Here is a 144,179-nt window from a genome sequence, read left to right on the forward strand (position 1 = left end):
GGTTTCTGTGGAGTGAAGGGAATGGAAGCCAGATTAGAAAGGGTCAAGGAGAGAATTGGAGGAGAGCAAGTGGAAAGAGTTAGTCTAGACAACTCGCTCAAGGGGTTTGGAGAGGAATGTTAGGCGGGAGATGAGGTGATAACTGGAAGGAACCATGGGGTCAAGCGAGGGTTTTTTTTTAAGACATGGGCATGTTTAAAAGAGGTAGAGAAGAGGTCATCGGATAGTGAAAAGTTGAAGATGGCATTTAGGGAGGAATCAAGGGAGGGGGCAAGTGTTTTGATAAAATGCATTTCTGAGAACTAAACAGAAAGTGTTGATTTTGGCTCTCTCCCACGGCTGGGTCCTTGCCAGTGATGAAACAGGAAAAGAGGAAGAGGTCCAGGCTGAGGAGCTGGGGAGCCTGGGCCTCCCCAGACAGTGGCCCCATGTCAGGAACAGCCCTGAAGAGGGACAAGTCTGTGGCGTGGATCCTGCCCAGAGACAGGGGGATAATCCAGATGGGCTCTTAGCGAGGTGGGGAGTGGATGGTTTGTTTCACCCAGCTCAGTTGCCCCAGTTCTCTAAGCTTGTGGCAGGGTCTAGGCAGGACCGGAGATGTGGAGGCAGATAATCACCTGGGTTTTGGGGGGCAAGGAGGCCCTGTCTGGCAAGCCACATGGCACCCTCTTTCCCCATGATGGTGGCAGCCAACCCTCCCCACCTTTGTGGGTCGTGAGAATGAGCAAGAGAAATTCCAGAGGGGGCTCAGAGCCCTCTATCCGTCTGTCTGGGACAGTGGGGAAACCCACCAGTTCCCTCCCGGCTCCCCACTGATTCACAGTGGGCTCTCCTCTGGGCCTTCTCAGCCGGCTGGGCAGAGGAAGACCTTGAAATCCCTCCTCAACTTCCCCACTTGAGCTTGGCTTTGTAGCCACTTCTAGAGGAACCCAGAGCTGAGCTAAAAGGGAAGAGATATCAGGGTCATGGGGGGAGCTTTCATTCATTCGTATTTATTGAGTGCATACTGTGTGCAGAGCACTGTACTAAGCGCTTGGAAAGTACAGTTCAGCAATAAATAGAGACAATCCCTACCCAACAATGGGCTCACAGTCTAGAAGGGGGGGAAAGTTGTTTCCGCTTGGTTTTGAACCGGGGACCTTTCGCGTATGAGGTGAACGTGATAGCCACTACACTACAGAAATCGCCTATAATGATGGTATTTTTAAGCGCTTACTATGTGCCAAGCACTGTTCTAAGCGCTGGGGTAGATATAAGGCAATCAGGTTGTCCTACGTGGGGCTCACAGTCTTAATCCCCATTTTACAGATGAGGTAACTGAGGCACAGAGAAGTTAAATGACTTGCCCAAAGTCACACAGCTGATAAGTGGCAGAGACGGGATTAGAACCCACGACCTCTGACTCCCAAGCCCGGGCTCTTTCCACCGAGCGGAGCAGAAGGGTTGGAAAGAAGTGGGGAGGGGGCTGGGGGTGTAGAGCACAGCTAGGACATACACACAAACTCATCTGCAAACCCATGTGTTGCCGGGAAGCAGAGTAGCCTAATGGAAAGGGCAAAGGCATGGGAGTGAGGAGACCCAGATTTTAGTCCAGCCTTTGCCACGGCTTGCGGTGTGACTTTGGGCACATTGCTAACCTCTCGGAGCCTTGGTTTTCTCAGGGCTTGTATGGATGCTGAGGACTAATTTTCCCAGAGCAGAGTGAAGTGGCTGACTCCAGAGCCTGTTTGGCAGTTCCTGTTTGGATTGCAGCTTTGAAAGGGGGAATACAGCCAGCTCCAGAAGTATCCCCTTTGCCTCTCGGTCCAAGAGCTTCTGGGAAAACCGAGGGTTTGAACGATCACTTCGGGGAGCTGTGGGAAATTCCTCAAAAAGCATTTTGCAACACTCGGGGAGGGAGGGGTAGGACTGGTCCTCAGTCCCATATGCTAGTTGAGCTGAACGGGGGCTGGAGAGGCTTTTAATCCACCCCCACCGAACTCCAGACAAAGGCCTGCCTAAGTCAGCCCAGGCTGAAGAGATCATCAATGGTATTTACTGAGCATTAACTGTGTACTATTTACTAAGTGCTTCAGAGAGTACAACAGAGTTGGTAATAATAATAATAATAATGATGATGGCATTTATTAAGCACTTACTTTGTGCAAAGCACTGTTCTAAGTGCCAGGGAGGTTACAAGGTGATGAGGTTGTCCCACTGGGGGCTCACTGTCTTAATCCCCATTTTACAGATGAGGTAACTGAGGCCCAGAGAAGTGAAGTGACTTGCCCAGAGTCACACAGCTGACAAGTGGCGGAGCTGGGATTTGAACCCATGACCTCTGACTCTAAAGCCCAGGCTCTTTCCACTGAGCCATGCTGCTTCTCATGCAGACATGTTTCCTGCCCAGAGGGATCTTATAATCTAGAGGGGGAGACAGACTTTCATGATTAAAAGTCTCTGGAGAAGTGGGGGCTTAAGGTCTCCCTCTGCTTTGATGTTTAATAAACAGTGGTATTTATTGAGTGCTTACTGTGCGCAGAGCAATGCACTAAGCATTTGGGAGAATACAGTACCACGGAGTTGGTAGACATAGTCCCTGCCCATGATCTTTTGGTTTAGAGTCCAATACCTGCCCAGGTCAGAAAATTCTCTCATCCTACCTCTTTCACGCTGTAGCCTTTGCCAATGTCCTCTCTCTGTCAGACAACAGACATGAAAAAGGGATTCAGGGGCTGATAGCTCATTCCACTCTTGAGCACAGAGTTCTCTCTTAGAAAGAGTTAGGTTGACTTCACTGTGTTCTGAACTTAAGATTTGCCAGTGGTCCAAACTGTGATGAGGCCGTCTGTGTTGAGACCAGAGTTCCCAGCTTGGGAAGCCAATTAGCAGCCAGAACAGACTCTTGGAGAAATGAGGTCATTTGAGGTCGAATGAGGAAAACTGTCCCTCCTGCTCCCTATCCAATGTCCCCCTCCCCTGTTGTCTCACTGGGTGGTGGGAATTATAATTGTGGTATTTGTTAAGCATTTACTATGTGCCAGGCACTGTCCTAAGCACTGGGGTAGATACAGGATAATAGAGTTGCCAACTTATACTTCCCAAGCACTTAGTACAGTGCTCTGCACACAGTAAGTGCTCAATAAATACGATTGATTGATTGATTGATTGATCGAGTTGAAGGGGTGGATGAAGGAGGGCTTCTTAGCCAAGAAGTATTAGAAGCCAGGTTGGGGGGAGGACAGGGGAAGGGAGACTGACTTGGGAGGGGAGGACAAGCTCCGTTTGACCTGCAGTGGCCCTGGGGATGGCCGATCTGGGCTAATGTCAGTTCCTCCTGGAGTGGGGAGGGGTCAGAGGCTCCGAGGGGCTGGGTGGAGAGGAGACAAACCAACCAGACCTGGTGGCGGAGACCCCTCAGGGGCCACTCTGGCTCCAGAGAACTTCCCTACCATACATCTCCTTCATCCACTGCTTAGGGCCCAGAAGATGTCCCAAGGAGCAGATAGTGGTCCCAGGGTTGTGTATTGGAGAGGTTGGTTAAGAAGCTCAGAGTCAGGCATTTGTGGCAGCAGAGATACAGAGATGCTCCTCCATCAATCACAGTGCCACCCCCCCCACCCCCCGAACTACCATGGTTGCCACCCAGCACACCAGGGAGCCAGCTTTGGGGGCAGTGAGGGAAGGTAAAAATTTCTGAAAGTGACTGCTTTCCCATCCTTCCTCTTCCCCTCCCCTTCCCCCTGTCACTGCTGGTGCCACTGCCCGACTGGAAGGGGTGGTAATGAAGCAGGTGGGGTAGGGGGGTGGGAGGGAAGTCACATGAGAAGGACTCACCCATCCACGCTTTGCCCCACCCACTCTAGCAACAGAATAGGGCTTGAGTTTTGGAACCTTGTTTCCAAGGAGCAGGCAATGGGTTCGGACTGTGGCAACACGGCTCACTGACGGGCGGAAATGAGCTGGGGAGCAAGGAAGAGAGTCAGGCCCAGTAGCCTGGGCACTAACTGAGTCATCCCACACCAGGATAATGACAGGAAGGGGCAAGCTGGAGCCTGAGGGAGGCCCAGCCCATAGGGCCATTGTATGGCCCAGCCCCTGTCCCTGCCTCGGCCCCCAGGGGATGGCGGGAGGGATTCAAAGGGCCTCAGATCCAAACGGAGCAGAGCCAAACCCGCCCTGCCCCATCAGCAAACAGTTGGCCAGGTGCTCTGGGCCCCAGCTACTGTGCTTGGCAGGGGAGGGGTGGACCAGCTCCAATCCAAGCAGCCGGAGGAGAGCACTAACAAAAAAAAGAATGTGCAAATGCGAAATCTTCAGAAGGTCTGTGGGCCCTACTGGAGCAAGAGGTTCCAGTCTTGGAGATCACGATCCAGTACTCTGACTATTGACCTCTTGAATGCTCAGCTTGGCTGCAGCCTGCAAGCACTTCTTGAGTAACCTCGGGGAGCTGGCATCAACCAGGCCCATGGAGGTTCAGGGGGAAGACGTCTCTGTCCTGGCTCATAATGGGCAGGGAACATATGACCCCCTGGGAAGGGCAGTGGGAGTGGCTGGGTAAATCCTTTGGATCCCTGAAGGCTCCAGGGAGGCCCCCAAAGCAGGGATGGATGTGGTTGATGCTTAGCAAGCATATACTCCCAGCTGTGGCAAAATTGCAGCTCAGTAAGAGGGGGTCACCCTGACCCTGAGGGAGTCTCTTCTATGGGGCCTAGGAAAGGGTATGGAAGAAATCATTTTTATCCGGGGGAATCTCAGGCAGCGTCAGCTACCTTCCACCTAGTAGGCCGGGTAAATTCCTGAGGAAGTCAAGCGTGGGGCAGGGGCAGGGGTTCTGGGGATTGGTGGCATCATTTATGACATCAAAAGGGGTGGAGGCAGAGGTTTTGCTCCACAGCCACTGGGGAAAGAAAGTGCAGCTTGTGAGCTTCTCCCACTGGCCAATTCCAGAATCTCCTCCAGGATGGCCTGACTCCAGGTCCGTGTTTGTTTGTTCATTTGTTTTATGGTATTTGTCAAGCACTTATTATGTGTCAAGCAGTGTTCTAGGCACTGGGGTAGATACAAGTTTATCCAGCTGGACACAGGCCCTGTTCCACCTGGGGCTCACAGTCCACTTAGGAAAAAGTAGGATTTAATCCTCATTTTACAGCTGAGGAAACCGAGGTACAGAGCAGTTAAGTGAATTGTCCAAGGTCACATACAAGCAAGGGGCAGAGCTGGGGTTAGAAACCAGGTCCTCTGATTCCCAGGCCTGTCAAGCTTTGGACAGGGGCAGGTGCAGGGTTTCTGGGGATTGGTGGCATCATCTGTGATATCAAAAGGGGTGGAGGCAGAGGTTTTGCTCCACAGCCACTGGGGAAAGAAAATGCAGCTTGTGAGCTTCTCCCTAGTGCGGCCATTGGGCCACACTGCTGTGGGCAGGCTATTTCCCCCACCCCCTGGCCCATGGCAACCTGTTCTCACTTCTTCCCCCTGCCTTACCCCTCCATGCTTTCTCCTATCCTCACCCTCCTAGCACCCCAGGGAAATTACCACCACATTTGCTACCCCCTGTTGACCAGCACCTTCACAGGGCAATTCTATTGCTCTGGCTTAAGTTGGTCTGCCTTGTCTCCTTAGTCAATCAATTAATCAATCAGTGGTAATTATCGAGTGCTACTATCGTCCCTTGGCAGAGTACAATACAACAGAATTAGCAGACACGTTCCCTGCCTAAAATAAGCCAGGGCAGAGACGCCTTCCCTTTGAATTTCCATGGAGCTAGTTGGGTGCCAGCTCCCTGAGGTCACTCAGGAAATGCCCACTGGCTGACTGCAGCTAGGCCGGGCCTTCAGGAGGTCAATAATCAGAGTCCTGGATCGTGGCCTCCAAGGCTGGCACATCTTGTTCCAGGAAGGCTCCCGGGACCAGACGACAGTCCTCTGTAAATAGGTGTCTTCATATGTGACTTTTGCATTTTCACTGTTTTTTCGTTTGCGGTTTTTTTAATGGCATTTGTTCAGTGTTTACTATGTGTCAAACACTGTTCTGAGCAGGGGGGTAAGTACAAGTTAATTAGGTTGGACACAATCCTTGTGCTGCCTGGCACTCACAGTCTAAGTAGGAGGGAGAACAGGTATTTAATCCCCATTTTATACTTAAGGGAACTGAGGCACAGAGAAGTGAAGTGACTTGCCCTAGGTCACCCAGCAAGCAATTGGCAGAGCTGGAATTGGAACCCAGGGCTTCTGATTCCCAGGCCTGTGGTTTTTCCACAAGTCCATGCTGCATTCTTCTTTGGCTGCTTGGAATAGACCTGTTGGAGACCTGACTCACGAGAGCAAGGCCAATTTCCCTTTTTCCCCAGCTGGGGGGGGCAGGGGGAGAGAGAGAGAGAGAGAGAGAGAGTGTGTGTGTGTGTGTGTGTGTGTGTGTGTGTGTGTGTGTGTGTGTGTGTGCGCGCGCGCGCGTCCTGAGCAATAGTAATAATCATAATGATGGTATTTGTCAAGAGCTAACTATGTACCAAGCACCATACTAAGCACTGGAGTAGATCTAATGTAATCAGGTCAGACAAGGTCCCTGTCCCACTTGAGGCTCAGTCTAAATAGGAATCCCCATTTCACAGATGAGAAAATTGAGGCACAGAGAAGTTAAGTGATTTGCCCAAGGTCACCCAGCCAGTAAGTTGCAGAGCCGAGATTAGAATCCAAGTCTTCTTTCACCCATGCCTGTTCTCTTTCCTTCAGGATAAACTGACTTCCAAGGGGTTTGCCTGCTTTGGTGGAGACTGGTGGGTAATTTAGCCAAATCCCAGGGACCTTTGGGGAGGGGCAGTCTACCTCCAATCCAGCATCCTGTCGGCGATGATGATGACAGTCTCCTGTCAAGGGCACCAAATGAACCTTGGTGCTGAGACTTCAGAGCTGAGATCTTAGACCTAAGACTTGACTATAGCGAAAATGGTTTGTGTGGTGCTACTAGCACTCTCACCCTGCCTGTCATGTTAATCAATCAACCAATCAATCATATTTATTGAGCGCTCCCTGAGTGCAGAGCACTGTACCAATCACTTGGAAGAGTGCAATATAACAGAGTTGGTTGACATGTTCCCTTCCCACAATGAGCTTACAGTCTAGCAGGGGAGACAGACATTAAAATGAATAAATTATGGATATGTACATAAGTGCTGTGGGGCTGATGGAGGAGTGAATAAAAGGTACAAATAATAATAATAATAATGATAGCATTTATTAAGCGCTTACTATGTGCAAATCCAGCGCAAGGGTGCTGCAGAAGGGAGTGGGAGAGGAAGAAATGAGGGCTTAATCGGAGAAGTCTGCTTGGAGGAGATGTGTCTTCAATAAGGCTTCGAAGGTGGGGAGAGTGATCGACTGTTGGATATGAAGAGGAAGAGCATTCCAGGGCCAGGGGCGAGAGGTCGACAGCTAGATAGGTGAGATCAAGGAACAGTGAGTGGGTTGACATTAGAAGAGGGAAGTGTGAAGGCTGGGTTATAGTAGGAGGGTAGCGAGATGAGGTATGAGGAGATGACAACAATAATAATAATAATGGCATTTGTTAAGTGCTTACTGTGTGCAAAGCACTGTTCTAAGCACTGGGGGGGATACAAGGTGATCAGGTTGTCCCCCGTGGGGCTCACAGTCTTCACCCCCAATTTACAGATGAGGTAACTGAAGCTCAGATTTATTACTCTATTTATTTTACTTGTACATATTTACTATTCTATTTATTTTATTTTGTTAATATGTTTTGTTGTGTTGCCTGTCTCCCCCTTCTAGTCACTTAACTTCTCTGAGCCTCAGTTACCTCATCTGTAAAATGGGGATGGAGACTGTGAGCCCCACGTGGGTCGACTTGCCCAAGGTCACACAGTAGACATATGGCAGAGCTGGGATTAGAACCCATGACCTCTGGCTCCCAAGCCCGGGCTTTTTCCACTGAGCCACGCTGCTTCTCTATAGCCACACTCCTTCTCTAGTCATTCATTCATTCATTCAATCGTATTTATTGAGCGCTTACTGTGTGCAGAGCACTGTACTAAGCGCTTGGGAAGTACAAGTTGGCAACATATAGAGACGGTCCCTACCCTACAACGGGCTCACAGTCTAGAAGGGGGAGACAGACAACAAAGCATATTAACAAAATAAAATAAACAGAATAGTAAATATGTACAAGTAAAATAAGTAGAATAATAAATCTGTACAAACATATATACAGGTGCTGTGGGGAGGGGAAGGATATATATCTATAAGATAAGGTGACTGAGTGCCTATAAGCCAATGGTGAGGAGTTTTTGTTTGATGCGGAGGTGGATGGACAACCACTCTCCCCCTTCTAGACTGTGAGCCCACTGTTGGGTAGGGACCGTCTCTATATGTTGCCAACTTGGACTTCCCAAGCGCTTAGTACAGTGCTCTGCACATAGTAAGTGCTCAATAAATGAGATTGAATGAATGAATGAATGGAGGTTCCTGAGGAGTGGAGGAACATGCACTGAGTGTTTTTGTAGAAAAATGACCCAGGCATAGAGGGAGGTATGAACTGAAATGGGGAGAGGCAGGAGGCTGGGAGGTCAGCAAATGGAGATCAGGTGGGCAGGGGTTCAGTATGGGGAGAAGCAGAGTGTTTGACTGGCAGTCGTGACCTGGTGGAGCCTGCCTGGAGTCGGGGGACCAGACAGGACAGCAGCAAGGTTGGGGTAAAGCCAGAGGGAGAGTAATAATAATAACAATTATAATAATAATAATGGTATTTGTTAAGCGTTTACTATGTGCCAAGCACTGTTCTAAGGGCTGGGGTAGATACAAGGTAATCACATTGACACACATGGGGGTCATAGTCTTAATCCCCATTTTACAGATGAGGTAACTGAGGCACAGAGAAGTGACTTATAATAATAATGATGGCATTTGTTAAGTGCTTCCTATGTGTGAAGCACTGTTCTAAGCGCTGAGGGGGGATACAAGGTGATCAGGTTGTCCCACAGGGGGCTCACAGTTTTAATCTCCATTACAGGTAAGGGAACTGAGGCACAGAGAATGTAAGTGAATTGCCCAAAGTCACACAGCTGACAAGCGGCGGAGCCGGGATTAGAACCCACAACCGCTGACTCCTAAGCCCGTGCTCTTTCCATTGAGCCACACTGCTTCGCAGGAAACACAGACTGTCAATCGGGAGGATGGCCGGGTCCTAGAGACCCCAGCAAGCTCTGAGGCAGAACAGTGACAAGCAGCCCCTGAAACACAGGTCTCTCCCTCACTCATGTTAGGATAGCCCTTCCTGCTGAGCTTTTTCCTTGCAAATTTGGGCTCTGAATAAATTGCTCTTCTGGACATTAGCTTGCCCGGAGACATCACTGTTGTACTGTACTCTCCCAAACACGGTAAGTGCTCAATCAATCAATCAATCATATTTATTGAGCGCTTACTGTGTGTAGAGCACTGTACTAAGCGCTTGGGAAGTACAAGTTGGCAACATATAGAGACAGTCCCTACCCAACAGTGGGCTCACAGCCTAAAATAATAGACTCAATAAATGCTATTGAATGAATGAAGGAACTGGGACTCTAGCAAGGAACATTGGGAAGGCCTGGTTGAAGAGGCAGGGTTCCTCAACCCTATGGATCCTTCTGAGATGAGGAATTGGTCACATGAAGAGGACTGGGGCCAGGAAGAGAAGCAGTGTGGCCTAATGTATAGAGCACGGGCCTGTGTTCTAATCCCGGTTCTGCCACTTGGCTGCCTCGGGACCTTGGGCAAGTCACTTCACTTCTCTGTGCCTCAGTTCCCTCATTTGAGAAAAGGGATTAGGGCTGGGAGCCCCATGTGGGACAGCAACTGTGCCTAACCTGATTATCTTGTATCTACCCCAAGTACTTAGTAAGTACAGTGCCTGGCACATAGGAAGCACTTAACAGATATTATTATTGTCATTACTATTATTGTGAGAAGGAGGAGGAGGAAGAGGAGGGAAGCAGTGTCAGGGCTGGAGAGTGGGACGGACTTCACTGTAACAAGCAGGAGAGTGGAGAGCTTAGACCTAAGCCTTCCGGGAAATGCAGGATTTAGAGCATGTGCAGGGGAAGCTACCTCAGTGCACACTCCGGACCTCAAAAAAAGCTCTAGAATATGGAAGTTTGTGGCTTTTCTCTTGACTAGGGCCTTGTGACTACTGCTCTGGTGACCCTTCTGCCTCCTCCCACTTCCCTCAGCAGCCAGTCCCCATTATCACCCACCACAGAGAAGCGGAGGAGCTTCCTGATCCCTGTGGGGGGTGGATAGACTGTAGCTGGCCACACTCTCTTTCTCACTCTGCTCCCTCCCTTTCTCTTTTCTTTCCTGGAGGACTGAGGAAATTTTATTTTTCTGAAATCCTCAACTAAATATCTTCATGTACTCCTGTGCTGACCTCCCTGCTTCCTGTCTCTTTCCACTCCAGTCCATACTTCACTCGGCTAACTGGATTACTTTTTCTAAAAACAACTCAGTCCGTGTTTCCTCATTCCTCAAGAACCTCTAGTCATTGTCCATCCTCAGAGTAGTACTAATAATAATGGTGTTTGTTAAGCATTTACTACGTGTTACGCACTGTTCTGAAAGCCTGAGGTAGATATAAGTTAATTAGGTTAGACAGAGTCCCTTGTCCCACATGGGGTTCACAGTCTAAGTAGGAGGGGGAATAGGTATTAAATCCCCATTTTTACAGTTGAGGAAACTGAAGCATAGAGAAGTTGTGATAGCACGCAAGTGGCAGATCCGGGGTTAGAATCCAGATCCTCTGACGGCCAGGCCTGTGTTTTTTCCACGCTACTTCCCCCATCAAACAGAAACTCCTTACCACTGGCTTTAAAGCTCTCGATCACCCTGGCCCCTCTTACTTTACCTCTCTGATTTCCTTCTTTAACCCAGCATTCTCGCTTCATTCCTCCAATGCCAACCTACTCACTGTACCTCAATCTCATCTATTTCGCCTCTGACCTCCTGCCTACGTCCTGCCTTTGGCCTGGAACTCCCTCCCCACTTTATATTCAACATACCACCACACTCCCCACCTTCAAAGCCTTATCAAGCGCTTAGTACAGTGCTCTGCACACAGTAGGTGCTCAGTAAATACGATTGAATGAATTAAAATTGCATCTCCTCCAAGGCCTTTCCTAAGCCCTCATTTCCTCTACTCCCTCTCCTTTCTGTGTCCCCTTTACTCCCTCCACCTTCAGCCCCACAGCACTTACATGCATATCCTTAATTCATTTTACTATCTATCTCCCACACTAGACTGTAAGCTCCTTGTGGGCAGGGAACATGTCTACCCACTGTGGTATATTGTACTCTCCTAAGTGCTTGGTATGGTGCTGATACTGTATTAAGTGTTCCATAAATACAGTTTGTTGATAGATTCCTCTGCCCCTGCTTCTGTCAACTGGGAAGATGGTAGGAAGGAGTGAAGGAGCATCAGAAGATTAGGACTCACCTCCACCCAGTCTTGATGTCCTCTTAGACCCAGTGACTTCTGCCCAGAAACCTCTAGGAACCTTATAGGGCAGGGGCACTTAGAAGTCAGTCTGACCAGAGGCCAAGAGACATCAGGATCCCTCCTCAGGGGTCCCAGGGAGTCTCTCCCCATTATTCTGCAGCCCCTCAGGGGTCATTCAGACACAAACTGGGTGGCGAGATTCCCCAAGCTCCCTAAGTGGGAGTCAATGGAGCGAGCAGGGTGACCCTGATCAAGCCAGGGGCCTGGATAGGAGTGATCATCATGCAGGTGCCATGGGGAATTAAGGATGAAGTAACAATAATGATGGCATTTGTTATGCGCTTACTATGTGCAAATCAATCAATCAATCAATCAATCGTATTTATTGAGCGCTTACTGTGTGCAGAGCACTGTACTAAGCGCTTGGGAAGTACAAGTTGGCAACATGTAGAGACAGTCCCTACCCAACAGTGGGCTCACAGTCTAGAAGGGGGAGACAAAGCAAAGCACTGTTCTAGGTGCTGGGGAGGATACAAGGTAATCAGGTTGTCCAACGTGGGGCTCACAGTCTTCATCCCCATTTTACAGATGAGGTAACTGAGGCACAGAGAATCTAAGTGACTTGCCCAATGTCACACAACTGACAATTGGCAGAGCCGGGATTTGAACCCGTGGCCTCTGACTCGCAAGCCCGTGCTCTCTCCATTGAGCCACGCTGCTAGTGGGGGTGAGCGAGAAAATGTCACCTCCGCCTGTCTGAGCTCGTATTCCCGCTCTCCTCACCACCTGGCGTGTAATAGGGGCTGAGGTCTCAGCCCCTCGGTTCTGTCAGGACCCTTGACCCAGCACAAAGGCCTACATCTTCTCTTGGAAAGCAGGTGGCATTTTCCCCGCCCGCCTCCCCCCCCCCCCCCCCCCGGATGAGCCCCTCTACAGAGACACAGCCCTGAGCAGTGGGTTCACTCTCACAGCCCCCGCACCTCACCTCGAAGCTGAGCCCCTCTGCCCAAGTGGTGTGTTTTCCCCCTCCGGTGCCAAGTCCAATAGGTATTTCCCTGACTGTGACAAGTGACGTCCTATGCAAATCAACTGTCTGGTTTTCCAGCAGCTATGACTCACCTCCGGGAAGTCCTGCATCCAGGACCTACAGGTATGGCTTTGTAGTCTGTGCCCAATGTCTGGAGCGGAGGAAACTGGGGGTCAGAGGTCAGAGAGAGGATTTCAGCCAACTTCCCCCAAGGATTGAGTGGGAATAGCGAAGAAAGGCATATTCCATCCTGTGCAGGCACTGTCTTTTTTTTTTTAATGGTATTTGTTAAGTGCTTACTATGTGCCAGGCTCTGTACTAAGTGCTGGGGTATATAGGAGCTAATTCAGTGGGACACAGTCCATATGCCACATGGTGTTCACAGTCTTAATCCCCATTTTTTAGATGAGATAACTGAGGCACAGAGAAGTGAAGTGACTTTCCCGAGGTCTCACAGCAGACAAGTGGCAGAGCTAGGATTAGAACTCAAAGGCCCCTCCTCTATCGTCTAGGCAACGCTGCTTCTCTTCACCCCCACTTTGTTGTGTACACTTTGCCCAGACATACAGTGACCCGCCCATGCTTTATATTGCACACAAGTGTCCCCAAACACAGCTTTCCCAAATTAACACTCTGGCCTGACCTTACTATGTTTGTACAGATTTATTACTCTATTTATTTTACTTGTACATATTTGCTATTCTATTTATTTTGTTTAATGATGTGCATCTAGCTTTATTTCTATTTATTCTGATGACTTAACACCTGTCCACACGTTTTGTTTTATTGTCTGTCTCCCCCTTCTAGACTGTGAGCCCGTTGTTGGGTAGGGACCGCCTCTTTATGTTGCCAACTTGTACTTCCCAAGCACTTGGTACAGTGCTCTGCACACTGTAAGGACTCAATAAATACGACAATGAATGAATGAACTGGTTGGATCAGGGCCCAGGTTGCAGTTGTGAACCGTGAGATTCTCCAGAGCCACGCTTTGAATCTTAAAGAGTCCTAGAGAAGATGAAATATTCCCCTCCGCTCAATTAATCACGAGAAGCAGCATGGCCTAGTGGATAGAGCATAGGCCCCTTCAGACAGAAGGACCTAGATTCTAATTCCTGCTGCACCACTTGTCTGCTAGGGGATCTTGGACAAGTCACTTCGCTTCTCTGTACCTCATTTCCCTCATCTGTAAAATAGGAATTAAGACCGTGAGCCCCATGTGGGACATGGACTATGCCCAATCTGATAACCTTGTATCTACCCCGGTGCTTAGAACAGTCCCTGGCATGTAGTAAGTGCTCGTGAGTTTGCGTTATGCACTCAGCTTCTGTTTGAGAGTAATCACAGCTCAGTCGGGAAACAGAACAGGCTGAATCATGCACAGATGGTGGTGTCCAACCTGTGAGCACAGTTTCCTAGGGCTCTGTACTCACCACTTGGCAGAAATAGCTACCACCTTTGGGTGAGCGAATAAGCAGCTCCTGAGAAGTTCAGCTTCAGGGAACTGAAGCCTTTCTCTCTCAGAGCTGTCTTGCAGGAAAGGATATAAGATAGCAAGTGATCAGTCATATTTATTGAACGTTTGCTGTGGGCAGAGAACTGTACTAAGCGTTTGGGTGAATACAATGCAACAGAGTTAATAATAATTAATAATTGTGGTGTTTGTTCAGCACTTACTATTTGCCAAGCACTGTATTAAGCTCTGGGGTAGATATAAGGTAGTCTGGTCAGACATAGTCCCTACCCCACGTGGGGTTCACAGTCTAAGTAGGAAAGAAAGCAGACGTTGAATCCCCATTTTACAGAGGAGGAAACTGAGGCACAGAGAAGTTAAGTGACTTGTCCATGGTCACAAAGCAGGCACCTGGCAGAGCTGGGATTAGGACCCAGGTCTTCCGAGCCCCAGGCCTGTGCACTTTCCCTAGGTCACGCTGCTTCTCAAGTCAGTAGACATATGACATGTCTACATGACATGACATGTCATCTGACATGTGAGCAGACATAGGGCTACCCACAAGGAGCTTATCGTATATCCCTGTTCTCACAGCCTCTTCTCCTCGGACATTGAAATAAATAAAACTGGGTCAAAGCAATTTGATCCTGACCCCCGGAGCACTAGGTTAGAGGATTCTCTGGTTTCAAACTGACAGTAGATATGCAGCGAGCGGTTGTCCCATGCAGTGTGTTCTGAATACGTATTAGTAAATTATTTGCTTATATTCATGTCCACCTCCCCCTCTAGGCTGTGAACTACCTTGGGCAGGGAATGTGTCGACCAACTCTATTGTATTTTAGTCTCCCAAGCGCTTAGTACAGTGCTCTTCACACAGTAAGTGCTCACTAATACCACTGATCAATCATTTCTTAATAAAGTGCAGTTACGTTCAAGGACCCTCTCTCAGAATAGCAAGACTGGTCCCTAGCAGGTGGGAAACTGGGGCCATCAGACAGGTTGAGTGACTTCTCTGAGGTCACACAGCTTGTCCCTGGCAGGGCTGGATCAAAACCCTCCCAGACCCTGGGCTGAGTCCCACAGAGTCCCAGGGCTTCTCAAGCCGGAAGATAAGAGGGCAGAGGGATAATGAGTCAGCCCAATTAGGCTCTGCTCCTGTACATGGCAAGTTCACCTTGGAGAGACAATTGTGAAGTGGGTGTTCAGTGCATTGAGAACTTCTCAACTCTTCAGTTAGGTCTTTCAGGCCCTTGGAGAATCCTTCGCTGTGACTCCACTTCATAGCGCAGGAGGTGACCCATGACCCGAATGCTTGCTACATTACGTGGACCATCAGGTACCCAAAACCAAACTATTTCAGATAATCCAAAAAGAAAAATAAAAAAACCCCACCAAAAAACAAAACCACAAACCAATTGGTTTGGATCCAATCCCCATCAGTTTCCAGACTCCAACTGGGAGCCTTCTGATTCCCTGGACTAACCCCTGTCTTAGTTAATTCAGTTCCTTTAGCTTTCCCCATTTTTTTCACTGTATTTGTACAGCATTTGCCAGGACTGTACTAAGCACGGGAGCAGATACAAAGTAATCGGGTTGGATACAGTCCAGATCCCACATAGGGCTCACAGCTTTAATCCCCATTTTACAGATGAGGGAACTGAGGCACAAAGGAGTTAAGTGACTTGCCCAGGGTCACGCAGCAGTCAATTAGCAGAGCTGGGATTAGAACCCAGGTCCTTTGACTCCCAACCCGTGTTCTATCCACTCAACCGCTAAACCCTACTTGCTCCCCGTGGCTACAAAATTAGCCACAAGAGTCAGGTCACATTCAAAGGGATCTATCTGTGTGGGGTTTTGGCCCCTCCCTAACTGCCAGGAACAGCCAACTGTCTTAAAGGAAGGAAATGGGGAGCAGGAGGGAAGATGGGGTGGAGAAGGAATCCAGGGGATTCCTGGATAATCTCCACCCAGGATCATCAGGCTCTGGAAAACCAGATACTGGCTCCATTGTTCAGCCAGTGCTGGAGTTCAGTTCTCTTTCCCAGTGGGGTTACAGGCCACAGGATACGCTAATTGACTGGTGGGCAGAATCTCTTATGAAAAGATTATTCTCGCGGATGGGGTGGAATTGTCAGAGAACCAGGTGGAGGGAAATGGAACTTTCTGCCGACCAGCAGAATGGAATTCTCTACCAAACAGGGGCAGAGCCGGGGAAACCAGGGAGAGGTAGGGACCTGCTTCTCCAATTAACCTTTTCATCATCTGTCTACCCCAGTGCCTCCCCCAGCCTAGCCTCAGTCCAGGAGTTTGATGATCCCTGGTGGGGAGTGGAGGGAGGAAGGGGGTAGAAGGACCAGGAAGGGGAAGGATGAGAGCCATCTTAAACTTGTGGGCGGGGAACATGTTACACTGTCCACTCCCAAGCACTTATTTCAGTGCTCTGCACGTGGTAAATGCTTAATAATTATGATTTATTGATTGATTGACAGCTCCCCGCTAATATCCCTTTCCATTCCCTACAGTTCCCTGTACTCACTGCAACCTGGAGGTTGGGGGAGTTTAGACCAGCGGACAGCAGGGACTGTGCATCTCAGCCAGGACTCCAAAGCGTCTAGGACAGGGCCCTGCTTCCTTCCGTTTCCATCACCCCAAGAGCTTCGAACCACTTGTTGGATTCTCAAGAGCCTTTGACGTGGAGGAAGAGGGGCTGCTCTGAGTTCTGTGCCTGGGAGGACAAAGGACTCATGATTCCCTGCCTCTCCCCCAACCCCCACACACCCCCTGGCCACGCCCAGGGTGGGGCAGGGAATCCACAGGGATGGTGCAGGCCCTTACTGGATCCAGAGAAACCCTGAAGCTGAAGGGGCAGATGGCAGAGACGGTGGAGGGGAACTGTCGGGTGAGGGGGGCCTCTAATCCTACAATCTTGAGGGATTTAGCACCCCGGGACTCCCTTCCCAAGCCCATCTGTGGTCCCCGGACTCGTGTCTTCTGACAATTCAGCCTTGATACAGGGCCATGAGGACACAGGCAGGCATGGACACCCCTGGGCCTGCGACTGGGCCCCTTGGCGCCTTGCAGGCCTGCGCATGCTCTTTCTGAAGGAGCCCATGAAGGAGGGGATCCTGATCTCCGCAAACAGCATCCGGTCCTGGGCCTCGGCCTCTCTTGCGGCGGCCTGGGAGGCCCTCATCAGCCCCTCAGCGTGCTGCAGGATGGCCTGCTTTCGCCTCAGCCCCAGCTTCCGTAGAGAGAGGATGGCGACCAGATGCTCCCTCCTGCGGAGACGACACATCATACACAGGGATTAACCTGGTTATCCACCTCCCTCCTCCCTGGCCTTCCAATTTGCCCAGAAGGAGCTGGGAAGGAGGCTGCAGGGAGAATCAGAGCTTGGGGAGCGAATGACATCCCACCACCCTGAGTCTGCACCCGGCAGACAGCTCCATGGGGTGCCCTGTCATGCTAGGCTGGGCTGGCTCCTGGGACTAATTATAATAATAATAATAACAATAATAATGGCATTTATTAAGCACTTACTATGTGCAAAGCACTGTTCTAAGCACTGGGGAGGATACAAAGTGATCAGGTTGTCCCACGGGGGGCTCACAGTCTTAACCCCCATTTTACAGATGAGGGGACTGAGGCACAGAGAAGTTAAGTGACTTGCCCAAAGTCACACAGCTGACAATTGGCGGATCCGGGATTTGAACCCGTGACCTCTGACTCTTTCCACTGAGCCATGCTGACTATTCATTCATTCATTCATACATTCACTCAATAGTATTTATTGACCCCTTACTGTGTGCAGAGCACTGTACTAAGCACTTGGGAGAGTACAATATAACAATAACCAGACACTTTCCCCGACGACAATGAGCTTACAGCCTAGACGGGGGTTACAGTCTAGAGGGGCTAGGGATGAGGAGCTCAGGGGCAGCAGGGAGGGGAAGTATGATTGGATCCCCCCAGGAGGTGGGAGAAGGGAGGATGGGGGGGATTTCCCCAGATTCTCCTCCAGGAAGGTTTCCTGCTTTAGAAAGATTTCCCCTTTCCCTTCCCCGCTCCTACCCCCAACAGGCCTTCCCCTCCCACTCCTCCTCCTCCTCCTCCCAATTGCCCCCGGCTCAAATCCTACTTCCAGAAAGCCATCCCTGCCAGCCCAGGCCCAGTGCGCTGAGATGAGCTAAGGAGGAACAGCAGCCCTGGGTTTCAGGATGCCATCACACGGGAAAGGGATGGTAAGGTAGGAGGCCCCCTCCCCCAGATAAAGTCTGAAAGGCCCAACTCAGTCCCTGCCGGGCTCCCCTTGGAAGCAGAGCCTTGGGCTGGGTACCAAGCAGGGGGGACAGAGGGAGGAGGAGGAGACACCATCCCTGCCCTTGAGGACTTGTCAATCCAATGTGGGGAAGACAAGAAGAGCTCACACACACACACACTGCTGAGATGCAGCATGGCCTTGTAGAAAGAGTGTGAGTCTGGGAGTCAGAGGACCTGGGTTCTAATCCTGGCTCTGCCATTTCACTAATGCAAAACGTTGGACAAGCCACTTAAACTTTCTGCACCGAGTTCCCTCATCTGTAAAAATGGAGATAAAAATACCTGTTCATCCTGCCTCTTAGAATGCGAGCCCCCCATGGGACAAGGACTGTGTCCGATCGGCTTATATTCATCATCAATCGTATTTATTGAGCGCTTACTATGTGCAGAGCACTGTACTAAGCGCTTGGGAAGTACAAATTGGCAACATATACAGTCCCTACCCAACAGTGGGCTCACAGTCTAAAAGGGGGAGACAGAGAACAAAACCAAACATACTAACAAAATAAAATAAATAGAATAGATATGTACAAATAAAATAAATAAATAAATAGAGTAAAAAAAATATGTACAAACATATATACATATATACAGGTGCTGTGGGGAAGGGAGGGAGGTAAGATGGGGGGATGGAGAGGGGGACGAGGGGGAGAGGAAGGAAGGGGCTCAGTCTGGGAAGGCCTCCTGGAGGAGGTGAGCTCTCAGCAGGGCCTTGAAGGGAGGAAGAGAGCTAGCTTGACGGATGGGCAGAGGGAGGGCATTCCAGGCCCGGGGGATGACGTGGGCCGGGGGACGATGGCGGGACAGGCAAGAGCGAGGTACGGTGAGGAGATCAGCGGTGGAGGAGCGGAGGGTGATGTACCGCAGAGATTAGTACAGTTCTTGGCACAGAGTAAGCACTAAATACCACAGTTCCTGTTTTCACATAGGCAGACAGAAAACCAGGACAGTTCCATATACCTAGCTCCCTTTCCACCCCTGACAGAAACACACACTGGGAAGCAGCGTGGCTCAGTGGAAAGAGCCCGGGCTTTGGAGTCAGTGGTCAGGGGTTCAAATTCCGGCTCCGCCAATTGTCAGCTGTGTGACTCTGGGCAAGTCACTTCACTTCTCTTTGCCTCAGTTACCTCATCTGTAAAATGGGGATTAAGACTGTGAGACCCCCGTGGGACAACCTGATCACCTTGTAACCTCCGCAGCACTTAGAACAGTGCTTTGCACATAGTAAGCGCTTAATAAATGCCATTATTATTATTTATTATTATTACACATAATGGGCCATAGGACCCCAGAGACTCAGACTCAGAGAAGCCATCCCAGCCCTGGTTTTCCCTGGAGGGAATGAGCCGAGGTGACTTTGTCTTCTTCTTGAGGGGACCGGAGGACCAGGGAGATCTAGGAGGAGTTGCCCCATGGACTGATGGCCTCAAGGCCACCAGAAGGAGCTGGCCATACAGATCCCCTTTGAATTCCATTCAATGCTCTCCTCTTCCCCCTCCTTCCCTTTCCTGGTAATGCTCATGTCTCATCAGGGTTCAGAACCACCTCTGAAAATGACCCATGGAGTCAAAGCACAAAAGTCCTCTCAGCAAAAAGGAGCCCAAAGTTCTCATTGCTCCCCACTTGTATCTGGCCTGAACCCCCATCTCCTCACAGAGTTAGCCCTGCACTCTTCCTGGTCCCGGGTGGCCCAGTCCTGCCTGGAGCAGGGGGTGGTCAGAGGCAGCCTTGCCGGGCCACATGCCCCTGCTGGGGTCCCAGGCGGCTGGGAGGATATAATCCTGGAGGATGCAGTCTCATCTCCGCTTCAGCTGGCAGGGACCCGGTGGGGTCGGAGATCAGAGCCGTGGCAATGGGATGGTTTCCGGGCTCAGGGGTGGGGCCCGGACAAGACTTTCCCATGACCTCAGATGCCAGAGCACCCAAGCCAGGGAAGATTTAGGGTTTTCCTGAAGACTGCTGGATTTGGTTTCATTCTTGTAAGCTGCCCTTCCAAAATAAGCCATTCTTCTTTAGTTATAGAGGATGCAGTGAGTGCCACACATTGGGTTCCATTTTCAGCCACCTCTCATTGCCTCCTGCCACCTGGGAATGAACCCCCTGCATCCCCAACAGTGGGGCAGCTGTCCCTTCCGTTCTCACTGCTAATGGTCCGGTGAGCTTTGTAAACCCCCGGTTCCCTATGAGTCTAGTGGTTTCTCCCCACTCTGCCCCTGGTTCCCTTCGCCAGGGAGAAGGGTGGGAATGGCTCTCTTTACAGAGGGAAAAACTGAATCTCAGCAGAACTAGTGACTCACTTCCAGTCACACAATGTGCCACTGGTGGCGCAGGGGCTGGGATTCAGATCTCCTGACTCCTGGGCTGCTGCTCAGGCCACGAGGATAAGCGGCTTTGGGGACGGCTCAGGGAGTAGGGGGGCGGAGGGGAGTGAGGTAGTTGAGTGGGGGTTGATGGAAGGTGTGTGGGGGGGGTCATGGCTTGGAGACCAGGATGTGGCAGGAGAAGGCCAGTCCAGGAAGGAACCCCAGTTTCCCTGCTCTGGTTCTCTCTCTGCAGGGGATCCTTCTCAGCTCCTAACACCCAGAGAAACTGGAGCAAAATTCTGCTCTCCCTAAACCTTCAGCTCCCAGGGTCGATAGGATCTTGGGAAACAGCATCTGGTCTATCTCCCCAGAGTGAAATTGTCCCAGAAAGGCAGACACAGACCCTTTGTTTACAAACCAATTGCATCCTCAGGAAGTCCTGACCACATGCCAAATGCCTGTCTATTGCCCGATGATGAAACTGACCAGTCACATCCATTTTGCATGTTTATACCCCTTCCCGTTCAAGTATAAGCTCCTTGAGGGCAGGGAACAGACCACTTAAGCATTCTTATTTTCCCAAGCATCTAATACAGGGCACAGTGACCGAGTGGTTGCTCAATAAACACTTTGTCTCCCCCTTCTAGACTGTGAGTCTCTTGTTGAGTAGGGACCGTCTCTATATGTTGCCGACTTGTACTTCCCAAGCGCTTAGTACAGTGCTCTGCACACAGTAAGCGCTCCATAAATATGATTGATTGAATGAATGAATGAATGAATAAATAAATAAATACTACTACTACCACTGCTACTACTAGAGTTCTTACCCACAGACTTCAAACTTCACATACACACCCACCCACCACACATACAAACACCTGCAAGTGCATTCCCCCTCCCCTACTCCCACTCCCTCACACACACACGTGCACAAGCACATGTGATTGGAGTCCGTCCCCTTAATTTTTTTAATGGTATTTGTTAAGTGCTTACTATGTGCCAGGCACTGTACTAAGTGCTGGGGTAGATACAAGCTAATCAGGTGGGACACACTCCATGTCCCACAAAGGGCTCACTGTCTTAATCCCCATTTTACAGATGACGTAATTGAGGCACGGCGAAGTTAAGTGACTCACCCAAAGTCACACAACAGACAAATGACAGAGGCAGGAATAGAACCCAGGTCCTTCCGACTCCCAAGCCCTAGTTCTATCCACTAGGTCATGTTGCTTCTCAACCCAAGTCCCCTTCCAAAGGCTCTGCAGTTGCCCACCTGATATCCGGATAATTCCCAACCAGCATTTCGATGTGTTTCTTAATGTTGTCTTTCTTTTTCTCCCCAAGGATTTCGGAGAGGCACGGGATGGCCGAGTCAATCCAGCTGGCGTCGGAGCCCTGGAGGCAAGAAGTTCCAGGCCTATCAGAATCCTACGGTTTGGGTGAGGGGGAGATGAGGGCCTCTATTCCCGTAACCCTGAAAGACTCAGGGCTGCTCACGATGACCCTGAGGACGGTGAGGAGGCCGGGCCAGCCTTAGGAAACAGATGGAACAGATTTTGCCTGATGCATTGTGTTGGGATGTTAGGCAACTGGGGAACTGTAGGTTTACATTTAGTCAAGTGGAGTAAACTGGACCCCTGCTACCCGCTCAGAGCCACAGCCAAGCTCCACCCTCTCAGAGCTCCACTCTTGGGGGTTCCACCCATTCCCCCCCCACTCAGGGCTCCACCCCACTGGACCCCCACCCAAGCCCCATCTTCTCAGCGCTCCACGGGGCGACGCACCAAAGCCCTACCCACTCAGAGCTTCACACCTTTTGGGCCCTGCCCCTTGTCCAAGGTCAAGGACAAGCAGTCCTGCCTTCCTCTCTAGGGCATTACCCTCTCCTGGGCCTGGTGTTGTGGGCACTAGCTGGAGCAGAGGCCAACCCGCTTCCTGCCCTGAGCCCCAGGCCTTGCTTTAGGGGTTCCTGAAAGCTCACAAATGCCCTATTCTGAGCTGGTTCACTTTGGTGGTGCAGAACTACTTTTCCCCAGATACCATGGCATGCCCATGTTTGTCTTCACAGCTTACCCAAACCGCAGAGAAACTGCAGGAAGGCCTGTAATTACCCAACCCATCCTTGACCTGGCAATATGACAAAAATATCATATTGATGCTGGCTGTCAGCAAACCCTCTCCCGGCCTTCCTGTTTCTCTGTCTCCCTCCTGCCTCTGCCAAGTCTCCCTTTTCTGTCCTTCCGTCTCTCTCCCTTTTGGTATCTCTCTGCCTGTCTCTCCCATTGGCCTGTCTGTCTGTCTGACTCTTGCCCCTCTGTTTTTCTGCCTAACTCTATCTGTCCCTATCTGGGCATCCTGTTTCTAGTCCTCTTTCTCTGCCTGACTCTCTGCCTCTATCTAGCCAAAAGGACAAATGATTGTGAGGGTAACCCCCTCTCTCCTCCTCCCCTCTTCTTCACCAGCCTAGCTTCCCTGTCTCCAAGACCCCAGTGCAACACCGCATCCATCTACTAGGGAGGAGTACTAATTCAACTCCTGCAGAATGAATCAATTAATGGTATTTATTGAGTGCTAATTTTGTATAGAGCATTGTATTAAGCGCTTGGGGGAGTGCAATACAACAGAATTAACAAACAGGTTCCCTGCAGAACTCCAGGATTTGTCTCAGTCCCATGAAACATTTTAAATCCCTAAGTTACAACCCATTCCCAGCCCTTCCGGTCAGCCCCACCTCTAGCAGGAGCACCAAGATGCTTGGAGGATCTAGACTGAGAAGCAGCGTGGCTCACTGGAAAGCACCCGGGCTTTGGAGTCAGAGGTCATGGGTTTGAATCCTGGCTCCGCCACATGTCTGCTCTGTGACCTTGGGCAAGTCACTTAACTTCTCGGAGCTTCAGTTACCTCATCTGTAAAATGGGGATGATGACTGTGAGCCCCACGCGGGACAACCTGATCATCTTGTATCCCCCCCAGCGCTTAGAACAGTGCTTTGCACATAGTAAGTGCTTAACAAATGCCATTATTATTATTATTAGACTGTTGACTGTAAGCTTGCTGTGTTCAGGAAATGTGTCTGTTGTATTGTACTTTCTCAAGTGCTTAGTACAGTGCTCTGCACACAGTTAGAACTCAGTACAATTGATTGACATCCCCCCATCTTACCTCCTTCCCTTCCCCACAGCACCTGTATATATGTATATATGTTTGTACATATTTATTACTCTATTTATTTATTTTACTTGTACATATCTATTCTATTTATTTTATTTTGTTAGTATGTTTGGTTTTGTTCTCTGTCTCCCCCTTTTAGACTGTGAGCCCACTGTTGGGTAGGGACTGTCTCTATATGTTGCCAACTTGTACTTCCCAAGTGCTTAGTACAGTGCTCTGCACACAGTAAGCGCTCAATAAATACGATTGATTGATTGATCGATCGATTGATTGTTGCCCTTTTGGACCCCAGTCTTCATATTTTGGGATGGAACATCCAACTTCCCTGATGCTACCTCCAAGCTTTCTAGGTGCTCTCATGGGATTGACCTTCTTGGACTTACCAGGCCTTCAAAGGTGGCACGGATGGCTTGGGATTCCTGACTCATTTTGACTGCAGTGTCCAACCGATCACTCCCACTCATCCTCTCCTTTGGATTTAGGATCTGCGCAATGTACTTTCTCACCACACACCTGTGGACATCTTGCAGGCTCTCCTGTGGGGAAGAGAGATCAGCTCTACTAGCCCACCAGTGGCTCCTTCGGTGAAGCTTCTCTTTACAGCCCTCCTCCTAGTAAATGTTTCTTTTAGTGTTCAAAAGAACCGAGGCAATATTGTCTAATGAGACCTCAATCTTGGAATTACCCATGACTCATCATTACTCTCTTTCGGCTCCCATATTCGGGCAGTCACTAATCACTTTGAGTTTATCTCCTCAACGTCTCCACAATTCACTCCTTTTCCTCCACTCAAACAGCTCCACACTGTTTCAAACACTTGTAATATCCCGTCGCAACTGCTGGATCTCCAGTCTCTCTTTTCTCCAGTCCATACTGGACTGGACTGGACTCTGCTGCCTGGAGCATTTTTGTCAAGAAGTATTTCTTTGCACATCTCCCCAGTCCTCAAGTACTTCTAATGGTTGCCCCTCCATCTCCTTATCAAGCAGAAATTCCCCACTATTGGCTTTTAGGCATCCAGAGCTCTCCCTGCTTTGCATCCTTGCTCTTCTCCCACTACAACCCAGCTCACACGTTTTTTTAAAGGTATTTGTTAAGTGTTTACTATGTGCCAGGAACAGCACTAAGCTCAGGGGTAGATACAAACAAATCAGACTGAACACGGTCCATGGCCCACATGGGGCCTCACAGTCTTAATCCCCATTTTACAGATGAGGTAACTGAGGCCCAGAGAAGTTAAGTGACTTGCCCAAGGTCAAACAGCACGTACACTTGGTTTCTTCCCTTACCTGTATTTTATTTTGGTGTCTGATTTCCTCACCAGAATATAAGGTCCTTGAGGACAGGGATTGTATGTACTCTACTGTACTTTCTCAAGTGCTTAATACAGGGTTCCATCTATTCTTATCAATGTCCTTCTCCTACTTTAGACTGTATGCACACTGTGGGCAGGGAACATGTCTGCTAATTCTGTTGTAGTGTACTTTCCGAAGTGCTTAGTACAGTGCTCTGCCTTCATTCAATCATATTTATTGAGCGCTTACTGTGTGCAAAGCACTGTACTAAGTACTTGGGAGGGTATGATATAACAATAAACAGACACATTCCCTGCCCAGAATGAGTTCACAGGCTCTGCACACGGTAAATGCTCAATAAATGTGATTTATTGATTGCTCTGTACACAGTAAGCCCTCAGTAAATACCAGTGATTGACTGATTGATTGATTGAGTCATCCCACCTTGGATAGTCAAGGATTGGGTGTATCTAGTTTGGGGGAGAGTTGTGGTCGCAGAGAGGAATCCTAATGTCACTAGGTTCCCACGCAAGGGCCAGCTACTGCAGAAAAGACAGTGCCTGGAGGTGCCTCCCTCCCTCTCACCCCCATGCTGTCCTTTCATTCATTTATTTATTCAATGATATTTATTGAGCGCTTTGTATTTACCAAGCACTGTACTAAGAACTTGGGAGAGTACAATACAACTCCCACCCGGGCTTCGACTGCGCATGCGCCGCGCTCTCTAGGGCTGAAGATATAGCTTTGGGGACTATATCGTTCATTTATTCAATCGTATTTTTTATTGAGCGCTTACGCTGTGTAGAGCACTGTGGTAAGCGCTTGGGAATGGGATAGTATGTCGTATATTACAGTATAGTATAGTACAGTACAGAGAAGCAGTGTGGTTCAGTGGCAAGAGCCCGGGCTTTGGAGTCAGAGGTCAGGCGTTCAAATCCCGACTCCACCGCTTGTCAGCTGTGTGACCTTGGGCAAGTCACTTCACTTCTCTGGGCCTCAGTTCCATCTGTAAAATGGGGATGAAGACTGTGAGCCCCGCGGCGGGCAACCTGATCACCTTGTAACCCCCCAGCTCTTAGAACAGTGCTTTGCACATAGTAAGCGCTTAATAAATGCCATTATTATTATTATTATTATTATTACAACAAAAAACAGGACAATTCCCTTCCCACAATGAGCTCATAGTCTAGAGGGGGAGACAGACATTAATATACATAAATAAATAAATAAATTACAGGTATGTACATAAGTGTCGTGGGGCTGGGAGGGGGGATGAATGAAGGGAGCAAGTCAGGGCGATGCAGAAGGGAGTGGGAGAGTCAGGGAAGGCTTCTTGTAGGAGACGTGCTTTCAGTAAGGCTTTGAAGTAGAGGAGAGAAATTGTCTGCCTGATTGAGGAAGGAGGGCGTTCCAGGCCAGAGGCAGGATGTGGGTGAAAGGTTCAGTGAGGTTCAGGGAGAAGGTTGGCATTAAAGGAATGAAGTGTGTGGGCTGGCTTGTATAGGAGAGTAGCGAGGTGAGGTAGGAGGGGTCAAGGTGATTCAGTGCTTTAAAGCCAATGGTGAGGAGTTTTTGTCTGATGCAGAGGTGGAGGGGCAACCACTGGAGTTTCTTGAAGAGTGAGGAAACACGGTCTGAGCATTTTTGAAGGAAAATGGTCCGAACAGCTCAGTGGAGTAGGGACTGGAGTGGGGAGAGACAGGAGGCAGGGAGGTTAGCAAGGAGGTTGATACAACAATCAAGGTGGGTTAGGATAAGTGCTTGTATTAAAGTGGTAGCAGTTTGGATGGAGAGGAAGGGGTGGATTTTAGAGAGGTTGTGACGGTTGAACTGCCAGGATTCAGTGATGGATTGAATATGTGGATTGAATGAGAGAGAGGAGTCAAGAGTAACACCAAGATTTACAGGCTTGTGAGACAGGAAGGATGGTGGTGCCGTCCTGTCCTCCGGGAGGCCGGATGCCTGCTGCATAACTATCCCACTGGTTCTTTCAGAGGCTACTCTGGGATTAGAGGCTCGGTGCTCGCCTTTTCCATATCTGTGGGCACTCCGTGGGTGAGACTGATGATGGGTTCGGGAGATGCACTGGGCCCAGCTTGGGCCTGAGGAGCCCAGGCACTTATGCCTCTGACACATTAGCTACTTTTGATCCTGCAGTGAGATGATGCGAAGGAGTCTGTGGGAACACCCCATCACCTATAATTTGTCTTTCATGAGACCCCTGCCCCCACCACTGAAGGGGCCGGGGAGCTTCCTCAAAAGAGGCTTTATTATAGGGAGATTTTGCAACAGTGGTTGAGGCCTTTTTAAAAAAATATAGTATTTGTTAAGCGATTATTATGTGCCAGACACTGTTCTAAACAAAGGGGTAGATACAAAATGATGGGGTTGGATACAGTCCCTGCCCCACTTGGGGCTCATAGTCTTAATCCCCATTTTACAGGTGAGGTAACAGAGGCACAGAGAAATCGAGTGAGCTGCACAAAGTTGCACAGCAGACAAGTGGTGGAGCCAGGATGAGAACTCAGGTCCTCGGACTTCCAGGCCTGTATTCTATCGTTTAGGCCATGATGCTTCTTTTTCATGACATGCTTCCTTTTCATGACGAGGTAAGGAGGCAAACGCTGGGAAGCAAGCTGGACCCATACGCTAGGTGGTGAGAGCCATGTCCAACCCAGTTTTACTTGTATCCACCCCAGCATTTAGTACAGTGCCTGGAACATAGTAAGCGCTTAACAAATGTCACAATTAATATTGTACTTATTATTATTAATGATGATGATAATAATGATAATTATTATGGAAATAGGGATATTTATTAAGTGCTTACTATGTGCTATGCACTGTACTAACATAATCAGGTCAGACACAGTCCCTGTCCCCCATGGGGCTCACAGCTTAGGTAGGATGGAGAACAGGAGTTTGACCCTCATTTTACAGGAGGGTAGCATTGTGGCTTAGTGGAAAGAGTAGAAGGACCTGGGTTCTGATCCCAGCTCTGTCACTTGTCTGCTGTGTGACCTTGGGCAAGTTACTTAATTCTCTGTTCTCAGTTACCTCATCTGTAAAATGAAGATCAACACTGTGAGACCCATGTGGGACATGGACCGACTAGCTTATATCTACCCCAGAGCTTAGTAGAGTGTCTGATATACGCTAGTAATAGGGATTACATCCTACTCTCTCCTCCTTGTGAGCCCTGAGTGGTAGAGGGACTGTGTCCAACCTCATAAACCAGTATCTACCCTGGCGCTTAGAACAGCACTTGACACATAGTAAATGCTTAATAATAATAATAATAATAATTAGGGTATTTGTTAAGCGCTTACTATGTGCCAGGCACTGTAAAATACCTTAAAACAAACCAGCAGGCACTGAACAAATACCTTAAAAACAAAAAGGATGAGGGAACTGAGGCACAGCGGTGAGTGACTTGCCTGAGGTCACACAAAAGCACGTGGCAGCGCTGAGTAGAAGAAGCATGGCTTAATGGAAAGAGCCCAGTCTTGGGTCAGAGGATGTGGGTTCTAATCCCACCTCCACCACTTGTCTGCTGTGTGGACTTGGGCAAGCCACTAAACTTCTCTGTGCTTCAGTCACCTCATCTGTAAAAGGGGGATTAAGACTGTGAGCCCCAAGTGGGACAACCTGATTATCTTGTATCTACCCCAGTGCTTATAACAGCGTTTGGCACATAGTAAGCACTTAACAAATACCTTTACAAAAAAAAAAAAACCCAGGTCCTCCGATCCTCAGGCCCGTGATCTTTCCAGTAGGCTACACTGCCTGGGGGACAGCTCCTACTGCAACAGAGACCCACCTTCTTAAGAGGATGGCTCAGGTGTTTCAAGTGTTTGTCAAACTTCACGACCTTCTCCATGATGGGCTCCAGCGTGTCTGAGGAGATCCAGGCCTTGGTGACCACGTTCTTGAACAGGGGCTGCGGGACAGCACGGCAGAGGAGTCAGGCAGGCAGGGGGCCGAACCGGGTCAGGCCTCAGTAGCAGGGACCCCGGGAGGGTGCGAGGGGGTGTGTGCGGGATGGAGGGGGGGGGCGGGGGGGAGAGTGGGAAGGAAGGAGCTGTAGAGTCTTTCGTCACCCAAAGCTCGTCTCACAGGCCTGACTGGGCTGGCTGCTTGGTGCAGTGACGGGGGGAGGTGGCAGTTGCGGAAGTCTGATGGGGAAGACACAAACATACACACACACGCAAACGCTCACCCATTCACCCACACATACACGAGCAGGCACATGTATGTACCCCACATATACAAGTACCTCGGCACACACACACACACACACACACACACACACACACACACACACACACACACACACACACACACACACACTCAAGTGCCATGGGGAGGGACAGAGGGAAGAGGCAGTCTGACACACACACAAATATCCAAACTGTACCCTCACTGTACCTCGTTCTCGCCTGTCCCGCCGTCGACCCCCGGCCCACGTCCTCCCCCTGGCCTGGAATGCCCTCCCTCTGCACATCTGCCAAGCTAGCTCTCTTCCTCCCTTCAAAGCCCTACTGAGAGCTCACCTCCTCCAGGAGGCCTTCCCAGACTGAGCTCCCTTTTTCCTCTCCTCCTCCCCATCCCCCTTCCTTACCTCCTTCCCCTCCCCACAGCACTTGTGTATATTTGTATAGATTTATTACTCTATTTTTCTTGTACATATTTATTATTCTATTTATTTTGTTGATGGTGTGTATATAGCTATAATTCTATTTATTCTGGTGGTATTGACACCTAATTGTTTTGTTTTGTTGTTTGTCTCCCCCTTCTAGACTGTGAGCCTGTTGTTGGGTAGGGACCGTCTCTACATAATAATAATAATAATGATGGCATTTATTAAGCGCTTACTATGTGCAAAACACTGTTCTAAGTGCTGGGGAGGTTACAAGGTGATCAGGTTGTCCCACGGGGGGCTCCCAGTCTTTATCCCCATTTTAAAGATGAGGGAACTGAGGCCCAGAGAAGTGAAATGACTTGCCCAAAGTCACACAGCTGACAATTGGTGGAGCTGGGATTTGAACCCATGACCTCTGATTCCCAAGCCCGCGATCTTTCCACTGAGCCATGCTGCTTCCATATCATCATCATCAATTGTATTTATTGAGCGCTTACTATGTGCAGAGCACTGTACTAAGCGCTTGGGAGGTACAAATTGGCAACATATAGAGACAGTCCCTACCCAACAGTGGGCTCACAGTCTAAAAGGGGGAGACAGAGAACAAAACCAAACATACTAACAAAATAAAATAAATAGAATAGATATGTACAAATAAATTAAGTAAATAAATAGAGTAAAAAAATATGTACAAACATATATACATATATACAGGTGCTGTGGGGAAGGGAGGGAGGTAAGATGGGGGGATGGAGAGGGGGATGAGGGGGAGAGGAAGGCTTCTGTATGTTGCCAACTTGTACTTCCCAAGTGCTTAGTACAGTGCTCTGCACACAGTAAGCGCTCAATAAATACGAACGAATGAATGAATGAATGAATGAATGAATCCAAACAGAAAACCATAACCATTCCAAATAAAGGCACAACCCGCTCACCCCACACAGCAGAGAAGGAGCATAAGAGGGCACAAGACCTCTCCCCCTCTGGCATCCTACTGTCTCCTCTCGCCCTCCTTCTCACTAGAGTCAGTGTTTCCCCTGACCTCCGTGACGGTGACACAGAAAGGAACGAACAAGGGCAGACAGAGACTCAGAAAAGTCCCATTTGCCTGATTTCCCTTAGGCCCGCTACCCGATTTTCCTACAGCATGCTGCCTGGTTTTCCTTTAGCCCTGTCGCCTGATTGATTTCAGGGCCCCAGTGAGTGGTCCAGGGCTGCGGAGACGGTGGTAAACAATGAATATTTCCCACACTGTCCTGGGGTCTTGCTCCGTGCCCCAGGGTCGGCACATGTCATAACAAGCTTGACTTATCTGCTTCCTCTCCTAGATTTCATTTCCCCTAAACAAAAGTCCTGTGCACCCTGAGTCCATCAGAACCAAAGAAGAAAGAAGGCAGAGCACGAAGACCAAAGTCTGAGACTAGGGACGCCCTGGTGCCAAGCCTCTCCACCCTGGCAGTTCTCCTGGGGCTGTTATCTGGGCTTCTCCTCCTCCTCTTCCTCCTCCTCCTTCCCCTTTCCCTTGACATCCCTCCCCAGGGATTGATTAGGGAGAGGTCAAACTCAAGAGTCACGTTGGTGAGAGTGGCGGCTGGGGGTTATTTGGGGATTTTAAGACCTTGCCAACACAGGGAACTGAGATCCGTCCAGATTATGTCACAGCGAACAATGCTGGGAGGAAGGGAATAAGAACAAACTTAAACTCAACTCTTCCCCATGGTGAGGCTACCCTCCCCCACCTCTGCCCCTTCATTCATTCAGTCATTCAGTCGTATTTACTGAGCGCTTACTGTGTGCAGAGCACTGTACAAAGCGCTTGGGAAGTACAAGTTGGTAACATATAGAGACGGTCCCTACCCAACAACGGGCTCACAGTCTGGAAGGGGGGAGACAGACAACAAAACAAAACATATTAACAAAATAAAATAAATAGAATAGTAAATATGTGCAAGTAAAATAAATAGAGTAATAAATCTGTACAAACATATATACAGGTGCTGTGGGGAGGGAAAGGAGGTGGGGCTGGGAGGAGGGGGAGAGGAAGGAGGGGGCTCAGTCTGGGCCCTTGGCAACCCACTGCTGGCCGGGTAAATCAATCAATCCATCAATCGTATTTTTTGAGCGTTTACTGTGTGCAGAGCACTGTACTAAGCGCTTGGGAAGTACAAGTTGGCAACATATAGAGACAGTCCCAACCCAACAGTGGGCTCACAGTCTAAATTCCCATCACGAGAAAGCGTGTGGTCTAGTGGAAAACACACAGTCCTGGGAGTCGGAGGATCTGCTTTCTAATCCCAGCTCTGCCATCTGTCTGCTGTGTGACTTTGGGCCAGCCATTAACTTTTCCGTGCCTCGGTTTCCGCAACTGTAAAATAGGGATAAAATACCTGTTCTCCCTCCTATTTATTCGGTGAGCCTCACGTGAGATCTGATTATCCTGCATCTATCCCAGCGCTTAGTACAGTGCTTGGCATAAAGCAAGCACTTAGCGAATACCACCATTATCATGCCGGGTCAGTGGGTGGAAGATCCAAGTTTCGAGGGGAGTGTCTAGAAATTGGGAATGCCCTACGTGATATCGCAAGGGGGAGGAAGGATTGGGAAAGTCCAGTGAGTCCCCATTTAAGGAAGTGTGTTAATGGTATTTATTGAGCACTTACTGTGTGCCAAGCACCGTTCTAATAACTGGAGTCGATACAATTTAATCAGATGGGACAGAGTCCCTGTCCCACTTGGGGCTCACAGCCAAGCTGGAGGGAGAACAGGAATTGGATCCCCAAATTACAGCTGGGGAACAGGAATTGGATCCCCAAATTACAGCAGGTGAGCAGTAGAGCCGGGATTAGAACCCACATCTTCTGGCTGCCAGACCTGTGTTTTAACCACCAGGCCACACTGCTTCCCTCATCGCCCATGAGTGATTGCCATGGTCGAACGGACTCTATCGGACTCCGGCAAATGTCTGCCTCCCTCTTAAGAAGTCTGTTCCCTGCTCTTTTCCCACTCAGCTTCCAGCCCACCACTTCCCACTTCCCACTTCCCACTTCCCACTAACCCACAGAGGATAATCCAGTTTTTAGCTGGTCTGTCCCCTACCCAGTAGCAGAGGCAGTAGGGATTATTAAGCCCTTACTGTGTGCAGAGCACTGTACTAAGCACTGGGAGAGAGTACACAGGGGAGAATTGGACACGATCCCTGTCTCTTGAGGGGTTCACAATCTATAAATATAGATGAAGTGAGGGTAGGCTGGAAACAGCACTGAAATAATAATAATGGTATTTGTTAAACGCTTACCATGTGCCAAGCACTGTTCTAAGCGCTGGGTAATCAGGTTGTCATTCATTCAATTGTACTGATTGAGCGCTTACTGTGTGCAGAGCACTGGACTAAGTGCTTGGAAAGTATAATTCAGCCACGTGGGGCTCACAGACTTAATCCCCATTTTACAGATGAGCTAAGTGAAGTGACTTGTCCAAGGTCACACAGCAGACAAGTGGCGGAGCCGGGATTAGAACCCATGGCCTCTGCCCCCACAAGCCCGTGCTCTTTCCGCTAAGCCACGCAGAAACGATAAAACATTCACACAGCATATGGGATGGGGATACTTTTTCAGTATACAAAATAAAAACAAAAAAGTCAGTAGGAAGTGATACAAGGTGCACAGCCACTATCTTTTAGGACTGTCCTCTTTTATATTTTGGGGTCCATAGAGGCCAGGGGCTACGGCTAATTCCATCCGTGTATTCTTTCCCAGCTCTTGGTACAGTGCTCTGCACAATCAGCACTAAATAAATACTGCTACCATTACAACCTGAGGTAGTGTGGCCTAGTGGAAAGAGCACAGATCTGGGAGTTAGAAGGACCTGGGTTCTAATCCCGACTCCTCCACTTGTCTGCTGTGTGACCTTGGGAACGTCATTTCACTTCTCCGAGCCTCAGCTACTTCACTTATAAAATGGGAATTAAGGCTGTGAGCCCCAGGTGGGACAGGGACTGTTTCCAACTCGATTGCCTTGTATCCATTCATTCATTCATTCATTCATTCATTCATTCATTCATTCATTCATTCACTCATTCAATCGTATTTATTGAGCGCTTACTGTGTGCAGAGCACTGTACTAAGCGCTTGGGAAGTCCAAGTTGGCAACCTATAGAGACGGTCCCTACCCAACAACGGGCTCGCAGTCTAGAAGGGGGAGACAGACAACAAGACAAAACATATTAACAAAATAAAATAAATAGAATAAATATGTACAAGTAAAATAAATAAATAAATAGAATAAATAAATAGAATAAATAATAGAATAAATAAATAATAGAGTAACGCTATGTGCTAAGCACTATTCTAAGCACTTAGTATAGTGCCTGGCACGTAGTATGCACTTAAATTCATTCATCCAGTCGTATTTATTGAGCATTTACTGTGTGCAGAGCACTGTACTAAGCGCTTATACCACTAGTATTACTGCTACTACTACTCTACTACTATCACCACTATTACTACTGCTACCTGGTAGCAGTTGGGCCCTGAAAGCTTTCTTGTCTATGTGGAAAATTCTGATTTTCCATACACCCACGCCCATCCGCTGGAGTTCCTGCCGCACATTTCCATGGTTTGGTTCTGATGATGTCCGACCTGGGACGGGGATGCAATGGCTTTGGAGCATTTGGGAGGGTCAGAAGACCCCAGGAGAAATGTTCTCGTTTGGGGCCAATTCTGGCTTTGAGTTGGACCGAAACCTGCAAAATGGTGGTCGTGGAAAAGCAGCGTGGCTTAGCGGCAAGAGCCCGGGCTTGAGAGTCATAGGTTGTGGGTTCTAATCCCGGCTCCACCACTTGTCTGCTGCGTGACTTCGGGCAAGTTGCTTAACTTCTCTGTGCCTCGGTGACCTTGTCTGTAAAATGGGGATTTAGACTGAGCCCCACGTGGGACAACCTGATTACCCTGTATCTACCCCAGCACTTAGAACTGTGCTTGGCACATAGTAAGCGCTTAGCAAATAACATCGTAATTATTATTATTATTATTGTCCCAGCATGTCATCTGCTGGTGTGGCAGGGATGACATCATGGGTATCTCAGGGTCCGGTTTTTTTGAAGTGCCATCGTTGGTCACCCTACTTCTCAGTTGCCTTCCAGTTTATCCGAATCAACGTGACCTAGTGAGTAGAGCCCGGGCCTGGGAATCAGAGCGGCCTGGGTTCTAATCCCGGCTCCGCCACTTGTCTGTTGTGTGACTGTGGGCAAGTCACTTCACTTCTCACTGCCTCGGCTCCCTCATCTGCAAAATGGGGATTAAGACTGTGAGCCCTATGTGGGATTGGGACTATGTCCAACCCAATGATGGCATTTATTAAGTGCTTACTATGTGCAAAGCACTGTTGTAAGAGCTGGGGAGGTTACAATGTGATCAGGTTGTCCCACGGGGGGCTCACAGTCTTAATCCCCATTTTCCAGATGAGGGAACTGAAGCACAGAGAAGTTAAGTGACTTGCCCAAAGTCACACAGCTGACAAGTGGCGGAGCCGGGATTTGAACCCATGAACTCTGACTCCAAAGCCCGGGCTCTTTCCACTGAACCACACTGCTTCTGTGGCTAACCCAATGCACTTAGAACAGTGCCAACTTGTACTTCCCAAGCGCTTAGTACAGTGTTCTGCACACAGTAAGCGCTCAATAAATACGATTGATTGATTGATTGATTGCTACCTCTGCACTTAGAACAGTGCCTGACACTCAGTAAGTGCTTAACAAATACTGTTATTATTATTATCATTATTACCTTCTTAGGCAGCGTTGGTGGGTTCACTTAGGTGCTGCATGTGGGATGGAATCAATTAATAGATACATGGTATTTATTGAGTGCTTACTATGTGCAGAGCACTGTTCTAAGTACTTGGTGGAAGTTTGGTGTTTCTTTGGGACAGCGCCTGAGTACTTCTCAGCACACTATTGACCAACCAACTAACCAGTTTAGTGACTTGGTTCCCAATGGACCCTTTAATCCCTTTACCCCATTGCTGCCACGATGGCAAACCTCTTGCCTGGCGGAAATCCCTTCTCCATTCTAGCAGTAGCAGTAGTAGTCATGGGATTTATTGAGCACCTCCCGAGGACAATGCGCTGTACTAGGCACTTAATAATAATGAAAATAATGGTATTAGCTAAGCATTTACTACGTGCCAAATGGCATAATTGTTGATATCTAATGCCGATGTCATTTGCCTAGCTCAGCACCGCAATGCCTGTGCCAATTGCCTCACTTGGCAAGAAGGAAAGAATCGTGTTCCGCGACGGGATCGGTTTTGCCCAAAGTCACATAGCAGGCCCAGGGCAGAGATGGGATTAGAACCCAGATCTCCTGACCCCCGGGGCCTATTCTCTTTCCGGCTGGCCACACTTTATCCATACATTATTTATTCATACATTCCCTCTCTCTCTCTCTTGCGTTATACAGCATCAGCCCAGATGCCTGGGAAGTCTGCTTCACACTGGGGGCCACGTGGCCAAGGGAAGGGTACAAGACCCCACTGCGAACTGTGACTTTCCATCTTATTCATTCATTTATTCAATCAATCGCATTTATTAATCTCTCACTGGGTAATAGTAATAATGATGATGGCATTTATTAAGTGCTTACTATGTGCAAAATACTGTTCTAAGCGCTGGGAGGATACAAGGTGATCAGGTTGTCCCACGTGGGGCTCACGGTCTTAATCCCCATTTTACAGATGAGGGAACTGAGGCACAGAGAAGTGAAGTGTCTTGTCGAAGGTCACACAGCAGACATGTGGCAGAGCCGGGATTAGAACCCATGACCTCTGACTCAAGCTCGTGCTCTTTCCACTGAGCCACGCTACAGAGCAATCAATCAATCAATCAATCAATCAATCAATCACATTTATTGGGCACTTACTGTGTGCAGAGCACTGTACTAAGCGCTTGGGAAGTACAAGTTGGCAACATATAGAGACAGTCCCTACCCAACAGTGGGCTCACAGTCTAAAAGGGGGAGACAGAGAACAAAACCAAACATACTAACAAAATAAAATAAATAGAATAGATATGTACAAGTAAAATAAATAAATAAATAGAGTAATAAATATGTACAAACATATATACAGGTACTGTACTAAGCATTTGGAAAAGTACACTACAACAATAAACAGTGACATTCCTTGCCCACAAGAAGCTCACAGTCTAGGGCTTAGTTGACGGAGCACGGGCCTGGGAATCAGAAGGACCTGGGTTCTAATCCCAGCTCTGCCACATGTCTGCTGTGTGACCTTGGACAAGTCACTTAACCTCTCTGGGCCTCAGTTCCTTCATCTGGAAAATGGGGATTAAGAATATTCGTCCCATGTGGGACAGGGACTGTGTCCAAACTGATTAACTTATATCTACCTCAGTGCTTAGAACAGCGCTTGGCACGTAGTAAGCGCCTAACAAGTACCATAATTGTTATTCATTATTAGTCCAGAGCAGGGTGAGCTGGTGCTCATGGAGGCATCTTGAACTGGGAAATTTTCCCAAGGGAATCTTGGGGGCGATGGCTGGGGAACGCTCCCCTTTGATGCCGTTCTGCCAGGGGTTTCCCTGGCATTGATGAACAGGTCTTCCTGCAAGTACAATTTCCTGGTCCAATAACACCAAGAGGTCCTGGGGACCCTGAGGGAATTACTGAGCAGGGGCAGAAGGAGCAGACACCTTGTAAGTGATCCAGGGCAGTGGGCAGGTCTCTAACAGGGACTGTGTCCAACCCTATTTACTTGTATCCACCCCAGCGCTTAGTACAGTGCCTGACACATAGTTAAGCGCTTAATAAATAAGCGTTTATTCCCAGACTGAGCCCCTTCCTTCCTCTCCACCTCGTCCCCCTCTCCAGCCCCTCCATCTTACCTCCTTCCCTTCCCCACAGCACCTGTATATATGTATATATGTTTGTACATATTTATTACTCTATTTATTTATTTATTTTATTTGTACATATCTATTCTATTTATTTTATTTTGTTAGTATGTTTGGTTTTGTTCTCTGTCTCCCCCTTTTAAACCGTGAGCCCACTGTTGGGTAGGGACTGTCTCTATATGTTGCCAATTTGTACTTCCCAAGTGCTTAGTACAGTGCTCTGCACATAGTAAGCGCTCAATAAATACAATTGATGATGTATATATGTTTGTACATATTTATTACTCTATTTATTTATTTAGTTTACTTGTACATATCTATTCTATTTATTTTATTTTGTTAGTAAGTTTGGTTTCGTTCTCTGTCTCCCCCTTTTAGACTGTGAGCCCACTGTTGGGTAGGGACTGTCTCTCTATGTTGCCAACTTGTACTTCCTAAGAGCTTAGTACAGTGCTCTGCACACAGTAAGTGCTCAATAAATATGATTGATTGATAATAAATACCACAATTATTATTAAAGCCATTCCCCTTTGTCCCCCACCCTGGATAACCTGGTTTTTTTTGTAATGGTATTTGTTAAGAGCTTACTATGTGCCAGGCGCCGTACTAAGCACTTGATTAGATACAGGCTAATCGGGTCAGAACAATCCCTGTCCCAAATAGTACTCACAGTCTTAGTTCACATTTTACAGATGAGGTACCTGAGGCACTGAGAAATTAAGTGACTTGCCCAAGGTCATACAGCAGACAAGTGGCATAGCTGGGATTAGCACCCAGGTCTCTCTGATTCCCAGGCCTGTACTTTTTTCACTATGCCATGATGTTTCTCACCAGAGTCAATCATCAATCAATCAATCGTATTTATTGAGCGCTTACTGTGTGCAGAGCACTGTACTTGTCCTGCCTGGGGGAATACCTGGCCGTGCCCACAGAACATTCACCTCCATCTACCCCATGTCTGCACTTGTATATGTTTGTACAGATTTATTACTCTATTTATTTTACCTGTACATATTTACTATTCTATTTATTTTGTTAATGATGTGCATACAGCTTTAATTCTATTTGTTCTGACGATTTTTACACCTGTCTACATGTTTTGTCTTGTTGTTTGTCTCCCCCTTCTAGACTGTGAGCCCGTTGTTGGGTAGGGACCGTCTCTATATGTTGCCGACTTGTACTTCCCAAGCGCCTAGTACAGTGCTCTGCACACAGTAAGCACTCAATAAATACAACTGAATTAATGAATGAATGAATGCCAACTCACCGCAGTTACCACGGGACAGGCTGGGTAATAATCCTGAGTAATAATTATGTATTTGTTAAGTGCTTACTATGTGCCAGGCACTTGTACTAAGCGCTGGGATAGATACAAGTTGGACACAGTCCCTGTTGCACATGGGGCTCACACTCTGAATCCCCAATTTACAGATGAGGAAACTGAGGCGCAGAGAAGGGAAGTGACTTGCCCAAGTTCACACAGCAGATGAGGTGGCAGAGCTGGGATTAGAACCCAGGTCCTTCTGATTCCCAGGCCCGTGCTCTATCCACTAGGTCATGCTGCTTCTCTAATAATCATTAATAATAATTGTGGCATTTACTAAACACTCTGAGCTAAGCACCCTATTAAGCATTGAGGTAGAGCCAAGATAATTAGATCAGACACAGTTCCTGTCCCACAAGGGGTTCACATTCTACGGGGGAGGGAGGACAGATATTTCCATCCCATTTTATAGGTGAGAAAACAGAGGCACAGTGTTCAATGACTTGCCCAAGGACACCCAGAAGACAAGTAGTGGAGGCAGGATTAGAACCCAAGTCCTCTCACTCCCAGGCCCTTGCTCTTTTCATGCTGCTTCACTGTGGGCAGGATATATGTCTATTTATTGTTATATTGTACTCTCCCAAGTGCTTAGTACAATGATCTAATAATAATAATAATGGCATTTGTTAAGAGCTTACTATGTGTGAAGCACTGTTCTAAGCACTGGACACTGTTCTAAGCACTGGTAGTGCACAATAAATACGCTTGACAGACTGACTGACTGTATGTACCACAGATTTCCATGGTGGTGAGGGCAATAATAATAACATACAATATATAATAATACATAATATACAACAATAATGGCATTTATTAAGCGCTTACTGTGTGCAAAGCATTCATTCATTCATTCAATCGTATTTATTGAGCGCTTACTGTGTGCAGAGCACTGTACTAAGTGCTTGGGAAGTACAAGTTGGCACCATGTAGAGACAGTCCCTTCCCAACAGCGGGCTCACAAAGCACTGTTCTAAGCGCTGGGGAGATTACAAGGTGATCAGGTTGTCCCTCGGGGGGCTCACAGTCTTAATCCCCATTTTACAGATGAGGTCACTGAGGCCCAGAGAAGTGAAGTGACTTGCCCAAAGTCACACAGCTGATAAGTGGCAGAGCCGGGATTTGAACCCATGAACTCTGACTCCAAAGCCCGGGCTCTTTCCACTGAGCCACGCCGCTTCTTGCAAGACCAATAAATAAATAAAACCAATAAATAATATAAAATTAATAAATAAGACCAATCAATAAATACGATTGATGATGATGATGATGAAGACCAACATACCCCCTCCCGCTGCTTCTCCTGGAGCAGAAGAAGTCGCCTCAGCATCTCCGCCATGGGCAGAGCGTTGGGGGCTGGGGACATGGTGGAAATGGAGCTAAGCAGGACAGGATTCGGGAAGGAAGTGGAGAAGGTGGAGAAGCAGCGTGGCTCAGTGGAATAGAGCATGGGCTTTGGAGTCAGAGGTCATGGGTTCAAATCCCGGCTCCGCCAATTGTCAGCTGTGTGACTCTGGGCAAGACACTTCACTTCTCTGGGCCTCAGTTACCTCATCTGTAAAATGGGGATTAAGACTGTGAGCCCCCCGTGGGACAACCTGATCACCTTGTAACCTCCCCAGTGCTTAGAACAGTGCTTTGCACGTAGTAAGTGCTTAATAAATACCATTATTATTATTATTATTATAAGGTGGAGGGAGGGCGGGGCAGCTTTAGGGCAGGCTGCTGGAGGCAGCAGCTCCCAGGTTCGGCAAGGGATCGGACACATCCATGCCCGGTCCCCGCACTCCGACGCCGCCTCCAGCCTGGCACACAGCTCTGCCACCCTCTAGACTGTAACCTTGCTGTGGGCAGAGAACGTGTCTACCAACTCTGTCCTCTAGACTGTAAGCTTGTTGCGGGCAGAGAACACGTCCACCAACTCTGTCCTCCAGACGGCAAGCTTGTTGTGAGCCGGAGATGGGCCCGTTAGAGTGTTATATTGTACTCTCCCAAGTGCTTAGTGCAACGCTTTGCACTCAGTAAGCACTCAATAAATATGATTGATTTATTGATTAATGGCGCTTCGGGCCGTTAGCCTAGGGGTTGTGGGGCTCCCCCTCCTTACCTGAATCTCCAGCTCCAGGTGAGTCAGCAGGCGCTTCCTGAAACGTCCCATCAACTCCGCCTGGGCCTTGTCCACCTCTTCAAAACTGACCTGGAACCTGGTGGGCAAGCTGGTCCTGGGGAGAGGGCAGCTATCCATCAGTCAAGCAATCAATTGTATTTATTGAGATATTACTGTGTGCAGAGCACTGTACTTAGTGCTTGGGAGAGTACAATACAACAGAGTTGGTAGACCTGTTCTCTGCCCACGGTGAGCTTATGGTCCAGAGGGGGAGACAGACATTTATATAAATAAATTACAGATAAGTATGTAAGTGCTGTGTGGATGACGGAGGCGTGAAAAAAGGTGCAAATACAAGTGCAAGGGTGATGCAGAAGGGAGTGGGAGAAGAGGAAATGAGGGCTTAGGCAGGGAAGGCCTCTTGGAGGAGATGCGTCCTCAATATAGCTTTGAAGGTGGGGAGAGGAATCGTCAGCTGGTTAGAGGCAGGACATAAGTGAGAGATTAGTGGCGAGATAGACAAGCTCAAGGTAATAATAATAATGGCATTTATTAAGCACTTACTATGTGCAAAGCACTGTTCTAAGTGCTGGGGAGGTTACAAGGTGATCAGGTTGTCCCACGGGGGGCTCACAGTCTTAATCCTCATTTTACAAATGAGGTAACTGAGGCACAGAGAAGTTAAGTGACTTGTACAAAGTCACACAGCCGACGATTGGCGGAGCTGGGATTTGAACCCATGACCTCTGGCTCCAAAGCCCGGACTCTTTCCACTGAGCCACGCTGCTTCTCTGTGATTACTGTGGCACTTGGGGGCAGGTGAGGAAAGGTGAGGGGGGGAATGGTGAAACCAGGAGGAATCTGGGATCTCATCTCCAGGAAGAGCAGGTGTCCACCTTCATTGAGCAGGTTGGCATTAGAGGAACATCAGGTGTCCATGGGTTGGGGACAAGGCTAGGGGTAGAGGATTGGGGATGAGTGTCAGGGGTGAGTGTCGGGGGCAAGAATCAGGGGCGAGGGTCAGGAGGCGAGGGCCAGGGATGAGGGTTGGGGGGTGAGGTTCAAAGGGGTGACGGCCAGGAATGAAGGTCAGCATGCGAGGTTTGGGGTCAGGGGGTGAGGGCTTGGGGAATTAGTTTCAGGGGTGAGGGCCAAGGGATAAGGTTAAGGCACAAAGGCCAGAGACAAGGGTCACAGGTAGTAATAAAATAATAATTAAGGTACTTCTTAAGTGCTTACTATATGCCAAGCACTGTTCTAAGCTCTGGGGTAGATACAAGCTAATCAGGTTGGACTCACACTCTTAATCCCCATTTTACAGATGAGGGAACTGAGGTCTAAAAAAGTTAAGTGAGAGCCAGGGTCAAGGTTAGGGATTCTGGTACACATGTAAAGCGTGTTGTGCCAGTACAGGGACCCACAGGAAATTCCCCCTTTCCTCTGGCTATTCTCCTCTTTCCCATTGTCAGAAATGATTCCCCAGCAAACATCTCAAAAGAACAAACACGAGGAGGAGGAGGAGGAGGCGGCGCTGCTGTAGCTCAGCTCCTAGGACAAAAGCCTCTGCACGTCTGGCCTAATCCTCTTAACTCTTCCTTGCAGGTCAGGAATGAGGGGGAATTTCTTCAGGAAAGGAAGAGAACACCACTGGGAATGTCTGCCCCAATTACCAACCACCTGGCAACCTGCCCAGGACTTCAGTCTCTCTTTCTACTTCCTGAATTGCACAAGTCTGGTTTGAAGGTGAACGTGAGAGAACTTTCTCTCAGCAGGGGTGAACTTTGTTTCTTAACAGTAAGTCTCCATGCTTCTAAAAGAGGCACTACAGAGTCACAAGGACGCTTGTTCAATGAGAGAAATGGTGGGTGGAGGGGAGAAGGGCTCTGGTTAGCGTTACTTGTGTTGTGTTCAGCTGCTGCTGGGAGATTTTGTGGATACATCACCAGGCCGGAGGTCAGGAGCCCAGAGTTGTAGCCCAGGCTCTTCCCATTTTGTGCTGTGAGTTATTGGGCAGGTCTCCCTCTGTGAAATGGGCAGATTACTCGTTGCCTCTCTTTGCTTCCCAGGATGGGGTGAGGAAAAAGGAGACTCAAATCGAAGGGTTGTGAAGTTCTTCAGAAGCAAAGGGCCGTGATATCGTGTCGATGTTGGGATTACTGTGGCATTTGGGGTGAGGAAAGGTGAGGGGGGAATGGCCAAGCCAAAAGGAATCTGGGATCTCATCTCCAGGAAGAGCGGGTGTCCGCCTTCATTTCCGTCAGGGCCTGGGGCCAGGGCCTCGTCTGCGGAATCACACTGCAACAGCCGCCAGCCCAGAGCCCTATGGAAGAGGGGTGCTAGTCAAATAATAATAACAATAATAATAATAATAATAATGGCATTTATTAAGTGCTTACTATGTGCAAAGCACTGTTCTAAGCGCTGGGGAGGTTGCAAGGTGATCAGGTTGTCCCACGGGGGGCTCACAGTCTCAATACCCATTTTACAGATGAGGTAACTGAGGCCCAGAGAAGTTAAGTGACTTGCCCAAAGTCACACAGCTGACAATTGGCGCAGCCGGGGTTTGAACCCAGGACCTCTGACTCCAAAGCCCGGGCTCCTCTCCACTGAGCCATGCTCCAAATTCTGCAGGAATAAGTAGGTCCCATGGCCCTGTTTCACTCTCTATGAATGTGAGAGTGGGGGAAGATTTCTGGGTCTTGTGGTACGGGACTTTGAGCATGCTCTGTAAGTGCTACCCATCTCCTACCACACATGCTCTTAAATGAAAAAACAGAAATTCTGGTGCTACCAGAATTACTCCGTGCCCCCTGGAGTGGAGGATAATGATAATCGTAGTATTTGTTAAGCGCTTACTTTGTGCCAAGCCCTGTGGTGGATACAAGCAAATCAGGTTGGACGCAGTCCTTGTCCTACTTGGGGCTCACAGTCTTAATCCCCATTTTATTCAATCGCATTTCTTGAGCGCTTCAGTGTGTGCAAAGTCCTGTACTAAGAGCATTGTACTCATCTGTACCTACAGATGAGAGAATGAGGCACAAGAGAAATTAGGTGACCTACACAAGATCACACAGTGGACAAGTGGTGAAGTGGGGATTAGAACCCAGGTCCTTCTGACTCCCAGGCCATACTGCTTCTCTTCATGAGCTGAAGCAACCATCCGTGTCATTCCCATGGGATCGATGAGCATGAAGCCCTGGGAGAGGGTGGTGTGTTCACTGTGAATCAACAGATCCACTGGGAGAGAGAGGGCCAGGACTGCTGAGAGCTCACCTCCTCCAGGAGACCTTCCCAGACTGAGCCCCTTCCTTCCTCTCCCCCTCGTCCCCCTCTCCATCCCCCCCATCTTACCTCCTTCCCTTCCCCACAGCACCTGTATATATGTATATATGTTTGTACATATTTATTACTCTATTTATTTATTTATTTTACTTGTACATATCTATTCTATTTATTTTATTTTGTTAGTATGTTTGGTTTTGTCTCCCCCTTTTACACTGTGAGCCCGCTGTTGGGTAGGGACTGTCTCTATATGTTGCCAATTTGTACTTCCCAAGCGCTTAGTACAGTGCTCTGCACATAGTAAGCGCTCAATAAATACGATTGATGATGATGATGATGACTCTTCAGCCGGGAGAGATGGAGGTTGGGATTGACAGAACAGACGAGGATGCAGAGGGAGAACGTGAAATTGTTGATCCCCAAATGCCCTTCACTGTGCCATGGAAAGCAGCATCGCATAGTGGATAGAGCACAGGAGTCAGAAAGTCATGGGTTCTAATTCCGGCCCTGCCACTTGTCTGCTGTGTGGCCTTGGGAAGTCACTTTACTTCTCTGGGCCTCAGTTCCTTCAGCTGTAAAATGGGGATTAAGACTGTGAGCCCCACGCGGGACAGGGACTGTGTCCAACCTGATTTCCTTGTATCCACCCCAACACTTAGTACAGCGCCTGGCACGCAGTAAGCACTTAACAAATACCACAAATACCTTCACTGGGGTGAAGGCCCAGTCGAGCTGGAAAGTCGGCAGGTCCAGAACAATCAGTCAATCAATCAATCGTATTTATTGAGCGCTTACTGTGTGCAGAGCACTGTACTAAGCAATTGGGAAGTACAAGTTGGCAACATATAGGGACAGTCCCTACCCAACAGTGGGCTCACGGTCTAAAAGACATGGGACAGACAGACATGGAACAGACATGGAAACCCTTCTTCAGCCAGTGGGAGTGAGCACATGGAATTCATTGCCACGAGAAGCTGTGCAGCTGGAAGCACCAGAAGATCCCCATAGGGCTGGGATCTTCTGCAGGTGAGTGGAAAGAGGCCGGGCTTGGGAGTCAGAGGACCTGAGTTCTAATCCCAGCTCTGCCAGCTGCCTGCTGGATGACCTTGGGCAAGTCGCTTTAACTACTCTGTGTTTCAGTTTCCTCATCTGTAAAATTGGGCATTCAATTAGTTGACTCTCTCCCCTACTTTCACTGTGAGTCCCATGTGGAACAGGGACTGTGTCTGACCAGTTTTTTAAAATGGTATTTGTTAAGGGCTAAATATGTGCCAAGCACTGGGGTAGATACAAGTTAATCAGGTCAGACGTGATCCCTGTCCCACGTGGGACTTACAGTTTTAATCCCCATTTTAAAGATGAGGTAACTGTGAGCCCGTTGTTGGGTAGGGATTGTCTCTATTGCTGAATTGTACTTTCCAAGCACTTAGTACAGTGCTCTGCACACAGTAAGCACTCAATAAATATGATTGAATGAATGCTGAACAAATATAACAACAATAATGATGATGATGATAAAATTCCAGTCACTTAGTACAGTGCTCTGCACACAATAAGCACTCAATAAATACGATTGAATGAATTAACTTGCATCTACCTCAGTGTTTAGAATAGTGTTTGACAGATCATCATCAATCGTATTTATTTATTGAGCGCTTACTGTGTGCAGAGCACTGTACTGATAGTACAGATAGTAAGTGTTAGTAAGTGTTGTCTATATATATATAGTATATATCTATGATTCTTTTTATCTATTCTGATGGTACTGACACCTATCTACTTGTTTTGTTGTCTGTCTCCCCCTTCTAGACTGTGAGCCCCTTCTTGGGTAGGGATCGTCTGTATCTGTTGCCAATTTGTACCTCCCAAGCGCTTAGTACAGTGCTCTGCACACAGTAAGCACTCAGTAAATAAGATTGAATGAATGCTGAACAAATATAACAACAACAATAATGATGATAAAATTATAATATGTGGTCTATGCTGAAATCATGAAGGAAGTTAGGAATGGAGAGGGGAGGGTTAGGGGGATTGGAAGGTCCATCCCTAACCGTGAAGGAGGCTGTCTAGGAGGACAACTATAAGTCACTTCGCTTTTCTGCTCCTCAGTTACCTCAACTGTAAAATGGGGATTAAGACTGGCAGCCCCACGTGGGACAGGGACCATGTCCAATCCAATTTGCTTGTATCCACCCCAGAGTTTAGTATAGTGCCTGGCATATAATAATAATAATGATGGTATTTGTTAAGCTCTATGTGCAAATAATAATAATAATAATAATAATAATAATAATAATAATAATGGCATTTGTTAAGTGCTTACTACTGTTCTAAGCGCTGGGGGGATACAAGGTGATCAGATTGTCCCACGGGGTGCTCACAAGAGTCATCCCCATTTTACAGATGAGGTAACTGAGGCCCAGAGAAGTTAAGTGACTTGCCCAAGGTCACCCAGCTGACAATTGGCAGAGCCAGGATTTGAACCCATGACCACTGACTCCAAAGCCTGGGCTCTTTCCACTGAGCCACGCTGCTTCTCTACAAGTGCAAAGTACTGTTCTAAGTCCTGGGAGGTTACAAGGTGATCAGGTTGTCCCACGGGGGGCTCACAGTTTTTAATCCCCATTTTAAAGACGAGGTAACTGAGACACAGAGAAATTAAGTGACTCGCCCAAAGTCACGCAGCTGACAGTTGGCGGAGCCGGGATTTGAACCCACGACCTCTGACTCCAAAGCCCAGGCTCTTTCCACTGAGCCACGCTGCTTCTCTTGAGTGCTTGACAGATACCACAATAATAATAATACATTGGTACTGGGGAAGCAGCGTGGCTCAGTGGAAAGAGCACGGGCTTTGAAGTCAGAGGTCGTGGGTTCAAATTCCGGCTCCACCACTTGTCAGCTGTTTGACTGTGTTCATCATCATCATCATCAATCGTATTTATTGAGCGCTTACTATGTGCAGAGCACTGTACTAAGCGCTTGGGAAGTACAAATTGGCAACATATAGAGACAGTCCCTACCCAACAGTGGGTTCACTGCTCCGGGCCTCAGTTCCCTCATCTGTAAAATGAGGATGAAGACTGTGAGCCCCACGTGGGACAACCTGCTTACCTTGTATCTACCCCAGTGCTTAGAACAGTGCTTGGCACATAGTAAGCGCTTAACAAATACCAACGTTATTGGGCCTCCAGGCATCCCGTCTCTGTTAGAGTCCCGGGCTGGTGTGCTTATGTATTCGTTGATTCCTGGGAATACTCTGACATCCTGAGGTTAGCTTCAGTAATACACCGAGAAGATGGAATTGGCCACCAGATCATCATCAATCGTATTTATTGAGCGCTTACTATGGGCAGAGCACTGTACTAAGCGCACCAGATCAGCCCAGTCAGCCCTGCTGCCAGTCCCTGCCAAGCTGAGCCCCAGAATCACGGCATCTCTGCTGGACTGGGCTCCAGAGACACCCTATAAAGGGATCTGGGAGAAGCAGCGTGGCTCAGTGGAAAGAGCCCGGGCTTGGGAGTCAGAGGTCATGGGTTCCAATCCCGGCTCCACCAACTGTCAGCTGGGTGACCTTGGGCAAGTCACTTAGCTTCTCTGAGCCTCAGTTCCCTCATCTGTAAAATGGGGATTAAGATTGGGAGCCCCACGTGGGGCAACTTGATCACCTTGTATCCCCCCCCCCCCCAGCGCTCAGAACAGTGCTCTGCACATAGTAAGCACTTAACAAATGCCATCATCAACATCTGGGAGAAGCAGCGTGGCTCAGTGGAAAGAGCACGGGCTTGGGAGTCAGAGGTCAGGGGTTCCAATCCCGGCTCCACCAACTGTCAGCTGGGTGACCTTGGGCAAGTCACTTAGCTTCTCTGTTTCTCAGTTACCTTGTCTGTAAAATGGGGATTAAGACTGCGAGCCCCACGTGGGACAACCTGATCACCTTGTAGCCTCCACAGCGCTTAGAACAGTGCTGTGACCGTCTCTATGTGTTGCCAACTTGTGCTTCCCAAGCGCTTAGTACAGTGCTCTGCACACAGTAAGCACTCAATAAATACAATTGATTGATTGATTTGCACATAGTAAGCGCTTAATAAATGCCATCATTATTATTATTATTATTATCTGGGAGAAGCAGCATGGCTCAGTGGAGAGAGCACAGGCTTGGGAGTCAGAGGTCATGGGTTCAAATCCCAGCTCCACCAATTGTCAGCTGGGTGACCTTGGGCAAGTCACTTAGCTTCTCTGTGCCTCAGCTACCTAGTCTGTAAAATGGGGATTAAGACTGTGAGCCCCCCTTGGGACAACCTGATCACCTTGTAGCCTCCACCGTGCTTAGAACAGTGCTTTGCACATAGTAAGCGCTTAACAAATGCCATCATTATTATAATTATTATCTGGCCTCCAGGGACAGAACCTGGCCTGCACAGGCAATCAATCAATCAATCAATCAATCAATCATCAACTGTCCTGGGCTTCTGGGCACATGCCCAGCTCAGCCCCCCTCATTCTACCCTTTCATTTGGTCAGTCACACCTGGGCCGGTGTCACCCAGGGCTCACCCAGGCCTGACCAAAAGAAGAGAAGGAGTATTGCCTGGGAGTCAGAAGGACATGGGTTCTAATCCCTGCTCTACTACTTGTCAGCTGTGTGGCCTTGGGCAGGTCACTTCACTTCTCATTCCCTCATCTGTAAAATGGGGATGAAGACTGTGAGCCCCATGTGGAACCTGGACTGTAGCCAACCTGTTTAGCTTGTATCTACCCCAGCAGTTAATAATAATAATAATAATAATGGCATTTATTTAAGCGCTTACTATGTGCAAAGCACTGTTCTAAACACTGGGGAGGTTACAAGGTGATCAGGTGGTCCCACGGGGGGCTCACAGTCTTAATCCCCATTTTACAGATGAGGGAACTGAGGCCCAGAGAAGTGAAGTGACTTGCCCAAAGTCACACAGCTGACAGTTGGTGGAGCTGGGATTTGAACCCATGACCTCCGACTCCAAAGCCCGGGCTCTTTCCACTGAGCCACACTGCTTCTCTAGTGAGTACACAGTTAGTACACAGTTCTTCACAGTTAGTACAGTGCCTGGCACATAATCAATCAATCCTATTTATTGAGCACTTACTGTGTGCAGAGCACTGTACTAAGCGCTTGGAAAGTACAATTCAGCAATAAAGAGAGACAATCCCTGCCCACACCGGGCTTACAGTCTGGGCTGGTATCTACCCCAGGGCTTAGAACAGTGCTTGGCACATAGTAAGCACTTAACAAATACCATTATTATTATTATTATTATTATTAGAAGGGGAGACTGGTAGGGGAGGAAGAAGGAAGTGTGGCTTAGTGGAAAGACCCCGGGCCTGGGAGTCATAGGTCACAGGCTCCAATCCCGCCTCCACCACTTGTCTGCTGTGTGACTTTAGGCAAGTCGCTTGACCCCTCTGTGCCTCAGTTCCCCCATCTGCAAAATGGGGATGAAGACTGTGAGCCCCACGTGGGACAACCCGACGACCCTGTATCCCCCCCAGTGCCTAGAACAATCCTTGGCACATAGTAGCCGATTAAGAAATACCATAATTATTATTATTATCTTGTGGGCCAATCTGACTACCTTGTATCTCCCCCAGTGCTTAGAACAGGCCTGGCACACAGTAAGCACTTAACAAATACCATCATTATTATTATTCTGTGGGACAACCTGATAACCTTATATCTACCCCAGCACTTAGAACAGTGCTTGGCACATAGTAAGCGCTTAACAAATACCACTATTATTATTATTATTACAAGACCCTGGTGCTCTACATAGTAAGCACTAATAAATATCATTTTTTTTTAAGAAAAAGAAATGCCCAGCCCCAGTATTCCAAATAATCTGGCTTCTGGGGATTCAGGAGCCACACCACTAGACTGTGAGCCCACTGTTGGGTAGGAACCGTCTCTATATGTTGCCAACTTGTACTTCCCAAGCGCTTAGTACAGTGCTCTGCACACAGTAAGCGCTCAATAAATACGATTGATTGATTGATTGATTGATTACCGCAACCTTGCAGCAGGGAATGGGACTGTGATCCATGTTCTATAGCCCAGACCTTCTCAGGGACTTGTTAGTAGAAAAGGCCACAAATATGGGTCAAAGCTCCCTCCCCGGTTCCAGCGTCCAGCCTCTAACCCTCAGGGTCGCCCATGTGGAAGGTGGAGACCACTCCCTGACCCCTGTATCTCACAGGCTCGAAGACCAATGGAGGGAGATTTCTCTCCTGTCACCAGATGAGCTCAAAGTTCAAAAGGGCTTCTGACCATTGGCTTTTCACAGCCCTAGGCCTTCGTCTTCGAAGGGCTAGAGGACGGAGGGAGGGAACGGGGCTGGTAGGGAGGGAGTTGACCCCAGAGATGGCAGGGGGAAAATGGATTCTGGGGAATCGAGGTTCCCCTGCCCCATGTCTCCTGGTTCATGTGGAGAGAATGTGTGGATCTCCATATATCTGGAATTCCTCTTTTTCCCCGTTCCTAAGCTTTCCCTGTCTGCAACTGGCACCTCACCAAACCCTTTGCGGTTGCCTATATTTTGTACATTGGAAATGAGAATTTCACTCAGCAATCCACTCACGCTGGATCCACACAACAGGAGAACGGTAGGCCCCCTCTCTTTCTACATATCCTTCCTCTGGGCCGACCGAAAATCGAACCCCGGAGAATCAGAGCACTACCGCTCCTGGCTCTTTGGCTGGTTTGGTTTAGAGTGTGAGTCTGTAACTTTTTCCACTCTCCTCCTTCTCTGTCTACATACTGAACTCTGCCTATCTAGGACAGTGCATGAGTACCAGAATACATCGCTCAGAAAGGATGGTGTTGTTTGTAGCATATGGATCTCCAGGAGTCGAGTGAGCCAGTCAGTCAGTCAGTCAATCGTATTTACTGAGCGCTTACTGTGTGCAGAGCATTGTACTAAGTGCTTGGGAGAGTATAATAGAACAATATAACAGACACATTCCCTGCCGCTATCCCAGTCCTTACAGAGTCAGTGGGATTAGCCTGATGAAGTCTGGCTCATGGAGATGGGAGTGGGAAGACCTTGTTTCTGACTGGCTGTCAAGAAGGGGTCTGTGAGTCGAGGGACCTGGGTTCTTATCCCTGTGCCACCACCCTCCTCTTATTTCTCCTTGTTTTGTTGTCTGTCTCCCCCTTCTAGACTGTGAGCCTGTTGTTGGGTAGGGACCATTTCTATATGTTGCCAACTTATACTTCCCAAGCGCTTATTACAGTGCTCTGTACTCAGTAAGCGCTCGGTAAATATGATTGAATGAATGGATTGATTTGGGAGCCAACAGGGGGACATTTTCACAGTCACACAACTGCTAGCATCAGGCCCTTAAATTAGCCTGGAGGTAGAAGCCTGGTGAAGCCAAAAAGACCACCACTGTCCTTCTGCCCGACTCCGACACTTCTGTTGTCTTCCAGCTCCGGTTGGTCTAGTTGCGCGAAGGACAACTGGATATTTTTGTTGTTGCTGTGGATGTTCTTGGTGGATTTTTATTGTTGTTTCTTGGCTTTTCCCATAACTTTCACAATTAATTGGAAAAGACCTTCCCAACCCTAGAAAATCTACGTATCGCTCAATGAGGGCTTGGAGGAAAGCGGGTGTCCTCCACTGCTCTTGTGGTCCAGAGATATTTTGTTTTGTGACAAAGACTATCTAACAGCTCTCCTTACCAGCCATAATGCAGTATGTGCTCCTGGGCAGAAGGGGATTGTGTGAATGAGTGTGGATGGTTCAGCACAAACCATCACCATCTCCTCATCTCCTCCAGGAGGCCTTCCCAGACTGAGCCCCTTCCTTCCTCTCCCCCTCGTCCCCCTCTCCATCCCCCGCATCTTCCCTCCTTCCCTTCCCCACAGCACCTGCATATATGTATATATGTTTGTACATATTTATTACCCTATTTATTTATTTATTTTACTTGTACCTATCTATTCTATTTATTTTATTTTGTTAGTATGTTTGGTTTTGTTCTCTGTCTCCCCCTTCTAGACTGTGAGCCCACTGTTGGGTAGGGACTGTCCCTATATGTTGCCAGCTTGTACTTCCCAAGCGCTTAGTACAGTGCTCTGCACACAGTAAGCGCTCAATAAATATGATTGATTGATTGATTGATCACCACTACTGCAAAAATCAGTCAAGTATATGTCCTGCTGTTAGTAGGCTATACCTTCACCCTCACTGAGCAATTCTCACCTCAGTGACAGGGAACTGGAAAAGACACAATATTGTACTAAGATGGGCGGGATCCCCACTAACTCGTACTAACAGGAAGCAGGAGAATGGGCTGGATGCCCTCTCTGGCTCTATCCATCTTAGGCCTGGGATTCTAGGATTCGGGGATTGAACAAGACCCTCAGTGGCCACTCCTGGGCCAGGAGTTTCACTCTGTACTCGCAAACTAGGTGGTTGGTCAATAAATGGTTCCGCTAACCCGGCCTTTCACCGTGCAAGATTTAGCCCCAGATTAGTTCACAGAGAGGCCTGGTAGTGGAGGGTGGGGAGGGGGGAGAAGCCTCTGAGTCCTAATGCCGGCCCCACCACTTGTCTGCTGTGTGACCTTGGGCAGACCACTTAACTTCTCTGTGCCTCAGTTACCGCATCTGTAAAATGGACTGTGAGCACTACGTGGGACAACCTGATTACCTTGTATGTACCCCAGCATTTAGAACAGTGCTTGGCATATAGTAAGCACTTAACAAATACTATTATTATGGTTATTATTATCATTATTAGAATAACTATATTATTATATAGTAATATTAATATTAATTATATATTAATATTATATGATATCATTATATTATAATAGTGATAATAAAAATCCAGTCTCTGGCATTTGTCTGCTGTGTGACCTTAGGCAAATGATTATTATTACTATTATTATTATGGTATTTGTGAAGTGCTTACTATGTGCCCAGCACTGTACAAGGTAATCAGGTTGTCCCCGATGGGACTCACAGTCTTCATCCCCATTTGCAGATGAGGTCACTGAGGCGCAGAGAAGTTAAGCAGCTTGCCCAAGGTCACACAGCAGAAAAGTGGTGGAGCCAGGATTAGAACCCTTGTCCTCTGACTCCCAAGCCCAGGGTCTTGCCACTAAGCCACACTGCTTCCATTTGACAAAGTCAAATCTGTGGCTCAATGGAAAGAGCACGGGCTTTGGAGTCAGAGGCTGTGGGTTCAAATCTCGGCTCCGCCACTTGTCAGCTGGGTGACTTTGGGCAAGTCACTTCGCTTCTCTGGGCCTCAGTTCCCTCATCTGTAAAATGGGGATGAAGACTGTGAGCCCTTCCTGGGACAACCTGATTACCTTGTATCTACCCCAGCACTTAGAACAGTGCTTTGCACATAGTAAGCACTTAACAAATACCAACATTATTATTATTATTATTTGACTTCTCTAGGCCTCAGTTACCTCATCTGTAAAGTAGGGATTAAGACTTTAAGTCCCACATGGGACAGGGACTGTGTCCAAACTAATTAGTGTGTTTCTAGCCGAGCGCTTAGAACAGTGCTTGACACATAGTGTTTGGCAAATGCCATTTATTATCGTTATTATTATTATTAATAATAAACCCCAGCACCATTGGCTAAGCCAGGCTAAGGTACAGACTTTGCCTGCCACATCCCTGGGGCATTGGGATCTTTCTTCCGCTTCAGGGGTTGGTCAGGAGAAGGAGATGGAGAGATGGAGGTCTGGAGAGCTGGAGGCCTGGAGGTTCTTGGCTATGGGACCAGAGTCTTCAGCGCCAACCTAGAGCCTCCCTTGGTCAGGCTGAGGTGGGCTCTCCTTGCGCCTGCTGCTTGACTCCAGCTGGACTTCGAAGTATGGGGAAGGGCAGGAAGGGGGGCACAAGCCCCTCAAAGTGCTATCCTGAGGTGTGGCATGGACCACCAGCTATGTCAGGAGCAGGAGCTGCTCCAGCCAAGGCACACTTGCAAAGCCTACTCATACCTAGTACCCCTCAGCTCTTTAATAATAATAATAATGATGGTAATTGTTAAACGCTTACTATGTGCAAAGCACTGTTCTAAGCACTGGGGAGGATACGAGGTGATCAGGTTGTCCCACATGGGGCTCACAATCTTAATCCCATTTTGCAGATGAGGTAACTGAGGCACAGAGAAGCTAAGTGACTTGCCCAAGGTGACACAGCTGACAGTTGGTGGAGCTGGGATTTGAACCCTTGACCTCTGACTCCCAAGCCAGTGCTCTTTCAATTGAGCTATGCTGCTTTAAGTTGCCCTACTCGCCGCTGTCATTTCACCCATGTCCTGCCTATGTCCTGGAGTGCCCTCTCTTCTCAAATCCAACAGAGAACTACTCTCTCCCTATTCAAAGCCTTATCGAAGGCACATCTCCTCCAAGAGGCCTTCCCTAAGCCCCCTCTTTCCTCTTCCACTCCCTTCTGTGTCATCCTGACTTGCTCCCTGTATTCACCTTCCCCCCCACAGTCCCAAAGCACTTGTGTAACTATCTGTAATTTTATTTATCTATATTAATGTCTAGACTGTAAGCTCGATGTGGGCAGGGAATGTGTCTGTTTATTGTCATAGTGTTCTCTCCCAAGCTCTTAGTACAGTGCTCTGTACATAATAAGCACTTAATAATAATAATAATAATGGTATTTGTTCAGCGCTTACTATGTGCCAAGCACTGTTCTAAGCGCTGGGGAGGATACAAAGTTACCACATGGGGCTCTCAGTCTTAATCCCCATTTTACAGATGAGGTAACTGAGGCACAGAGAAGCTAAGTGACTTGCCCAAGGTCACACAGCTGACAATTGGTGGAGCTGGGATTTGAACCCATGACCTCTAACTCCCAAGCCCATGCTCTTTCCACTGAGCCATGCTGCTTCTCCCGATAATCAATCCATAAATACAATTGAATGAATAAGCAGATTTCTCTAATATGCAAGGTTCGACGGACTGGAATCCACATTTTTCACTGTTACCAGGTTTAGGAGGAGGGAAGCCCTGCTCCGTGGAATTTTCTAGCCAGCTTCATGCTGACTGTCTCCCTTCCCCTCGCCCCAGAGACTTGACCTTTGGGGTGTGTCCAAGTTCGCACCATGCTATGCTACAAGAATTTAGCTAGCGATTGCTTTTCACTTCCATGTTTTCCCAGGTGCTGAGCCAAGCCTTCCCTGTCAAAAACATTCACACCATGCACCCTCAACTGCCTTGTCCGAGAAGCCGTGTGAGTCAGTGGAAAGAACCCAGGACTGGAAGTCAGGAGTCCTGAGTTCTAATCCCCTCTCCGTCACTTGCTTGCTGTGTGAACTTGGGCTTAACGTCTCTGGACTTCAGTTTCCTCTCCTTTTTAATGGTGATGAAGTACCTGTTCTCCCTCTTTCCTAGACTGGGAGTCCCATGTGGCTAGGGACTTCATTTTTCCTGATCTTGTATCTGCCGCAGCACGGAGCACAGTGCTTTGGTGCATAATAAGCACTTAAGAAATAATATAGTAATTGTGCTAGCCACAAGTTGGAGCCAATTTCGGCCTCCAGGTCCCCCGGAGGGGATCCGGCAACCTTTCTTTTGTGGCCCAAAGAGTCCCAGGCTGAGCCCTGTTGTGTTCCTTCAGGGACTTCAACCGCCCCCAACAACGCTGTCCCTGCCCACCAGGGATCCAGGAATGTTTTGGCCCAGGATTTGAGGGCTCTGTGGGTGCTCGACGTGACCCTGATACAGATGACATCACATATACTATTCTGTGATGCAATCACACAGGGCACAGCATGAATAAGTCATCATTCTGCATTGAAGCAGCATGGCTCGGTGGAAAGAGCACGGGCTTTGGAGTCAGTGGTCATGGGTTCAAATCCCGGCTCCGCCAATTGTCAGCCATGTGACTTTGGGCAAGTCACTTAACTTCTCTATGCTTCAGTTACCTCATCTGTAATTAGACTGTGAGCCCCACGTGGGACAACCTGATCACCTTGTAACCTCCCCAGCACTTAGAACAGTGCTTTGCACACAGTAAGTGCTTAATAAATGCCATCATTATTAGTAGTAATAGTAATAATGATGGCATTTGTTAAGCGCTTACTATGTGCAAAGCACTGTTCTAAGTGCTGGGGGGGATACAAGGTGATGAGGCTGTCCCATGTGGGACTCACAGTCTTAATCCCCACTTTACAGGTGAGGTAACTAAGGCTTAGAGAAGTTAAGTGACTTGCCCAAGGTCACACAGCAGACATGTGGCGGAGCCAGGATTCAAACCCATGACCTCTGACTCCAAAGCCCGTGCTCTTTCCATTGAGCCATGCTGCTTCTCTAACTGGGCAGCCTCCCTCCTCCCACCTCACATCATGGGAGCGGAGCCCCATCTCCACAGGAGTGAAGAGAAGGCCTAAACTGTAACCCACGAGGCCTGGAATTCCCATAAGACCCTGGAGCTCAAGGAACAGCAGGCAGGATCACCCAATGATTCTCTCATCCTGCCTGACCCACTGGAAGTGAAACTTGTTGTTATTATAGCTTTTATTGAGCACTTACCAATTGATGGTAGTACTGAACGCTTACTTGGGCAGAGCACTGTACAAAAAGCTTGACCATGTGGCTTACCTTATGATAACCATTGTGCTAATTATTGGGGTAGATACAAGATAATCAGATTGGACAATGTGTCTTTGTCTTATGGACCTCTTGTTTTTATTCCCATTTTATGGAAGCACAGAAAGGTGAAACAACTTGCCCAAGTCCATAGAGCAGACCAGAGACAAACTCGGTAATAGTCAATTAGTCAATTGTAATTCTTGAGGGCTTACTGTGTGCAGAGCACTGTACTAAGTGCTTGGGAGAGTACAATATAACAGAAACATTCCTTGCCCACAGTAAGTTTATAGTCTGGAATTAGAACCCACAACTCCTGACTCCTAATTCCATGCTCTTTTCACAAGATCCCACTGCCCCTTCATTAGCCTGCTGGGTCAGTTCTGAGCATTTGTAATCACGGACTATTAGCCTGAAGACTGTTCCTCTGAACAACTGCTTACCCACCTATTTTATGGTATTATCATTTACCTGCTCTTGTTGTTTCTCACGTATTGTTGTTCTTGATTTAACCTTATTGTTTTGTGACCTCTCTTTCCCCAGTAATAATAATAATAATTATGGCATTTGTTAAGTACTTACTATATAACAGACACTGTACTAAGCACTGGGGTAGATACAAGTAAACCGAGTTGGACACAATCCCTGTCCCACTGTGAGCCCTTTGGGGTCAAGGACTCTACCATGTCACTTGATTAACTCGGGTACTTAAGAGTGACTGGCCCCCTAATCAGAACTCAAATGCCGTATTAATCATACAGTATTTGAATAAGATGATTACCATATTATCATTAATAAAGTACTGTTATAATTAACAACAACAGCATAATCATCTACTCTATTCTCAGCTTTCTACTTTTTCAGCTTTTCTCTCTTCCACCAACCCAAGAACTAGGATATGAAAGAGATTTCTGACTGTTTGGAGGCAAACAGATAATATTAAGTGCCCGGATGAGCACAGAACTGTGCTGAACCCTCTAGGAGTAAACAGCCAAAAAGTGACGGCTTTGGCAAAGGAGTAGGGAAAAAAGTAGTAGTAGTAGTAGCAGTAGTAGTAGTAGTAGTAGTAGTAGTAGTAGTAGTATTCTGCAGCCTACCTCTCCACCCAGTCTGGATCTCCTTTGCCCTTCAAATTCCCCAAACTACAGCCCTCCGACCATTTTCAAAACCCTCCAGGAAAATTAAAAAAAATCACACACACACACACACACACCCCTTCTTGTGAGACTCCAGGTACTTTAGGGATGGGGGTGATGGCATGGGTAGCTGGGGGTGGGGAAAACTCTTTGGGATGCTGGGAGCCACAGTAGATTCCCTAGAAGCCTGTGTGGTAATGAACCGCCCACGGCAGAACTTTCAAGGGGACTGTCTTAACATACTTAACTTGCTCCCTGTATTCACCGTCCCCCCCTCAGCCCCATAGCACTTGCGTAACTACCTGTAGTTTTATTTATTTATATTAATGTCCATCTCCCCCTTCTAGACTGTGAGCGCCATGGGGGCAGGGAATGTGTCTGTTTAGTACCTTTAAGTCTGTTTAGTTAAGTTTAGTCCAAGGCTTAGCATACTCAACATACTTTCTTAATGTAATTAGCCAGATCATTGCTCTCCCTAACTCAGAGCCTTATTGAAGGCACATCTCCTCCAAGACGCCTTCCCTAAGTCCTCCTTACTTCTTTTCCCACTCCCTTCTGCACCACTCTTATTTCATTCATCATCCCTTCCATCCCTTCCATCCCGTACGTATATATCTGTAATTTATTTATCTATTTATTAATTTATATCAAGGTCTGTCTCCCCCTCTAGATTATGAGCTTGTTTTGGGCAGGAATGTGTCTGTTGTCGTAATACACTCTAGCAAGCGCTTAAGTACAGTCCTTTGTACACAGTAAGTGCTGAATAATTGTGATTGAATGAATGAATGAATGAAGTACTGGGGTGGGAGGAGACTTCTGAGTTCCCGCAGGCCCTCTTGAGCCTCTGGGTTAATCTGGCCCTGACAGTGGCGGGGTTTAAACTCAGCCCTAATTCTCCCCACTTCCCACGTTCTTCTTCCTCCTGGTTTCCTCCCCAGGTGTTCAGGAAATACTATCGATTGATTGATTAAGGTCTGTTAGGGAAAAGGAGGTTTTGGCCTTCATCTGCAGAGACATCCTGCCCCCATCCTGCCCCCAAGCCCCACAAGGAAAGCGAATCCTTACTTTAACTCGTGCATCGTATTCATATAGGTGATCAAGTAGGGCACCACCAGGGAGTCGTCATTCATGACATCCGAATTCAGGAAGTCTTCTCCGAACCTGCCACCCGGATTCCAGAGTTAATGGTGGCTCCAGGGATAGAACCCCAAAAGAATGTACATTAGTTCTCTCCTCCTGCACACATAGAGAAGCAGGGCTCCATCCTACTTAGACTGTGAGCCCTATGTACCCTTCCCCAGCTAAACCCAAGTTAAACCCTCTTTCCCTCTACTCCATCTTTCTGCAGTGTTTATTAAGTTTTTTTATGGTATTTGTTCATTGCTTACTATGTGCCAAGCACTGTACTAAGCCCTGGGGTAGATACTAGATAATCAGGGTGGACACGGTCGGTGTCCCACATGGGGCTCGCCGTCTTAACCCCCATTTTACAGATGAAGTAACTGGGGCACAGAGAAGTGAAGTGACTTGCCTGAGGTCACACAGCAGAGGAGTAGCAGAATTGGGATTAAAGCTCAAGTCCTCTGACTCCCAGGTACTCGATCGATATCCTTTATTCACCCTCCCCCCTCAGCCCCACAGCACTTAGATACATACCTATAATTTATTTTATTACCTGCCTCCCCTCTAGACCAAAAGTTCCCTGTTCACAGGGAAAGTGTCTCTCAACTTTCCAAGTTCTTAGTATAGTGTTCTGCACACAGTAAGCACTCGCTCAATAAATACAATTGATTGAATGAATGAACTCTGTTGTACTGTACTCTACCAAGCATTTAGTACAGTGCTCTGTATACTCTAAGTGCTCAATAAATATGACTGATTGATTGATTGATTGACTGCTTATATTGTAGCCACCTCAATGCTTAGAACAGAGCTTGGCACAAAGTAATTACCAAATACTGCATCTCTTCTTTTTATTATTATGCAAATCCCATGTGGGACAGGGAATGTGTCCATCCCGATTTGTTCTTATCCACCTCAGTGCTTAGTACAGTGTCTGGCACACAGTAAGTGCTCAACATATACCATTATACATAGACATATATATTTATATACACATACATTATTATTATTAGCTTACCCATACAGTATTAGGGCAATTTCTTGGCTTCCCAGGTAGTGGCCTGCAGCTGGCTTCTTGGCCAGTATAGACATGTTGGATTAGACAAGGAAACTTGCCTTAATATGTTCACTATGGAACTAATTAAATGTGTGGAGAAAAAAATGTAAGGAAGGCACGTGTTCCTTTTTCATTTAATTTTGGATAAATTGGAATATTGAAATTTGGTGTAAATAAATGTTTGGGGTAAAGATAGTGCCAAGATTGGAAGGGGAAAGTTTGGAATGATGATTGAGTCTGGAGTTTTCTTCTTATTCTTAAAAAGGCTATTAAGACGAAACTAAAATAAGATTAGGCTGAGAAATTTTGTCAGCCATGAGTCTTGAGGAGTTTGTCATCGGGGGCAACTGCACACGGGAGAGATTTAATTGCTGAGCATTACAAATTAAGTATCAAGAGTGGGGTTTATCTGTTCATGGAATATGTCTGTTATACTGTTATAGTGTACTCTCCTAATTGGTCTGCACACAGTAAGTGCTCAATAAATATAATTGACTGACTGACTGGTGGACAGACTGGTCCTGCCTCCTAGTGACATAATGCAGGATAATTCTTAATAAGGCTATTAAGACTACTGTTATAGTGTACTCTCCTAAGTGGTCTGCACACAGTAAGTGCTCAATAAATATAATTGACTGACTGACTGACTGATGGGCAGACTAGCCCTGCCTCCTAGTGACATAATGCAGGATTATTCTTAAAAGGCTATTAAGACTAAACTAAAATAAGATTAGGCTGAGAAATTTTGTCAGCCATGAGTCTTAAGGAGTTTGTCATTGGAGGCAACTGCACATGGGAGAGATTTAATTGCTGAGCGTTACAAATTAAGTATTAAGAGGGGGGTTTATCTGTTCGTGGAATATGTCTGCTATACTGTTATAGTGTACTCTCCTAAGTGGTCTGCACACAATAAGTGCTCAATAAATATAATTGACTAACTGACTGACTGATGGACAAACTAGCCCTGCCTCCTAGTGACATAATGCAGGATGTCACTGTCTCAAAATGCAGAGACACAGTGTGACTTAGTGGATAGAGCAAGGGCCTGCGAGTCAGAAGGACCTGGGTTCTAATCTCCATTCCACCACATGTCTGCTGTGTGACCTGCCACACTGGGCCTCGGTTACCTCATCTATGAAATGGGGATTGAGAGGGTGAGCCCCATGTGGGACAGGGACTATGTCCAACCTGATTAGCTCGTATCTACCTCAGTGCTTAGAACAGTGGTTGGCACATAGTAAGCACTTAACAAGAGTAATAATAATAATAATAATAATAATAATAATAATAATAATGTCACCAATACCCAGCAGTCCAACTTCAGGATGCTTGAATAGTGACCTGACAGCATGGGAAATATTCCCGTTCATTTGGACCAATCCCCAGAGATTGTAGGATTGGTCCAAACATTTGTCACAAACCAATGAGGAAGATGTTCATGGTTTGGGGGACTGTTTTCCCTCTCTGCAGGATTCCTCTCCCTTTAAAGCAGCACCTGGCAGCCAGTGATCCTTCTCAGCCCTGACAATGGGACTCGATCCAAGCCTTAAAGTTGAATCACTGGGGCAATTGCTTTCCTAAGAGTGGATGAAGGGAATCTCTTTGTTCCCTTGTTTGCTTGGACAACTTTGGTTCCTTTTTTTTTTTTTTTGGTATTTGTTAAGTGCCAGGCACTGTACTAAAAGCTGGGATTAGATATAACATAATCCGTCCCTGTCGCCCAAGAGGCTCACAGTCTAATCTCCATTTTACAGAGGAGGTAATTAAGGCCCAGAGAAGCTAAGTCACTTGCCCAGGGTCACACAGCAAACAACTGGTGAAGCCGGGACTAGCACTCGAGGTCTGTGCTCCCTCCAACGGGTCACACTGCTTCCTCTGAAGAAAAGAGGCGGCCTGTTGTTTAATTTTGCTTAAGCCCCCGCATAGGTTGTGGCCTGGTGGTTCTCCTATCTCGGGGGAACGTGGCGGGCCTGATACAGAACTCTGCAGGCTACTCTTCTAGACTGTGAGCCCGTTGTTGGGTAGGGACCTTCTCTATATGTTGCCGATTTGTACTTCCCAAGCGCTTAGAACATTGCTCTGCACACAGTAAGCGCTCAATAAATATAATTGAATGAATGAATAATAGTAATAATGATAATGATGGCACTTATTAAGTGCTTACTAGGTGCAAAGCACCGTTCTAACTCCTTCCTCAGGCAGCATCCCTTACCTGGCTATGAAGTCTTTCAGTCCCTGGACACAAATCTGCAGCGTGGTGGTTTCCAAGCTCCCAGAGATGGCGCGGGCAGTGTTAGCGTGCTGACTGAGCATCTAGAAGGGAGACCAGAAGTCAGTCTTGGAGCTGGCTGGAGGCTCGGTTGCTTCTCCTCGGCTAGGACATCCTGCCCGGCACCCCATATTCCCCCGCTTCCCTCCCAGGAGCCCGCGGGTCAGGCACGGATCCTTCCTCTTGACCACAGTGGGCAAGGGCAGGAAGAACTCAGTAAGTCCAAGCAGCAGCAGGAGTCACCAGCAGCCCCGAGGTCCCGACTCCCGTCTCCTACTCCTTTCCTCCATCCTTCCCTCAGGGCCCAGAGTGGAGCTTTCTCTAGCTCCATGCCACCACAGGGTTCTGGGAGCGAGGAGCAGGGTCTGTCTTGACTGCTATTATTTCTTCCTTTCTCTTCTCCTACCCCTGCCACTGCTTAGCCTCACATGGGGAGTGTCTGTTTAGTATTGTATGGTACTCTCCTAAGCGCTTAGTACAGTGCTCTGCACACAGTAACCGTTAAACAAGTATGATTGAATAAATGAGTCAGAGACACAGAGAGAAACTGAGACACAAGATCAGAGAGACTGAGACTCAAAGGCAAAGACGCAGGCACAAAATGGAGAGAAGCAGAGACAGAGAGAGGCATGGATAATCAATCATTGGTATTCATTTCACACTTACTCTGTGTAATGCACTGTGCTTAAGCACTTGGGAGAGTATGGTACAAAAGAATAGATATAGATAATCCCTGTCCACATTAGAGTTTACAGTTCAGTGTACATAAAGACAGAGAGAAAGATAGAGACATAAAGACAGAGTAGAAATCTAGAGAGACAGGAACAGGCAGGGAATGTGTCTGTTTATTGTTCTATTGTACTCTCCCAAGCGCTTAGTACAGTGCTCTGCACACAGTAAGTGCTCAATAAATGCAATTGAATGAATAAATGAATGATGGAGAGAGAGAGAGGCTCAAAAGGAGAGAGAGAGAGAGTCAGAGGCCCAGAGAAACAGAAGCAGATCACCGAAATCTCACAATCGAATGAGTGTCTCCCCACTTTCCCCTTTTCTCTGCTCCACTTGACCCCTTCCTGGTTAACTTGGAAGTTAAGGGCGGGGCAGGGGGGCCAGGGCCGGTTTCCGATGGTAGCTAACTGACGTAGTCACTTTAGGGCGTACCCGCGGAAAGGGAGGCCTCAGAATGGCAGTAACTGAAATTTATTCATATTAATGTCCATCTCCCCTTCTAGACTGTAAGCTCATTATGGGCAGGGAATGTATCTGCTAATTCTGCTATATTGTACTCAACACTTATATGTTCATTTATTTATGTATATTAATATCTGTCTCCCCCTCTAGACTGTGAGCGTGCGCTGGGCAGGGAATGTGTCTGTTGTTGTATTGTACTCTCCCAAGTGCTTAGTACAGTGTTTTGTACACAGTAAGCGCTCAACAAATTAATTAATTGTTGTACTTGCTAAGCGCTTACTATGTGCCAAGCACTGTTCTAAACTCTAGGGTAGATACAAGGTAATCGGGTTGTTCCATGTGGGGCTCCCTGTCTTAATCCCCATTTTACAGATGAGGTAACTGAGGCACAGAGAAGTTAAGCAGCTTGCCCAAGGTCACACAACAGACAAGTGGCGGATCCAGGATTAAAACCCACATCCTATGGCTCCCAAGCCGATTGAAGAACTGTACTCTCCCAAGTGCTCGGCATAGTGCTCCACACATAGTAAGCACTCAATCATCACCATCATCAATCGTATTTATTGACAGCTTACTGTGTGCAGAGCACTGTACTAAGCGCTTGGGAAGTACAAATTGGCAACCTATAGAGACAGTCCCTACCCAACAGTGGGCTCACAGTCTAAAAGGGGGAGACAAAACCAAACATACTAACAAAATAAAATAAATAGAATAGATATGTACAAGTAAAATAAATAAATAAATAAATAGAGGCCTTCCCAGACTGAGCCCCTTCCTTCCTCTCCCCCTCATCCCCCTCTCCATCCCCCACATCTTACCTCCTTCCTTTCCCCACAACACCTGTATATATGTATATATGGTTGTACATATTTATTACTCTATTTATTTATTTATTTATTTTACTTGTACATATCTATCCTATTTATTTTATTTTGTTAGTATGTTTGGTTTTGTTCTCTGTCTCCCCCTTTTAGACTGTGAGCCCACTGTTGGGTAGGGACTGTCTCTATATTTGCCAACTTGTACTTCCCAAGCGCTTAGTACAGTGCTCTGCACATAGTAAGCGCTCAATAAATACGATTGATGATGATGATGATGATGATGATGAGTAATAAAACACGATTGAGTGAGGAAACTCCCAGCATCACTTGGTTTGAGTCCGGAGGGGCGCCTGTGTAAGAGGGATCTTTGTGGAGGGCATAATGGCTTTGAGCCAGAGAGTGGCTGAGGGGTCATCCCCCCCAAGAGAAAAACTCTAGTTTTCAGGTTGTGGAAGACACAGGAGAACTTCCGACATGCTATGCCGTGTGTCTGAAGTAACGAAAGCAATATCTTATGAATCACAGAGGCTGCCTTGGGATGGAGGGAGGAAGGAGAGAGAGGGTGGTATTTTCTGCCCAATTCAGTTTTTTTCCGGGATGGCCCGGTACCACAGGCCAGGCCCGCGGTGTCCTTTTCCCTACCATGTGGATGTCAACGGAAAGGGGTGAGTGATACAGGTCCTGTAAGGTGCTGGGCTGCTCCCGAGTCGTCCACTTCACCATCTCCAGTTGCCGAATGTTTTCAAAACAAGCTTGGATCTTTTCCTACTCAGAAAAGGAGACAAACGCCACTCAGTCAGTCCTGGAAAAGAAAGACGGGCCACACGGGCCGCTGAGACAACTGAATGGAAAACTCCCTCCCCTCTCTGCCCGTCCCCACCCACGATGGGATGGCCTCTCCAGAGCCCATGAGTGTCTCTGAATCTTTTCCCTGGCCTGCTCTGCTGATATTCCAGCGCCCTCAGGGAGCTAAAGTGAGGACAGATGAGAAGGTTTGCTTAGGAAGCAGCATAATAATAATAATGATGGTATTTGTTAAGTGCTTACTATGTGCCAAGCACTGTTCTCAGCGCTGGAGGAGATACAAGGTAATCAGGTTGTCCCACATGGGGCTCACGGTCTCCATCCCCATTTTACAGATGAGGGAACTGAAGCACAGAGAACAGCGTGGCTCAGTGGAAGGAGCACGGGCTTGAGCCCCATGTGGGACAGGGACAGCTTCTGACCCGACTGGATTGTATCTTTCCCATTGCTTAGCACAATGCTTGGTACCTAGTGTTTAGCAGATTCAACAATTATTATTATTACTATTATTATCTAATAGTATTTATATTTATTTCTGATTATAGTAGTAATAGAAGTAGTAGTCATCATAGTAGTCACAGTACTACTGTAAGCTCACCCTCTAGACTGTAAGCTCATTGTGGGCAGGACATGTATCTGTTTGTTATGCTGTACTCTCCCAAGCACTTAGTACAGTGCTCTGCACATGGTAAGCGCTCAGTAAATACGATTAAATAGGAGGAGGAGGAGGAGGAGGAGTAACTGCAGTAGCAGTAGTAGTAGCAGCAGCATCATTATTATATCCAAACAGGTCCTCTATGCTAACCAGAATGTGTTTGTTGAACTTAGGGATGACAACATGATGGTGAATTTTCTTATTGTGTTTGTGTGTATATATGTGTAGTTGGATTGTCCAGTATAGGATCCGCAATCCCGACCTGCCACACAAATACACACACACACACACACACACACACACACTCTCTCACCCCCCTACCCACACTCTGCCTCCTGTTGAGCTCTTGTGTTTTCTGGCACAATTTTCACTTTTGCCGCTTCCTCTCACAATGCTCTCAGAGTTTCCACTCCCAGAGAGCCTCCCCTTTCTAGATCGGTGGCCCTGGCTCGTAGTCTGCCAGCTGAACCCCAGCTTCCAGCTTTGCCGTCTCAACATCCAGAGACGTCAACGTCCAGAGGCTGCGCTTTACTACATCCTTAAAGCGTTTCCTCTGCATCTGTTTGGGTCTCCTGCTGTCACCCATTCTCCTCAGGAGAGCAGGATAGAGGGGAGCAGAACCTAAGAGCTGAGAACCTGCTGGGGATGCTTTCGGGTCCCTGGACCCTGGTACGGTAGAGGGGCTCACTCCTCTTTTCCACTCCCGTGGAATTCCACCATTTTTAAAAAATTGGTATTTGTGAAGCGCCTACTCTGTGCCAGGCACGATACAAAGCGCTGGAGTAGATACAAGCTAATCATCATCATCATCATCATCAATCGTATTTATTGAGCGCTTACTATGTGCAGAGCACCGTACTAAGCACTTGGGAAGTACGAATTGGCAACATATAGAGACAGTCCCTACCCAACAGTGGGCTCACAGTCTAAAAGGGGGAGACAGAGAGCAAAACCAAACACACTAACAAAATAAAATAGAATAGATATGTACAAGTAAAATAAATAAATAAATAAATAGAGTAATAAATATGTACAAACATATATACATATATACAGGTGCTGTGGGGAAGGGAAGGAGGTAAGATGGGGGGATGGAGAGGGGTACGAGGTTGAACACAGTCCCTATCCCACATGGGACTCACAGTCTTACTGCCCATTTTACAGATGAAGTAACTGAGGAACAGGGAAGTGAAGTGACTTGTCCAAAGTCACGCAGCAGACAAGGGATGGAGCCAGTATTAGAACCCAGCTCCTTTTGACTGTCAGGTCCATGCTCTAACCAGTAGACCACACTGCTTGAATCGTCTCCAATTATGGAGACAATTGGGCCTGCCTCCAGATCCTCCTCCAGAACCCACCACCATCTCACCTTTAGGAAGTAGGTGTAGGCACATTCCAACTTCTTCCAGACTTGGGGTTCCAGGAGAGGAGGCAAGTTTTCCATGTCCATCTTCAGCTCCTGGTGGCCCAGGAAGTCCTCGCTGGATAAAGATGACCATGAACCCATTAGGTGCCTGGGACAACCTCTCATTTCTTACAGTTTTTATTGTCATTGGTGGTGTTTTCTAACTTGTCACCATGTGTCCTCCACTTCTCATTCCCCTTTATTAGTGGGGGAATTAGTGCCCTCATTATATGTTGCTGACTTGTACTTACCAAGTGCTTAGTACAGTGCTCTTCACACAGTAAGTGCTCAATAAATACGATTGAATGAATGAATGAATGAATTAGTAGACTAAATCTGCTATGGCTCAGACACTGTGTCTGGATCACTATCCTTGAATCTTTGAGCAGCACTTATTACAAGGCTCTGAACCTAGTAATAATAATAATAATAATAATAATAATAATAATAATAATGGCATTTATTAAGCACTTACTATATGCAAAGCACTGTTCTAAGCCCTGGGGAGGTTACAAGGTGATCAGGTTATCCCACGGGGGGCTCACAGTCTTAATCCCCATTTTACAGATGAGGTAACTGAGGCCCAGAGAAGTGAAGTGACTTGCCCAAAGTCACACAGCTGACAACTGGTGGAGCCGGGATTTGAACCCATGACCTCTGACTCCAGAGCCCGTGCTCTTTCCACTGAGCCACGCTGCTTCCCTGCTTTATTTAGTAGGCACTAAATAAACATAAATGAATGAATGAATGAATGAATGAATGAGTGAATGAGTGAGTGAACAAATGACTAGGCCAGAAGGTGGGATCTGATCACAAGCCTGAAATATCTTCTCTTCCCAGTATCCCCAATCCATTTCTCTCTCCTCCTTTAGAGGCTGCCTAATAATAATAATCAATAATAATAATTATGGTATTTGTTAAGTGCTTACTATGTGTGGGGCACTGTACTAAGTGCTGGGATGAATACAAGCAAATCAGGCTGGACACAGTCCCTGTCCCACGTGGGCCTCACAGTCTCCATCCCCATATGAGGTAACTGAGGCACAGAGACTGTGAGCCCACTGTTGGGTAGGGACCGTCTCTATATGTTGCCAACTTGTACTTCCTAAGTGCTTAATACAGTGCTCTGCACACAGTAAGTGCTCAATAAATACAATTGAATGAATGAATGAAGTGACTTGCTCAAGATTACATAGCAGACAAGTGGCGGAGTCAGGATTAGAATAATAATGATGGTATTTGTTAACCAATCAATCAATCAATCGTATTTATTAAGCACTTACTCTGTGCAGAGCACTGTACTAAGCGCTTGGGAAGTACATGTTAAACACTTACTATGTGTGGAGCACTGTTCTAAGCACTGGGGGGGATGCAAGGAGATCAGGTTGTTTCATGTGGGGCTCACAGTCTTAATCCCCATTTTACAGATGAGGTAACTGAGGCACAGAGAAGTTCAGTGGCTTGCCCAAAGTCACACAGCTGACAAGTGGCTGAGCCGGGATTCAAACCCATGACCTCTGACTCCCAAGCCCGTGCTCTTTCCACTGAGCCGCGCTGCTTCTCTTAGAACCCATGACCTTCTGATTCCCAAGCCCGTGCTCTCTCCACTATGCCGTGCTGCTCCCAAAAATATCTTATAACTGTTCCAGGAAGCCTTCCCTGATTAATCACCCCACTGACCCAATCAAGCCAGTCTCTTCCCTCACTTCAGCAGTATCTGTTAATTTCTTAGGTCTATGTATCTACCCCCTCATGTTTATCATTTATAAATGGTACTCTTGACACTCTAATGGTCTCTTACGACTTGGGTAGGGACTGTCTCCATATGTTGCCAACTTGTACTTCCCAAGCGCTTAGTCCAGTGCTCTGCACACAGTAAGCGCTCAATAAATACGATTGATTGATTGACATTCATCCATTTGTGGCAACTTATCTCCCCCATCGACGAAAACTCCTTTTAATAATAATACTAAGCACTGGGGTAGATGCAAGATAATCAGGTCAGATACAATCTGCTACATGCTGCTAGAAGCAGGATGGTGTGGTGGATAGAGCATAGGCCTGGTGTTCAGAAGGTCATGGGTTCTAATCCCGACTCCACCGCTTGTTTGCTGTGTGACCTTGGGCAAGTCACTTCACCTTTCGGTGCTTCAGTTACCTCGCTGATAAAATGGAAATTGAGACTGTGAGCTCCATGTGGGACAGGGACTGTGTCCAACCTGATTTGCTTGTATCCATCTCAGCGCTTAAAACAGTGTCTGGCACATAGCAATTGCTTAATAACTAGTATTATTATTATAATACAGTCCCTGTTCCAATTGGATCTCAAAATCAAAGTGAGAGGGAAAACAAGCGTTTAATTTACAGAAGCACAGAGAAGTTAGGTGACTTGCACAAAGTCACGCAGCGGACAAGTGGTAGAGCCAGAACTAAAACCCAGGTTCTCTAAAGCTATGCTCTTCTCACAAGGCCTCTCCGCTTCCCTCTCACTTCTGTTAGTTCTCTATATTGTGCTCAGCCTATAGTAGACACATAATATAGTTCTCACTGAGGGGAAATGATAAGCCAGTGTCACACAGCATCTCAGGCCAAGGGCCAAATTGAGTATTCGGGCCTGCTGACAGCCAGCCCACAGTGCAGCCATTAAACCACACTGTCTTTTGTGATAATGACACTTTTATCACTCTGAGCAGTTCACTTCAAGATCCGAAGTCTAGTGGGAGGTGATTAATATCGCTATCAATTACAATTTGGCCCCATCACAGGCTAAGTGGCTTTGCCCAAAGGGCAGATTGGGCTGTGGCCAGAGATCTCCTCAGTGCAGGGCCAGGAGCGGAGTACGACCCTTGCTCTGGGACCTGTTGGCATCTCCGGATGAGCTCCTGACGGAGAAAAAATTCAGGGCAGGACAGAAGATGGGCCCAGGGGGCCCAGGATGAAAAGACAAGCAACATAGAGAGAAGCAGAGAGCCCCAGAGGGAAGGCCAGTGACAGAATGAGAGACATTCATTCATTCAATTGTATTTATTGAGCGGTTTCTGTGTGCAGAGCACTGTACTAAGCGCTTGGGAAGCACAAGCTGGCAACATATAGAGACGGTCCCTACCCAACAGTGGGCTCACAGTCTAGAAGACAGAGAGAGAGGATGGAGATGAGAGACAAAACTCCCTCCCTCCTACTTAGACTCTGAGCCCATAAGGGTCAGGAATTGTGTCACTCTGCTGCCCGGATCATTTTGCTATGAAAACGTTCAGACTGTGCTTCCTTACTTCTGCTGCTGGCCTGGTGAGTCATAACTCTGGGCATGCCACTCAACCTCTCTGGGACTCAGTTTCCATTTCTGCAAAATGGAGGTGGTGGCACTCCTAGTAGTAAGCAGTTACAGATTTTATTGAAGGCGTATTGGGTGCAGCACACTGTACTAAGTGCTTGATCTTCCATCCTGTATCTGTTATTAATAAATCAGGTGATGGTATCCATTGAGCGTTTACTGTGTGCAGAGCACTGCATTAAGCATTGGGAGAGTACGATACAACAGAGTCGGTAGGCACGTTCCCTGCCCAATGAGCTTACAATCGAGAGGGAGAGACGGATATTAATTAATACTAATTAAGCTCTTAGTACAGCACTTTGCATTCAGTAACCATTCATTAAATGCAATTGAATACAATAAATGTGACCGAATATAAATAAATAATTATATGACATATGCATATGTTGCATACCAGCTCTGTTATATTGCCTTCTCCCAAACACTTGGTACAGTGCTCTGCACACAGTAAATGTTCAGTAAATACCACCGTGTCCTTTCTCAGTTGTGAAGATAATATTCATTCATTCATTCAATCGTATTTATTGAGTGCTTACTGTGTGCAGAGCACTGTACTAAATGCTTGGGAAGTACAAGCTGGCAACATATAGAGACGGTCCCTACCCAACAGCGGGCTCACAGTCTAGAAAATGTGACATCGGTGATGTGAATGCTTTGGAGTTCAATCAATCAATCAGTCAATTGGTGGTATTTATTGAGCACTTACTATGTGCAGAGCACTGTACTAAGCACTTGGGAGAGTACAGTAAAACAGAATCAGGGACACGTTCATTCATTCATTCATTCAATCGTATTTATTGAGCACTTACTGTGTGCAGAGCACTGTACTAAGCGCTTGGGAAGTACAAGTTGGCAACATATAAAGATGGTCCCTACCCAACAGCGGGCTTACAGTCTAGAATCAATCAATCAATCAATCAATCGTATTTATTGAGCGCTTACTGTGTGCAGAGCACTGTACTAAGCACTTGGGAGAGTACGGTAAAACAGAATCAGGGACACTTTCATTCATTCATTCACTCAATCGTATTTATTGAGCACTTACTGTGTGCAGAGCACTGTACTAAGTGCTTGGGAAGTACAAGCTGGCAACATATAAAGATGGTCCCTACCCAACAGCTGGCTCACAGTCTAGAATCAATCAATCAATTAATAAATCGTATTTATTGAGCGCTTACTGTGTGCAGAGCACTGTACTAAGCGCTTGGGAAGTCCAAGTTGGCAACGTATAGAGACGGTCCCTACCCAACAATGGGCTCACAGTCTAGAAAAGGGAGACAGAGAACAAAACATATTAACAAAATAAAATAAAATAAATAGAATAGTTATATACAAGTAAAATAAATAAAAAGTCAGCTGTGGGACTTCAGGCAAGTCACTTCACTTCTCTGGGCCTCAGTTCCCTCATCTGGAAAATGGAGATGAATCAATCAATCAATCGTATTTATTGAGAGCTTACTGTGTGCAGAGCACTGTACTAAGCGCTTGGGAAGTCCAAGTTGGCAACATATAGAGACGGCAGTGGGCTCATAGTCTAGAAGAGGGAGACAGAGAACAAAACATATTAACAGAATAAAATACATAGAATAGATATGTACAAGTAAAATAAATAAACTGTCAGCTGTGGGATAATCAATCAGTCAATCAATCATATTTATTGAGCGCTTACTGTGTGCAGAGCACTGTACTAAGCGCTTGGGAAGTCCAAGTTGGCAACATATAGAAGCGGGCCCACAGTCTAGAACAACGATCTGGGGGCAGGCATGGGGAAGAGGGAGCAGGGAGGGAGCCAGTCTGGTGAGGTGGAAGGTGGACAAAGTTGGCTGGCAGGGGTTGGGGGCTGGAATCATCATCATCATCATCAATCGTATTTATTGAGCGCTTACTATGTGCAGAGCACTGTACTAAGTGTTTGGGAAGTACAAATTGGCAACATATAGAGACAGTCAATACCCAACAGTGGGCTCACAGTCTAAAAGGGGGAGACAGAGAACAAAACCAAACATACTAACAAAATAAAATAAATAGAATGAGTTGGGCTCAGACTAATTGTCCACACAGACAGAGTAAACACCCGGATGGATTTCAACCCTGGGTACCCCACAGTTTTAATTCAGGAGCAATGACATACATTCCCTGCCCATGACAAGTTTACAATCTGGAGGATGGAGAGGAAGAGAAGGGGTGCCCATTACAGTCTAGTAGACTGTGGCACAATTTCAGCTCAGCCCCAGCCCATTCTGTGTCAGGATGTCCTCTGCCCCGACCCATGGATCTGCTTTTCTGGTTCCCGTGGCAAGCCAGGGAGGTTATCGGACCGTGTGGTCAGGGGAGGGACAGTGCTGGAAGGCACCGCCTCCAGTGCAACCCCACCACTATGCGACCCGAAGGGGATGCAGGAAGGGGTGGGGTCAGGTGGCATGGATGGTGAGGGCCAAGGGGTGGTATGTCCCAAGGTGACCCTGGGGTACTGGCCATCTCAAGGTCAAAAATCTCCAGTGGCTACCAGTCAACCTACGCATCAAGCAAAAACTCCTCACCCTGGGCTTCAAGGCCATCCATCCCCTCGCCCCCTCCTACCTCACCTCCCTTCTCTCCTTCTCCAGCCCAGCCCACACACTCCGCTCCTTTGCCGCTCACCTCCTCACTGTACCTCGTTCTCGCCTGTCCCGCCGCCGACCCCCGGCCCACGTCCTCCCCTTGGCCTGGAATGCCCTCCCTCTGCACATCTGCCAAGCTAGCTCTCTTCCTCCCTTTAAAGCCCTACTGAGAGCTCACCTCCTCCAGGAGGCCTTCCCAGACTGAGCCCCCCTTTTTCCTCTCCTCCTCCCTATCCCCCCCACCGTACCTCCTTCCCCTCCCCACAGCACCTGTATATATATTTGTACAGATTTATTACTCTATGTATTTTACTTGTACATATTTACTATTCTATTTTCTTTGTTAATGATGTACATCTAGCTTTACTTCTGTTTATTCTGATGACTTGACACCTGTCCACGTGTTTTGTTTTGTTGTCTGTCTCCCCCTTCTAGACTATGAGCCCGTTGTTGGGTAGGGACCGTCTCTATATGTTGTCCACTTGTACTTCCCAAGCGCTTAGTGCAGTGCTCTGCACACAGTAAGCGCTCAATAAATACGATTGATTGAATGAATGAATGAATCAATAAACAACCCAAGGCAGGAGGAAAGCCCAACTTAAAGTTGGCCAAGCAAGGTTCCCTGGCATCGTTGGAGGAATGAAAATTGCATGGTGTAATGGAAAGTGCACAGACCTGTGAGTCAGAAGACCTGGGTTCTAATCCCATCTCTGCCATTTGTTTGCTACATGACTTTGGACAAATTGCTAAGCACTTACTATGTACCAAGCTCCATTCTAAGTGCTTGGGGTAGATACAAGGAAATGAGGACATGGACAATGCCCTACATGGAGCTCACAGTCTTAATCCCTGTTTTACAGATGAGGTAACTGAGACACAGAGAAATGAAGTGACTTACCCAAGGTCACGTGGCAGACAAGTGGTGGAGCGGGATTAGAACTCGTGTCCTTCTGACTCTCATGCCTGCGCTCTATCCACTAGACCACGCTGCTTCTCATCTGTTGCCGAACTGTACTTTCCAAGCACTTAGTACAGTGCTCTGCACACAGTAAGTGCTCAATAAATACGACTGAATGAATGAATGACCTTAACTTCTCTGAGCCTCAGTTTCCTCATCTATAGAGTGGGATTCGACACCTACTCTTTCTCCTGCTTTATAATAATAATAACGATGGCATTTACTAAATGCTTCCTATGTGCAAAGCACTGTTCTAAGCACTGGGGAGGTTACAAGGTGAATCCCGGCTCTGCCACTTGTCAGCTGTGTGACTTTGGGCAAGGCACTTAACTTCTCCGTGCCTCAGTTACCTCATCTGTAAAATGGGGATTAAAAAAAAAAAAAAACTGTGAGCCCCACATGGGACAACCTGATCGCCTTATAACCTCCCCAGCGCTTAGAACAGTGCTCTGCACATAGAAAGCGCTTAACAAATGCCATCATTATTATTATTATCAGGTTGTCCCATGAGGGGGGGGGGCTCACAGCCTTAATCCCCATTTTCCAGATGAGGTCACTGAGGCCCAGAGAAGCTAAGTGACTTGCCCAAGGTCACCCAGCTGAGCCGGAATTTGAACCCATGACCTCTGACTCCAAAGCCCGGGCTCTTCCCACCGAGCCACGCTGCTTCTAACTACAAGCATCACGTGGGACAGGGACCGTGTCCGGACCTGATGATCTCACCCCTACCCCACCGCAGCGTACAGTGCCCGGCACTTAGTGAGCGCTCAACGCAGCGACCATTGCAGCGTGGCTCAGTGGAAAAGAGCCCGGGCTTTGGAGTCAGAGGTCATGGGTTCAAACCCCGGCTCCGCCACTTGTCAGCTGTGCGACTCTGGGCAGGTCACTTCACTTCTCTCAGTTACCTCATCTGTAAAATGGGGATTAAGGCTGGGAGCCTCACGTGGGACAACCTGACCACCTTGGAACCTCCCCAGCGCTTAGAACAGTGCTTTGCACATAGTAAGCGCTTAATCAATGCCATTATTACGATTATTGCGATCGCCTCCCGGCCGGTGGGCGGATTACCTGCAGTACACGTTGGCCGCCCAGTCCATCACCACGTACACGTTCTCACAGTCCTGGGGCCCAACGTGCTCCAGCTCCTGCTCCAACACCTCGCCCAGGAGTCCCTGCAGGTGAGCGGAGATGGCCGCGTGGAAGGCATCCAGGTAGACGCCCCACACGGCGAAGTCCTCGGGGTAGCAGCCCCACACCGACCGTCGGATCCGGGCTAGATCCTCCCGGATCCCCTTGCCCAGGTCCCGGAGGTGCTGGGCCAGCCAGGTCAGACTGTCCTCCTTGGGGAGCAGTGGCATGCCTCGCACCCGCTCCTTCACGCTCTCACCGACCGCCTCCCGCCACTTCCCCCTCCAGTTCCGGGGCGCGCTCAGGAAGTCGGCCTCGGCCTGGGCCCCCGACGGGTGGGCCCGCTCTTCCCGCCCGATGAGCTCGGCCACATCCCGGAGCAGTTCTTGGCGGGCCGGGGCCGGGCCCAGCGTGTTCTGCACCACCGCCTTCATCTTCTCCCAGAGGTGGTCGTAGAGCAGGCAGACGACCATGGCCCGGCGGGCGAACTCCGTGGGCCGGCCGGCGAACCGTCCGGCTTGTTTCTCTTCCCCGAGCCGCTTCTCCAGCCTCTCCAGACCCTCCAGGGCCTCCAGGAGCCGTTCCGCCTTGATCAGCTCGGAGATGGACGTTTCCTCTGGTGGAGGCAGAACGCAAAGGAGATTTGAGCCATTTCTGGGGGACCTGAGCGATCGCCCCGCCTTCCGAGTGTGCCATCTCCTCTTTGGCCATCTGTCGATCATCATCATCAATCGTATTTATTGAGCGCTTACCGTTTGTACATATCTATTTATTTTATTTTGTTAGTATGTTTGGTTTTGTTCTCTGTCTCCCCCTTTTAGACTGAGAGCCCACTGTTGGGTAGGGACTGTCTCTAGATGTTGCCAACTTGGACTTCCCAAGCGCTTAGTACAGTGCTCTGCACATAGTAAGCGCTCAATAAATACGATTGATGATGATGATGATGATTTATTACTCTATTTATTTATTTTACTTGTACATATCTATTCTATTTATTTTATTTGGTTAGTATGTTTGGTTTTGTTTTTGTTCTCTGTCTCCCCCTTTTAGACTGGGAGCCCACTGTTGGGTAGGGACTGTCTCTATATGTTGCCAATTTGTACTTCCCAAGCACTTAGTACAGTGCTGTGCACATAGTAAGCGCTCAATAAATACGATTGATGATGATGATGATGATTTATTACTCTATTTATTTATTTTACTTGTACGTATCGATTCTATTTATTTTATTTTGTTAGTATGTTTGGTTTTGTTTTTGTTCTCTGTCTCCCCCTTTTAGACTGGGAGCCCACTGTTGGGTAGGGACTGTCTCTATATGTTGCCAATTTGTACTTCCCAAGCACTTAGTACAGTGCTGTGCACATAGTAAGCGCTCAATAAATACGATTGATGGTGATGATGATGATGATGTGCAGAGCACTGTACTAAGCACTTGGGAAGTACAAGTTGGCAACGATGGATTCGCTATCACTCAACCTACCGAATCTATTACTTAACCTCCATTCAGTAACCCTGAATAATAATAATAATAATAATGATGGGATTTCTTAAGCGCTTACTTTGTGCAAAGCACTGTTCTAAGCTCTGGGGAGGTTACAAGGTGATCAGGTTGTCCCATGGGGGCTCACAGTTTTCCTCCCCATTTTACAGATGAGGTAACTGAGTCACAAAGTGAAGTGACTTGCCCAAAGTCACACAGCTGACAGTTGGCAGAGCTGAGATTTGAACCCATGACCTCTGACTCCAAAGCCCGGGCTCTTTCCACTGAGCCATGCTGCTTTCCCCTGAACCAGGGGAAACTCCTACATTTTTGTTACCTATGGCTCCTTGTGTTTAGCACAGTGTTCTGCACCCAACAGGCACCCAATACAGTGCTCTGTACTCAGGAAGAAACTAAATTATCTGTACAAAGGAGATGCTTAGAAAACAGAAGGGCCTAGTGGATATAGCATGGGCCTGGGAATCAATCCCAGCTCTGGCACTTGTCTGCTGTGTGACCTTGGGTAAGTCACTTCACTTCCCTGTGCCTCTGTTCCCTCATCTGTAAAATAGGGGTTAATACTGTGAGTCCCATATGGGACATGGACTATGTCCAATCTGATTAGCTTGGATTCATTCATTCATTCAAACGTATTTATTATCAATCAATCAATCAATCGTATTTATTGAGCACTTACTGTGTGCAGAGCACTGTACTAAGCGCTTGGGAAGCACTGGGATCTATCCCAGCACTTAGAACAGTGCTTGCCAAATAGTAAGCGCTTAAAATACCATTATTATTATTATTACAGTGCTCTGAACGCAATTAACAAGTACAGTGCTCTGCAGAGAGTGGGCACTCAGTACAGAGCTCTGCAAACAATAGACAATAAAGACGTGTGGGAGTCAGAGGACCTGGATTCTAATCCCAGCTCTGCCACTTGTCTGTTGTGTAACCTTGGGCAAGTCACTTAACTTCTCTGTGCCTCAGTTCCCTCATCTGTAAAATGGGGATTAAGAGTGTGAGCCCCACGTGAAACAGGGACTGTGTCCAGCCTGATTAGCTTGGATCTGCCCCAGTACTTCATACGGTGTCTGGCACATAATAAGTGCTTAACAAGTACCTGAGCCTGTCGTTGGGTAGGGACCGTCTCTATATGTAGCCGACTTGGACTTCCCAGGCGCTTAGTACAGTGCTCTGCACACAGTAAGCGCTCAATAAATACGATTGATTTATTGATTGATGTAGCCGACTTGTACTACCCAAGTGCTTAGTACAGTGCTCTGCACACAGTAAGCACTCTATAAATTCGATTGAATAATCATAATAATGATGGCATTTATTAAGTGCTTACTATGTGCAAAGCACTGTTCCAAGCGTTGGGGAGGTTACAAAGTAGTCAGGTCATCATCATCAATCGTATTTATTGAGCGCTTACTGTGTGCAGAGCACTGTACTAAGCGCTTGGGAAGTACAAGTGGGCAACATATAGAGACAGTCCCTACCCAACAGTGGGCTCAAGGTCATCCCACGGGGGGCTCACAGTCTTAATCCCCATTTTACAGATGAGGGAACTGAGGCCCAGAGAAGTGAAGCGACTTGCCCAAAGTCACACAGCTGAGAGTTGGCGGAGCAGGGATTTGAACCCATGACCTCTGACTCCAAAGCCCAGGCTCTTTCCACTGAGCCATGCTGCTTCTATGAAAAAGTTATCTTCACAGAATAGCACTCTACACTACGCTCTGTATTCTGAACAATCAATCGTATTTATTGAGCGCTTACTGTGTGCAGAGCACTGTACTAAGCACTTGGGAAGTACAAGTTGGCAACATATAGAGACAGTCCCTACCCAACAGTGGGCTCACAGTATAAAAGAACAGAATAGCCATGTAATACAGTGAGCCTGGCTTAGTGGAAAGAGCACAGGCCTCAGGGTCAGAGGTTCGGGGTTCTAATCCCAGCTCCACCACTTGTCAGCTGTGTGACTTTGGTTAAGTCATTTAACTTCTCTGGGCCTCATTACCCTCATCTGTAAAGTGGGGATGAAGACTGTGAGCCCCACGTGGAACAACCTGATTACCTTCTGTCTACTGCAGCGCTTAGAACAGTGCTTGGTACATAGTAAGCACTTAACAAACACCATCATTATTATTACAATGCACTGCACATAATGGACAATACAGTGCTCTGCACTGAGTATTCAGTATAGTGTCCTGCACATTCAGTATAGTGTCCTGCACACAGTAGCCATGCAGTACAGTACAGAAGGAATGGAAGTGGTAGTGTGTAGTAGTAGTAGTAGTGCTCAGTAGAAGGAGTAGTAGTGCTCAGTGGAAAGAGCACAGGCTTTGGAGTCAGAGGTCATGGGTTCAAATCCCGGCTCCGCCAATTGTCAGCTGGGGGACTTTGGGCAAGTCATTTAACTTCTCTGGGCCTCAGTTACCTCATCTGTAAAATGGGGATTGACTGGGAGCCCCCCGTGGGACAATCTAATCACCTTGTAACCTCCCCAACGCTTAGAACAGTGCTTTGCACATAGTGAGCACTTAATAAATGTCATTATTATTATTATTATTATTACAGTGCCCTGCATGCTGTGCTCTGATCACACCTCGCCAACCTGCTGTGCTCTGCTCACAGGGGTGGTTTGGGGGAGGGCACATGTGGAGGCAGGGGGATAGATCAATCAATCAATCAATCAATTGTATTTCTTGAGCACTTACTGTGTGCAGAGCACTGTACTAAGCGCTTGGGAAGTATAAGTTGGCAACATATAGAGACAGTCCCTACCCAACAGTGGGCTCACAGTCTAAAAAGGGGGAGACAGAGAACAAAACCAAAACATACTAACAAAATAAAATAAATAGAATAGATATGTACAAGTAAAATAAATAAATAAATAGAGTAATACATATGTACAAACATATATCCATATATACAGGTGCTGTGGGGAAGGGAAGGAGGTAAGATGGCGGGGATGGAGAGGGGGACAAGGGGAGAGGAAGGAAGGGGATAGATGAGATTCATTCCTTCATTCAATCGTAGTTATTGAGTGCTGTGTGCAGAGCAGTGTACTAAGCACTTGGCAGGTACAAGTCAGCGACATATAGAGATGGTCCCTACCCGACAACAGGCTCACAGTCTAGAGTGGGGAGACAGACAACAAAACAAAACATGTGGACAGGTGTCAAGTCGTCAGAATAAATAGAATTAAAGCTAAATGTGCATCATTAACAAAATAGAATAGCAAATATGTACAAGTAAAATAGAGTAATAAATCTGTACAAACATATATGCATATATGTTTATATATATATGAGATATACATATCTCATATATTAATTCATTCGTTCAAACATATTTATTGAGCCCTTACTGTGTGCAGAGCACTGTACTAAGCGCTTGGGAAGTACAAGTCGGCGACATATAGAGACAGTCCCTACCCAACAGTGGGCTCACAGTCGAGAAGGGGGAGACAGACAACAAAACAAAACATGTGGACCCGTGTCAAGTTGTCAGAATAAATAGAATTAAAGCTAAATGTGCATCATTAACAAAATAGAATAGTAAGTATGTACAAGTAAAATAGAGTGATAAATCTGTACAAACATATATACATATTTGTTTATATATATTTATTCATGCATTCGTATTTATTGAGCGCTTACTGTGTGCAGAGCACTGTACTAAGTGCTTGGGAAGTACAAGTCTGTGACATATAGAGACAGTCCCTACCCAACAGCAGGCTCACAGTCTAGAAGGGGGAGACAGACGACAAAACAAACAAAACATGTGGACAGGTGTCAAGTTGGCAGAATAAATAGAATTAAAGCTAAATGCGCATCATTAACAAAATAGTCAGAGGTCAGAGGTCATGGGTTCGAATCCTGGCTCTGCCACGTCTGCTGTGTGACCTTAGGCAAGTCACTTAACTTCTCTGAGCCTCAGTTCCCTCATCTGTAAAATGGGAATTAAAACTGTGAGCCCCACGTGGGACAACTTGATCACCTTGTACCCCCCCAGCGCTTAGAACAGTGCTTTGCACATAGTAAGCGCTTAACAAATGCCATTTTATATATATATATATATATAGCTCATATATTCATTCATTCATTCAATCGTATTTATTGAGTGCTTACTATGTGCAGAGCACTGTACTAAGCACTTGGGAAGTACAAGTCGGTGACTTATAGAGACGGTCCCTACCCAACAACGGGCTCACAGTCTAGAAAGGGGAGACAGACAACAAAACAAAACATGTGGACCGGTGTCAAGTCGTCAGAAGAAATAGAATAAATAGAATTAAAGCTAAATGCACATCATTAACAAAATAGAATAGTAAATATGTACAAGTAAAATAGAGTAATAAATCTGTACAAACATATATACATATATGTTTATATATGAGATATACATATCTCATATATTCATTCATTCATTCAATCGTATTTATTGAGCACTTACTGTGTGCAGAGCACTGTACTAAGCGCTTGCGAAGTACAAGTGGACAACATATAGAGACGGTCCCTACCCAACAACGGGCTCACAGTCTAGAAAGGGGAGACAGACAACAAAACAAAACATGTGGACAGGTGTCATCAGAATAAATAGAATAAATAGAATTAAAGCTAAATGCACATCATTAACAAAATAGAATAGTAAATATGTACAAGTAAAATAAATAGAGTAATAAATCTGTACAAACATGGCCCAACTGAGAGCTCACCCCCTCCAGGAGGCCTTCCCAGACTGAGCCCCCTCCTTCCTCTCCCCCTCCTCCCCCTCCCCATCCCCCCACCTTACCTCCTTCCCCTCCCCACAGCACCCGTATATATGTATATATGTTTGTACATATTTATTACTCTTTTATTTGTACATATTTATTCTATTTATTTTATTTTGTTAATATGTTTTGCTTTGTTCCCTGCCTCCCCCTTCTAGACTGTGAGCCCGCTGTTGGGTAGGGACCGTCTCTAGACGTTGCCGCCTTGGACTTCCCAAGCGCTCTGCACACAGTAAGCGCTCAATCAATCGATCAATCAATTGTATTTATTGAGCGCTTACTGTGTGCAGAGCACTGCACTAAGCGCTTGGGAAGTCCAAGTTGGCAACTTATAGACAGTGAGCCCACTGTTGGGTAGGGACTGTCTCTATATGTCGCCAACTTGTCCTTCCCAAGCGCTTAGTCCAGCGCTCTGTACACAGGAAGCGCTCAATAACTACGATTGATTGATGTAAAGACAGTCCCTACCCAACAATCAGTCAATCAATCAATCGTATTTATTGAGCGCTGACTGTGTGCAGAGCGCTGGACTAAGCGCTTGGGAAGTACAAGTTGGCAACAGTCTAAAAATCAATAAAATAAAAAAATAAAATAAATACATTTCAATAAATACGATTGAATGAAGGAATGAAGATATAGATGAGACGATTCCTCTCTTACCTGCCCCCTCCTCTGCTGAGCACTGGGTCTCCTGGGAAGTGTCCGGAACACTTTTAGGATGGCTGGGGTCCTCTCCGTTCTCCTTGAGCCCCTGCCCTGAGGGGGTCTTGGCCTTTCTGACTTTGGTCCCATCACCCCGGCCTAAATCCCACTTGCTGATCCTGGTGAGCGTCTTTCTGAGCGTCCCCCTCAGCATCCCCAGGACAGGGAGGTTCTCCCCATCTCTGTCCTGGGGGCTGCTCTGGTCATCCAGGGGGCCGGAGTCCACGCTGGAGCCCCCGAGGCTCTCGGTGGGCGAGTTGGGGGACTGTGGCGGCCAGTCCGTCTCGCCTGAACCGCTCTTGGTGGGCGAGGTGGGCGAGTTGGGGGACTGTGGTGGCCAGTCCATCTTGCCCGAGCCGCTCCTGATCGCCTGCAAGGAGTGGAGGCGGGATGGAAATAAGATGAACGGAATCGATCAATCAATCAATCATATTTACTGAGCGCTTACTGTGTGCAGAGCACTGGACTAAGCGCTTGGGAAGGACGAGTTGGCAACATCTAGAGACGGTCCCTACCCAACAGTGGGCTCACAGTCTAGAAGGGGGAGACAGACAACAAAACCAAACATACTAACAAAATAAAATAAATACAATAGATATGTACAAGTAAAATAAATAGAGCAATAAATATGTATAAACATATATACAGATATACAGGTGCTGTGGGGAAGGGAAGGGGATAAGATCATTATCATCATCATAAATCGTATTTATTGAGCGCTTACTGTGTGCAGAGCACTGTACTAAGCGCTTGGGAAGTACAAATTGGCAACATATAGAGACAGTCCCTACCCAACAGTGGGCTCACAGTCTAAAAGGGGGAGACAAAACCAAACATACTACAAAATAAAATAGAATAGATATGTACAAGTAAAATAAATAGAGTAATAAATATGTACAAACATATATACATATATACAGGTGCTGTGGGGAAGGGAAGAAGGTAAGATGGGGGATGGAGAGGAGGACGAGGAGGAGAGGAAGGAAGGGGCTCAGTCTGGGAAGGCCTCCTGGAGGAGGTGAGCTGGGGGGGAGAAGCCACTCCCAAGATAATAGTACAGCGCTTAGTACAGTGCTCTTCACTTTTAGACTGTGAGCCCACTGTTGGGTAGGGACCGTCTCTATATGTTGCCATCTTGTACTTCCCAAGCGCTTAATACAGTGCTCTGCACACAGTAAGCGCTCAATAAATGCGATTGATTGATTGATTGACTCACACAGTAAGCGCTCAATAAATACGATTGAATGAATGAATGAACGAATGAATGAATTAGTAGGCTAAACCTGCTAAGGCTCAGACACTGTGTCTGGATCACTAGCCTTGAATCTTTGAGCAGCACAGGCTCGGAACCTAGTAATAATAACAATAATGATGATGGCATTAATTAAGCACTTACTATGTGCACAGCCCTGTTCTAATCAATCAATCAATCAATCAATCAATCATATTTATTGAGTGCTTACTGTGTGCAGAGCACTGGACTAAGCGCTTGGGAAGTACAAGTTGGCAACATCTAGAGACAGTCCCTACCCAACAGTGGGCTCACAGTCTAAAAGGGGGAGACAGAGAACAAAACCAAAAATATTAACAAAATAAAATAAATAGAATAGATATGTACAAGTAAAATAAATAAATAAATAGAGTAATAAATATGTGCAAGCCAGGGAGGTCACAAGGTGATCAGGTTGTCCCAAGGGGGGCTCACAGTCTTCATCCCCATTTTACAGATGAGGGAACTGAAGCACAGAGAAGTAAGTGACTTGCCCAAAGTCACACAGCTGACAATTGGCAGAGCCGGGATTTGAACCCATGACCCCTGACACCAAAGCCCGGGCTCTTTCCACTGAGCCACGCTGCTTCTCTAGTTGTTATTGTTATTATTGTTATTGTTGTGCTTCTCTAATTGTTATTGTTATTATTGTTATTGTGCTTCTCTAATTGTTATTGTTATTATTGTTATTATTCTTTAATTGTTATTGTTATTATTATTGTGCTTCTATAATTGTTATTGTTATTATTGCTATTGTGCTTCTCTAATTGTTATTGTTATTATTGTTATTGTTATTCTCTAATTGTTATTGTTATTGTTATGCTTCTCTAACATTGTTATTGTTACTATTCTCTAACTGTTGTTATTATTGTTGTGCTTCTCTAATTGTTATTGTTATTATTGTTATTATTGTTATTGTTGTTATTAGAGAAGCAGCATGGCTCAGTGGAAAGAGCCCGGGCTTTGTTGTCAAAGGTCATGGGTTCAAATCCCGGCTTCGCCACCTGTCAGCTGTGTCACCTTGGGCATGTCACTTAACTTCTCTGTGCTTCAGTTCCCTCATCTGTAAAATGGGGATGAAGACTGTGAGCTCCCAGTGGGACAACCTGATCACCTCGTATCCTCCCCAGTGCTTAGAACAGTGCTTTGCACATAGTAAGCAATTAATAAATACCATTATTATTATTATTATTATTATTATTATTATTATTCTCTGTGCCTCAGTTACCTCATCTGTAAAATGGGGATTAAGACTGTGAGCCCCCCGTGGGACAACTTGATCACCTAGTATCCTCCCCAGTGCTTAGAACAGTGCTTTGCACATAGTAAGCAATTAATAAATGCTATTATCATTATTATTATTATTATTATTATTATTATTATTCTCTGTGCCTCAGTTCCCTCTTCTGTAAAATGGGGATTAAGACTGTGAGCCCCCCGTGGGACAACCTGATCACCTTGTAACCACCCCAGCGTTTAGAACAGTGCTTTGCATCATCATCATCATCATCAATCATATTTATTGAGCGCTTACTACGTGCAGAGCACTGTACTAAGCGCTTGGGAAGTACAAATTGGCAACATATAGAGACAGTCCCTACCCAACAGTGGGCTCACAGTCTAAAAGGGGGAGACAGAGAACAAAACCAAACATACTAACAAAATAAAATAAATAGAATAGATATGTACAAATAAAATAAATAAATAAATAAATAGAGTAAAAAAATATGTACAAACATATATACATATATACAGGTGCTGTGGGAAAGGGAAGGAGGTAAGATGGGGGAGATGGAGAGCACCTAGTAAGCACTTAATACATGCCATTATTATTATCATTATTATTATTATTATTATTATTATTAATCATACTTGTTAAGCGCTTACTACGTGCCAACCACTGTTTTACGTGCTGGGGTAGATGCAAGAGATAAGATAAGCAGCATGGCTTAGTGAAAAGAGCATGGGCTTGGGAGTTGGAGGTCGTGGGTTCTAATGTGACTCTGCCACATCAGATGTGTGACTTTGGGCAAGTCACTGCACTTTTCTGCCTCAGTTACCTCATCTGTAAAATGGAGGTTAAGACTGTGAGCCCCCCATGGGACAACCTGATCACCTTATATCTACCCCAGCACTCAGAACAGGGCTTGGCACATAGTAAGTGCTTAACAAATACCATCATTATTATTATTATACAAGGGAATCTGGTTGGACACAGTCCCTGTCCCACGCAGGGCTCACGGCTTTAATCCCCACTCTACAGTTGAGGTAACTGAGGCCCAGAGAAGGGAAGTGACTTGCTCCAGGTCACACAGCAGACAAGTGGCAGAGCGGAATTAGAACCCATGACCTTCTGTCTCCCAGGCCTGTGCTCTAGCCACTACGCTTCGCTGTTTCTCCAAGTTGCCGTGCCACTGGTCTAGCATCATTCATTCAATAGTATTTATTCATTCATTCATTCATTCAATCGTATTTATTGAGCACTTACTGTGTGCAGAGCACTGTACTAAGCGCTTGGGAAGTACAAGTTGGCAGCATCTAGAGACGGTCCCTACCCGACAGCGGGCTCACAGTGGGAGACACATGACAAAACAACACATATTAACCAAATAAAATAAACAGAATAGTAAATATGTACAAGTAAAATATATTCATTCATTCAGTCAATTGTATTTATTGAGCGCTTACTGCGTACAGAGCACTGTACTAAGCGCTTGGGAAGTCCAAGTTGGCAACATATAGAGACGGTCCCTACCCAACAGCGGGCTCTCGGTGGGAGACAGACGACAAAACAACACATATTAACAAAATAAAATAAACAGAATAGTGAATATGTACAAGTAAAATAAAGAAATTCATTCATTAATTCAGTCATATTCATTGATCGCTTACTGTGTGCAGAGCACTGTACTAAGCGCTTGGGAAGTACAAGTTGGCAACATTTAGAGACGGTCCCTACCCAACAGCGGGCTCACAGTGGGAGACAGACGACAAAACAACACCTATTAACAAAATAAAATAAACAGAATAGTAAATATGTACAAGTAAAATAAATAAATTCATTCACTCAATCGTATTTATTGAGCGCTTGCTGTGTGCAGAGCACTGTACTAAGCGCTTGGGAAGTCCAAGTTGGCAACATCTAGAGACGGTCCCTACACAACAGCGGGCTCACAGTCTAGAAGAAAAGTGTTGCCTTTTCCTTCCCCGGTGTGTCCATTTATTACAACATCCCCTTAGACCCGTTAAGCGCTTTTAGTTCCCCAAAGCACTTTGCACCTCAGGGAGGTCACTCACAGTAAGGAAAATGGGTAGATGATTCCAGAGGAGAACAGGGGGGAGGTTGGGGAGCCCCTCATCTTTTTCCCGTGGTCTACGGGCAGGAATGGTCTATATACAGGTATATATACCTGTATATATGTTTGTACATATTTATTACTCTATTTATCTATTTATTTTCCTTGTACATATCTATTCTATTTATTTTATTTTGTTAGTATGTTTGGTTTTGTTCTCTGTCTCCCCCTTTTAGACTGTGAGCCCACTGTTAGGGACCGTCTCTAGATGTTGCCAATTTGTACTTCCCAAGCGCTTAGTCCAGTGCTCTGCACACAGTAAGTGCTCAATAAATACGATTGATGATGATGATGAATGGTCAACCGCATCTCAGGCCCTGAGTGACTGATTCCCCTTGGGGTAGCTGATACAGTCCACCCAGCCCAGGACTCTCTCCACCAGGACACTTTTTTTTTTAAATCAATCAATCGTATTTATTGAGCGCTTACCGTGTGCAGAGCACTGTACTAAGCGCTTGAAGGAGCCCTGTGATGGTCGCCCTCCTGGACACCTGTCCTCATAATTAAGGATGGACCATCCAACACCCTTAACTCTCCCCCCTCTATCCCTCACTCTCCCTCCAGTGACCCAGCACGGACCATCCAACAACCCTAACTCTCCCCTCTCTACCCCTGACTCCACCACTGGTGATCAATCAATCAATCAATCATATTTATTGAGCGCTTACTGTATGCAGAGCACTGGACTAAGCGCTTGGGAAGTACAAGTTGGCAACATACAGAGGCAGTCCCTACCCAACAGTGGGCTCACAGTCTAAAAGAGCAAGAGATCTAAAAGATCCAGCGCTTAGAACAGTGCTTGGCACATAGTAAGCGCTTAACAAATACCAAAATTATTGTTATTATTATCCAGCACAGACCATCCAAAATCCCTAACTCTCCCCTCTCTACTTAAAGAAGCAGCGGAAAGAGCCCAAGCTTGGGAGTCAGAGGTCATGGCTTCAAATCCCAGCTCCGCCGCTTGTCAGCTGTGTGGCTTTGGGCAAGTCACTTCACTTCTCTGAGCCTCAGTGACCTCATCTGTAAAATGGGGATTAAGATTGGGAGCCCCACGTGGGACAACCTGACCACCCTGTATCCTCCCCAGAGCTTAGAACAGTGCTTTGCACATAGTAAGCACTTAACAAACACCAAAATTATTATTATTATTACTTCTGACTCCCCCCACCAGTAGCCCAGCACGGGCCATTCATTAAGCACTTATTATGTGCCAAGCACTGTTCTAAGCACTAAGGTAGGTACAATAATAATAATGATGGCATTCATTAATCAATCAATCAATCGTATTTATTGAGCACTTACTGTGTGCAGAGCACTGTACTAAGCGCTTGGGAAGTACAAGTTGGAAACATATAGAGACAGTCCCTACCCAACAGTGGGCTCACAGTCTAAAAGCGCTTACTATGTGACAAGCACTGTTCTAAGCGCTAAGGTAGGTACAATACTAATAATGATGGCATTCATTAAGCGCTAAGTTCATTAAGTTCACCCCTAACTCTCCCCTCTCCTTGACCCTCCCTCCAGTGACCCAGCACAGACCATTCAACACCCCTAACTCCCCCCTCTCTGCCAACTTGTACTTCCCAAGTGCTTGGTGCAGTGCTCTGCACTCAGTGAGCACTCAGTGGGTGCGATTGAATGAATGGATTACTCTATTTATTTATTTATTTTACTTGTACATGTTTATTCTATTGATTTTATTTTGTTGATCTGTTTTTTTTTTTTGTTGTCTGTCTCCTTCTTCTAGACTGTGGGCCTGCTGTTGGGTAGGGACCGTCTCTAGATGTTGCCAACTTCTACTTCCAAAGTGCTTAGTGCAGTGCTCTGCACACCGTAAGTGCTCAATAAATACGATTGAATTAATGAATTTATTACTCTATTTTACTTGTACATATTTATTCCATTGATTTTATTTTGTTAATCTGTTTTGTTTTGTTGTCTGTCTCCCCCTTCTGGACTGTGAGCCCGCTGTTGGGTAGGGACCGTCTCTAGATGTTGCCAACTTGTACTTCCCAAGTGCTTAGTACAGTGCTCTGCACACAGTATGAGCTCAATAAATACGATTTGTACTTCCCAAGCGCTTAGTACAGTGCTCTGCACATAGTAAGTGCTCAATAAATACGATTGATGATGACGATTTGGACTTCCCAAGCGCTTAGTCCAGTGCTCTGCACACAGTAAGAGCTCAATAAATACGATTGATTGAATGAATTTATTACTCTATTTTACTTGCACATATTTATTCTATTGATTTTATTTTGTTAATCTGTTTTGTTTTGTTGTCTGTCTCCCCCTTCTAGACTGTGAGCCCACTGTTGGGTAGGGACCGTCTCTAGATGTGGCCAACTTGGACTTCCCAAGCGCTTAGTCCAGTGCTCTGCACACAGTAAGCGCTCAATAAATACGAGTGAATGAATGAATCCCTGACTTTCCCTCCAGAGACCCAACACAGACTGCTTTTCCACGGACCCACATCTCTCTGGGACCTGCTGGCACTGTTCCCGATGAGAAGAGGCCTTCCCAGACTGAGCCCCTTCCTTCCTCTCCCCCTCGTCCCCCTCTCCATCCCCCCATCTTACCTCCTTCCCTTCCCCACAGCACCTGTAGATATGTATATATGTTTGTACGTATTTATTTCTCTATTTATTTATTTATTTTACTGTACATATCTATTCTATTTATTTTATTTTCTTGGTATGTTTGGTTTTGCTCTCTGTCTCCCCCTTTCAGACTGTGAGCCCACTATTGGGTAGGGACTGTATATGTTGCCAACTTGTACTTCCCAAGCGCTTAGTACAGTGCTCTGCACATAAATACAATTGATAAATAAGATTGATGAAGAGACTCGGGTGCTCACTGGCTGCTGGGGGAAGAAGTGTTTCTTTGCATTGCGTTTGGACCTGCCCTCCTCCAGTTCCCATGGGGGTCCTTTGCCCTGTTAGGGTGAGATTTAGGGAACAACAATTTTTTGTAATATTCCAAGCTTGTCCCTGATCAATCAATCAATCAATCAATCGTATTTATTGAGCGCTTACTGTGTGCAGAGCACTGTACTAAGCACTTGGGAAGTACAAGTTGGCAACATATAAAGACAGTCCCTACCCAACAGTGGGCTCACAGTCTAAAAGATGATCAGTCTGCATCTACTTACATTGCAGAATCCTGAGTCTTTCCGATTCTTTTTATACTGGAACTCTTTTCATCCAGCCCCAAATCACCCTCCTTCCTGAGCCTCCTTCATCTCTGCCCCCTTACTTCATTCAGTCGTATTTATTGAGTGCTTACTGTGTGCAGAGCACTGTACTAAGCGCTTGGGAAGTACAAGTTGGCAACATCTAGAGACGGTCCCTACCCAACAGCGGGCTCACAGTCTAGAAGGGGGAGACAGACAACAAAACAAAATATACTAACAAAATAAAATACTTCGCCTATGTCACTTTGGGCAAGGCATTTAACTGTTCTGTGCCTCATCAGTAAAAATAGGGAGGACCTGTTCTCCCTCCCTGTTAGACTGTGAGCTCCGTGTGAGACAGACATTGGCTCATGATTAAGCACTTAACAAATCAATCAGTCAATCAGTGGTGTTTATTGAGCGCTTACTGAGTGTAGAACACTCTCCTAAGCACTTGGCAAAGTACAAAATAACAAAGTCTGTAGACATGTTCCCTGCCCACAACGAGTCTAGCTTCCAGTTCCATAATACCACATTTATTATTATTATTTTAGTAGTAGTAATAATAATAATGGTATTTGTTAAGCACTTACTATGTGCCCATAATCATCAATCGTATTTATTGAGCGCTTACTGTGTGCAGAGCACACAGCACACAGCACACAGCACATAGTAATAATAATTACTGTGTAAGTAGAGGGGGAGAGTTAGGGATTTTGGATGGTCTGTGCTGGATAATAATAATAATAATTTTGGTATTTGTTAAGCACTTACTATGTGCCAAGCACTGTTCTAAGCGCTGGATCTTTTAGATCTCTTGCTCTTTTAGACTGCGAGCCCACTGTTGGGTAGGGACTGTCTCTATATGTTGCCAACTTGTACTAATATTACTAATATAATAATAATAATAATAATGGTACTTATTAAGCACTTACACTGTTCTAAGCACTGGGGAGAGATACAAGGTGATCAGGTTGCCCCACGTGGGGCTCACAGCCTTAATCCCCATTTTTCAGATGAGGTAACTGAGGCCCAGAGAAGTGAAGTGACTTGCCCAAGGTCACCCAGCTGACACGTGGCAGAGCCCGGATTAGAACCCATGACCCCTGACTCCCAAACCCGGGCTCTTTCCACTGAGCCACGCTGCTAAGCGCTGGGGGAGATACAAGGTAGTCAGGTTGTCCTACATGGGGCTCACAGTCATTCTGCTGTGTCGCCTGTTAGATATTATTATTATTATTTTAGTAGTAGTATTGTTATTGTTCTGCTGTGTCGCCTGTTAGATATTATTATTATTATTATTTTAGTAGTAGTATTGTTATTGTTCTGCTGTGTCGCCTGTGCCCCGGTCACCCTCTCCCTTGGGCAAGGCATTTAACTGTTCTGTGCCTCATCAGTAAAAATAAGGAGGACCTGTTCTCCCTCCCTATTAGACTGTGAGCTCTGTGTGAAACATATTTATTCTATTCTATTTATTTTATTTTGTTAATATGTTTGGTTTTGTTCTCTGTCTCCCCCTTCTAGACTGTGAGCCCATTGTTGGGTAGGGACCGTCTCTATATGTTGCCAACTTGTACTTCCCAAGCGCTTAGTCCAGTGCTCTGCACACAGTAAGCGCTCAATAAATACGATTGATTGATTGAGACAGACACTGTCTCGTACAGTGCTTGGCTCATGATTAAGCACTTAACAAATCAATCGGTCAATCAGTGGTGTTTATTGAGCGCTTACTGAGTGTAGAACACTCTACTAAGCACTTGGCAAAGTACAAAATAACAAAGTCTGTAGACATGCCAACTTGTACTTCCCAAGCGCTTAGTACAGTGCTCTGCAATCAATCAATCAATCGTATTTATTGAGCACTTACTGTGTGCAGAGCACTGTACTAAGCGCTTGGGAAGTACAAGTTGGCAACATACAGAGACAGTCCCTACCCAACAGTGGGCTCACAGTCTAAAAGGGGGAGACAGAGAACAAAACCAAACATACTAACAAAATAAAATAAATAGAATAGATATGTACAGGTAAAATAAATAAATAAATAGAGTAATAAATATGTACAAACATATATACAGGTGCTGTGGGGAAGGGAAGGAGGAAAGATGGGGGGATGGAGAGGGGGATGAGGGGGAGAGGAAGGAAGGGGCTCAGTCTGGGAAGACCTCCTGCACACAGTAAGCGCTCAATAAATACGATTGATTGATTGATTGATTTATGTTCCCTGCCCACAACGAGTCTAGCTTCCAGTTCCATAATACCACATTTATTATTATTTTAGTAGTAGTAATAATAATCATAATGGTATTTGTTAAGCTCTTACTATGTGCCCATAATAATAATAATGGTATTTATTAAGCCTCAGGGAGGTCACCTCTTCCTCCTCTCACCCCACGGGGGCCGCCGTCAAGGGAGGGAGTCGAGGGACCCCAGAAGGGAAAGATAAACAAATTTTCCGGGACGGAAGAGTTTTTCCAAACTTTTTTTGCAGCTGAAGGCGCTATCTCATCTTCCAAGGGATCTCGCTGTCCCAGGTGCTAGTGATTCCCAACGGAGGGGAATCACCTGTAGATATGTAGATATGTTTGTACATATTTATTATTCTATTTATTTATTTATTTATTTTACTTGTACCTATCTATTCTATTTATTTTATTTTGTTAGTATGTTTGGTTTTGTTCTCTGTCTCCCCCTTTGAGACTGTGAGCCCACTGTTGGGTAGGGACTGTCTCTATATGTTGCCAGCTTGTACTTCCCAAGCGCTTAGTACAGTGCTCTGCACACAGTAAGCGCTCAATAAATACGATTGATTGATTGATTGATTGATTGAGCGACCTCATTCGCTCCCACGGCTTCAACTATCATCTCTACGCTGATGACACCCAGATCTCCATCTCTGCCCCTGCTCTCTCCCCCTCTCTCCAGGCTCGCATCTCCTCCTGCCTTCAGGACATCTCCATCTGGATGTCCGCCCGCCACCTAAAGCTCAACATGTCGAAGACTGAGCTCCTTGTCTTCCCTCCCAAACCTTGTCCTCTCCCTGACTTGCCCATCTCTGTTGACGGCACTACCATCCTTCCCGTCTCACAAGCCCGCAACCTTGGTGTCATCCTCGACTCCGCTCTCTCATTCACCCCTCACATCCAAGCCGTCACCAAAACCTGCCGGTCTCAGCTCCGCAACATTGCCAAGATCCTCCCTTTCCTCTCCATCCAAACCGCTACCCTGCTCATTCAAGCTCTCATCCTATCCCGTCTGGACTACTGCACCAGCCTTCTCTCTGATCTCCCATCCTCGTGTCTCTCTCCACTTCAATCCATACTTCATGCTGCTGCCCAGATTATCTTTGTCCAGAAACGCTCTGAGCATATTACTCCCCTCCTCAAAAATCTCCAGTGGCTACCAATCAATCTGCGCATCAGGCAGAAACTCCTCCCCCTGGGCTTCAAGGCTGTCCATCCATCCCCTCGCCCCCTCCTACCTCACCTCCCTTCTCTCCTTCTCCAGCCCAGCCCGCACCCTCCGCTCCTCCACCACTAATCTCCTCACTGTACCTCGCTCTCGCCTGTCCCGCCATCGACCCCCGGCCCACGTCACCCCCCGGGCCTGGAATGGCCTCCCTCTGCCCCTCCGCCCAGCTAGCTCTCTTCCTCCCTTCAAGGCCCTACTGAGAGCTCACCTCCTCCAGGAGGCCTTCCCAGACTGAGCCCCTTCCTTCCTCTCCCCCTCGTCCCCCTCTCCATCCCCCCCATCTTACCTCCTTCCCTTCCCCACAGCACCTGTATATATGGATATATGTTAGTACATATTTATTACTCTATTTATTTATTTATGTATTTTCCTTGTACATATCTATTCTATTTATTTTATTTTGTTAGTATGTTTGGTTTTTTTTTTCTCTGTCTCCCCCTTTTAGACTGTGAGCCCAATGTTGGGTAGGGACTGTCTCTATATGTTGCCAATTTGTACTTCCCAAGCGCTTAGTACAGTGCTCTGCACACAGTAAGCACTCAATAAATATGATTGATTGATTGATTGATTGAGGGGGTGGACAGGAGATATTTTTGGGGGAGGTTCTGGCTACCAATAAATCGATCAATAGCATTTATTGGTAAAGCAGCTTGGCTTAGTGTCAAGAGCACTGCCTTGGGAGTCAGAGGATGTGGGTTCTCATCTCCACCCAGCCTCTTGTCTGCTGTGTGACCTTGGGCAAGCCGCTTAACCTCTCTGTGCTTCATCTGTAAAATGGGGATTAAGACTGTAAGCACCACGTGGGGCAACCTGATTACCTTGTTCCTACACCAGCGCTTAGAACAGTGCTTGGCACACAGTAAGCGCTTAGCAAATACCATCATTATTATCCTTGAGCGCTTACTGTGTGCAGAACTGGTCGACACGTCCCCCTGCCCACATTCATTTATTCATTCAGTCAGTCGTGTTGATTGAGCGTTTACTGGGTGCAAGGCACTGCACTAAGCGCTGGGGAAAGTATAATACAGCAATAAAGAGCGATAATCCCTGCCCACAACGGACTCACAGTCTAGAGTGTGAGTGACCTGGAATAATAATAATAATGGCATTTATTAAGTGCTTACTATGTGCAAAGCACTGTTCTAAGCGCTGGAATGCCCTCCCTCCACTCATCCAACAAGCTAGCTCTCTTCCTCCCTTCAAAGCCCTACTGAGAGCTCACCTCCTCCAGGAGGCCTTCCCAGACTGAGCCCCCTTTTCCCTCTCCTCCTCCCTACCTCCCCCGCCCTACCTCCTTCCCCTCCCCACAGCACTTGTATACATTTGTACAGATTTATTACTCTATTTTTCTTGTACATACTTACTATTCTATTTATTTTGTTAACGATGAGCATATAGCTATAATTCTATTTGTTCTGACGATTTTGACACCTGTCTCCATGTTTTGTTTTGTTGTCTGTCTCCCCCTTCTAGCCTGTGAGCCCATTGTTGGGTAGGGACTGTCCCTATATGTTGCCGACTTGTACTTCTCAGGCGCTTAGTACAGTGCTCTGCACACAGTAAGCGCTCAATAAATACGATTGAATGAATGAATGAATGAATGAATAGAGGAGCTGGGGGAGACAGACATCAATACAAATAGACAATCCCCAATCCCCTCTCAATCAATCAATCAATCGTATTTATTGTACTACCAATTTGTACTACCCAAGCGCTTAGTACAGTGCTCTGCACATAGTAAGCGCTCAATAAATACGATTGATGATGATGATGATTTATTGAGCGCTTACTGTGTGCAGAGCGCTGTACTAAGAGCTTTCTCTGGACTGTGGGATAGTCTCTCTTCCTGGCTGCATTGTACTTTCCCAAGCACTTAGTCAGTGCCCTGCACCCAATAAGTGCTCAGTCATAATAATACCATTCACTCATTCGATCGTATTTACTGAGCGCTTACTGTGTGCAGAGCGCTGTGCTAAGCGCTTGGGAAGTACAAGTACAACAACAATGGTATTCATTAAGCACTGTTCTAAGCGCCAGGGTAGTTACAAGGTGATCAGGTTGTCCCATGGGGGGCTCACAGTCTTCATCCCCGTTGTACAGATGAGGGAACTGAGGCACAGAGAAGTTAATAAATACAACTGAATGAATGAGCAACCAGACAAGCTCCCAGGGGCTGGACTTGGCCGGACTCAGGGGCATTTGGGGGCACATCTGAGGGGCCGTCGACTTACCCCGAGGGGGTGGCCAGCGGGCAGGAAAAGCGGGCGTCAGGCCATGGTGGGGGTAGAGGAGGGAAGGCCCTTCCAGCCGTAGGTCCAGGAGGTGTCCTATATGGAGGGAGAGGGGGGACAGGAAGCCCTATTTATAGCGGGGAGGCGCAGGCCTCTCCAGGAGGAGCATTTCCTGGATGGTCCCTCCCCGGGGGGCGGGGGAGCTGGCTGCTATCTCTAGCCTAACTTCCCTCTCCTCCCACCCACACCCCCTCCGGCCCCCAGTAGCCAACTGGCACCATGCCTCAGCCCAGGGATCATCATCATCATCATAACTGGGGCAACCTCGCTTTTTCTACAACCGTGGCTCAGTGGAAAGAGCCCGGGCTTGGGAGTCAGAGGTCATCAATCAATCAATCAATCAATCAATCGTATTTATTGAGCGCTCACTGTGTGCAGAGCACTTACGAAGCGCTTGGGAAGTACAAGTTGGCAACATATAGAGACAATCCCTACCCAACAGTGGGTTCACAGTCTAGAAGGGGTAGACAGAGAACAAAACCAAACATACTAAAAAAATATAATAAATAGAATAGATATGCACAAGTAAAATAAATAGAGTAATAAATATGTACAAACATAGATACATATATACAGGTGCTGTGGGGAAGGGAAGGAGGCAAGACGGGGGGATGGAGAGGGGGGCGAGGGGGAGAGGAAGGAAGGGGCTCAGTCTGGGAAGGCCTCCTGGAGAAGGTGAGCTCTCAGTAGGGCCTTGAAGGGAGGAAGAGAGCTAGCTTGGCGGATGGGCAGAGGGAGGCCATTCCAGGCCCGGGGGATGATGTGGGCTGGGGGTCGACGGCGGAACAGGCGAGAATGAGGCCTAACGGTGATGAGATTAGCGGCGGAGGAGCGGAGGGTGCGGGTTGGACTGTAGAAGGAGAGAAGGGAGGTGAGGCAGGAGGGGGCGAGGTGATGGACAGCCTTCGGTCAAACGATAATTAAAGGTCCTTTGTAAAGAAGCAGGCAAACATTGACGTTTCCCAGATACAAGAATGCGTGGGCGGTGCCCCAGAACACTGGGGTCATCGCCCGGACACAAACGTCAACCATCCAAATGTGAGGTTGCAGTCCACAGGACCAAATAACGGACGGGTGGTCTTTATAGCTTCTCTAAACCAGAGAGTAATTCTTGTTTTCTAAATAAGCCTTCATAAAAATCCAAGTCTTTCTGGCGTATCGACGGTCACACGTTCACTAGGGATTTCACAAAGTGCGACGGGGGTGGCTTCCAGACCATTCTCCTGCAGAGCCAGCAAGGCGGCCTTGTATTCTCTGGAGGCCTCTTCTAGGGGGACGATAGCGTGCCCTCGGTGCTCTCGGGACCGGCTACGCACCAGGCATTTTGTCTTCCTCACAGAACAGGTCAAAGTCCTCTTGGTGTCTCCCACGGACGCCATCCTTTTCCGGCCTTGGCTGGAAATGCTGACAGCTGTCTGGCGAGCAGGGCCAACTTCCTCAAGCATCGATTTGACTCGAGGACATCTTGCCGGATACGCTCCTTGCACTCGGGGCGGGAGGGGGATGTCTCGGGTGGTCCCTGGCTCTGAGGGAGACACCCCCGGCAGACGCTGTGCCCACAGTCCGTGGTTACCGGGTCGGTGAAAACCTCCCTGCAGACGGGGCAGGTCACCTCCTCCTGGAGACGCCGAGACAGCTCTATCGCGGCCATGGGTCACCGTCTGACTCCCCTCAGGTCACACTGCAGACTCGTGGAGAAACCAGATTAGAATCCACGTCCTTTAACTTCCAGGCCCGTATGCTCTTTCCACTTGGCCTTGCTCCTTTTTGAGCAGTTGAGCCCAACATGGACCCCAGAGCTGACCTAGAAGAGTTTCCCAGACTGGCTGGCAGCCTAGGAGGGAAAGCCCACAGCGCTTTAAAAAAAAATTGTATTTATTATGCTCTGGAGTAGCTAACCAGGTTGGACACAGTCCATGTCCCACATGGGGATCACAGTCATTCAATCAATCAATCAATCAATCATATTTATTGAGCGCTTACTGTGTGCAGAGCACTGTACTAAGCACTTGGGAAGTACAAGTTGGCAACATATAGAGACAATCGATCGATCAATCAATCGTATTTATTGAGCGCTTACTGTGTGCAGAGCACTGTACTAAGCGCTTGGGAAGTACAAGTTGGCAACATATAGAGACAATCGATCGATCAATCAATCGTATTTATTGAGCGCTTACTGTGTGCAGAGCACTGTACTAAGCCCTTGGGAAGTCCAAGTTGGCAACATATAGAGACGGTCCCTACCCAACAGTGGGTTCACAGTCTAAAAGGGGGAGACAGACAACAAAACCAAACATACTAACAAATTAAAATAAATAGAATAGATAGGTACGAGTAAAATAAATAAATATTTATTTATTTATTAATAAATATCGAGTCGGGGGCAGTCGGACCAGCGCCAGCCTCACCGCCCGTCACTCACCTCGCCGCCGCCGCCATGAGGAGGCCGCACGGCCTGGGGAGGGGGGGGTGGGGAAGAACGGCGCCCTCCCTCGCGGTCCCTCGAGGTCATGGGTCCTAATCCTGGCTCCGCCACTTGTCGGCTGTGTGACTTTGGGCAAGTCACTTCACTTCTCTGGGCCTCAGTTCCCTCATCTGGAAAATGGGGATTAAGACTGTGAGCCCCCCGTGGGACAACGTCGTTATCTTGTAACCTCCCCAGCGCTTAGAACAGTGCTTTGCACATGGTAAGCACTTAATAAATGCTATCATTATTATTATTATTATTAAGATTGTGAGCCCCACATGGGACAACCTGATCACCTTGTATCCTCCCCAGTGCTCAGAACAGTGGTTTGCACATAGGGAGTGCTTAACAAATACCAAAATTATTTCTTCTAGACTGTGAGCCCGCTGTTGGGTAGGGACTGTCTCTATGTGTTGCCGACTTGTACTTCCCAAGCGCTTAGTACAGTGCTCTGCACACAGTAGGTGCTCAATAAATGCGATTGATTGATTGATTACAACCCAGCAGGCACCTTTGGCTCCTCTGGTGCCGACACGACACACACACACACACACACACACACACACACACACACACGCACACACGCGCGCGCGCGCACACACACACACACCCCAATCTCACTGGGCCTCCAGCTCACCGACCCCTGACCCACACCCTGCCTCTGGCCTGGAGCTCCCTCCCTCCTTAAATCCCACAGATAATCCCTCTCCCCCTCCTTCAAAGCCTTACTGAAGGCCCATCTCCTCCAAGAATCAATCAATCAATCAATCGTATTTATTGAGCACTTACTGTGTGCAGAGCACTGTACTAAGCGCTTGGGAAGTACAAGTTGGCAACATATAGAGACAGTCCCTACCCAACAGCGGGCTCACAGTCTAGAAAGCTTCCTAGACAAAGCCCCACTTTTCCTCAGTTTCCCCTCCCTTCTGTGTGTCGCCCTGACTCACTCCCTTTGCTCTTCCCCCCTCTTCCCGCCCCACAGCACTTATGTATATAACTGTAATTCTATTATTCATTCATTCATTCAATCGTATTTATTGAGCGCTTACTGTGTGCAGAGCACTTCATTCATTCATTCAATCGTATTTATTGAGCGCTTACTGTGTGCAGAGCACTGGACTAAGCACTTGGGAAGTACAAGTTGGCAACATATAGAGACGGTCCCCACCCAACAACGGGCTCACAGTCTAGAAGGGGGAGACAGACAACAAAACAAAACGTGTGGACAGGTGTCAAGTCGTCAGAACAAATAGAATTAAAGCTAAATGCACATCATTAACAAAATAAAAAGAATAGTAAATATGTACAAGTAAAATAAATAGAGTAATCAATCTGTACAAACATATATACAGGTGCTGTGGGGAGGGGAAGGAGGTAGGGCGGGGGGGATGGGGAGGAGGAGAGGAAAAAGGGGGCTCCTACTAAGAGCATGGAGTAGGTATGCATGACCCATGTCTACAGATAAGATGGGAAGACATTAAAAAGAATTACAGAGAAGCAGCGTGGACTAGTGGATAAAACACACACCTCAGTTCTAATCCCAGGTCTGCCACTTGTCTGCTGTGTGATCTTGGGCAATTTACTTAACTTCTTTGTGCCTCAGTTCCCTCATCTGTAAAAGGGAGATTAAGACTGTGAGACCCATGTGGGGCAGGGACCGTATCCAACCTTATTTGCTTGTATCCACCCCAGCACCTAGTACAGTGACTGATACATGGTAAGTGCTTAACACTACCACAATTATTAATGTTATTATTATTAGATGGATATATATATATATATATATATATATATATATATATATATAAATGCTGTGAGAGTGGCTTGATAATGAAAGTGCCTAAGGGGTCCCCACACCCCCAGTCCGCTAGCTCAGAGGAATATCCTGGCGCTTCTAGAATAGCAGCATGGCCTAACAGAAAGAGCATGGGCCTGGGAATCCGAGGACCTGGGTTCTAATTCTGGTTCGGCCAGTTAGTAATAATAACGATAATGATGGCATTTATTAAGCACTTACTACGTGTAAAGCACTGTTCTAAGCGCTGGAGAGCTTACAAGGTGATCTTTTAGACTGTGAGCCCACTGTTGGGTAGGGACTGTCTCTATATGTTGCCAACTTGGACTTCCCAAGCGCTTAGTACAGTGCTCTGCACACAGTAAGCGCTCAATAAATACGATTGATGATGATGATGATCGGTTGTCATCATCATCAATCGTATTTATTGAACGCTTACTATGTGCAGAGCACTGTCCCACGGGGGGCTCACAGTCTTAATCTCCAGTTTATAGATGAGGTGACTGAGGCACAGAGAAGTGAAGTGACTTGCCCAAAGTCACACAGCTGACAGTTGGCGGAGCCAGGATTTGAACCCATGACCTCTGCCTCCAAAGTCCGTGCTCTTTTCCACTGAGCCACGCTGCTTCTCTAGTTGCTTGTAGTGTGACCGTGGGCAAATCCCTTCACTTCTTAGTGCTTCAGTTCTCCTGTTCTCCCTCCTTTTTAGACTGTGACACCTATTTGGGACAGGGACTGTGTCCAACCTAATTATCTTGCATCTATCCCAGGGCTTAGAGCAGTGCTTGAGAAATAGCCCTTTACAAACAGCATAAAAAAGAAGAAAATAAGGGGGACATGGGGACATGGATAAGGGAAGGACTCACAGAAACTCCTGCTTTCATTCTGGCTCTATCCAGGGCTGACCTCCCAACCTTCACTCTTCCTCTTTTCTCGTCCTTCTCCCAACCTTCTTGGACATAGCCACACTTCCTTCCTGCTTTTCCTGCTCCTCCCCTTTCCCGACTCCTTCCCCTCCCCCACTCTCTTCCCTCTCCCCCTCATTCCTCCCTGGATTCCTCAGAATCAAAAGATCCGGCAAAGACATCATTCATTCGATCCTATTTACTGAGTGCTTACTGTGCGCAGAGCACTGTATTAAGCACTTGAGAGAGAACGATACAACAGTAAGCAGACACATTCCCTGCCCACCGTGAGCTTACAGTCTAGACATCAATGCAAATAAATAAATTACAGATTTGTACTTTAGTGCTGTGGGGCTGGGTGGGGGGCTAGTTAATTGCATAGTCCCAAAGGGCACTTTTGTTGATACCAAGGAGATTTCTGCCCGATGCCCAGTGAGATCCATGTCAGTTCTGAGGGTAAAGGTCTCTGCTTTGCCTCTCCTATCATTCAATCATATTTATTGAGTGATTACTGTGTGCAAGCACTGTACTAAGAGCTTGGGAGAATACACTAAAAAATAAACAGGCACATTCCCTGCCCATAACAAGCTTACAGTCTATCACCCTGCTTGGATACCTGTTGGGTGATACAAACTCGACTGAAGCCTGCCCAAGGGTCAGGAGAGTCACAGGTGGATTGTTCCATTTTCCATTCATTCATTCATTTATTCAATCATATTTATTGAGCGCTTACCGTACTAAGCACTTGGGAGAGTATAATACAATGATAAACAGACACATTTCCTGTCCACAGTGAGCCTCCAGATCGAACTCTGGGGTCCACCTTTGGGCCCCTGTTTGAGTTCTGACTACCCAAAGCCTTCTCCCTTCTCTTCTCCTGTCCTCCACCCTCTTCCTCCCACCACACACACACACAAACCCACAGCTATAATAATGTTGGTATTTGTTTAGTGCTTACTATGTGCAAAGCACAGTTCTAAGTGCTGGGGTAGATATAAGGTAATCAGGTTGTCCCACGAGGGGCTCACAGTCTTCACCCCCATTTTAAAGATGAGGGAACTGAGGCCCAGAGAAGTGAAGTGACTTGCCCAAAGTCACACAGCTGACAAGTGGTGGAGCCGGGATTTGAACCCATGACCTCTGACTCCAAAGCCCGTGCTCTTTCCACTGAGCCACGCAGGTAGGGTGCAGGTGGGAACCTTCTCAGTCAGTCAATCAGTACATTGTATTTATTAAGCTCTCACTATGCACAGACCACCGTACGTTTTCTCATCTTCCTCACTTTCCTCATCTTTGCCCCACTTTTCCTCATCTCCCACTCCCTTCCGTGTCACCCTGACTCACTCCCTTTGCTCTCCCCCCTCGCCCCACAGCCCTTATGTTTATATGTATATATCTATAATTTTATAATTTTTTAAATTTATATTGATGCCTGTTTTACTTATATTGATGCCTGTCTTCCCCCTTCTAGACTGTGGGCCCGTTGTGGGCAGGGATTGTCTCTCTTTATTGTTGTATTGTACTTTCCAAGAGCTTAGTAGTGCTCTGGACACAGTAAGTGCTCAATAAGTATGATTGAATGAACAGATGAATGAATGTACTAAGCACTTGGGAGAGTACATATAGCATTCCCTGCCCACAATGAGCCTCCAGATTGCCCTCAGAGGTCCAGGAGCCACACTGAGATTTTTGTAGCCTTGTCTGAGCACTAGGCATCCCACTTCTCCTTTCTTGCCCTCCGCCCTCTTTCTCCCACCACACACACACCCAAACCCATAGCGGTGAAAAGGAAGGTAGGGGAGGGGTGTGCAGGTGGAAACCTTCTCAGTCAGTTAATTATATTTATTAAGCTCTTACTGTGTGCAGAACACTGTACTAAGCACTTGGGAGAGTACAATGTAACAATGAGCAGACACAGTCCCTGCCCACAACGAACCTCCAGATTGGCCTCTGGGGTCCGGGGCCCCACTCAGATTTTGGGGGCCTTGTTTGAGCCCTGAGAGCCCAGGCCTAGACTCCCCTCTTCTTCTCCCTTGCCCTCCACCCTCTTCCCCCTGCCACACACACACCCAACCCATAGCTGTGAAAAGGAAGTGTATGTAGGGGGGCACAGGTGGGAACCTTCTCAATCAGTCAGACATTCAGTCAGCATTTATGGAGCATTTACTGTGTGCAGAGCACTGTATTAATCATTTGGAAGAGTACAATATAACAATATAATGGACACATTCCCTGCCCACAGTGAGCTTACAGTCTAAAGGAGAAGACAGACATTCATATAAATAAACTACAGCTATGTACATGAATGCTGTGGGGCTTGGAGGGGAGGATGTATAAAGGAAGCATGTCGAGGTGACGCAGAAGGGAGAGGGAGAAGAGGATAGGAAAGCTAAGTCAGGGAAGGCCTCCTGAAAGAGATGTGCCTTCAAAGAGTCTTTGAAGGTGGGGAAAGCAATTGTCTGTTGGATATGAATAGGGAGGACATTCCAGGCCAGAGGCAGGACGTGGGTAGGAGGTTGGCAGAAAGATAGATGAGATAGAGGAACAGTGAAAAGGTTAGCATTAGCATTAGAAGAAAGAGGTCTGCGAATGAGATTGTAGTAAGAGGGTAGTGAGGTGAAATAGGAGGGAGCAAGGTGATTGACCCCACTGGTTTTAAAGCCAATGGTGAGGAGTTTCTGTTTGAGGCAGAGGTGGGTGGGAAACCACTGAAGGTTCTTGAGGAGTGGGGAAATAGGGCCTGAATGTTTTTGTAGAAAACTGATCCGGGCAGCAAAATGTATGGACTGGATTGGGGAGAGACAGGAGGCTGTGAGGTCAACAGGAGGATGATACTGCAATCCAAGTGAGATGACATAAGTGATTCGATTAACGTGGTAGCATTTTGGATGGAGTGGAAAGGGTGGGTGGAGTGTGAAGGTAGAACCGACAGGATTTAATGATGGATTGAATATGTGGGTTGAATGAGAGAGAGGAGTCAAGAGTAACGCCAAGGTTACAGGCTTGTGAGGCAAGGATGGCGGTGCCGTCTATAGTGATGGGGATGTCATGGGGAGGACAGGGTTTGGCTGGGAAGATAAGGAGCTCTGTTTTAGACATGTTAAGTTTAAGGTGACAGGAGGACATCCAAGTAGAGATGTCTCGAAGGCAGGAGGAAATGTGAGCCTGGAGAGAGGGAGAAAGATCAGGGCTAAAGATGTAGATTTGGGTACCAACTGCATAAGAGGTGGTAATTGAAGCCATGTGAGCAAATGAGTTCTCCAAGGGAGTGGGTTAGGGGGTGGGAGGAAGAGGAGCGGCCCGCAAAAGGTTCTGAGGTTGAGCAGCCGGAGAGATAGGAGGGGAACTGGCAGAGGACAGTGTCAGTGAAGCCGAGGCTGGACAGCGTTTCCAGGAGAAGGGGATGGTCGACAGCCAGTTGAGAGGTCGAGGAGGATTGGGATGGAGTAGAGACCATTGGATTTATCAAGGAGCAGATCGTTGGTGAACTTTGAGAGGGCGGTTTCTGTGGAGTGAAGGAGATGGAAGCCAGATTGGAAGGGGTCCAGGAGAGAATTGGAGGAGATGAACTTTAAACGGCAGGTGTAGACAACTCGCTTAAGGAGTTTGGAGAGGAATGGTAAGAGGGAGATAGGGAAATAACTGGAAGGAGCCATAGGGTCAAGGGAGGGTCTTTTTTTTAAGATAGGGGAGGCATCTCCCCCTACTGAAAATGTGACCTATAAAAACTACTCCCAGCTCCGCCACTTGTCAGCTTTGTGACTTCGGGCAAGTCACTTAACTTCTTGGTGCCTCAGTTACCTCATCTGTAAAATGGGGATTAAGACTGTGAGCCCCAAGTGGGACAACCTGATAACCTTGTATCTACCCCAGTGCTTAGAACAGTGCTTGGCACATAGTAAGCACTCAACAAATGCCATTATTATTATTATATGGTCCGCTTCTATTATCCATTAGTAGGAGAAACCAGACTTGGACAGATAACCCAGAGCATGGGTAATCTGAAAACTCTGTTTAGTTAATGGTTTCAACCTCCTTCCCCATCCCGCCTTTCATCAGACCTGCCCATGAGGAGCAAAGCAAATTGATTTGTGTTTCCTTCCTCTATTCTTGTCTGCCCAATGAGATCAATCTGTCAATCAATTAATGGTATTTATTGAGTACTTACTTTGTGCCGAGCAAAGTATTAAACACTTGGGAGAGTACCATGCACTAGGGTTGGTAGACCCTATCCTTGCCCACAAGTTACTTACAGATTAAAGATGTCGAAGTGCATTGAAATGCCAAAAAATTTCTAGCCTCATGGCCTAATGGATAAAGTACAGGCCTGGGAGTTAGAAGGACCTGGATTCTAAAGCCGGCTCCACCACCTCTTTGCTGTGTGACCTTGGACAAGTCACTTCTCTCCTCTGGACCTCAGATACCTAATCCGTAAAATGGGGATTAAGAGTGGAGCTCCGTATGGGACAAGGACTTTGTCCAACCTGATTATCTTGTATCTACTCCGGAGCGAAGAACAATGCCTGGCACATAATAAGCATTTAACAAATTGCATTAAAAAAAGACAATCAGACTGGACATGGCCCCTGTAGAGAAGCAGCGTGGTTCAGTGGAAAGAGCCCGGGCTTTGGAGTCAGAGGTTATGGGTTCAAATCCTGCCTCTGCCAATTGTCAGCTGTGTGACTTTGGGCAAGTCACTTCACTTCTCTGTGCCTCAGTCACCTCATCTGTAAAATGGGGATTGAGACTGTGAGCCCCCCATGGGACAACCTGATCACCTTGTAACCTCCTTAGCACTTAGAACAGTGCTTTGCACATAGTAAGCCCTTAACAAATGCCATCATTATAATGCATCAAGTAGAAGCAGCATGGCTAAATGAGAAGTGCTCAATAAATACGATTGATTGATTGATTTGCACATAGTAAGCGCTTAATAAATGCCATTATTATTATTATTATTAGTCTAAAGGGAAGGGAGAACAGGTTTATAAGATCCTCATTGCACCTGTGAGGAAAACTGAGGCCCAGAGCAGGGAGAACTGGTATTTAAGATCCCCACTGTACCAGTGAGGAAAACTGATGCACACAGCAGTTAAGTGACTTGTCCAAGGTCACCCAGCAGGTTAGTGGCAGAGCCAGCATTAGAACTCAGGTCCCCTTATTCCCAGGCCCGTGCTCTTTCCACCCTCCGCATCTCAACTCCTAAAGTCCCACGTAAGCAGCCAGCCTGGCGTTGGACACTCGGTTGCCGAAGTGTTGGCCGTCCCCGGAGGTCGCAGCATTGTCACTTGGTACACAGTACCCTCCCACCCCCCATGAGGGGAGGGGGCTGGCCGAGGTGTGCATCATCATCATCAATCGTATTTATTGAGCGCTTACTATGTGCAGAGCACTGTACTAAGCGCTTGGGAAGTACAAATTGGCAACACATAGAGACAGTCCCTACCCAACAGTGGGCTCACAGTCTAAAACAGTCTAAAACAGTGGGCTCACAGTGTGCAGCGTGGGAGAGCTGATCCTGTCAGCCTCCCCCACACACAGGGATGAAACACCACCAGCGGCACCGTTTCCGGATACAAGAGGCAGCGAGATAGATCCGCTGCCGGCCCAGCTCAGCGGATTTTTTATCAGAGACAGGCAGGCTGACCCCACATTGGGCCTCTCCTCTGCTTCCCTTTGGCCTCTGGGTGAGAGAGGAGGGAAGGGTTGTGGGAGGAGTTGGGAATCTATTGGGCTTGAATTTTTTCCAACTCAACTGGCTGGGACCGACCGTCTTTTCGGCTCCGGTTTTTGACTCCGGTTTTCACTATGCAGGATTCCAGATCCTCCTCCACCTCCCAAAGACCAGTTCCTTCTTTCTGCCCATTACTGTCAGTATTATTGTTAATATGGTATTCGTTAAGTGTTATGCCGGAGAAGCAGCGTGGCTCAGTGGAAAGAGCCCGGGCTTGGGAGTCAGAGGTCATGGGTTCTAATCCCGGCTCCACATGTCTGCTGTGCGGCCTTGAGCAAGTCACTTAACTTCTCTGTGTCTCAGTTACCTCTTTTGTAAAATGGGGATTAAGACCGTGAGCCCCACGTGGAACAACCTGATCACCTTGTATCCCCCCAGCGCTTAGAACAGTGCTTTGCACATAGTAAGTCCTTAACAAATGCCATCATTATAATGCGTCAAGTACAAGCAGCATGGCCTAGTGGGTAGAGCAAGGGCCTAAGAGTCAGAAGGACCTGGATTCTAATCCCGGTTCTGCCACCTGTCTGCTGGGTGACCTTGGGCAAGTCACTTTACTCCTCTGCATCTCAGTTATCTCATCTGTAAAATGGGGATTAAGACTGTGAGCCCTGTGTGGGACAGGGGCTGTGTCCAAACTGATTAACTTGTATCTACCCAAGTGCTTAGTACACTGCCTGGCACCTGGTAAACACTTAACAAAATACCATAAAATAAAAAAGCACTGTTCTAAGCACTGGGATAGGCACAGGTTAATCAGGTCCAACATAATCGCTGTCCCACAGGGGGGTCACACTCTAAATAAGAGGGAGAACTGGTATTTAATCCCCATTTTACTGCTGAGGAAGCTAAGTCCCAGAGAAGTTATAAGTGACTCTCCCTAATCACACAATTGGCAAATGGCAGATCTGGATTAGAACCCAGGTCCTCTGACTCCAAGACCAGTGCTCTTTCATTCATTCATTCATTCATTCATTCAATCGTATTTATTCAATTAATCAATCGTATTTATTGAGCGCTTACTGTGTGCAGAGCACTGTACTAAGCGCTTGGGAAGTCCAAGTTGGCAACATATAGAGACAGTCCCTACCCAACAGTGGGCTCACAGTCTAGAAGGGGGAGACAGAGAACAAAACATATTAACAAAATAAAATAAATAGAATAAATATGTACAAATAAAATAAATAGAGTAATAAATACATACAAACATATATACATACATACAGGTGCTGTAGGGAGGGGAAGGAGGTAAGGCAGGGGGGATGGGGAGAGGAAGGAGGGGGCTCAGTCTGGGAAGGTCTCCTGGAGGAGGTGAGCTCTCAGTAGGGCTTTGAAGGAAGGCCAGTAGGCCATGGTTCTTGTCCCAATCTTGACTATTTGCCCTGATCCTGTCTATCTTGTGGATGGCAGACCCCTTTCCCACATCTTTCCCCTAGCATGGAGCTCCCTCCCTCTCCATACACACCAGATCACCACCCTCACCACTTTCAAAACCTTTTTAAGGTCCCATCTCCTCCAGGAGGCCTTCCCTGATTAAGCCCTACTTTCCCCAGCTCTCTTTTCCTTCAATATCATCTGTGCACTTAGATCTGTGACCTTTGGGCTTTTAATGTTTGCTCCATTGTACTTATGTACATATCAACTAATTAAATATTATAAATTCTTTATTTATATTAATGTCTGTCTCTCCTTCTAGACTGTAAGCTCGTTGTTGTTGTCTCAAGTTCCTCTCCTCCAATTCTCTCTTTGACACCCTCCAAACTGGCTTCCAACCCCTTCACGCCACAATAACCGCCCTCTCAAAGGTCACCAATGATATCCTTCTTGACAAATCTAATGGCCTCTGCTCCATCCTAATCCTCCTTGACCTCTCAGCCGCCTTCGACACTGTTGACCACTCCCTTCTCCTGGAAACATTATCCAACCTCGGCTTCATTGACACTGTCCTCTCCTGGTTCTCCGCCTATCTCTCTGGTCGCTCTTTCTCAGTCTCTTTCGTGGGCTCCTCTGCTGCCTCCCACCCCCTAACTATGAGTGTCCCTCAAGGTTCAGTTCTGGGTCTCCTTTTATTCTCCCTCTACACCCTCTCCCTTGGAGAACTCATTCGCTCTCATGGCTTCAACTATCACGGCTATGCAGATGATACTCGAATCTACATCTCCAGCCCTGATCTCCTCCTCTGCAGTCACGCATTTCCTCCTGCCTTCAAGACATCTCTCCTTGGATGTCCTCCCGTCACCTAAAACTCAACATGTCAAAACCAGAACTTCTCATGTTCCCACCCAAAATCTCTCTTCCCCATCAATTTCCCATCACTGTAGATGGCACCACCCTTCCTGTCTCACAAACCCGTAACCTAGGCGTTTTCCTTAATAATAATAATAATAATAATAATGGCATTTATTAAGCGCTTACTATGTGCAAAGCACTGTTCTAAGCTCTGGGAAGGTTACAAGGTGATCAGGTTGTCCCACGTGAGGCTCACAGTCTTCATCCCCATTTTCCAGATGAGGCAACTGAGGCACAGAGAAGTGAAGTGACTTGCCCAAAGTCACACAGCTGACAAGTGGCGGAGCCGGGATTTGAACCCATGACCTCTGACTCCAAAGCCCGGGCTCTTTCCACTGAGCCACGCTGCTTCTCATGACTTCCTTGACTCCTCTCTCTCATTCAACCCATATATTCAATCCATCACTAAATCCTGTCAGTTCGTCCTTCTCAACATCGCTAATATCTGCCCTTTCCCCTCCTTCCAAACTGCCAACACATTAATCCAAGCGCTTTTCCTAACCTGCCTTGATTAATGTATCAGCAGCCTCCTTGCTGACCTCCCAGGTTTCTGTCTCTCCCCACTCCAGCCCATACTTCACTCTGGTGCCTGGATCATTTTCCTATAAAATTGTTCAAATCATGTTTCCCACTCCTCAAGAAACTCCAGTGGTTGCCAATGCCTTCCTTCCTCATATCCCAGAGACAATTACTCTCCCCTCCTTCAAAGCCTTACTGAAGTCACATCTCCTCCAAGAGGCTTTCCCTGACTAAGCCCTCCTTTCCTCTTCTCCCACTCCCCTCTGCATCACCGTGACTGTTCCCTTTATACATTAATTAATTTTTTATTCATATTAATGTCTGTCTGTCTCCTGCTTTAGACTGCAAGCTCTTGTGGGCAGGGAACAATAATAATAATAATAATGGTATTTGCTAAGTGCTTACTATGTGCCAGGCATTGTACTAAGTGCTGAATGTCTCTGCTTATTGTTCTATTGTACTCTCACAAGCACTTAGTACAGTTCTCTGCCCACAGTAAGAGTGCAATAAATATGATTGAATGAATGAATAAATTAATTAATTAATTAATGAAAGGAGGTCTTCCCTGATTAAGCCCTACTTTCCCCAGCTCTCTCTTCCTTCTGAATCATCTGTGTATTTAGATCCGTGACCTTCGGGCATTTGATATTTGCTCCACAGCACTGTAATCATAATAACAATGGTATTTGTTAAGCGCTATGTGCAAAGCACTGTTCTAAGCACTGGGGGGATACAAGGTGATCAGGTTGTCCCACGTGGGGCTCACAATCTTAATCCCCATTTTACAGATGAGGGAACTGAGGCCCAGAGAAGTGTGAAGTGACTTGCCCAAAGTCACACAGCCGATAAGTGGCAGAGCCGGGATTAGAACCCATGACCTCCGACTCCCAAGCCCGTGCTCTTTCCACTGAGCCACCCTGCTTCTCTAGCCACGCTACGTATTTATAAATTAAATATGATGAATTCTTTATTTACATTAATATCCCCCCTCTAGACCGTGAGCTCACTGTGGGCAGGAAACTTGTCTGCCAACTCTGTTGTATTGTACTCTTAAGTGCCTAGTACACACAGTAAGTCCTCAATAAATACCACTGACGATGATGATGATGATGATCATCATCATCATCAATCGTATTTATTGAGCACTTACTGTGTGCAGAGCACTGTACTAAGTGCTTGGGAAGTACAAGTTGGCAACATATAGAGACAGTCCCTACCCAACAGTGGGCTCACAGTCTGATCCCGGGCCATCCACAGAACCACACACACACAATCTCTTGTGGACTTGTTGGTTACGGGTTGGAAGAACTGTGTTGCGGGAGAGAGGTTGGGTTGAGTTCGAGTTTGGGGGTGGAAGGAGACGGGGGGATCCGGGGAAGCTGCAGTTGGGAGTCACCTAAGCTGCATCCTCAGACCCAATTCTCGGGGCTGAGAGCGGGCTGGGGTGGAGTGGGCGGTAGCTGTTGAGCTGGGAGAATATTTCAGGACAGTTTGGGGAAGTCACTTAACTTCTCCGAGACTCAGTTTGCACACCTGTAAAATGGGGGGGCAGGGTGTAGTGGATAGAGTAAGGGCCTGAGCATCAGAAGGTCATGGGTTCTAATTAGAGAAGCAGCATGGCTCAGTGGAAAGAGCCCGGGCCTTGGAGTCAGAGGTCATGGGTTCAAATCCCGGCTCTGCCAATTGTCAGCTGGGTGACTTTGGGCAAGTCACTTCACTTCTCTGTGCCTCAGTTACCTCATCTGTAAAATGGGGATTAAGACTGTGAGCCCCCTGTGGGACAACCTGATTGCCTTGTAACCTCCTCAGCGCTTAGAACAGTGCTTTGCACACAGTAAGCGCTTAATAAATATCATTATTATTATTATTATTATTATTATTATTATTATTATTATTAATCCCAGCTCTGCAACTTGTCTGCCGTGTGACCTTGGGCAAGTCACTTAAATGCCCTGTGCCTCAGTTGCCACATCTGTAAAATGGGGATTAAGACTGTGAGCCCCCTGTGGGACATGGACTGCGTCCAACCTGCTGAGCTCATTATCTTCCCCAGTGTCATTACAATGTCTGGCACATAGCAAGCGCTTAACAAATATCATTTACAAATATTCAAAGTAGCCAGAGAGAAGAGGAAACTCCCAAACCCTTGGAAGCAACCCAAGGAGGAGGGGGGATTCTGGGGTGAAAAGGTTACGGAGTTGGATGGAAAGAATCCGGTTCCAGGATCAGGCAGATTCTAGCAGGGAGCAAAATCCTCAAATTGTCAAACCTTGGATAGGAGGCCTCTGTTCTAATCTGCCCTCACTGTTTGAGGTTGTTTGCTTAGCTCTTCCACCATCTCACTGCACTGTCTCCTTGACTCCGCTCTCGACCTTAAAGAGGGAAGAAAGATGAAGTCAGCAGTCTGGACTTTACGTTGGAGACGGGAACTTTCCCTGGATAAGTGGCTGAAGAGCTCACCGCAAGGTTGGAAGGAGGTCAGAAAGAAAGGGGCTTTCCTTTGGAAATGGCATCAGGGTAAGGGGTAGGGTAATAATAATAAGGATAATGCTGGTATTTCTTAAGTGCTTACTGTGTGCCAAGCATTGTTCTAAGCGCCGGGGTAGATACAAGGTAATTAGGTTGTCCCACATGGGGCTCACGGCCTTAATCCCCATTTTACAGATGAGGTAACTGAGGGTAGGTGGGCTAATAATAATAATAATAATAATTTTGGTATTTGTTAAGTGCCTACTATGTGCAAAGCACTGTTCTAAGCTCTGGGGAGGATACAAGGTGACCAGGTTGTCCCACGTGGGGCTCACAGTCTTAATCCCCATTTTACAGATGAGGGAACTGAGGCACGGAGAAGTGAAGTGACTTGCCCAAAGTCACACAGCTAAGTGGTAATAACTGTGCTATTTGATGATGATGATGGCATTTATTAAGCGCTATGTGCAAAGCAGTGTTCTAAGCCCTGGGGAGGATACAAGGTGATCGGGTTGTCCCACGTGGGGCTCACAGTCTTAATCCCCATTTTACAAATGAGGTAACTGAGGCACAGAGAAGTGAAGCGATTTGCCCAAAGTCACACAGCTGACAAGTGGTAATAACTGTGCTATTTGATGATGATGATGGCATTTATTAAGCGCTTACTATGTGCAAAGCAGTGTTCTAAGCGCTGGGGAGGTTACAAGGTGATCAGGTTGTCCCATGTGGGGCTCACAGTCTTAATCCTCATTTTACAGATGAGGTAACTGAGGCACAGAGAAGTGAAGTGACTTGCCCAAAGTCACACAGCTGACAAGTGGTAATAACTGTGCTATTTGTTAAAGACTTCCCATGTGTCAAGCACTGTTCTAAGAACTGGGGTAGATTCAAGATAATCAGGTCCCACATGGGGCTCACAATCTAAGTTGGTTGGGAGAACCGGAATCGAATCCCCATTTTGCAGGTAGGGGAACTGAGGCACAGAGATGTTAAGTGACTTGCCCAAGGCCATACAGTAGTCCCTCAATCCATGGGCCCCGAATGACCTGGTACTTCCCGAACGCTTAGTACAGTGCTCTGCACACAGTAAGTGCTCAATAAATACGATTGATTGATTGATTGGTAAGCCAGCTCCATGAACCTTCTCCCCTGCTGCAGAGCCAACTGGAGTACAAGGAGTGGGTGGACGGATGCCAGTCTCGGGGCACCGGGCCCGTGGCAGTCAGCCTTTGCTCCCATTATAATTCATTCATTCATTCGATCAATCGTATTTATTGAGCGCTTACTGTGTGCAGAGCACTGCACTAAGCGCTCGGGAAGGACAAGTCGGCAACAGATAGAGACGGTCCCTACCCAACAACGGTCTCACAGTCTAGAAGGGGGAGACAGACGACAAAACAAAACAGCGAGTCCAAAGCACATAATAATTGTGGTAAATGTTAAGTACTTACTATGTACCACACACTACAAAGTGCTGGGGTGGATACAAGCAAATGGGGTCGGATACAGTCCCTGTCTCCTGAGGGGCTCACAGTCTCAACCCCTACTTTTCAGATGAGGTAACTGAGGCCCAGAGAAGTGAAGTGACTCTCCCAAGCAGACCAGTGGAGGACCAAGATTAGAGCCCCCGGACTTTTACTCCCGGGCCCATGCTGTGTCCATTACGCCATGCTGCTTCTCCAATAGTGTCCCGGGTGTTACAGGGGGGCTGCAGCTTATCTTCCCTTCTCCCCCCACCCCACCACCCAGGCAGCTCATATCAAAGCTGCTGACCTCTTGGGTCAAGGCCCCAGCTCACCTGACCTGAGCTCCAGCCAAGCCAACCTCTTCCCCGTCCCCAAGCCTCCCACTCGCTCCTGGGCCGCTGTATTCTCTCACCGGAGTGCCTTCCCTCTTGGTCACCAAATTCCAGCCCTTTCTCCAAAATGTTACTTTTTTAAAAAGCCTACCACTTCCAGTAAGCCTTCCCAGATTAACAGCTTCTGACTCCAGTCACTCCAGCAAGGCTTGCAGTCTAGGGTTCATCTATAAGCGATAGGAATGTGACTTGTTATTTAGGCTTTCGTGCCCTGGCTATATTTTATCCCATCAGCGGGTTTTATAACTACATAAACATTTGCTAAATTGTCCGTCGCTCAGTCAGTCGTATTTATCAAGTGCTTACTGTGGGCAAAACGCTGTACTAAGTGCTTGGGAGAGTACGATAAAACATTCGTTCTATCATTCAATCGTATTTATTGAGCGTTTACAAAACAGCAAAGCCAAAGCACATAATAATTGCGGTAAATGTTAAGTACTTACTATGTACCACACACTACAAAGTGCAAAGCACTGTACTAAGCCCTTAGGGGAGTACAATATAACAACAATTCCTGCTCACAGTCTAGAGGGGGAGACCACACAACACAGAAAACGCAACACAAACAGAGAGATAAGCAAAGACAATAAGTCTCATGGTAACTTGGGAGTCCAGAAGCCGGTGAGAGCAGCTCTGCCCCCGCACCCAACCTCCACAGAGAATGCTGGAAGCAGGGACCCTCATGGGTGGGAGCGAAAGTGGTGGTTATTACAGTGTTGTTGTTGTTGCTGATGGTCTTTGTTAAGCACTTACTTAGTTCCAGGCACTGTTCTAAGTGCTGGGGTAGATACATGGTAATCAGGTTGGACCCAATCCCTTCATTCACTCATTCACTTCTTCATTCAGTCTTATTTATTGAGTGCTGACTGTGTGCGGAGCACTGTACTAAGCACTTGGGAGAGAACAATACAACAATAAACAGACACATTCCCTGCTCACAGTGAGCTTACAGCCTAGAGGGAGGGAGACAGAAATTAATATATATAAATAAATAGCAGAAATAATAATAATAATATGTGCCAGGCACTGTACTAAGCGCTGGGGTGGACAAAGGAAATCAGGTTGGACACGGTCCCTGTCCCACATCAATCAATCAATCGATCGTATTTATTGAGTGCTTACTGTGTGCAGAGCACTGTACTAAGCACTTGGGAAGTACAAGTTGGCAACATACAGAGACAGTCCCTACCCAACAGTAGGCTCACAGTCTAAAAGGGGGAGACAGAGAACAAAATCAAACATACTAACAAAATAAAATAAATAGAATAGATATGTACAAGTAAAATAGAGTAATAAATATGTACAAACATACATACAGGTGCTGTGGGGAATCAATCAATCATATTTATTGGGCACATGGGGCTCACAGTCTCAATCCCCATTTTACAGATGAGGTAAATGAGGCCCAGAGAAGTGAAGTGACCTGCTCAAGGTCACACAGCAGGCCAGTGGTGGAGCTAGGATTAGAACCCATGACCTTCTAACTCCCAGGCCAGTGCTCTACCCACTAAGCCATGCTGCTGCTCCGGGGCTGGGATGGGGGATGAACATAGGGAGCAAGTTAGGATGACGCAGAAAGAAGTGGAAGAAGGGGAAAGGGGGCTTAGTCAGGGAAGGCCTCTTGGAGGAGATGTGCCTTCAGTAAGGCTTTGAAGGGGGAGTAGAGTAATTGTCTGTCAATTCTGAGGAGGGAGGGCATTTCAGGCCAGAGGCAGGACATCGGCCAGGGGTCGGTGGCGAAATAAGACGAGATCGAGGCACAGTGAGGTTAGCACTAGAGGAGCCAAGTGTGAGGGCTGGGTTGTCATAGGAAAGTAGCAAGGTGAGGGCAAAGTGCTTTAAAGTCCCTGTCCCACATGGGACTCAAAGTCTCAATCCCCATTTGACAGGTGAGGCAACTGAGGCCCAGAGAAGTGAAACGACTGGCCCAAGGTCACACAGCAGACTAGCGGTGTTTTTCTCGGCAGCAAGGAAAGAGTGTGAGAGCATGGGGGAACAGCCTTCTTCCCCAGCCCAGCACTCACTGGGCATATTGGGACGAGGACCCTCGGTGTGGGAGGGAAGACAAGGGTTACTGTCCCGCTTATGTACATCAATCAATCAATCAATCGTATTTATTGAGTGCTTACTGTGTGCAGAGCACTGTACTAAGCGCTTGGGAAGTACAAGTTGGCAACATATAGAGACGGTATCTACCCAACAGTGGGCTCACAGTCTAAAAGAACTTATGTACATAAGTTCTGAGGGGCTGTGTGAGTGTCAGAGTGCTTTAAGGGGAACATAGCCAAGTACACAGGCCACACAGAGGGGCGGAAGGGTAGGGGAAACAAGGTTTGAGTCAGGTTTGCAATGTCACAATGCACATATTGATCTGGCCATGAGCCCAGCATGGAGCGGGGACCGTATCAGATCTGATTACTTTGTATCTGCCCCATTCCTAGCAGAGTGTTTGTCTCAGTGTAGGTACTTACCCTAATTATTGTGATCAGATAAAAATCTAAAAAAACACTACTATAGGCACAGGGAAACAGAGTTCACCCAGCGGGGCATATTGTCTCTGAGAGTTAATTAATTACAACATTTATTAAACATTTACTACATGCCAAACACTGCAATAAGAGTTGGGGTGGATGTAAAATAATCAGATTGGACACAGTCTCAGTCCCACATGGGACTCCCCACTTAAGGATTAGGAGAGAGCAGGTACTTTATCTCCATTTTACAGATGAGAAAACCAAGGCACAAAGAAGCAAAGTGACTTTTCCAATTCACAGTTGGCCAGTGGCAGAGCTAGGATTAGAGACCAGGTCTCCTGACTCAGAGACCCAAACTTTTTTTTTTCCACAAGGCCAGGATCTGTGCAATGGTCATCCTCCTTTGTCCTTGTTGTCCACCCTAGCAATCCTACACAACCCTACACAATCCTTTGTGTAGCTCCGATGGGGAACCAAATAAAAGGGAAGAAGCAGCTGGAACCGGGGCTATTTGTCACTCGTACCTCTCGGGAGGTGAACGGGTGAGCAGTCAGCTTTCCTACCTCTACTGCTCTATCTGAACTCATGTCTCCGAGCCATTTTTCCCATCTGCGTCACCACCTTGGGCTCTCGAACCCTGCGGCCGATTTACACCGGTTAATTTATTTTTCCCCCTTACTTGTCGCTAACATCCTCCTTCAATCCTATGAACATCAGTACATATCTTTAACCTCCCTGCTAGTAACTCTCTAATGACTGCTTGCCTGTGAATTTATTCCATCTCCTCTTTAAATATACTGATATCCTTCACCTGCAACAACTTCCTTGGTTAAGGAATTCCATCTGCTTACCACGCCCGCTGTTAAACTCATAGCATTAGCTATCTAAAGTCCTTTGTGAAGTTATTCATTTATTCATTCAATCATTTATTATCATCATCATCATCATGGATCGTATTTATTGAGCACTTACTGTGTGCAAAATACTGTACTAACCACTTGGGAGACAACAATAGTATCAGAAACAGAGGCGACAGTAAACCACTTCTGTATTTTTACCAAGAAACCTATGGATTGCAGATGGAGGTGGGGCCTTCCGGGAGAAATATTTCCATGGTGTCTCTGTGGGTCAGAGACGACTCGACAGCATAAGACAGGACAAGACAAACCCATAAGTCTTCCTCCTACCACAAGGATCAGCATTCTAATTCCTCCAGGATTAGTATTCCTTGGGGATCAAACCTTACTTCTTGGGGATCATCATCATCATCATCAATCGTATTTATTGAGCGCTTACTATGTGCAGAGCACTGTACTAAGCGCTTGGGAAGTACAAATTGGCAACACATAGAGACAGTCCCTACCCAACAGTGGGCTCACAGTCTAAAAGGGGGAGACAGAGAACAAAACCAAACATACCAACAAAATAAAATAAATAGGATCCAAGCTACCAAATGCCTATGTTGGCTTTCCCATCTCTTCCTCAGATAGATCATTAATTTAAACAATCCATAAAAGCGGCCCTTACTAACAAACCCCATTTTATGCTGCCTTTCATGTAGAGGATATTTACCTCCTGTGACAGGGTACAAAGCAGCTTGAGAAACAATGTGGCCTCGTAGAAAGAGCACAGGCCTGAGAATCAGAGGCCCTGGGTTTTAATTGCAGCTCCTCCACCCAACCGATGTGTGACCACAGACAGTTCACCTAATTTCTCTAGGCCTCAGTCACCTCATCTGTTAAAAGGGATTAAGACTGAGCCCTATGTAGGACAGGGATAATGTCCACCCCAATTATCCCATACACACTCCAGCACTAAGTATGGTGCCTGGCACATAGTAAGCACCTAAATGCAATATTTTCTTTTAAAAAAAATCAATCAATCAATCAATCAATCGTATTTATTGAGCGCTTACTGTGTGCAGAGCACTGTACTAAGCACTTGGGAAGTACAAGTCGGCAACACATACAGTCCCTATCCAACAGTGGGCTCACAGTCTAGAAGGGGGAGACAGAGAACAAAACCAAACATACTAACAAATGAAAATAAATAGAATAGATATGCACAAGTAAGATAAATAAATAAATAAATAAATAGAGTAATAAATATGTACAAATATATATACATATATACAGGTGCTGTGGGGAAGGGAAGGAGGAAAGATGGGGGAGATGGAGAGGGGGACGAGGGGGAGAGGAAGGAAGGGGCTCAGTTTCCACTGAACACTGCTCATTGGAGCGGCGTGTCCTAGTGGAAATAACACCAGCCTGGGAGTTTGAGGTTGTGAGTCCCAATCCTGGCTCTACCACAGGTCTGCTGGGTGACCTTGGGCAAGTCACTTCCATTCATTCATTCATTCATTCATTCAATCGTATTTATTGAGGGCTCACTGTGTGCAGAGCACAATACTAAGCATTTAGAAAGTACAATTCGGCAACAGATAGAGACAATCCCTACCCAACAATGGGCTCACAGTCTAGAAGGGGGAGACAGACCCCAAAATGAAACAAGTAGACAGGCAAGTCACTCCATTTTTCTGTGCCTCAGTTCCCTCATCTGCAAAATGGGGATTAAGACTACGAGCCCCATGTGGGACAGGGCCTGCACCCACCCGGATCAACTTGTATCTACCCCTATGCTTAGAATGGTGCCTGACACACAGTAAGAACTTAAACAACAGACACATTCTCTGCTCACATTAAGTTTATGGTCTAGAGGGGGAGACTGACATTAATACAAATAAATAAATTACAGATATGTACATAAGTGCCATGGGGCTGGGGTCGGGGCGGGGCGAGGGATGAGTAAAGGGAGCAAGCCAGGCTGAGACAGAAAGGAGTGGGAGAAGAGGAAAGGAGGGTTTAGTCAGGGAAGGCCTCTTGAAGGAAATAGGCTTCTTGGAGGAGGTGTGTTGAGGAGATTGTGTGAATCCAGTCTCTTCCATCAGTCTGGCATTCCTTCAAGGGCAGGGACTGTGCCTTTATTTTTTAATGCCTAGTTCTTAATAATGCTTACTATATGCCAGACACTTTACCGAGTGCTGCGACAGATACAAGATAATCAGGTTGAACATAGTCCATGTTCCACATGGGTCTCACAGTCTTAATCCCCATTGTACAGATGAGGGAACTGAGGCATAGAGAAATCAAGTGACTTCCTCAAGGCAGAGCTGTGAATAGAACTCAGGTCTTCGTCTTCTAGGCCCGTGTCCTTTCCACTAGGCCATGCTGTTTCTCAATTAAGGAGTCCTCGGAGCCAGAAATGAACAAGCAACCTAAGGATGTGCCTAACGCCCCTCTTCTTTCTCCTCCTTCTTTTCCTCCTCCCCCTCCTCTTCTTCCTTCTCATTCATTCATCATATTTATCGAGCACTTACTGTTTGCAGAGCACTGTATGAAGCGCTTGGTTCTCCTTCCTCCTCTTCCTCTTTCTCCTTCTTTTCCTCCTTCTTCTCCTCCTCCTCTTTCTCCTCCTCCTCCCAGCACCCAGGCCAGGGCTCCGCCCGCTGAGGGTCAGTTGAGGTACAGACCGAGGGACTGAATGGGTAAGACTGGGACCAGAGACTGAAGGACTAGCTGGGAACCGACTGGGAACAGATGGGAGAAGACTGGGGGCAGGCGGAGGAAAGGCTGGGGGCAGACGGTGGAACAGATCAGAGGACAGATTAGGCAACTGGCTAGAGGACATGCCAGGGAACAGGCCAGAGACAATATTACTGACCAACCCCAGTGGGCAGGAACTGGGAGCCAGATGGGGTCACTAGGCTGTTGGGAAATTAAATTCCTCAACTTTCACCCCATCACTTCCAGCAGGAGCAGGGCTGTAGTCAAGGGCTTTGTGCTCAAATGGAGTCCAGATATTCATTCATTTATTCAGTTGTATTTATTGAGTGCTTCCTGTGTGCGGAGCACTGTACTAAACGCCTGGCCCATGTCTTACCTCTGGCCCGGAATGCCCTCCCTCCTCAGATCCTCCAAACAATCACTCTTCCCCCCTTCAAAGCCCTACTGAAGGCTCATCTCCTCCAAGAGGCCTTCCCAGACTAAGCCTCCCTTTTCCACAGCTTCCTCTCCCTCCCGCATCACCTCCACTCGCTACTTTTGATCTTCCCCCGCTCTCCCCTCCCCACAGCACTTATGTATAGAAGTATATATCTATAATTCTATTTATTTATATTGATGCCTGTTTACTTGTTTTGATGTCTGTCCAGGACAGAAGCTTCTCCAGCTGCAGTCCTTACCCTCTGACAACAGTCTTCCCACATAGGGATTTGGTGATTATGACAGTGCAGCCAAATAGCAGTTTCTGCCTGGAAAGAAGTCATCCCCCTGTCCCCTCACCCGACCCCTGCTCCGGCATCTACCCCAGAGCTTAGAGTACAGCGCTAAGCACATAGTAAAAGCTAAAAAAACCCACAGTTGATATTATTGTCATTACCCCTGGAGGTGGGTGAATGTGTGGTTGGGGCTGCAGTATGGGCATTTGGTCCTGGAAGGTGGAAAGAGCAAGGGCTTGGGAATCAGAGGAACTGAGTTCATTCATTCATTCATTCATTCATTCAATTGCATTTATTCTAATCCTGGCTTTGACAAATGCTTGCAGTGAGACCTTGGGCAAATCACTTCACTTCTCAGTGTCTCAGTTACCTCATCTGTAAAATGGGGATCAAATTCTACTCCCTCCAATTTAGTCTGTGAGCCCCATATGGGACAGGGTCAGGGACTATGTCCAATGTGATTAGCTTATATATATCCCAGCACTTAGAACTGAGCTTGGCATGTAATAATAACAATAATATTAATAATAATGGCATTTGTTAAGCACTTACTATGTGCCAGGCACTGTACTAAGCGCTGGGGTGGATACAAGCAAATCGGGTTAGACACAGTCCCTGTCCCACGTGGGGCTCACAGTCTCGATCCTCATTTTACAGGTGAGGTAACTGAGCCACAGAGAAGTGCTTAGTAAGCTCGTAACAAACATGTAAAAATAAAAGGTTGCTAAGAGGCAGGGGGAGAGGAGCCGGCATTGTAGGAGGAGGGAATGAGGTTAAACAATAGGAAGAACTTCTGGACTCCCAGGGTAGTGAGAGGGGTAAATACTAGTAGAAATTGCCTTGAATTCAGTGGATAGAACAGACAAGGATGGTCCGCCTTATTCTTCAGGAGCAGCCATCGAGGCTCAGAGAGGGTGAGCAACTAGCCAGAGGTAACGCGCCCGCTGTTGGGTAGGGACCGTCTCTATATATTGCCACCTTGTACTTCCCAAGTGCTTAGTACGGTGCTCTGCACACAGTAAGCGCTCAATAAATACGATTGAATGAATGAATGAATGAATGGGAGGGGCAGAGTTAAGATCAGAACTCAGCTCTCCCTTCTCCCCCTGGGAGAGGTCAATCCTCCTACCTTGGCCTTTGTCTGACCTCCGGGAAGCAGCACTCTGGTCAGCCGGAGCGGTCAGGCTGAACGGTCCCTGCTGGTCAGTCCACAGCCCAGTCCCACTGGGATCTCGGGGGGAGGCAGGAAGGGCCTGGTGCCCTCCTTCAGGGGTGGGCAGGGAAGCCTGCGGGGATCCGACTGTGGAATTCCCGGCTGGAAGCTGCCATATTTCAATCCTCCAAGGTAGACGCGCTCCTGTCCTAAAGTGAGGAAGAACAGCCCGGTGGGAGGGTAAAGAGGAGGGCTTGGGGAAATTCCAGAGAGAACCCAAGCTTCCACTTTTACTTTTAGCATGCTCTATCCTTCCTAGAGGTATATCAGTTCCCTGGCGGATCAGTTGGGCAGTGGGAGGAGCCACTAAGTTGGCAGTAGGGATGCCAACTCTCCAGAGTTGCCTGGCTGCTGGCATAGAGCCCTGGACCCTTCCTGCTGAAGGAGACTCTTTCCCCTCCAGCCCTCACCGCACAGGTTTCATCCCTTTGTGCCTGGAGGGTGGGGACAATGCCGGGAGAGAGAGGGGAACCCGCCAGCGGGCTCAACTCTCAGGGGCCGGGAAGGGGCGCGGAGAGGGGATTTGGAGGGTGGGATTGGGAGGCTGTTTCTGCCTAGGGGGCTGACCGTCTGCTCTAGGACGGCCTGTCCTGAGCACCTGCTGGATTAGAACTGTTAGCTGGACATGAGGAGAAGGAAATCAATCAATCAATCAATCGTATTTATTGAGCGCTTACTGTGTGCAGAGCACTGTACTAAGTGCTTGGGAAGCACAAGTTGGGAAAGGAGTCACAGGGGCTACCAGTGTCGGGGGAGAAACAATGCTGGCTTGTGTGAGAACACAAATACACACACACACACACGCACACGCACACGCACACACACGTGTAAAACCGCCAAATTCTGTCTCTGGCAGAGAAGGACCCCTTGTGGGTAGGGGAGTTTATACACACCAATCTTCTGGAGGTTGTAACTGGGCCTTCTGCCTCCTGATAGTCATTTATTTTTTGTTTTGTTATGTTATGTTTTGTTGTCTGTCTCCCCCTTCTAGACTGTGAGCCCGCTGTTGGGTAGGGACCGCCTCTGTATGTTGCCAACTTGGACTTCCCAAGCGCTTAGTACAGTGCTGGCAAACAGTAAGCGCTCAATAAATATGATTGAATGAATGAATGTATTCAATTATTCAACCCTATTTATTCAGTGCTCACCCTGTACAGAACACTCTACTAAGCACTTGGGAGAGTACAAGACAACAGTATGGCCCCGAACTGCCAGATCAGGGCACTGTCCTCAGTAAAGTGACCAGTTCAGCTTTCCGCGTACACAGTAGGTGCACGCTACAGGGCTCTGCCATAGTAGCTGACCATTAGTTTTGTCCCCGCCGTAGAAGCCCAGTGCAGTTCTTTTTACACAGTCGGGTTTGGCCAATTCTGTGAAAAGAACTGATGTTGACATGGCACACAGTGAAAGCGAAAGCTGGCAACAAAGGATCAGCACTGCCAGAAGAAAGGCCCGTGAAACGGAGAGCTGAGATACAGGAAGCGGCCGCTGGAAGGTGGTCCTGGAAAATGAGACAATGAGGAATTTGAAACCATCCTACCGAGTCAAGAACCCAGAACCTGTGCTGTCTGGGATTAACCATGGACCCGGTGAGGGAGGAGAAGGGAACATTTTGCAGTTTCAGAAATTCACAGATTCCCCGTCACCTGGAGAACTTTGCCCGAATGTGCTTAAAGCAAACAAAGCTGATCTGAGCCAGATGCACATGGAAAAAGCCACACTGTGCTTGGTATTCCAAGGCCTGGTTCTCTCTTTGATTTTTCCTCAGAGTACCGTGATCTTCCTGAATGCTTTTCAGCCCTCAGTGATCAATCAATCAATCAATTGTACCTGTGGAGTGCCTACTGTGTGCAGAGCACTGTACTAAGCACTTGGGAGGGTACAATTCAACAATATAATGGACATATTCCCTGCCACAATGAGGCCCTCTGTTTCTTTCTTTCTACTCTGTCTTTATTGCTATCTCTGCCTCTTTGTGCGTCTCACTGATTCTCTCCCTCTCTCTGGATGTCTTTCTGGCTCTCTCTGTGTCTCCGTGCATAATAACAATGGTATCTGTAAAGTTAATAATAATAATGTTGGTATTTGTTAAGCGCTTACTATGTGCAAAGCACTGTTCTAAGCGCTGGGGTAGATACAAGGTAATCAGGTTGTCCCACGAGGGGCTCACAGTCTTCATCCCCATTTTACAGATTAGGGAACTGAGGCCCAGAGAAGTGAAGTGACTTGCCCAAAGTCACACAGCTGACAAGTGGCAGAGCCGGGATTTGAACCCATGGCCTCTGACTCCAAAGCCTGTGCTCTTTCCACTGAGCCACGCTGCTTCCTTACAATATGTCAAGCGTTGTTCTAAGCACTGGGGTCGAAACAAGGTAATCAGGCCAGATACAGCCCCTGTTCCACATGGAGATCACAGTCTAAATAGGAGGGAGAACAGATATTGAATCCCCAATTTACAGATGAGCAAACTGAGGCACAGGGAAGTGAAGCGACTTGCCCCAAGTCACACAGCAGACAAGTGGTGGAACAGGGATTAGAACCCATGTCCTCTGACTCAGGCCTGTGCTCTTTCCACTAGGCCACACTTTGCTTCCTATGTACATCCTATAAGAAGCAGCGTGGCTCAGTAGGAAAGAGCCCGGGCTTTGGAGTCAGAGGTCCTGGGTTCAAATCCCAGCTCCGCCACTTGTCAGCTGTGTGACTTTGGGCAAGTCGTTTCTCTTCTCTGTGCCTCAGTTACCTCATCTGCAAAATGGGGATTGAGACTGTGAGCCCCACGAGGGACAACCTGATAATCTTGTAACCTCTCCAGCACTTAGAACAGTGCTTTGCACATAGTAAGCGCTTAATAAATGCCATCATTATTATCTCTTTATAGGTCTCTGTGAATCTCTCTCTCCTTCCCCCAACTACCAAGGCATTGGTCCTTGGGCCTAAACTGTTTCAACCCCAGGAGACCCTTTAAGGCCAGCCCCAGGTATTTTAGTGACCCAGGCAATTATTTTTAATAATAATAATGATGGTATTTGTTAAGCGCTTAATATGTGCCAAGCACTGTTCTAAGCACTGAGGCAGATATAAGGTTATCAGGTTGTCCCACTTGGGGCTCACAGTCTTGATCCCCATTTTACAGATGAGGTACCTGAGGCCTAGAGAAATGACGTGACTTGCCCAAATTCACACAGCTGACAAGTGGCGGAGTCGGGATTAGAACTCACGACCTCTGACTTCCAAGTCTGTGCTCTTTCCTCTAAGCCAAGCTGCTCCTCTAATACTGCCCCTGTCCAATTCATCACACCAGCTAAGCACTGTTCCCGGGTCCTACTGTTTGCAGAGCACAATCCTGGACACTTGGTCCAGTTCATTCATTTAATCGTATTTATTGAGCATTTATTGTGTGCAGAGTGCTGTACTAAGCGCTTGGGAGGGTACGTTACAACAATAAACAGACACATTCCCTGCCCACAACGAGCTTACAGTCTAGAGGGGAGACACTAATATAAATAAATACATTACGGATATGTACTTAAGTGTTGTGGGGCTGAAAGGGGGGATGATAAAGGGAGAAGGTCAGGGTAACGCAGAAGGGAGTGGGAGAAGAGGAAAGGAGGGTTTAGTCAGGGAAGGCCTCTTGGAGGAGATGTGCCTTCACTAAGGCTTTGAAGGGGAAGAGAGTAATTGTCTTCAGTGCCCTGTCCCCTGTAGATACTGTTACTGGAGTGAACGGGCAGACTGGGCAGTATGGATATCTGAGAATCTGGGATGATGGTGACCTCCCTGGGGATCTGCCCCAGCCCAGTCAGAGCAGCAGCCTCACCCTTGCCCACTGGTCCTTTATTCAACTCTCCTATCCTTCAAAAGGAGATCTCTCACTTCCACTTAAAATCCACCCCCTCCACCTGTACTTCTGACTCCATCCCTACCTATCTGATCAAAGTGCTTGCCCCCTCCCTTCTTTCCTCTCTGACCACCCCCTTCAACTGTTCATTCTCCATCAACATACTTTCAAACATATCCATGCCTCCCCTATCCTAAAAAAAAACAACCCTCCCTTGACCCCACGGCTCCCTCCATCTCCCTCCTACCATTCCTCTCCAAACTTGAGTGAATTGTCTATGCCTGCTGCCTCCACTTCCACACCTCCAAGTATCTCTCCCTGACCCCCTCCAATCTGGCTTCTGCCTCCTTCCCTTCACAGAAACCATCCTCTCAAAGGTCACCAATGATTTTCTGCTAGCCAAATCCAACGGCCTCTATTCCATCTTAATCCTCCTTGACCTCTCAGCTGCCTTCAACGGTGCTGACCACTCCCTGCTCCTGGAAACATTATCCAACTTTGACTTCACTGACACTGTCCTCTCCTGGTTCTCATTCTATCCCTCTATCTCTTTCGCAGTCTCCTCCTCTGCTTCCCACCTCAAACCATGGGAGTTCTTCAGGGCTCAGTTCTGGATCCCCTTCTATTCTCCATCTAAACCCACTCCCTGGGAGAACTCATTCACTCCCATGGCTTCAACGGTGAGAACGATTCTCAATCTACATCTCTAGTCCTGTTCTCTCTTCTTATCCGTAGTCTCATACTTCTTCCTGCCTTCAGTACACCTCTACTTCATCACCATCATCAATCGTATTTATTGAGCGCTTACTGTGTGCAGAGCACTGCTAAGCGCTTGGGAAGTACAAGTTGGCAACATATAGAGACAGTCCCTACCCAACAGTGGGCTCACAGTCTAAAAGGGGGGCTCACAGTCTAAAAGGGGGGAAGTACATCCAAGCATCTACTTGGATGTAGTGCTGTGGGGCCGGGAGGGGGGATGAATAAGGGGAGCAAGTCAAGGCATCAGAGAAGGAAGTGGGAGAAGAGGAAAAGAGAGCTTAATCAGGGAAGGTCTCTTGGAGGAGCTGTGCCTTCAATAAGGCTTTGAAGCGGGGAGAGTAATTGTCTGTCGGAATCGAAAAGGGAGGACATTCCAGGTCAGAGGCAGGATTTGGGTGAGAGGTTGGCAGTGAGATAGATAAACGAGATTGGAGGAACAGTGAGAGGTTGGCTTGTGAATAGAAGGATCCACAGTCTGGAGAGGAGAGGAATGATAGGGGAATTTGGAGAACAAAGTGGGGTATTTCACAGAGGACCATGAAAATGGTCTTCTTTCTCCAGCAGGAGACAGTCGGATTATCATCATCAATCGTATTTATTGAGAGCTTACTATGTGCAGAGCACTGTACTAAGCGCTTGGGAAGTACAAATTGGCAACATATAGAGACAGTCTCTACTCAACAGTGGGCTCACAGTCTAAAAGGGGGGCTCACAGTCTACTCGAGGAAGAACTTTCAGGTGTTAAAGGGTTGAAATCCTCAGGCGAGGGAGGCTTGAACATCTGCGTGGAGTAGGGCAGAGTGACCTGGAGGCAGGGGGATGGGCAGGATGACCTTTTGAGGACCTAGCCAGCCCCGGGATGCCCCCATTCAGCTGGTGGTGTGTCTCAGGGAGCTCAGCTCCATGCAGTGTGACTCCAGCTGCACCGCACTTGCCCAGGCACCCGTGGCACCCCGAGACAGTAAATGTCCATTCAGGTACAGGGCAGTCAGTGGGCATCCAGTCTACCCTGGACCCCCGGCTTCCTGGTTCTCCTCCACACGCCACGTCGACTAGGTGCTTGGGCTGTGGCGGTGGGCCAAAGCGTGAGGGATCGGGGTAAGAGCGCAGCACGGACCTGGGAAACCCTGGTCCGGACAAGCTCGGGAGGGCCTGGTCCCTGGGGACGAGTGCTGGAACTTATCCGCTAGTCATCACTCAATCAAACATATTCATTGGGTGCTTACTATGTGAAGAGCACTGTACTAGTAAACATGTTCCCTGCCCATAACGACCTTAGAGTCTAGAGGGGGAGATAGATGTTAAGTCATCTGCTGGCCATGCTGGCCACAGATTCCGGCTGCCAGGGGCAGCTAATAATAATCATAATACTAATAATGGTGTGTGTTAAGCACTTACCACGTGTCAAACACTGCTCTAAGCTCTGGGATAGATACACTCTAATCAGGTTGGACAAAGTCCCTGTCCCAACACGGGGCTCAACCAATCAATCAATCGTATTTATTGAGTGCTTACTTTGTGCAGAGCACTGTACTAAGCGCTTGGGAAGTACAAGTTGGCAACATATAGAGACAGTCCCTACCCAACAGTGGGCTCACAGTGTAAAAGGGGAAGACGGGGAAGACAGAGAACAAAACCAAACATACTAACAAAATAAAATAGAATAGATATGTACAAGTAAAATAAATAAATAAATAAATAAATAAAGAGTAATAAATATGTACAGCCTTAATCCCCATTTTTCACAGATGAGGGAACTGAGGCACAAGTTAAGTGACTTGCCCAAGGTCACACATAGAGCTGGTATTAGGATCCACATCCTTTTGATTCCCAGGCTTGCGCTATCTATATCCTTTAGGCCACGATGAGGGCCGTTCGACAGGCCTCAAATGTGGCACTGAGATCTCTGTCAGGGCCCTTCCTCCCCAGGACCAGGTTTGAATTTCCCTTGAGTAGCGCCGGGCTGACAATGAGACGCTGATGGGCTCAAAAGATCCACAAATCCCCCTCCCTCTGTGTGTTTTCTCCTCTAGTTGTCGTTCCCAGAGGGAGAATCAACCTACACTCCTCTCACCCAACACTCCTTCCCTCCTCTGCGACTGCTGTTTCCTCCGACAGTCAGGGAACCTGTGGAGGGGGGACAGAGCCAGGCTTCCGATGCAGCTGCTCCAAACGTTCAATATTGATGCAATTAGGAGCAGAATGGATGGTGTCTCTGGGCTCCCTGCCAGGGGGTGTGGGACTGGGGTGGAGGCAGGCCCAGATGATCCTCAGCCAGCAGGAGAAGCCAGCACCGTTCGACCCGTTCCGAAATAATTTCTTCACCGACCCTAAACCGTTGAGCTCGGAGGGAGGGCGGCCCTCCCTGGGTGGTTGAGCCGATGCCAGCCTGGAGGCCGGGGGCTGGACCTCATCATCGTCATCATCGATGGTATGTATTGAGTGCTTACAATGTGCAGAGCACTGTACTGCGCACTTGGGAGAGTACAACAGAGTTGGCAGGCACTTTTCCTGACCACAACGAGCTCACTTATAATAATAATGGTATTTATTAAGCACTTACTATGTGCCGAGCACTGTTCTAAGTGCTGGGGTAGATACAAGGTTATCAGGTTGTCCCACGTGGGGCTCGCGGTCTTAATCCCTATTTTACAGATGAGGTAACTGAGGCACAGAGAAGTTAAGTGACTTGCTCAAAGTCACACAGCTGACAAGTGGCAGAGCCAGGATTAGAACCCATGACCTCTGACTCCGAAGCCACCTCTGACTCCCAAGACCGTGCTCTTTCCACTAAGCCACGGTGCGTCTCAACTTAACAACCTCTTGAAGAGCACAGATCCTGGAAACAGCTTGAGGCTTAATGATGGGGGCCTGGAGCATTTTATCCCGGGATATCCCCCCAAGACACAGGGCTATCCCCCCAAGACACACTCCCCAGGATGGGGTCACCCCAGGGATCTTCTGCTGGGACAATGGAGGGGCTGTGAGAAGTGAACAAGCAGACAGCTCACTCCTTACCTTGGGCAATCCCAGGCTGTGCCTTCATAGGCCCAGGGGGCTGGCGAGGGAAGACCTGGGAAGTTCCCACCTGGTTCTGAATCAGCCTGGCAACCCACCATCATCATCATCATTATCAATCATATTTATTGAGCGCTTACTGTGTGCAGAGCACTGTACTAAGCGCTTGGGAAGTACAAGTTGGCAACATATAGAGACAGTCCCTACCCAACAGTGGGCTCACAGTCTAAAAGGGGGGTCACCACATGAATGGGATCCTGGTAACAGAAGACCGGGCATCAGCTTGGGAAATCACATGTTCAGGAGGACTGGGTGAAGCGCAAGCAGTGACGGGGATTTTGGGTAATAATAATAATTATGATATTTGTTTAACACTTACTATGTGCTGTTCTAAGCGCTGGGATAGATACAAGGTAATCAGGTTGTCCCACCTGAGGCTCACAGTCCTAATCCCCATTTTACAGTTTAGGTTACTGAGGCACAGAGAAGTGAAGTGGCTTGCCCAAGGTCACACAGCAGAGCCAGGATTAGAACCCACGTCCTCTGACTCCCAAGCCATGCTGCTTCTCTTCACTGCTTTTGGCGGGAGACCATCACCAATCTACAGTGAGAGAAACCTGGGCTGTGCCCTGGCCACAGCTCCTACTCCAGGGCCCAACTGGCCCAGAGGGTATTGGGGCATTTGTCCAGTGCCCTGAAGGGGAAGATGCTCGGGATGCCTTATTCAAGACCAGCACCTCTGTCCCATCCTAACCCCTCCCCTTGGAGATGGCGTGGAGGATGCCACCAATTCTCAGAGATTCCTCCCCGGAAGGTGTGCCCAGGGGAATCCCAGGGGTTTGCTTGGCCTTCGGGGTGGAAGTTGTCTGACCTGGCTGTCTTCTCACCTCTCCCTTTTGTTGAAGAGGACCTGATGGCCCAATTCAGGTGGTTCGGGCCTGAAATGTCAAAATCTCCCGTGCTTCCAACTTTCCTTTCTTCAGTAATAATAATAATAATGATGGCATTTGTTAAGCGCTTACTATGTGCAGAGCACAGTAGCGATAGTAGTAGTAGTAACAGCCTTTATTAAGCACTTACTGTGTGCAGAGCACTCTGCTAAGCACTAGGAAAACCACAGAGGTGGAAATTAGACACGTTCTTCACGACAGGTCATGAGCCAGAAGACAGTACAGTGCTCCAGCGCTTAGTACAGTGCTTTGCACATAGTAAGCGCTTAATAAATGCCATCATTATAAAAAGAAAAGCAATGGGTAGCTGAGAGACTTTCCCACTACTTTTTTTAAAAAATGGTATTTGTTAAGTACTTACTGTGTGCCAGGCACTGTATGTACTAAGCACTGGGGTGGATACAAGATCATCAGGTTGTACACAGTCCATGTCCCACATGAGGCTTACAGTCTGAATCCCCATTTTACAGATGAGGTAACAAGGCATAGAGAAGTTGAGGGACCTGACCCAGGTCACACAGCAGACAAGTGGCGGAGCTGAGATTACCAGATCCTTCTGACTCCCAGGGCCATGCGCTATCCACTAGGCAAAGCTCCCCTGTCCCCACCCCATCTCCTCCCTCCCTTAAGGTGACCAGGTTACTTTTGTTCCTGACCTCTGTTCTCTTTTCTTTTTATGGTGTTCGTTAAGCACTTACTATGTGACAGGCACTGTACTAAGCACTGGGATAAATACAAGTTAATCAGGTGGGACACAGTCCCTGTCCCAAGTAAGCCTCACAGTTTCAATCCCCATTTTACAGAGGAAGTAACTGAGGCCCAGAGAAGTGAAATGTCACTCACCTGTGCCCAGTTCCTGGCCCAGGGTGGCTAAACCCCCCACTGGGGATCCTCATTCATTCAATCACATTTACTGAGCGCTTACTGTGTGCAAAGCACTGTACTAAGCTCTGGGGTGGATACAAGCAAATCCTGCTGCCAAGAGGAGAGCAGAGGGGAATTTAATCGTATTTATCAAGCACTTACTGTGTACAGAGCACTGTATTAAGCACTTGGGAGGGTACAATATAACAATATAACAGACAAAGGAAGGAAGCCTGAGGCCATCTGAGCTTCGGGAAGAGGTGTTAAATCAGCTCACGGGTTCTGCAAACAGACCTTGGAGCTTTAAGAGCCGGCCAGCATGGGGCTTTCAGGAGGAACAGAGGGAAATCTGTGAATCTGAAAACATAGCATGGATAACTGTTAGAGTCACTCTCCCAGCCCCCAGTCCCAGCATCCAAAGAATGCGGAGGGACAGTGCAGAGAAGCCTGGGGATTTTCTTGTTCCTTTGGCATCTCTCCCATCTGGAGCTGCACTGGACATCCCCCAACATTAGTCTTTGCTTCTCCAGAACTGAGGTTCCCAGCCCTTTGTGGGACCCTGGTCGCTCCTTCGCTCATCAATCTTGGGCAGTCAATCATATTTATTGAGAGCTTACTGTGGGCAGAGCACTTTACTAAGCGCTTGAGAGAGTACAATATAGCAATAAACGGACACATTCCCTGCCCACAGCAAGCTTACGGTCTAGAGGGGGAGGTAGACATTAATATACAGATATAGATATGAGTATAAGTGCTATAGAGGTTGGGAGTGGGGATGAATGAAGGGAGCAAGTCAGGGCAACGCCGAAGGGATGGGAGAAGAGGAAAGGAGGGCTTGGTCAGGGAAGGCCTCTTGGAGGAAATGTGCCTTAAATAAGACTTTGAAGGGGCAGCTCAGGAAGACGTTGTGGTAGGAAAGAGAAGGGAGAGGGATATTTCGAGTCTGAATTAACCGTCAAGTGGCAGGCGATCTTCTGCAAATTCCCCGGTCCTTCCATCCTGTTCCCTCCCCGGGGCTCTGGCACAGACTTAACCCAGACCTTGGGCCAGATCTCAGTGAGAAAAGAAGAAGAAGAAGAAGAAAGAAGAAAGAAGAAGAAGAAAGAAGAGGAGGAGGAAGAGAATGAGGAGGAGAAGGAGGAAGAGGAAGAGGAAGAGGAGGAAGAGGAGGAGGAGGAAGAGGAAGAGGAAGAGGAAGAGGAAGAGGAAGAGGAGGAGGAGGAGGAGGAGGAGGAGGAGGAGAAGAAGGAGAAGAAGAAGAAGAAGAAGAAGAAGAAGAAGAAGAAGAAGAAAGAAGAAGAAAGAAGAAAGAAGAAGAAGATTTGTTAAGGGTTTACTGTGTGCTAGGCACTGTACCGAGTCCTGGGGTGAAACAAGCAAATCAGGTCGGACACAGTCCCTGTCCCAAGTAAGCCTCACAGTTTCAATCCCCATTTTATAGAGGAAGTAACTGAGGCCCAGAGAAGTGAAATGTCACTCACCTGTGCCCAGCTCCTGGCCCAGGGTGGCTAAACTCCCACTGGGGATCCTCATTCATTCAATCACATTTACTGAGTGCTTACTGTGTGCAAAGCACTGTACTAAGCTCTGGGGTGGATACAAGCAAATCCTGTTGCTAAGAGAAGAGCGGAGGGGAATTTAATCGTATTTATCAAGCACTTACTGTGTACAGAGCACTGTACTAAGCACTTGGGAGGGTACAATATAACAATATAACAGACACAGGCAGGAAGCCTGAGGCCATTTGAGCTTCGGGAAGAGGTGTTAAATCAGCTCACGGGTTCTGCAAACAGACCTTGGAGCTTTAAGAGCCGGCCAGCATGGGGCTTTCAGGATGAACAGAGGGAAATCTGTGAATCTGAAAACAGCATGGATAACTGTTAGAGTCACTCTCCTAGCCCCCAGTCCCAGCATCCAAAGAATGCGGAGGGACAGTGCAGAGAAGCCTGGGGATTTTCTTGTTCCTTTGGCATCTCTCCCATCTGGAGCTGCACTGGACATCCCCCAACATTAGTCTTTGCTTCTCCAGAACTGAGGTTCCCAGCCCTTTGTGGGACCCTGGTCGCTCCTTTGCTCATCAATCTTAGGCAGTCAATCATATTCATTGAGCGCTTACTGTGGGCAGAGCACTTTACTAAGCACTTGAGAGAGTACAATATAGCAATAAATGGACACATTCCCTGCCCGCAGCAATCTTATGGTTGGGGGGGGGGGGTAGACATTAATATACAGATATAGATATGAATATAAGTGCTATAGAGGTTGGGAGTGGGGATGAATGAAGGGAGCAAGTCAGGGCAACGCCGAAGGGAGAGGGAGAAGAGGAAAGGAGGGCTTGGTCAGGGAAGGCCTCTTGGAGGAAATGTGCCTTAAATAAGACTTTGAAGGGGCAGCTCAGGAAGACGTTGCGGTAGGAAATAGAAGGGAGAGGGATATTTTGAGTCTGAATTAACTGTCAAGTGGCAGGCGATCTTCTGCAAATTCCCCGGTCCTTCCATCCTGTTCCCTTCCCTGGGCTCTGACACAGACTTAACCCAGACCTTGGGCCAGATCTCAGTGAGAGAAGAAGAAGAAGAAGAAAGAAGATGAAAAAAGAAGAAGAAAGAAGAAGGAAGAAGAAGAAAAAAGAAGGAGGAGGAGGAGGAGGAGGAGGAGGAGGAGGAGGAGGAGGAGGAGAAGGAGAAGAAGAAGGAGAAGAAGAAGAAGAAGAAGAAGAAGAAGAAGAAGAAGAAGAAGAAGAAGAAGAAGAAGAAGAAGAAGAAGAAAGAAGAAGATGATTTGTTAAGGGTTTACTGTGTGCTAGGCACCGTACCAAGTCCTGGGGTTAAAGAAGCAAATCAGGTTGGACACAGTCCCTGTCCCATGTGGGGCTCACAGTCTCAATCCCCATTTTACGGAGGGAACTGAGTGATAGAGAAGTAAAGTGACTTACCCAAGGTCACACAGCAGACAAGTGGTGGAGCAGGGATTAGAACTCATGCCCTTCTGACTCCCAGGACTGTGTTCTATTCACTACACCTTGCTTTTCTCAGCTGGCCCGGTGGCTCTGTCTAAACCTAACACCCAACTGCAGCTTCCATGACCCCCGGGAACTCCGCCTGACCCTTTGCAGAGAAGGTTTCAGTCAACGGTAATATTTATTGAGCACTCACTATGTGTAAAGCACTGGACTAAGCCCTTGGGGGAGTACACTATAACAGAGTTGGTAGCTCCAGTCCCTGCCCTCAGAGCGCTTACAGGCTACAGGAGACAGACATTAAAATCAAAAGGGGAAATAATAGAGTATGGGATAGGGTTAAAGAGGATGGAACCTACTGTAGCTCCCAGAAGGCTCAGCAGGGCTGCTGCGGGGTTTCAATCAATCAATCGTATTTATTGAGCGCTTACTGCGTGCAGAGCACTGTACTAAGCGCTTGGGAAGTACAAGTTAGACAACTATGAGAATGGGGTGACAGCATGACTTTCCCAGAGTGCCACAAGGGTTCCAATGGGGACAGTTGGGAAGAGCAGCTGTAAAGCTGAAAGCTGTACTGGGTGGCTACTGTGTGCAGAATGCTGTAGTGGGCACTTCCTGTGCCAGGCCATTGTGCTGAGTGTTGTGTCTCCTGTGTGCAAAGTACTGTTTTGGACACCAACAAAATGTAGAGCACTGTTCTGGACTCCTGCTGTGTGCAGAGCACTGTATTGGATGCTTGGGAATACACAGATGTAAAAGACTCGGTGCCTGCCCTCGAGCAGCATAAAAGGGAATTACAAATGCCCTCAGTTACCCTGTGGGCTGCTGGCCTGGAGGAAACACTTGGAAGGAAGAAGGGAGGGAGTTCCTTGGCAGGGGATTTGCTGTTCTCTGGGACATTTAACCAAGAAAGTTTCCACAGGCACACCATCTCCTCTGCATTAGGAGCCAACATTTTGTTTTAGTGGTATTTGTTAAGCGCTACGTGCCAGGCACTGTACTAAGCACTGGGGTAGATACAAGGCTGGACACAGTCGATGTACCACATGGGGACTCCTCATAGTCTTAATCCCCATTTTACAAATGAAGTGACTGAGGTACAGAGAAGTGTAGCGATTTGCCCAAGCTCATACAGCAGATGGGTGGAAAGCTGGGATTAGGATCCAAGTCCTCTGGTTCCTAGACCCATTCTCTTTCCACTAGGCCATGCTGCTTCCTTATCTTCTCGCTCTCCAACTGCAAGCACTGCAGCTCGAAGGGGTCAGGCAGCTGATTCACGTAGTGGGTGAGGGGGAGGGTGCCGCATGCTCACATTTAGAGGCCTTTTGAGTCAGCTGGATTCAACTCCCACTTGACTCTCAGGACTCAGCTGAGACTGTGGACCCCCAAATGCCTCCTGTGGGACCAGCTTTGCCCTAGAAATGTGCCCGCCCAGGATGGCCTACCATGTTCTGAGGGGGATCTGGTGAAACCCAGCATCTTCCCAGGCCACAAACAGACCTCCCTTTGGGGGTTTCTGCTTTGGAGGTCTGGGCCCATTCCGACTCGGCCCCTGGGTTCCACAGAGTAAGTCTGAATGGGTAGGGATGGGTATGGGGTATGCAACAAGCCCCATGCTGTATACAGGCGAATGACTGAGCTGACTGGAAGGCGTGTAGACTTTGGGGGCTAGAAATCTGCTTTGGGGGGGGGGGGGGGGGGGGGTCAAGGTGGTTGGGACAAAATTGGGCATCTGGCCACCTGGAGACCCCAAATTCCATAGGTGAAGAGAGTTGGGTATTCCAAACCCCAACTTTGGCTGGGGGCTGAGTCAATCGCAAGACTCTCACTGGGCCCACCATAAGGGGTTTCTAGCATTAGGCTTGGTTCCTGTCCAGAGGAATCACTCCCCTCCGAAGCCTGAATTCAGCTGGCTCCTTTCTACTCAGGCCTTGTCCCTCTTCCTCCTCCTCCTCCTTCTAACCCCACTCTCCTCCCCTCCACTCTGGGCAGGCTCCATAAGCCGGTGGATTTGAGGGAAGGGGATCTCTGCACTGAGACCCCAACGCTGGGTCAGGCCATGCCCAGTTCGATGGCAGCCGAAGTGCCCGTGAGGATCATGCCCCAACTGGGGGGATAATTTTGACGGACAGTTTCAGGTCTGTGTTGGAGTGAGCTCGCTCTTCCGGAGATATGCCGGGGGGGAAACCTACAGCCAGGGTTTGAGTGGATCTCCCTTAGAGCCACCCTTTCCCCAGACTTCATTCTGGGGCTGGGGTTTGGCTGCGTCAGGAAAGCCACAGTCTCCAGGAGTGGCCAAAGGGTCAGCCCAGGGCTGGGAGAGGGGGCTGTTGCCTGGCTGAGTCAAGTAGCTCCCCTCCCCATCCTCGCTCCCAAATATCTCCTCATCCTGGACCCGGCCCTGCTGTTTCTACTGAAATTCTTCTTTCTTCCCAACCCTTGAAGGGCAGAGACATCTGGGGTGGAGCTGCCCAGTCCCAACCTCTCACCGGCACGCCGGATCCTAGCCGGCAGGTCCACTCAGCGTCTCCACACCTGGCTCTCTCCGCAGACAGAGGGGCGTTAGGTCTGCAGGCTGAACCCAGCTGGCAGCCAGTAGGCCAGTCTCTCTCACCCTCTCTGGCATCCGAGTCCAACCTCAGGGATGAATAAGCTACTTGATGTAACACTCGGTCCTTCTAAAAATAACCTCTGCGGCCCTGGCCCCGGGGAAGGGGTGGGTAGGGAGGAGCGGATGGTAGAGGGGGCCAAGAAGATTCAGGAATGGCTAAGTGCAGCTCCTTAATTACCGTCTCGCTCCAAAGCCGGAGCTTTAATTTTAAAGGGGGTGGGTTTAGCCGGCTGCGCACGCCACAAGGCGATCTGGAAACATGAGATAAAGACTAAAAATACTGGCAGCTTTGAATCTGACGGCATCTTCCAAGTCCTTTCTAACTTTCTAACTAAGGGATTTGAGCTGGTTCCACTTGAAGAATTCTACTTTCTCAGTTTGTGGTTTGCGGAGTAACAGGGTCTCCTATTTACTGGCTTCAGTTTGTAGCCAGTTCCCTGCGAGACGCTGCTCTGTCTCCTGCCTTCCCACATTTCAGAATATACTCAAATAGTAACGGCATTTATTAAGCACTTGCTATGTGCAAAGCACTGTTCTAAGAGCTGGGGAGGTTACAAGGTGATCAGGTTGTCCCACGGGGGACTCACAGTCTTAATCCCCGTTTTACAGATGAGGTAACTGAGGCCCAGAGAAGTTAAGTGACTTGCCCAGAGCCACACAGCTGACAATTGGCAGAGCTGGGATTTGAACCCATGACCAAAGCCCGTGCTCTTTTCCACTGAGCCAGACTGCTTCTCTAAATCCTCTCAGCTTTGTCAGGACAGTCCTTCTTGTCCATTCTGCTGGGACTAAGCAGGGAGTGGGAGGCGAGGTTGGTTATTTTCCAAGCACTTAGTACAGTGCTCTGCACATAGCAAGTGCTCAATAAATATGATTGAATTAATGAAATGAATGAGTTTTAGTCACCTGCTGGAGCTGGTATTTATTGTTTACTATGTGCGGAGCACTGCACTAAGCGCTAAACTTAACTCTACAACAGAAAAGGAATGTAGAATGTTTTTGAGCTAGTAAATGGGTTTGTATACCTCCAAGGTTGTGCTAGAGCGACTTCCTGAGGTGTGATTTGGGAGCTGAGCAGGAGACATTCTGCTACCGCTTTACTATCCAGTTTGCCCTGAGGCCCAGCTTTTGCTCCTGGTCCCAGGAATGTCAGCTTTGGAACCTACCCTTCCTGTCCTAGAATTTCAGTGATGCCATAAGACCAGAGAACTCCAATCCCAACCCAATCCCCAAGCCACTACCGTCTTACCAAGGGCTCCTCAGTCAGCCTAGATTCTTTCTCCTCTTTGTTTCAGAAGCAGGGGAATGATCTCCACCTCCTAGACTCCCTCACTGCTCCTAGAATTTATGGTTGACTCCATAAAGATGTAGGATTCCTCTGGAGGACCCTGTGGGTGAACTGGGGGTCTGTTGCAATGCCAAACTCGGATGAGATATCTGTTTTTCTGCCCATCTTACCTGTTATAGTTCAGCCTTGGGGTTAATGATGATAATAGTATTCATTAAGCGCTTCCTATGTGCCGAGCACTGTACGAAGCACCAGGTCTCAATCTGCATTGGGAATCTGGGCCTGGCATCCACTTCTGTCCTATAGTCACAGGGTGCTTTGAGCGCCTTTGATGCTTAGATGATGTAAATCAGTCTTGAAAGCCTTCTGGCCCTGTCCACTCTTAGCCAGAGGTCACCCATGCAGAGGGAATTCTTGCTTCCCAGAGCCCTTTGTCAGAAATCCTTCCCACTCCTCTTCAGCAACCCATTCCATCCCCTCCTTTAGAATTCTCTTGGATACCTCTGCTCCTCCAGGAAGCCTTCCCAGATTGACCAGGGCACTCTGGGAGCCCCTAAGCATTCCTGTTCAATCCTGGAAATTCTGACCCAGTTATTGAGAGGGGAGAGTTAGGGGTGTTGGATGGCCCATGCTGAATCCTTAGAGAAGAGTCAGGGATGGAGGGGAGAGTTAGGGGTGTTGGATGGCCCTTGCTGAATCCTTAGAGAAGAGTCAGGGATGGAGGAGAGAGTTAGGATTGTTGGATGGTCCACACTGGATCTCTAGAGGAGAGTCAGGGATGGAGAGGGGAAAGTTAGACGTGTTGGATGGTTCATTCTGGGTCACTGGAGGAAGAGTCAGGGATGGAGTGGGGAGAGTTAGGGATGTTGAATGGTCCGTGATGAGTCTCTGAAGGAAAGCCAGAGATGGAGAGGGGACTGTCTCCATGACCATCTTCAATCTGACTTCTGTCCCCTTTACTCCACAGGAACCCCCCTCTCGAAGGTCACCAATGATCTCCTTCTTGCCAAATTCAACGGCCTTTACTCCATCCTAATCTTCCTCGACCTTTCAGCTGCCTTTGATACTGGTGATCACCTCCTTCTCCTGGAAACATTATCCAACCGCGGCTCATTGACACTGTCCTCTCCTGGTTCTCCTCCTGGTCTCTGGCTGTTCATTTTCAGTCTCTTTTGTGGGCTCTTTCTCTGACTCCCACCCCCTAACTGTGGGTGTCCCTCAAGGTTCAGCTCAGAGTCCCCTTTTATATTCCATCTAAACCCATTCCCTTGGGGAACTCATTCTCACCCATGGCTTCAACTACCTCCTCTATGCAGATGATTCCCAAATCTCCATCTCCAGCCCTGACTTCTCTCCCTCTTTGCAGTCTCACATTTCCTCCTGCCTACTTGAATGCCCTTCTGTCACCACCAATTTACCTTCCCACTCGAACCCTGTTCTGCCCCTGACTTTCCCATCCCAGCAGACAACATCACCATCCTTCCTGTCTCACATTATACTGGACTTCTCTCTCTCATTCAATGCACATATGCAATATGTTGCTAAATCCTGTCTGTTCACCTTCACATCCATCCTTAAAATCTGTCCTTTCCATCCAAACTGCTACCATGTTAATCCAAACATTTATCCTATTCTGCCTTGATTACTGTGTCGCCTTCTTTGCTGACCTCCCCGCCTCCTTTCTCTCCCCTCTCCGGTCCATACTTCACTCTGCTACCCAGATCATTTTTCTACAAAAACGTTCAATCCATGTTTCCCCAATCCTTAGACTCCAGTGGTTGCCTAACTACCTTCGCATCAAACAGAAACTCCTTACCACCAGTTCTAAAGCAGACAATCACCTTGCCTCCTCCTACCTCACCTCACTGCTCTCCTACTACAACGCAGCCCGCACACTTCACTCCTCTAACGCCAACCTACGTACTATACCTGGAGCTCATCTATCTCACTGCCAATCACCTACCCATGACCTGCCTCTGGCTCAGAACGTCCTTCATTTTCATATCCGACAGACAATTACTCTCCCCACTTTCAAAATCTTTTTGACGCATAGCTCCTCCAAGAGTCCTTCCCTGACTTGGCCCTCACTTCCTCCTTTTCCACCCCCTTCTGCATCTTCCTGACTTGCTCTCTTTATTCATCCCACTCCCAGCCCCACAGCACTTACGCACATATCTGTAATTTAGGAATTTATATGAATGTCTGTCTCTCCCTCTAGGCTGTAAGATCATTGTGGGCTGGGAATATGTCTGTTATTTTGTTGTGTTTTACTCTCCCAAGTGCTTAGTGCAGTACCCTGCACACAGTAAGTGCTCAATAAATTGAATGAATGAATGAATGAGAGTCAGGGGTGGAGAGGGGTGTTAGGGGGGTTGGACTGTCCATGCTGGGTCCCTGGAGGAGAGTCAGGGATGAAGAGGGGAAAGTTAGGGGTGTTGGATGGTCCATACTGGGTCACCAGAGAGAGAGTCAAGGATGGAGAGGAGAGAGTTAGGGGTGTTGGATTGCCCCTTCCCTAACCAGAGTGGTGTCCTCTAGATGTAAGGTCCTCTAGACTGTAAGCTCGCTGTGGGTAGGGAATGTGTCTGTTTACTGTTGCATTGTACCTCCCAAGTGCTTAGTACAGTGCTCTGCACACAGTAAGTGCTCAGAAAATACAATTGAATGAATGATTGAATGAGGACAAGCAGCACACGGTTGCCCCAAATGTCCTTGTGCCCCTGTCAGAAAAGGAGTCCTGGACTGGGTGAACCCTAGACTGTGAGCCCACTGTTGGGTAGGGACTGTCTCTATATGTTGCCAACCTGTATTTCCCAAGCGCTTAGTACAGTGCTCTGCACACGGTAAGCGTTCAATAAATACGATTGATTGATTGACTCAAGGAGACGGTCCTCACGTTCCTGTGTTCGCCCATCAGCAAATAATCATCCCACACTGAGAAAACCCTCTCTAAACCATTGGTTCTAACTAAAGGCAGGTTTCCTCTAAACCGACGCTGAAAGCGGCCCAAATTAAGGGATGGTGAGCTGAGGGGAATTTCTGGGGAGCAGTGGCTACCGATAGCACATCAGCAAGATGATTCAAGTGGGGTTGATGCCCAGCATGTTCTTTTAACCCTCCTCCTCGGCCTATCGTCATCCCAGGTGGCAATGGCTGAGAAAAGGAATTCAAATGCTCAATCCATAACAACACTTCTCTGTCCGGTCCCCTCATCGGTCCTCGGAGAACCAGCCATCCAAACGTCCTTATGGCCACGGAGCACCGGCCTCGGGACCTTAGGGAGCAGGGAAAGGTTTATTTAGGGGAGGGGGGCTGCTGATTTATTCAAGGGAGGGGGCCACCCCCCACACCCGTTCCCTCTGTCAAATCGACATGGCGTCTGATACTCCTTCTGACCCAGAGAGTGGTAGGGAGCAGCTCTGAAGCCCAAACACTCGTCACCACCGTATCCTATCTGAACAAACACACTTGCGGTTTGAAATAAAGAGCTCTTTCCTCTAGTTCTTCAGACCCCTGGGAATTTCCGACACCGGTCACAGGAGGAGGCCGCCCGCAGGGACCTAGTTCTGCCTTCCAAGTTTGCTGAGACTGCTGGCGTCAATGCCTGGGTCTTTATCTTGGGAGGAGAAAGTTCCTGGAGGGAAAATAGGAAAAATGTTTATACCTCATATAAGCCCACGCTCATCCATCCATTCATTCATTCAATCGTATTGATTGAGCGCTTACTGTGTGCAGAGCACTGTACTAAGCGCTTGGGAAGTACAAGTTGGCAACATATAGGGACGGTCCCTACCCAACAACGGACTCACAGTCTAGATGGGGGAGACAGACAACGAAACAAAACATGGACAGGTGTCAAGTCGTCAGAACAAATAGAATTAAAGCTAAATGCACATCATTAACAAACTAAATAGAACAGTATATATGTACAAGTAAAATAAATAGAGTAATAAATCTGTACAAACATATATACAGGTGCTGTGAGGACGGGAAGGAGATGGGGGGGGGGATGGGGAGGAGGAGAGGAAAACAGGGTCTCAGTCTGGGAAGGCCTCCTGGAGGAGGTGAGCTCTCAGTAGGGCTTTGAAGGGAGGAAGAGAGCTCCTCATGAACACATACCCCCATGCATGGTTGACACGGGCTTCCCTCAAGACTGTAAGCTCGTTGTGGACAGGGAATTTGTCTACCACCCCTGGTACCTTGTACTCTCCAGAGCACTGAGCACAGTGCTCTGTACACAGTAAGCACTCAATAAACACCACTGACTGATTAATTGGATCTAAGAACCAAATGGGCACGAATTATGGGCAGCCAACAAGCCCTGCCCATAAGGACTCCATTGGGAGAAAAAATTGAATGTTGGACCCCTCCTGCGTCACAATGATCTCTTTACCTGAACAGGAAACAAGAAGCCACTGGATCTCCCCCTGCAAGCCTGCTATCCCTGCTGCTGGCCAGCCTACATGGCGGGTGGGGAGGCCACCAGTTTTCAGGAAGTTTACAATAGTCCCTTGAATCTGAATGGTGCTTTTATTTTTCACAGCCCTTTAACATCAACAGTCTCACTTTACCATCGTGACATCCCTGGGAGGCAAGGAGAGGTGGGTATCATTATCCCCATTAATTAATCCCCATTAAAGGTAAAACACAGTTTGTTCAAGCTCACGGAAGAAATAGGCCAGTGGTGGAGATGGGATTAGAACTCTGGCCTTTTGCCCAGGTAATAATAATAATAATAATAGTAATAATAATAATGATGGTGGCATTTATTAAGAGCTTTCCTACATGCCAAAAGCACTGTGCTTAGTGCCGGGGTAGGCTCAGATTGTTTTGGGTCACACGGAGCAGAACAGCGCACCTCCATCTTCCCTTGAATATTACTCTCCCAAGCACTTAGTACAGTGCTCTGCACACAGTAAGTGCTCAATAAATAGTAATAATAAACACAGCAAGTGCTCCCCCTTCTAGACTGAGAGCCCGTTGTTGGGTAGGGACCATCTCTATATGTTGCCGACTTGTACTTCCCAAGGGCCCAGTACAGTGCTCTGCACACAGTAAGCACTCAATAAATACGATTGAAAGAATGAATGAATAAATAAATACAATTGAATTAATTAATTGAATGAATGAGACAGACTCAATGTGGGGCCTCGAGGCTCTCCTCCCTAAGCCCCAGGCCCCTCACCTTCCTGCGTGGTCTGCGGCAGGTGGGCGCTAGCTTTCTTCTCGGACTTGACGTCGTCCGGGGGCCAGCGGAGCTCCCCGCTCTCCACCTCCTCTGCCTCGGTTGACTCCACCACGATGGACGGCAGTCTCTCGGCCAGCTTGGGACCTTTCTCCCAGGCACCTGGTAAAGCCTGAGGAGATGGTCAGTGCAGTAGCCCGCCCCACCCAGCCCCGTGCTTCCTTGTGGGGAGAGGCCTGAGAGGAAACCCGGCTGGGGCTTGGATGGAGGCCCTGCTCCTTGGGTTCACCCTTTCTCCTTCCTGCTTAAAGCGATGCTCATCGATGACCACAGCCCGTTGTTTAGTAGGGATTGTCTCTATCTGTTGCCAAATTGTACTTTCCAAGCGCTTAGTACAGTACTCTGCACACAGTAAGTGTTCAATAAATATGACTGAATGAATGGAAGGTGGGGCCTGGGACCGTCCTGGCCATTTTATAGCAATCTGGAGAGGATAATCACTTGTCTAAGGTCACCCAGATGAAGTGGGATTGGAATCCACCTTCCAGTCCGGGCCCAGCTGCTTCCCAGCAAATCCCTTCCCAAACCCTGACTCTTCCTCTTCACCCCTACTGCCCCCCAAGATCCTCCTTTCCCTCCTTAGAAGTCGCTTGGAGCAGTGGATAGAGCCTAGGCCTGAGAGTAAGAAAGTCATGAGTTCTAATCCTGGCTCTGCCACTTGTCTGCTGTCTGACCTTAGGCAAGTCACTATACTTCTCTGGGCCTCAGTTCCCTCAACTGTGAAATGGGGATCGAGAGTGTGAGCCCCACATGGGACAGGGACTGTGTCTAA

The 144,179-nt window shown here is 47.5% G+C and overlaps 2 protein-coding genes across 2 annotated transcripts in view; both read right to left on the reverse strand.

Moving 5' to 3' along the window:
- Positions 1–16,384: 16,384 nt before the first annotated feature.
- Positions 16,385–82,681, reverse strand: EXOC3L4 (exocyst complex component 3 like 4). The gene is made up of 11 exons (XM_038748355.1): positions 82,284–82,681; positions 75,301–75,976; positions 67,308–67,419; positions 65,122–65,244; positions 62,411–62,511; positions 59,085–59,180; positions 41,003–41,117; positions 28,844–28,963; positions 24,112–24,264; positions 21,831–21,952; positions 16,385–17,212 (listed from the first exon to the last, which is right to left on the reverse strand). Exons 1-11 carry the CDS (start codon positions 82,669–82,671, stop codon positions 16,870–16,872), a joined length of 2,349 nt encoding a protein of 782 aa, XP_038604283.1. The 5' UTR covers positions 82,672–82,681; the 3' UTR covers positions 16,385–16,869.
- Positions 82,682–140,986: 58,305 nt separating this feature from the next.
- Positions 140,987–144,179, reverse strand: part of LBHD2 (LBH domain containing 2) — a 10,684-nt gene continuing 7,491 nt past the window's right edge. The window contains exons 3-4 of the mRNA XM_038750033.1: positions 143,348–143,519; positions 140,987–141,796 (exon numbers count right to left, since the gene is read on the reverse strand). Of these exons, the coding sequence (XP_038605961.1) occupies positions 141,723–141,796; positions 143,348–143,519 (246 nt within the window). The 3' untranslated portion in view covers positions 140,987–141,722. The remainder of the gene's footprint in view (positions 141,797–143,347; positions 143,520–144,179) is intronic.

Source organism: Tachyglossus aculeatus, chromosome 1 (assembly GCF_015852505.1).
Source record: "Tachyglossus aculeatus isolate mTacAcu1 chromosome 1, mTacAcu1.pri, whole genome shotgun sequence".
NCBI classification, from domain to species: Eukaryota; Metazoa; Chordata; class Mammalia; order Monotremata; family Tachyglossidae; genus Tachyglossus; species Tachyglossus aculeatus.

Excerpts from the sequence above, each read along its gene's own strand:
- EXOC3L4 (XM_038748355.1), bottom strand. The coding sequence starts at position 82,671 with ATGGACTGGCCACCACAGTCCCCCAACTCGCCCACCTCGCCCACCAAG. Across the intron at positions 62,512-65,121 it reads TTTCCGTTGACATCCACATG|ATGCTCAGTCAGCACGCTAA; the intron begins GTAGGGAAAAGG and ends TCTCCCTTCTAG. Across the intron at positions 41,118-59,084 it reads AATACGATGCACGAGTTAAA|GACCAGCTTGCCCACCAGGT; the intron begins GTAAGGATTCGC and ends CCCTCTCCCCAG.